The sequence below is a fragment of the Perissodus microlepis genome, chromosome 16 (genome assembly GCF_051167445.1).
Source record: "Perissodus microlepis isolate ML-2025 ecotype Zambia chromosome 16, ASM5116744v1, whole genome shotgun sequence".
NCBI classification, from domain to species: Eukaryota; Metazoa; Chordata; class Actinopteri; order Cichliformes; family Cichlidae; genus Perissodus; species Perissodus microlepis.
Window position 1 is genome coordinate 31,997,967 of NC_140476.1, and position 136,116 is coordinate 32,134,082.

Consider the following 136,116-nt stretch of genomic DNA (forward strand, 5'->3'; position numbering starts at 1 on the left):
TGTAGTTTGTACTGTAATCTACTTGCATTTATTTAGTGTTTTTCTAGTCTTACTGACCATTGCTATAGACTGAAAATCACATTTTAATCAGCACATTTTTTTATTTTAATTGTTTTACTTAATTCTACACACTGTAAGCATGTGACATCACATTTATAGCCAATTTAGAAATACAAATTTACATATTGTGCATATTTTTGGACTGTGGATGGAAGCTCGAGTACTCGGAAGAAAGCCACATAGTCACAGGCAGAACATGTAAACGCCACACAGACAGGCCCCAGTCAGGCTTTAGGACTCTTCCTGCAGTGGGGCACTCCACCAATAATAGAGAAAATATGATGGGGTTTAGCAAATACATGTACAGCCAGTATGATATGTGCCAAGGCAGAAATGATGGTACTGCATAAGTCAGGAGTGGCAGAGAATGCAGAGATGTGAGGGTGGTGCAGGACATGTATGAGGACAGCGAGACAATGTGAGGGTGTGGTAGGAATGACAGGTGGGTTAAAGGTGGGGTTGGAATTATATCAGGAATCTCCTCTGAGTCACTTCTCAGGAAGGCTGGCTCTGTGGTCGGCATGAAGCTGGACACTCTGTCGACAGTGGCAGAGAAGAGGACACCAAAGAAACTGATGGAAATTATGGGCAATGCTGGGCATCCTCTGCATATGGTCATAATAAACAACCAGAGGAGTCTGTTCAGTGACAGGTTGCTTCTCCCAAAGTCTACTACCAACATACTTAAAAACTCCTTTGTCCCACACGCCATCAAACTGTTTACCTCCTCACTGGAGGGGAGGGGGGCAGGAGGACAAAGGAGGGCGGGAACAACTAAGCTGTAGAGTTTGCACAACCAAACACTAAATAAGAACTAATCACTGTGCAATGGACTGAAAAAATGTGCAGAAAATCTGAAAAAATACTAAATCAACACTTTAAGTCAACTTTGAATATTATGCCTGAGTCATTTTTATGAATGTGTTTCAGCATTGCATTTCAGCCGGTGTTGTTGGGGATCTTCTCAAATTTGTATGAATTATGAGTGCAGAAGAGTGATGTCAGATTTTGATCCATCATGCATTACCGCCTGGTAAACATTGTTTTTCCAACTGCTCTTTTGTCAGCATGACAGTGATCCCAAACACACCACAAATACAGAGAAAGCATAACTGAACAGAAACATGCACGATCGAGCTCTACAAGCGATCTCCCCAAAGACCGACCTCAACACCATCGAACCAGTGTGGAATCATTTTGACAAAGAACAGAACAAAACGACGTCATGTGTCAAAGAAGAGCTTTGAATGTCTCTCAGGAAGCCTGGAGAACGATTTCTGAAGACTACTCACATAAATTACAGTAAATTACACAAAGCTTGGTTGAGGTAGTTCAAGCTATGTTGAAGAATACAGTCGGTCGTACTAAACATTGAGTTTTAAACTTTGTTGCCACAAACTCTGTTTTTGTATTTTATACAATATATCCCTGAATATTTGTCCATCCATCCATCTTCTTCCGCTTATCTGGGGCCAGGTCGTGGGGGCAGCAGCCCACGCATAGAAACACAGACCTCCCTCCTCCAGCTTGTCCAGGGGAACACCAAGGACTTCCCAGGCCAGCCAAGAGATATAATATATGTCCATATATGTATATGTACATGTTTCAATAAGTTGCTGAAAGTATTTCCCATTTTCCTGGCTAAATATAAAGACTTGAGACTTTTGCACAATGTCATAGATCAGTGTTCAACAAACAAAAACAAATTCCACTGGAAATGGTCAGGTACAAGGACGGTCAGGTACTGGACTGAAAATAAGTGAAAAAGCAATATCGTTGTTTTTTCAAAGTTGACCTTTACTCTAAAAGTTACAAGAAGGTCTGGTTGCTTGGAAACAAAAACTAAACAGAAAAGAGCAGTTTCAGAATTTTCCACAGGACTGTACACGCATAAATATCCGTCACACAGCGATACCGTCCTGTTTCTCTCCTAGCTGTTCCATACTTACCTATTAATTTCTTAATAATAAGAGGATAAAAATGCACTCTTTGGAATTTCAATGTAGTGGTAATATCATAATAATGATCATTGTATTTACTGTGTTCATGGAAAAACAAGTGAAAAATCACCTTGACTGGTGAACTAATGCCATCCACTCTATAACTGATCTTCATCACCATCATTGAGCTCAGAAAACCGTTCTTCCAATCCGATACCTTAGAGTGGGGCTGGCCCACTGAAGCATCCAAACTGGTCCACTGGATATCTTTGGAAAAACTGGGGATTTCAGAAAAGAAGGGCATAAATATTAGACCTGTAAGTCTTCTTTCAGACAGAGTAAGTAACAGACAGATAATTCATTGACTTATGAATTATGACTGTTTTCCTCTCCTGAGTTAGTTTGCCAGAATCTCATCCAGGATGACTGCTGTGGTACCGGCCTGCTTCAACTCCACCTCCATCGTCCCGATACCCAAAAACTCCAACCCATCAAGCCTCAATGACTACCACCCAGTAGCACTCACCCCCATCATCACAAAGTGCTTAGAGCAGCTGGTCAACAACACCTACGCCAGAATGCTGTTTATAGACTTCAGCTCAGCGTTCAATACAATCCTCCCCTCACAACTCATCAGGAAACTGACAGACCTGGGCATCAGTTCCCTCATGTGCACCGGCCCCAACATGTCCGGCTGGATAACCGCTGCTCATCTACAATCACAATGAACACCGGTGTACCACAAGGCTGTGTGATGAGCCCTTTCCTCTACTCCCTCTTCACCCACGACTGCAGACCTGCCGATGGTTCCAACACCATCATTAAGTTTGCAGATGACACCACGGTGATTGGCCTCATCAATGACAACGATGAGGCCGCCTACAGGGAGGAGGTGGATCGTCTGGCTGAGTGGTGCGACACAAACAACCTGCTGCTCAACGCCGAGAAGACCAAGGAGCTCATCGTGGACTACAGGAGGAATGCTGACCCACATCCACCCATCTACACTAAGGGGACGGCTGTGGAGCGTGTGAGCAGCTTCAAGTTCCTGGGAGTCCACATCACATTTCTGTATAGCTGAATATCTCATATTTCTGTATAGTTTTCATATTTATATCCTTTTCATAGTCTGTACATAGCTTCTACACCACTACAGCCTGTACATACTTACAGTTATAGCATATTCATAACATACCTTCCTACTGTGTACACTATTACATACCATAATAGACCCATTTCTGTAATGTATTTATATATATATACTATTGCTAATATATATTTGTAATATATCTATATCATGGCTAAAGCACTTCTGGATAGATGCAAACTGCATTTCTTTGCCTTGTACTTGTGACATGTGCAATGACAATAAAGTTGAATTCTATTCTATTCTAATTCAAAAGCATCATAAAATTCCTCTCACACCACAATTTTGCTTTAGCAACTGATACCTAAGAGGTATCTAGTACAAATACGTCCAGTTTCCTGTGCACATCAAAGTGATGTGTAACTTTCTAATAAAAACACTTAAAACTAAGGTTTCACTGCTAAAAAGCAGCTTCAACTCAAAGTGTGCAATATGCTGTTGAAACTTGTGCATTCTGCCTGCAGATTTGATTTTTTTAAAAGCTGCTTTCAGCTGTTTGTTGTGGTTTGGCAGAGTTTTATATGAGACGCCCTTCCTACCACAACACCTGGGGCTGGAATCAAACCACTGACTCTTTGCCTGTTAGGCAAATGTGCAAACCACTACAATATGGAGTCACACGTGTGTTATTCCTGTGTTAATAACTAACCACTTTAGTAGCACTTAAAAAAATAATAATAAGCCACTAAGTCACATTTCTGCTGCTGTAGCTGATGAGTGTTTCGTGCTGTGGAGAGGTTGAGTCCCACAGCAGACGAGTGAAAAAAGTGTCAGTTTTGCTTTTCTTGTGCGACTTGAGCCCACGTGTGAAACTGTTGGAATAAACTACTGTTGTGCTCACACATGTGAGCTCATGAGATGTAGATGAAACGTTACAGAAGATCTTTTCATTTAACATCTTTTGTCACCACTGACATAGCTGGCGCGAGCTGTGACTGTCTCCACACGATGATGAAGCAGTGTGTTTGAATTTTCGCTCACACACACTAAACACTGGTTTGGGTTCATCTAGACATGCATGCTCCACCATGTTTCAGCTGAGGTGCCTTTCCAATCACTTCAGCTGAAACAGTTTAACTAAGCACACAGAGCAATGCTGTTAACAAGTCTCCTGTCTGCACTGACCTGAGTGGATTTTTTTACAATTTCTTGTAGCGCTTAGTTTATTGGCCTGTGGCTTTGAACTTTGCCCACAATGCTGGAGCTTTAAGGCAGTAACAGGACTCTGTTTGTACATCCTGCTTGTTCCCACTGTGCGGTAAGAGGAATCAGAAGTGGCTTGTTAACACATTAACCTGTCAGTAAGTCTCTGTTGTCTTCAAACACTATGTTAGTCACCAACAGCTAAGCCAAAGGGAAGAGGACACACTTTATTTATCTGTTCTGCCTCTGCCTTTTGTTGCTTGGCCTCTGTGACTGGTTTACACAATCTCTGTGTATTCATGCCTGTATGACGCAAAGAGAGAGTGTGTTTTTATCCTAAATATTCATGCACAGCTCTTCTCGCTGCATTTTGTATTCACAATGAAATATTCTCCCTGAGTGGACTGAAGTTGTTTACACTAACCCCTCAGTGTGTGTGTGTGTGTCTGGGGAGGGCTGGGGTGGGAGGGGGTAGTACGTAACACCGCTCCATGCCTACTCTCTCTTCAGATAAAGAGGAACTCTTTCAGAATGTACTGACGCGAGCAGCAGAGCAGTTTTCAAAGTAAGCAGATAGGTGAGTGCGTATGTTTCAGTCTAAATTTACTGTAAATGGTTTCTTTACACTCTGTTCTAACACCGTCTTTTACAGTTCTTGTTTCAATTAGCTTGGCTTGGGGTTTTTGTAGAGCATTGTCCAGAAAACAGAAAACCTTGTATCTCCAAAACCTGAAACAGAATGATGAAAATGTCGGTTTTATGACTGCTGTGGCTTTTCTTTCATGTTCTTCGCTTTGTATTAATTCAACGAGGCTATAACCCCACCTCGAGTTAACAGCAGCTGCAACTTGTTAATGTTACTGCTAGTTATCTGTTGTTGTCGTCGTATCTCTTCATCCGTATCTGCCTCTTTGAACTTTCACTTGTTGATGATTTTGCTGCTTTTGCTCTCATGTCATTTTCAAGCCAATGAAACATTTACGCAGTGTTGTTAGTGCTGTAATTCTGCAGTAGAGCAGAGCTTTGGTGGTTTATCAAAGTCTGAAGCTGAAATAAAGGATCTTCATGTCTGAAAATAAATTTGCTGTGAGCAGTGAATTTGCACCTGCTGTGTTTTAAGACTAGCAGAAGAATATTTAACATTATTTGACTTACTGTCACATTTTAATGCAATAACATGTTTATGTATCTATGTAGCATTCTGCATGTGCTTCCTTATGACAGATGAGGTATGAAGACGGGCACCTGAAAGAGTTAAAATACAGCGACAGGCCAAAAATGAATAAACAACGGTTATGGATTAATGTGAACACGTTCACAAGAATATAAATACTCTTGCTCTTACTAAGACAAAAACTATGTGTAAACATAACTGTTCATTGATCATTAAGCTTCTCCATGAGCTCCCTCGCTCCTTTATGAACTGTCAAGCTATGTGGCTTGGAGCAGTCATGCCAAATCTTGAAGCACCTTAATCTTTGAAGATATACTTACTGTAGACATTAGAAGTAAATATATGGAGTAGAGCAGTGCAGGAATGTGCAGTTAGGTATCAGTATTTGGACCATGACACAATTATTTGTCCTCATGACACCACAGTGGATTTTAAATCTATGACTAAATCAGTAATTTCAGGTTGAAAGGGAGACTTTGTCTCAGTCAGGAGACTGTGTGGAGTGGAGAATAGGGGACACAAAAGCAAACAATACAAAGCATGGAAATAAGCTTAATATTAACTGAAAGCGAGCCGTTTATTACAGGCTGGTTTTAACTGTACAAAACAAGAGCCAAAAGCAAAACTAAACACTACATTAAACTGGGTGAACTAAGGATAAACATAAGAAACCCTGAAAGTGAATATGAAAACATGAACCGTGAAGACTTGGCATAAGTACATGAAAATCCTGGAAAACATGGCATGAGCATAGCAGGATAGCAGACAATCAGTCAAGGAATAAATGCAGACTCAAAGACACACAGGATGTGATCAGGGCAAACACATGTGGAAACAGCTGGGTGGAATGAACATAATGATGCCACAGGGGAAGTAGAACTAAACACAATGAACATGGGACACCAGACCTCTTCAAAATAAAAGAGGAAAGATGAACACATGACACATGACAAACTAAGACACGCAGACTTAACATAACAAACTGACGAGGAATACACACATTATAAATACACACAGAGGAAAAAGGTAACTGGAGATGAGACATAGACATAAGCACGCACAAACTGAACATGATGGGTGTGGAAACACACACATGATGGATGGAAAGGGACTTGAGGGAAAACATGTAAACAAGAGGAGAAGACGGGAGACAAGGACATAAGCACAAGGGCCCAAGACACAAGAGGAATCTAATAGAAAATAAACTATAACTGGGCAAACTAGGCAAAATAGATGAGCTAAAGATAACTGCATGAACTTAAACATAAACATCAAAATAGATTAAAAAGCAAAGCGCTGGGTCAAATGAGCCAGGATTAGTGACTTTTTCTGAAGCTGTTAATTGTTGATTTGATTTTGATTGTTTGGTTTAGAGTCCCAGATGCTGGTCTTTCCATTTTCATTAACAACTTCTCCATTTCCTCTTTCCCACCTACTTCCATGTGTCTGCAGGGCATTCAAAATCAACAAGCTGACGACTGAGGTCACCACCCGTCTCACAATGTTGGAAAAGAGAGTAGAGCGTAAGTTTGTTCCCACCACTCTACAGTCACATTTACTGTCTTCTGTCATCAGCTGTTAATCTTGGATATAAAAGACACATTTGAAAAAGGAATACAGTGTTTGATTAGTCATCACTATCCTCGTGACTTATAGCCAACTCACCGAAAAGTCAATGATCATATATGTCACATAGAAAGTGACACATTATGTGTTTATAGCCCCGTTTTGGATTTGGGAGACAAACCTCCAACAGGTTCTGCTGAAGGGTTCTTCCTGTTAAAAGGAAGTTGTTCCTTTTCACTGTGCTTGCTTAAAGGGGGTCATATGATTGTTTGGGTTTTCTCTCTATTATTGTTGGTTCTCTGTCTTATAATATAAAGTGTTTTGCAGCACTCTTGTCATTTGGTGCTATATAAATTCAATTGAATGGCCGAGGCACCCAGGATCTCTCTTCTGGACTATACCCCTCCCAGTCCACGAGACAGGCCAAACATCCAGTAACCTCATCACAGAGTAGGCAGGTAGTGGCCAGAGGTCACAGACGGCTGGAACAGACTGGTTTAACCCTCAATACATTGCAAGACTTACAAATGTTCATATTTCTGGGTAATTTGAGATGCATGTGATGGGGTTTATGACTGACTGAAACCAGTGAAACTGGGAGACAGTTCCCTTGACTCAGTACGGAGAGGAATGTGTTTAGCAAATAACCAGACTTTCTGACCTGGAAAATATGTTGGAACAGGAAGACGGTGATGATCGATTTGTTGTCTGTTCTGGGAGGAAGTCCTGACCAGTGTGGTTCCAGTTAATTTTCCACAGACATCTTCAGCGACAGAGATGAAGTTAAACAAATGGGACACTGAGATCAGCTTCTTGGGATGGGAACAGAGGTAGGCTGGAGCCTATTGCAGCTACTATAGTACAAGAGGCAAGGTACACCCTGAACAGGTCACCAACCTCACACAGGGCTAACACATAGAGAGAGACACACTTTAGAATCACCAGTTAACCTGCATTTGGACTGTACCCAGAGAAAACAAAACGGGGAGAACATGCCAACTCCACAGAGAAAGGCCCCGGCCAGATGGTGGAGTTGAACTGAGGACCTTCTCGCCCTCTCGGCAGGTGTGGCAGGGCATCCAGCATATCACCTACTTCAGAGGGCAGACCAAGACAGTTGTAGACCCATGCAGAAGAACTAAACACTGTCTCATGCCTTGACATCCTGGTCAGGAAACTGTCTGGACTGGGATTCCCCCCTCCCACTTGCTCTTGGATCTTTAGCAACCTTCCAAAATCAGTCCACACCTTTCCTCTGCTGAGCACTGGCTCCCCACAAAGGTGTATGTTGAGCCTATGGCTCTACAGCCTCTACACCTCTGTCTGCAGACCTGCTTACACCAGCAAGACCATAGGGAAGTTTGCAGATGATGATGATGACTCTGCCACAGAGACGAGGTAATGAATCTGTCTGCATTATGTTGAGTAGACAGTGAACACCACAATGACACAGGAGATGATCCTGGACTTCAGAAGACACAGAGCAGACCACCTTTACCTCTACATAAATGATGACCCTGTGGAGAGACTTCAGGATTTGACATTCCCGGGCACCGTGATCTCTTCCAACCTCTCCTGGACTGTAAACACCTCCACCATAATCAGGAAGGCACAGCAGTGTCTGCAATACTTCACTGTGCTCAGAAGAAATAGCATTTGTAAGAAGACCGTCTAACGCTCCACTCATCCTGCATCTCACCTGTTCAAACTGCAGCCCTCCAGGAGATGCTGCACATTCATCCAAACCAGGACCAGCTTCTTTTGACAAGCCGTCGCGGTACTGAACACACACACACACACACACACACACACACACACACACACACACACACACACACACACACACACACACACACACCACCCCAGCACAAGACAAGTGCAATACTTCAGAGCAAACCTTGGACATCTGTATAGTCTGGTAGTCCAACTCCTCCAGGATCACAGAGCAAAACAAAATCTACCGGAACCAAATTCCTTGTATGTGTCTGCACATATACTTGGCCAATAAACACAACTCTGATTCTGACTCTGATTCTTTCTGATTACCAGAAGGTTTGCTGTGTTTTTCAAAGTATTTTTGTTTATGTCTGCCAGCACAGCCTCAAGCAGATATCAAAACATGCCATTATCAGAAAATTTGCTGCATCTTTCCCAGCACAGCCTCAACAACATGGAGGGAATTCCAGGAGACAGGCAGTTACTCTAGCACAGGAATGTCAAAGTCACTTTACATCACGGGCCAAGAATATGTTTTAGGTCATGGAAGATGAAGGACCTAACACCGTTGGCTGGCACTCACACCTGACAAACTAAATCCAGTAAAACACCTCTGAGATATTAAATCAAACCATAACTGAGCCTCCACCATGACAAAAGGCTGTAGACACTTACTATTTTGTAAGTGTACATATTTTATATTCACTTCTTAATCCCTGTTTAAGGCGCCGTCGTTTTTTTTCTCGATGTTTCCACTCCTAAAGAATGACGTCTTCTCAGTCACTCATCCACTGAGACAGGTTCTGATAAATCTATTCATGGATCCACAGGGGCGTAATTTCCAGGGGAGTTAGGGGGGTTATGACCCCCGCAATAATCAGACCCAACCAATATAGTCCCCCCAATAAAATTATGAATTATCTTGTATAAATAGGTTGTTGGTTTTCTTTACTCATTTCAGTTATTATCAGCAAAATAGTTGCATGTTTAATCATCTGGAAATTTACCCAGATTTATTTATTTATTTAGACAGAGACCTTGACTCCCCCAGTGTTCAGCACAAAGTTAAATCGATGTGTCTCCACCGTCATGGTTCTGGGTCTTCGTCCCAGAATTTTCAATTTATGTTGTGGTCTCATGATTTGGTTTCTTTTAGGATTTGAGATGATTTATGATCTATTTCTATATCTTGTACTTTAGAGTTTTAGATTGTTCCCTTGTTTTGTTTTCTGTGCTCTTCTGAAGATGATCTTAGTTTCTGTTTTTGTGTAGTCCATCTTAGTCTTGTCTCTGTGATTGTATCCCTTTCTGTCCCCATTGTTGTGTCCCTATGTCCCTGTGCTTTGGTTAGCTAGCACCCTGTCTCTGTGCTCCCTGTTTAGTTCTGTCAGGTTAGTATGTTTTAGTCCTGGTGCCAGGGATTATTACTTCCTGTTTTATTTTGATAGGTCCTCTTGTGAGCTATTGTCTCCTTGTCTCATTAGTTAGACTGAGTTCAGCTGTAGTTCCCAGTTGTCTTCACTCTGCCCTCCTCTTGTGTATTGATGACCTCCGTTTGCTTCTGTTCTGTCACATCCTTCTTCTTGCTGTGTGCCTTGTGTGTTCCTCCAAGTTCCATGGTTTCCATTAAAGTGTGAAAGTTTTTGGTGTCTATGTTTTGACCTTCATTATTTTGTACTCTATTTTTAACCAGATATGGACTTCTATTTATTTAGAAGCCCACATCTGGTTTGTGGAGAGCAGATTGTTGTGTTTAATGATTATGATTTGAATCACCATTATGAGACTAAACACACAGAGAAATATCAGAACCTAATTGATATGGAGCTGGAAAAATTGCTCATAAGGCTACACTTTTTACTGAGATTTACACCTCCATTGATGGAGTTGTCATGTCATTCTCTGTTACGAGTTTATTAAAGTGTTTACTGTCCCTCTAATATGCTCAGAGAGAAAAAAGAAGAATCTGAAAATGTGCCCTTCTCCAGGCAAGTCATAACACACAGAAGGCATCTGTAACTGAAAGAAAAAAATAATTGGGCAAGAGAAACGAATCACAGTCACACTTTTGTAGGGGCAGAAAATGGTGACAGAGGCTAGCAGACAGCTGTCAGGAGGACTGGCCTGGACAAAATGTTAAAAACAACATGGAACCTCATATTCCAGAGCTCTCAGATGTGGAAGCTTACTCATTGTTCATGTGACACGCTTTGCATTTCCACCTCAGATACTGAACGTGGCTTTAATACACTATTGTCCAAGCTCAAAAAAAGGCTAGATTTCTCTTACTAACCAAGAAAAACCCCTGAAAACCTACACATGAAGTAAATAAACTACAAGTAAAATAACTATAGCATTTTCTATAAAGTAGTCTTTGAAATGTTGCAAAAATATGCTCGTTTCTCACAACTCTTTTGGCGAATGTTGATTAAATACTAATAAAATGTTGATGTTATTACTACACCTATGTCTATTTACTAAATTAATATTGAGCAGAAACGAGTTTAGCTTATTAATGTGACTCCACAAGACTTGCAGTTTCTCATCTCTCGTCTGTTTCTCAAGGGAATTTCTCCCAAGACAATTGAGCAAAGAAACAATTTGAAATTATTTATTTAGCCTTTTGCAAAAACACATTATTAGTATTAGTTTAAGAGTGCATATTTATGCAACCAGGTTTTTATACGTTTTTCATTTTTATTTTCCCCCTTAAAAGATTGTTTTGCAAAATGAACTGTTTTCTGAAATGTCATAGCAATTCTCTGGAATTCTGTGGCTAAAAACAGGTTTGACATGAGCCTCTTTCTGTATGGAGATTTATCAGATCATGGTGTCGTGTCAGATTATGTAGTTAGATTTTCTGAAATTCAACTTTCTGCAATAGAGGTATAAAACTATAGAAAAGACCTCACCATTAGATTACTGTAATGCTCAGCCTCATTCATGCACATTAGCGTACAGGTAACCGAGCACCTTCAATGCATTTTGTCTGAAGTTGTGTTCCTCTACAGTTAATGATACTGTGATTAGATAAGTTGATGCCCCACTGTGTGTGTGGTCTGCTAACCCACCTTGGGAAGCAGTTAACTTTGTGAGATCATTAGAGTCTACTGAACATTGACCTGTTCAGAGTATAAAAGTGTGTGCTGTCATTTTATACTTACACAACATCCAATGTAAGGTCATGCACCAATGCCATTTCCTCTAGCAAGCTTCTACCATTTTATTAAGTGCAAGCAGGAACTTTGTTCTTCTGAGGCTGCCGACTTGTTCACCGTGCTGCTAGACTTAGTTTGACCAGCTTGTCTGATGGCGTCTTGGCAGGCAATACAAAGTTATGCAATATGACCAATAAATGTTCTGATCGTCTTACTTTTCTTATTCTTTTATCTTTTATAATATAGGACTTCTAGGAGTTTATTGTTAAAGTAATTACCAGCAGGAACATTTATTCTGTCGTTGTTTAGCAATGATTGCAGTGATTCAAGCAAGGCTATAATTACAGGCTGTAATCTCCCGATAACAAATGTGCATTTTGTGTTTATTTGTGCTATCTTCAATATTTACATTTGTTTGATAATCTAAACATTTAAGTGCGACAAACATACAAAATAGTAGTAAGGTACAAGTTCCACATGAATTATTAGCATAGCATGCAAAAAAAACCAAAAAAACCCCATAAAAGCATAACTAGAACAGGGTTCAAGATTGCGTGATCCAGTAAGCTTGTAAGCTTTTCAAAAAAAGTACATTTGAAACTTAAAAGTAAAGTTTAAAAGTAAAGACTGTGTCTGTTTTCTGAATCCAAGATCAAAGTGGTAGAAACACATTTTTTTTTCTGTTGTATTGCAAATAAAGCTAAAGTAGTTATTCAGAGCAGCTAATGAAGCTCACTAACTCTGTGATGCACAATTTCTGCACTGTGAGGGCATCTTAGTGATGTAATCATGTGTTCAGAACAAAGTGAAGGTTTTCGCCAGTTTTTGATGCAACAGCAGCAGGAAACAGTTCTAGCCTAAGAACAACTCAGCAGGGCGGACATCAAGAGCACACCATGAATCATGGCTTTAAACACAGCTGTTCAAACCTCATTAAATCCTGACTGTGATGACCTCTCAACATCACACTTTGGCAAAACACACCTCAAGATTTCTCCATGAAAGATATGAGAGCATCCTCTGCCAGTGCTCTGTCTCTTTGTTATAAAGAGAGCGATACAGTTATTTCAGAAATGCTCTTCCTTTGCTCGTGCTCCCTCATATCAATAAAGGTCAGTGTAAACTATAGCATAGACTGAGCATGTTGCTGCAATCCTTCATAGCAATAATGGTCACTGAAGTTAAGTGTTGTACACAATACCTTGCAAATGCTAACTTTACAGGTCTGACATGGTTTTAACGAATAACTCTGTCTGCAGTGGAGGGGATGAAGGTGATGGAGATTGAGAAATGTCGCAATGACATCAAGAAGCTCCGTGAGGAGATCGCATCCAGAAACAACAGGTAACAGCAACACAATGAATTCTCTGCTCTTTTAAGATGATACATTAGTATTAGTGTGCTAAGCCCAGTGATGGTGTTAGTTAATGCACTATTGGAACAATTAAAAACAATTAATCAGTCATTATAAAATCAGTCAACTACTATTTCTCCATGAGTAATTTGTTTGGCTAATTTAACCTTAATAGTAGTACATGTAGCAGCAGCAGTTCTTCTTTTAGCTGCTTTCTCCAGAGGTCAACACAGTGGATCATTTTCCTTCTCCCTACCCGATCCCTAGCATCCTCCATGGTCACACCAATCATCTGCGTGTCCTCCTTCAGGACAAACCATCCAAACTTGCCTCTTTTTCTTAATATCCAATTTGCTCAACCTGAGCTGTCCCTCTGACTTAATGTCATGGAGCAGCAACACTAACAGAAATAATTAGGAGTTCATGTAAATGATGAAGGTTATGCTAATAAAATGGTCTTTTGTATTATGATTAATATTACAGACATAAACTGTTGTGATGTTTTTTTTCCTTTTTCAGTAATTTTTTGGATGACAACAAGAAGCAGAGTCCTTGCATCCCCTCTTACCCCAAAGTAAGGCTTTTTCTCCATTTGATGTTCGTCACACCTCCACAATGCTCAGATCACAAATCCACAAATGGAGACGAAATTTGTCAAGACAAAATTTAATGTGTCTAATTTTCAGAGATTGGCCACCTTTATTAACACTGATCAGGATAGAGTCACTGTCTCTTAGTTTGAATGTGTAAAGAGTATAATGAGTGTGGATCGTATTTATGATCCATGCTTACTTACTATGCACCCCAAGCCAGATAGATGTAAACAGGGTTAACTGCAAATCAGCTGCCTGCAGTGCATGCTGTCACAGCAGACCTGTGGAGGCAGTGAACCCACATCACCCACAATATGTGTCTCTCCTCTCTTCTTCTCTTTGTGACTCCTGTGTGTCCTGTTGTCCTTTGTGTGTGTGTCAAGTACCATCTGTCTAAGGAGACAAAGGAAGCTCTTAGATTGCCTACATTTGATGCTTGGCAGTGGGAGCCCAATGAGGTGAGATTAATACATTGATTCGTTTATTTATCAAGGACGGGTGATTAGCCAGTGAATGTGATTTTAACAATTTTCTGACTGTTAACTAGTTAGCACTTGTTTTTGAGTCATGGCTTAAAGTAAGAAAGTAGACGGACATTATCACTTAAAGAGAAGTCCACAGAGTTATCACCACCTGGCTAGAACTGTGCCTTACTCGGGATGAGCAGTTTAATAAATCTTTCTTTTTCCCATTTTGATTGTAAAAAAATGGTCCCTATGTTTCCAACAATGTAACCTGCTTTACAGAAGTTTAGTCAGTTATGCTAGGACAGTAAACATCCCTGGATCAGGTCCAAAGCAGAAGATTTTATGGTAAAACTTGAGATCAAAATTCTTTCCTATGCCTGAAAACATAATAATAATAATAATAATAATAATAATAATAATAATAATAATAATAATAATAATAATGTATCCAAAACATAAACAAATGCACTTCATTTTTTTAAAATAACAATATAAATGACTATATAATTATAAATAATTATATATTTATACTTAGTTTTATATTAAAATCGTTAAAGGACAGTAACATCTGTTGAATTTTAAGAATAAGCCAAAAATAACATCCTATGCTCTGCACTAACAAACTCCTTTGCTGTCCAGATGCTGAGCTGTCTGGAACATATGTACCATGACCTGGGCTTGGTCAGAGACTTTAATATAAATCCCATCACACTGAAAAGATGGCTGGTGAGACCTTGACCCAGTACAGTTGGCTCTACCTTGTTTCTATAAAATAAACCTTACCTGAACAGAAAATAAAGAAATAATTTCCAAAAGCTAATATTTATGTTTAGGGAATTTCTGTGATGAAACTGCTGCTTTCTCTCTCACTGTAGCTGTGTATCCATGACAACTACAGGAATAACCCCTACCACAACTTCCGCCACTGTTTCTGTGTCACCCAGATGATGTACAGCATGATCTGCCTCTGCAGCCTTCAGGTAATGTGATTCTCAGAGACTTTACCACATGAGCTTTCTTCCGCTGTACCCGTCATGGCCCTTGGGTCGTTGACCCAGGATTTAGAGTTTGGGGATATTTAGGGGTTCTCTGATTTTGTTTATATTTGTTTTATAGCTTTGTATTCTGTAATCTCGACATTGTTATGGTATTATGGTTATATTGCAATTATCTAATTCAGTTAAGTTCAGTTACATTTTAGTTATATAGCGCCAAATCGCAGCAACAGTTGCCCCAACAATCATATGAGCCCCTATGAGTAAGTGCTTTGGTGACGGGGGAAGGAAAAACTTCCTTTTAACAGGAAGAAACCTCCTGCAGACCCAGGCTCAGGGAGGCTGTGGAAGCCAGAGATTAATAATTATTAATTAAACACAGAGTGGTCTATAAATAGACCCAGCAGCTTAGACCTACTGCAGTGTAACTAACTATATATATATATATATATATTTGTGTCAGCCCTCCCTTGCCCTTAAGAATTTTATTTTTGGATTATGTACGCCTTTTCCCCCAGTAATAAAGCTTTTTGGTGTTTTACTTTTTTTAATAAAACCAGTGTTTATATTATGTTTTAGGAGAAGTTTACTCAGATGGAGATTCTGGCTCTCATGACAGCTGCTGTGTGTCATGACCTCGATCATCCTGGATTCAACAACATGTAAGAAAAGACACAGAAATGCAGCAATAGATGGTGCTTCTCTGTGTCATCTGTCTTCTTTTTTGCCCATTCTATTCTTGATCACATGGAGCAAATACATGCAGACACTGGAGTCATGCCGGTTACACAAACAACAGATCAATTCAGTAGGACAAACAGAGGTACAGTATTAAACTGAGAGGATAAGTCAAAGGGATAGAAATATTTAAAAAAAAAAAAACTACATCAAAATAGCACAAATAATTGTAGTAACAGGATAGAGGATGAAAAAAAAAGAATAACAGGTATGTGTACAAACAATTTGTAAAAGACAAGTCTACACACGGATAGAGAGCTGAGAAGGGAATGAGACATAGAACATGAGACAATTACCTTTCAAACTAAAACAGGAAGTTCTTTGTGTTTTCAATTTTCTATTAACTCAGTCTTCAGTCTCTCTCCTCCTGTCACGTTTGTCCCTGTGCCTCTCACTCCTCTTATTGAGCCGCTTTGTCATAATTCCCTCCACAGGTATCAGATCAACGCTAGAACGGAGATGGCCCTTCGCTACAATGATATTTCTCCTCTGGAGAACCACCACTGTGCTGTGGCCTTCCAGATTTTCTCCCGGCCTGATTGCAACATATTCTTCAACTTTGACCCTGAGGCCTTTAAACAGATACGACAGGTACTTATGTGCAGCTGCAGAAACAGAAGTATTGTTTGGGTTAATACATGCACTACAATGGCAAAAATAATTATATTATTATTTGATGAGACCCTGCACAAAATATTTAACAGGTGCTTTATACTTCAGGACTCTTTCTGCTTGGGCCAGTGATGTACAAGGCCTTCATCTTTGTTCGATCTGGGTTTTATCCCTGCTTCTCTGACCTCGTGTCTCTTGAGTCTCTGAAAGTCAAGATAACCTGATATTCTTTCCACTCAACCTTTCAGTGAGAGATCACAGGGGTAGTTGTAGTTCTCTAGATCTAGATTCCCAGCCACCTGCTAAGGTACTTGTTGATCTTTTACTTCATTCCTTTCAGTACAGTAAATGGGACAGCATGCACTGTCATGGGCTACATTAACCTGGGGAACAGGCCATGTTGGCCTTAAACTCCCATGTAATCCACATCTATCAGTGTTCTTCAGCAATCCTTCTACTTGCTTCTCAGTGCTATGGACATTGTGGCTGTCCCTAGTGGCTGGGGTGACTGTAGCTTAGGGGGTTGTGCAGGTTATGTGCTAATAAGAAGGGTGGTGGTTTAAATCCTGGCTGCTCCAGTCTGCATGCTAAATATCTAACTATCTATCTATGAATATGTGTGAATGTTAGATTGTGGTAATATGACATTTACAATTTGCATTTTGTTTTAATTCACATTTTACATCCAACTGTTTCAAAATTAGATTTAAATGACTAATTAAGACTATTTCACACCATGCTCTTTATCTTAAACTACATCTACAGAAAATAGTATAAGACACTGAGTTCTCCGTGTCTATACTGATGATTTATTTCCTTTGTCTTGTTTATCAGGAAACTATCACATTGATCCTGGCCACAGACATGGCACACCACAGTGAGATCCTAAAAACCTTCAAGCAGAAAGTTGACAACTTTGACTACACAAATAAGGAGCATGTTGCCTGCGTAAGGACACATTTATAAATAAATCTTGGTGCTGTCACCTACAGTTAGGATCAGCTAATCTGAACCAACAAATACATGAATTATAACACATGAATTAAAGATTAATGTGGAAAACTCAGTAACTGGACAGTTAGTAAATCAGTATCAGTCTTGCAAGGACAGACAGTAAAATGAAAATAATGTGATTGGTAACTCCTGCTTCACTTTGCTGAGCAAACTGGAAGAGAGAGAGAAGATTAGTTTGTTCCCCAGCCTGTCCAATGGAAAAGATTACTGAAAAATATGCAAATGTACTTAGCTACATCAGCATTCATGGTAGCCTTGACCCTCTGACCCTGTGTTGTTTGCAGCTGAAGATGGTACTTATCAAATGTTGTGACATCTCCAATGAAGTGCGGCCCATGGAGGTGGCTGAGCCTTGGGTTGATTGCCTGCTGGAGGAGTACTTCATGCAGGTATGTCTAGCAGAGTCAGGGAGCATTTGAATACAAGCAGGCAGCATTCCAAAGTCTGTTTCATTTGTACATGGAAAGTTCTGGTTAGCTGTGGTCCTAGATACTAAGATGGAGTGATGCTACACAAGGTTAATAAATTACAATGAGACACCTGCAGTCACTTGAAGTCTAGCTTCATTTACTTTAGTAGGAGGACAAAAAGAATAAGTAAATGAGAAAGAGTGAGCTGCTTATGGAAAATATGTGTTTGTGCTGCTCAGAGTGACAGGGAGAAGGCTGAGGGACTTCCTGTGGCTCCGTTCATGGACAGAGAAAAGGTCGCCAAGTCAACAGCCCAGATTGGCTTCATCAAATTCGTCCTCCTCCCCATGTTTGAGACTGTGATGAAGGTGAGTGGACGGTGACAGTCAAGGACAGACAAAATAAGAGAGGTGTAAGATAGGAGTGGGTCCTTGGACCTTTGAAGTGGCTTGCTCTCCTTTATAATTCTTCATATTGGGTAAAGGGTTCAAATTGAAAGGAAACTAGCTGCTGCTTTAGGCTAACTGCTTTCCTATTACACCTGAAGTGAGACGGCTATCTACTTTGAATTCCTGAATTTTCAGTATTACCCTGCTAATTTTAAGAATGTAGCAAACAGAGATACAACAAATATATGTGAAGGTCTACCATGTTTATTCCTCTGCATATTATTAGAGCTTTTTTATAATTTCATGTTTTGCATTACAATACCGCAGAGACACAACAACTGACATATTTAAACTGTACAGTCTGAGGCAGAAATATTTCAGTCGCTAACACATTTATTCAAACTGCATGTCACTGCTGTTGTACATTAAAATCATTTGTGGAAATAGTGTCCTGGACTTTTACAAACAATTCTACAAGTTTAGCAGGTTCATTTGAGAGTGATGATGATAGACCTGAAAAGACTCAGCTTAATGATTCCTCTGCAGAAATGGTAAAATGGTAAATGGCCTGCATTTGTATAGCGCTTTTCTAGTCCTTAAGGACCCCAAAGCGCTTTACACTACATTCAGTCATTCACCCATTCACACACTGGTGATAGCAAGCTACATTGTAGCCACAGCTGCCCTGGGGCGCACTGACAGAGGCGAAGCTGCCGGACACAGGCGCCACCGGGCCCTCTGACCAATGAAATGAAATGAAGCTTTTGTTCCTGCTGGAAAATGTTAACTGCTAAAAGGAAGATGTTTCAGATAAATCGAAGCAATATGTCCCAGGGGTGTTCTGTTGGATTTTGGTCAGGGGTCCAGTCAATGGTATCAATTCTTTGATCTTTACTGGCCTACCACCAAAGCAGTCATGCAGACCGTGTCACCACTGTCACATTTGCCCGGGTGAACCTGCCAGTGGCTGACCTGCCAATTCTGGTATTCTATGGCAAAGTGCTGCGCAGTGAGCGCGGAGCCCAGTAGAGGATATCGGACCTTACCTTATGAATTCTGTTTTGTGATTGTTTGGTCAGAGACATTCACAGCACTGGCAACGCTCAGCCTGTTCTTCCTTCCACAAGCAAATCCTGTTTAGGCACTAGGGACCTTGTGTTGCCCTGCCCAGCTTTCAGAGAGTAACTACCTGTGCCCTCGATTATTATTATTATTATGTGAAATCCTATAGGAGTTGGACTACCTCCTGTCCAGCTTTGTGGAGTCTTTTATAAACTGTTTACGATCAGTCTGCAGAGGGTCCCAGTGCTGTGGAAGCTGTTATTGCTTGTTCCTGTACCAAAGATGCCACGCCGCAGTGCCCCCCAGGTTTACAGATCTGTGGCGTTAATTTAAGACATCATGCAGACCCTGGATAGGCTGATCCTCGATCAGCTCTGACCTATGGTCAGGCCACATCTGGACCCCCTTCATTTCGCTTACCAACCCCGCCTCGGAGTTCAGAACTCCATTACTTGCTCAATCATGTCTATGCCACTTGGAACAGCAGGTGAGCACTGTGAAGGTAATTTTTTCTTTTGTACTTTTCCAGTGCATTCAACATCATCAGACCAGTCCTCCTGGGTGATAAACTGACAGCCATGCCTGTCTCATGCGCTGGATTATAGATTACCTGGCAGAAAGACCACAATATGTGTCTGACAAGTCGATCAGCAACACCGGGGCACCACAAGGGGCCGTCCTCCCCCGTTACCCTATCCCCTGTTCACCCTCTACACCAGGGGTGTCGAACTCCAGGCCTCGAGGGCCGGTGTCCTGCAGGTTTTAGATCTCACCCTGGGTCAGCACACCTGAATCAAATGATTAGTTTATTACCAGGCCTCTGGAGAAGTGGAGACACTTGAGGAGGTAATTTAGCCATTTAAATCAGCTGTGTTGGATCAAGGACACATCTAAAACCTGCAGGACACCGGCCCTCGAGGACTGGCGTTCGAGACCCCTGCTCTACACCTTGGACTTCAGCCACTGTACAGAGACCTGCCATCTACAAAGGTTTTCTGATGTGGTGGATGGATGCATCAGTGGGTTTGGTGAGATGGAGCACCAACCTGTGGTGGACTCCTTTGTCATGTGGAGTGAGTGGAATCACTTGCAGTAACAAAGAAAAAGGAAATGACTTCAGGAGGATCAGGAAACCAGTGACCCATATTTCAGTTCAGCGGGTCAACACGGTGTGACAGACGTTCCTGCGGTGGAGTGAGTGCTGGGGGCTGCTGCTTTTGGGGGAGGCTCAGACGGGGGCTCTGAGCCTACCGCTAGCCAGGGGAGCTTTGCAGATAGGGATGTCTTGGACTGGGCAGGCCTCTCACCAGAAGAACATTGCCAGTGGTTCAGGAGAAGCCAGATGGCAGTGGAAGATTGGCCTTTGGGATGGGGCTACACGACAGCGGAGGCCACACGACTCAGGGGCAAGGTGGCTATGACCTGAGCGACCAAGAGAAAAGCGCAGGTGTTAGGGCAGGTGGTCCTTGAGCAGTTCGTGGAAGGGCTCCCCTGGGAGACAGCACGGTGGCTTTGCTGCCACCAGCCAGAAGAGGAGGACCACCTGGCCATGCAGCCATAGGAGGCAGAGGTTCACTGGAACTGGTCTCGTCCCACTGGCCGGCTGGCTCCCCAGCCCTGCCCTGGCAGAACCGCCACTGCAGCTACAGCCAACTAACCCCTTTCTCCCCCATCTGCCTCCCCAGGACCTGGCAGCGGCAAACACCACGCAGGGTGGCACCGATGCCAAGGCAGGGGTGTTGGGGTTATGGGTGGCAGGGACACCTGTGGTGGGAGTGTGCCCACTGATAGACATGGAGCAGGTGTTCAGCGTCGCAGGGGCTCCAACACCCTCCTCCGGTCCAGGAGGGCCACACAGTGTTCCGGCAAGGTGCCCAGGGGATATATGCCAAGCTTTGATGGAAATGGGCTTCACAGGCATTATTGGACGCAGAGTGGGTGGAGGTCAGGTGTGTGCATGGGGACATTCACAAATATCCCCTAGTGGCGCTGCAGATAAAGTTTCAGGGCAAAACACAGAGTAAAGGCTTCAGTTCTGAGGACAAATTGGCCGGGGTTTAAGAATCTATTGGGCCACTGTGTGGGGATGCATTTACAACCTGTCTCGCACACTAAAAGAACTGTACAAATTAACTGGCATTAAATCTGTTCGGACCAGTGTCTACCACCTTAGATCGACGGTTTAGTGGAGCGACTGAATAGGACTTTAAGGTCCATGATTCGTAAGTTCATTCACAAGGATGAACACAACTGGGATCACTGGATAGAGCCTCTGTTGTTTTCAGTGCGAGAGGTTCACCAGGCATCCATGGGATTTTCTCCCTTTGAGTTACTGTTCGGCAGGAAGCCAGCAGATCCAAACCCAGCTAAAAATGAAATTCAACACATTTTGGACCTGAGAGCAAAGCTGCACACTTTTGGGGAGGTTATCATGAGAAAAGTGCAGCAGGTGTGGATATGAACCGAGTCTCACAGGCGGCTTGATACAGCAGCATTTATGGTAGCCTCGACCCTCTGACCCTGTGTTGTGTGCAGCTGAAGATGGTACTTATCAAATGTTGTGACATCTCCAATGAAGTGAGGGCCATGGAGGTGGCTGAGCCTTGGGTCGATTGCCTGCTGGCAATAATACAAAGAAAACTGAGAAAACCCTAACAATGATATGATCTCCTGTGAGCAAGTGAATTGGCAACATCATGGCAAGATTCGTCCAGATGCTTGGCTACAAGATGAACAGCCACAAGAAGCAGTATCCTCCATGGAGAAGGAGACTAGAGGCCACACAGAGGGAATGCTGGAGATGGAGATAGAGCAATATTGGAAGAGCACACGGAAGGAGGGCGCAACAAAGGCCAGACTTAAAGCCAATTGCAAAGTTGCCATCAAGTGTGGGATTTACCATGTAATGGAGACCAGGGGTTCCATTACCTGGTTGGTAGTGTTAGTGATTAATTGTTGGATTAGGAATTTAAAATAGGGTAATAAAGAAAACACATTCGTTCTTATGGAGTCTTTTATTAGGTTATTTGACATACGATTAAATTGACAGCTTGTAACGGAAAAGAGACAGTGGGACTGGCCATCCTACCTGTGTCGGAGAAGAGCCAAAGTTAGAGCTGCTTGTCATTTATCAATAACCTAAACATATGTGAAATGAGAACTTGTAAAGGTACTCACCTGTCCTGGTTGCTTCTTGCAGGATGTGGAGCAAAAGAGTGAAAGCGGCTCAGTCACCTGTTTAAGAGCTCTTGGAGCAGACCAGTGTGCCAGGTTAGGGAGTATGGTTAAAGAGGGTTTTAATTTAGATAGAAATGGGTGAAGCTTATGTTATTGGTTTGTTTATAGTACGTGTTGGAAATATGTATATGTATGTGATGTGCTTTAATGTTATTGTATGTTTGTTTGTGTGGAGGGTTATGTGTTCATTTTGATTAGTTAACCCCCATACTTGGGCTATTCCAGATGCTCACCTGAAAAGGTAGAGTATAAAAGGAAGCCATTTTGTTTAGTTGTAGTTAGTGTTTGTGCTGTTATCACGCTCCTTCTTTAATAAAGTGCCAATCCATGGATGTCTTTTACTCCAGTCTCGTGTCATATTATTGGACAGAACCTATGACCGCCGGCCAAAACTGACATACCAAAAGAGATGCTTTTTCCCCACTTCTGTTCTGCATAAGTCTGAATCCACTCATTCAAATAGAATGGCTACAGATACCAACTACAGAATGGGATCTGTAGTTGGTATCTGGGATCCTCTTTATATATATAAGGGAGATGGCCGCAACTACCAAATACCTGCAGAGGGTCAGCCAAGTCCTGAAGAGCAGCTGAATGGGAAAAACAAGATCTGGGCAATCAACACCTATGCCCTGCCGGTGATTATATACCCTGCTGGGATAATAAGCTGGCCAAAGAAGGAAATAGACGGCAATGTATGCTAAGCAAAAGGAAGGAGGCCAACCACCGATGAAACAACGAACATCCATAAGTACATCGGGAAGATGGAAACAACTGACATGTGCTTAGTGAATACCTCAAGCAGCAGAAACCCAAGAAAGAAGAGGAACAAGGAGAGGAACCATCATGGAAGGATAGTATGACCACTGACAGAAGCGACTGACATTGAGAGATCTTACCAAAGCTGGACTGAAAGACAGCACAGATAGCACGGGCACTAACCGCGGCAGCACAGGAACAAACTCTGAGCACAAGATTGTGTCTAAAATTTTGAAGTGACCTAACATGAAAAATGTGGACTAAATGAAGCGCTGTGAATACTTCCCAGGTGTTCTGTATGTGCTGTATGTTCTTCCTCAGATGTTACACTAAATTTCTTAGATAAAGTGAGTGTTTTCTGACCAAACGTCTTGTTCAAACAACAAACGACATTTCCCTCAGATACGATAATGTCTTTTATTTAAACTGATGTTTGGTCTCTGAATTGTAAGTGGAGACCCAACTCCAATAACACTAATCAGAGAAGTGTCTTGATGCATGCTAAATCATCCCAAAACATTGATTCTGTTCATCTAGAATCAACGTTTTCAGTGGGAGAAACATTTCATCACTCATCCAAGTGACTTCTTCAGTCAAAGTTGGTTAAAGTTGGAAACTAGAACCACTGGTGAGGTCAGTTTGTTGATCATAAATATGCAAATTGTCATGACCACTGATCAGTGACCATTGATCAATGATCAATAACAAACACATTTTCCCTAAACACGGTGTCTCTGTGGCTTTCAAACTCCAAATCACACTGCGCCAGAATCGAGGAATTGTTCACCAGTGGTGCTAGTTTCAGTCATCATGTAAATGTATCCTTTATACCCTTTATAGTCAGAGAAGTTAACACTTGCTCTCTGTGTAAGTGTGCAAGAATGGGAGAACAGGAAGTGGTGCAGAGGTCCAGTAGCAGATGGCCTTAAAGGGAGATTAGCCAAAATAGATTTTTTTGTTGGTGATGGTGCAGAACTTTTTGATCACCTATAAGAATGAGTATATAAAGCAGTTTAAACTAGTTCCACCTCAAGCACCTGTTACCGTAAATGTGTGCTTTAGCAGTGACACATCAGCAATAATGATAAAATGGAGGATAATGCATAAACTGTCACAGTAATAATTATAAATTCCAACCAGGAAGTTCCAAAGTGTTACATTTTACAAGCGTAAACCTGTCTGTGCTAAGGATCTAAATGGACTGCTTATTGTTATACACTGTTACACTGTCTCTTGACTTCACACATTTTGACTCTTAGAGTTACATATGGGCTCAAAATGTGGTCATAAATATTTTGTACTTGTAAAAAAGATTTGTATGTGTAAAAAAGATTTGTGTGTGCGTAAAAAAGATTTGTATGTGTAAAAAAGATTTGTGTGTGCGTAAAAAAGATTTGTATGTGTAAAAAAGATTTGTGTGTGGACTTAGAAAAAAAACCCCTGCAAGTTACAAGTATGAATTTTGACCCTATTTTTCTTCCTTTCATCTGATTGGTCGATGTCATGTCAATCACAAATGTAACAATCCAATCAGAGAACAGATGGGTTTGGCTGTCGGAGGGGCGCTTTTTTGAACTGCAGGTCCTTGAAGGGTGATACAGTTTGAAGCTGGAGGATCTCTATATAAATATCCGATAGCAGCTAGGTCCCCTAACTTTCAGTAGCTGTTGAAAGGAAAAAGTTGTGGTATATCAGTGGTTAGAAATACCATTATTACTTTAGGATTAGTTTAACACAAAGTCAGGGCTGACCCGGGACCATTGCTGTGAGTCACAGTGCGCAGCATAAAAGTCCTTTCACATCAGAGGCAGCATGTGCTGCTAATGCTAACTGCTAACTAAAAGCAAAGGATCCAGAATTTGTTGCGCTGGCTGCTGGGCTCTGTGGGTTTTTGCAGCAGCTCTACCTGTACTAGATGCACCTGCTCCTTGTCGTTTCTATCTCTGACTTTATGTCCTCTACAAGAGTTTGTTTTTTTTGCTGGTTCTTCAAATGTTCAATAAAAACATGTATGCTAATTCATAACGAAGAAAGCTTTGTAATGAAGACTGTCATTTCCAAAACACTGCCCGCCCCCACCCCGCGGTCCGCAGCGCTGTTGAAAAGGCTGTGGAAGTCCCTATATTAAACACGTAGACCTGTGACACAAAAATCACCAAACTCGGACGACCACAGACTGTTTTCCTTCGTGGTGATGAAGGAAAACGCTGGGTTGGCATGTAAAAGGGCATTTATTCCCTTCAAAGACCTGCAGTTCAAAAAAAGCGCCCCTCCAACAGCCAAACCCATCTGTTCTCTGATTGGATTGTTACATTTGTGATTGACATGACATTGACCAATCAGATGAAAGGAAGAAAAATAGAGTCAAAATTCGTACTTGTAACTTGCAGGGTTTTTTTTTCTAAGTCCACACACAAATCTTTTTTACACATACAAATCTTTTTTACGCACACACAAATCTTTTTTACACATACAAATCTTTTTTGCGCACACACAAATTCTTTTTACACATACAAATCTTTTTTACACATACAAATCTTTTTTACACATACAAATCTTTTTTACAAGTACAAAATATTTATGACCACATACATAAACACAAAATAATGAGGCGTTTGCAGCTTTAATACTGACTGCATGTGTGTGTGTGCATCTGTTAGCTGTTCCCACAGATTGAGGAGGTGATGGTAAAGCCACTCAGAGAGTCAAGAGACCGGTACGAAGAGCTCAAACAGATTGATGATGCCGTGAATGAGGTAGGATGATTTTTACAAGTGTGTGTGTTTTTAAATGCGGCTGCATTTAATTTGTCCGATTGGTCCTGAGTGTACTTTGTAACTGAGAAAGTGTGTTTCCTTCAGGTGCAGAAAAAGAAAAGTGAGAATTTAACAATGGATGGTGAGAAGTGAAAAGTTCTGAAAAGGTAGGAACCAAACACAAGTGTTTGCTGCAAGATTTCAGTCAGACTATTTATGAACCACTTTCTTTGTGATCCGTGTGTTTCAGGACCAGTGAGCACAGAGCACAAGTACAGTGGAATAATGAGATGTGTTGTTCCACTGGGAGCTGTAAGACCTTCCATCACCCTGTCCACTCCTCACATGGAGCAGCATGAAGGGTGTTGTAGTTTCCAGTGTGCCACAGGAAGATGATGGCCGATGTTTAAGAGCAGCTTCTTAAGCTGCTACAGGACTTGAGGACCAGAGGGACTCTGAATTGAGTGGTTTTAGCTGAATGCTAGCATTCGAATACCAGACTACTTCAGTGAACAATATTTAGATATAATTCGTGTATTGTGTTTGTTTTTTTTGTTTGCTTTTACAGATGTACATATTTTTATTGGCTTTTGTTATTTTATACAAAAATTAAAAGTATAATCTTAATAGCAAAGTTCTGTCTGGACTGTTTCTTTCATTTTCAAACAAAATAGCCAATTATTTGTCATGGAAAGGCAGCAAAAGAGAAGAGGAAAAAAGGAGGGCAAAGATAGACAAGGACAAAATACAAGAGAGGGAGAAGCCAAAAGTTAACGAAATGCAGTGAAATGAAATGCTTCCTAATTCTTCTTGTGATTGCTCCCTCTCACTGGATCATCTGCATCCATCTTACCCTATCCTCCTCTGTCACACCCTCTGCATATCCTCCTTCACTTCATGGGTCATTATGGCGCCAGTGTGTACGGCATGCCATCTGCTGCATCTTTTGCTCTCCACTTTGTTTTTGTTGTTGTGTGTCAAGCAAAATGTCAAGTGTCTACCGATGTATGATCACCAGACAGTTCTAAAGCTTTTCTCTACCAACCTCCATGCTCACCTCACTGGAGGAAACGGCACAGACGTCAGGGTAAGTGAGGTGGGCGGTTAGCTAAAACGCCTGTTTGGCCTGCTGTCCCAAACTTTTCCTGGCCCAAAAGGAATCGGCTCCTCACCTCTTTGCTTTGTTGCGCTCGTTGGATCAGGTGTTCTCTATCATATCGATCGAGACCATCTCCCCACTCTGTGATGTAAAAATGGTAAATGGCCTGTATTTGTATAGCGCTTTACTAGCCCCTAAGGACCCCAAAGCGCTTTACACAACCAGTCATCCACCCATTCACACACACATTCACACACTGGTGATGGCAGCTACATTGTAGCCACAGCCACCCTGGGGCGCACTGACAGAGGCGAGGCTGCCGGACACTGGCGCCACCGGGCCCTCTGACCACCACCAGGCAAACTCCCAACTCTTGAGCCACGATCGCCCCATGTATTACATATGAACGCCACCCCCCACGGTCATGGTGCATGGGCACCCCGGCTATCCCGGCCATGCCCCACAGCTTGCGTACAAAACAGTTGTGCAGACCTGAAACTCGCAATCGTTTGATCTCTACTTGGTGCAATGTGTGTTTGTGTACTTTGTGTTGTACCATGTGTGGTACAACACAAGTCTGTGGGGTTCTAGGGTGTGGTGACAGTGTGGGTACGTTTACTTGTGATGGTGTGATGAACCCCCGGGAACGTGGCGAATCTTTCTGACCAACTGCTTTGGCAAAAGGCAGATGACACGAAGCCCCGTTGAACGGCTCCTGTGACGTACTGACATCAGCTCATCATTTGATTTACAGCAGGCCTGCTGTGATAATACATGTGGTCTACGTACCAGTGGATATGTAAACGTAATGATGTATCAATCGCAGAATACCCATATGAGGTCCTATATAATCTAAATATGTACACACACGCACACACACATAACTAACCATCCACTCTGAGTTGATTTAAGTCTTATGTACATGTACATGAAGTACACGGACACACTGCACAGGTGGTTTCATGTCTGCGCTGTGGGGAGTGGGCAGGCTAGACAGAGTGTCTTAAAGAAGTATCTACACATCCAACCAATGGGGATCATTCCCTGTACATATGGAATATGTAACGGAGTGGAGAGAGAGTCTCAATGTGATAGAGAATAAATTATTTGACCAAAAAACCCCAAAACACACACAGCACAACAGCAAAAAGCATCTCAGCAGCTGTCTGCACTGTGGTGCACAGGTAATGATGTGAGCTTCTTTTCTCGCCGCCTGACCTGGGAAAGGAGGTGTTGCAGTAACCCAAACTCCAGGCCTCAACCCTACAGTGTCAGGACAGCTATGCATAAACCATGTAAAACAGAAGAGGCCCAATTTCCTTCACAATTATATGAAACAGTCATTAAGAAAATGATTACTTCAATTTATTGCTGAGAGCCTGTAAAACCCAGAGTGTTTAATTAAACCCTAGTCTCATATTCTTTTTAAGTTGTGGAACACATTTTCCTGTTTCATTCATTCTCATAACTCACTCAGCTTTTCCTACACGTCAGAATCCTGCTCTGGAAAAACCCTGAGGAAGTTTAGTAGTAAATCTTCAATTCCTCAGCTGCTGCTACCACACACTGCATGCATGCAATCAGAACTGTGAACAGAGAGCAACTCTAACCCGTAGACAGTGTGAGTGCATATGGTGCATTTCCGTGAACAGCATGTTTCCTTCACTGATGATGGTGGAAACATAGGGCAGACTTTAATGATAATGTCTCTACAACATTTTTCTTTAAAAATAAGAGAAATTTGAGTCAAACATAAGAACCCCTCATCGGGCCTGTGTGGTGAAGCTCACACATTTTATCAATGCATCAAAACAAGGAAATAAATGTTCTTCAAATGTCTTCAGGCAAATGGCTGAGTCACCGACTCAGTTTCCTTCTTGACCCTCTTGTTGCCCTTTGCTCTTTGACCCCCACTCCTCTTCAGGTGCTGCTCCTCCAGCCTTTGTTGTTTCCTCTGGAGGTACACCGCCACATTGTCAAAGGTCACCTTGTGCAGCTGCTCAAACCGGTTATTAGTCCTTAAGGAGGCTGGTATTTAAGAGAAGGTACAGTAAGTATATGTCTGCATCAGTATATGAGAAATATAATAATACAGACAGATGTCCTGATGCAGGCTCAATCATCCAGGTAAGGAAATCCCAAAAGGTTGATTCTGTTCATCCCAACGTAGCGTTTTCAGCAGGAGAAACATTTTGTCACTCATCCAGGTGACGTCTTCAGTCTCAGCTGACTGAAGGTTTCCAACCTTATAAACAGTACATTTGCACAATGACTGGAACCAGCCCACTGAATGAACAATGGGCTGGGAGGTCAGTTCCTTCATCAATAATTTGCAAATTTTAGGCAATTTGCAAATTGCCTAAAAATCTTAGAAATATGGTACCAACCAGATGTTTACTCTGGGTTGTTTTGCCTTTGAGGAACCTTTGAGTCATTTTTGACCAGGACATGTCCTTCAATGCACATATTAAACAAATATGTAAGACTGTTTTCTTCCATTTGTGCAACATCTCTAAAATTAGAAATATCCTGTCTCAGAGTGACGCTGAAAAACTAGTTCATGCATTTATTACTTCCAGGCTGGACGACTGTAATTCATTATTATCAGGATGTCCTAAAAACTCACTGAAAAGCCTTCAGCTAATCCAAAATGCTGCAGCAAGAGTCCTGACAGGGACTAGAAAGAGAGAGCAGATTTCTCCTGTATTGGCTTCCTGTTAAATCCAGAATTCAAAATCCTGCTCCTCACATACAAGGTCTTAAATAATCAGGCCCCATCTTATCTTAATGACCTTGTAGTACCATATCACCCTATTAGAGCACTTCGCTCTCGCTCTGCAGGCCTACTTGTTGTTCCTAGAGTATTTAAAAGTAGAATGGGAGGCAGAGCCTTCAGTTTTCAGGCCCCTCTTCTGTGGAACCAGCTTCCAGTTTGGATTCAGGAGACAGAAACTATCTCTGCTTTCAAGATTAGGCTTCAAACTTTCCTTTTTGCTAAAGCATATAGTTAGGGCTGGACCAGGTGACTCTGAATCCTCCCTTAGTTATGCTGCAATAGGTGTAGACTGCTGGGGGATGATGCACTGAATGTTTCTTCTTCACTCACCACGTGTGTTCATACACCTCTCTGCATGTAATCATTAGTTATTATTAAACTGTGGCTCTCCTGCACTGCATGTCTTTTTGTCTTCCTCCCTTCACCCTAAAATGGTCGCAGCAGATGGCCCCGCCCCTCCCTGACCCAGAGTCTGCCAGAGGTTTCTTCCTGCTAAAAGGGAGTTTTTCCTTCCTACCGTCGCCAAAGCGTTTGCTCAGAGGGGGTCGTCTGACTGTTGGGGTTTCTTTCTATTACTGTAGGGTCTTTAACAATATAAAGCACCTTCAGGCGATTTGTGTTGTGATTTGGCGCTAAATAAATAAAACTGAATTAAACTCACCTTCAAGTGTCTCCCAGTGTGGCCTGAAGGCTTTAGTCACTCTGTTAAGTTCAGGTACATGAACAACACACTAGAGAGACCCAGAGAGCAGACAGGTCAGCCAGAGTCAACACACCCATACACATTTATGGGAGAGAATTAAACAGGGAATTTTGTAAAATGGTAAACGATAGCAGCAGACTATATTTATGACTATATACACTGAAACACTAGCCAACATCCCTGGAAGAGAGAACACAATACCATGGCAACCATAAAGGTACAGCTGTACTGCCATGTCATAGGATCTGATTCGCTGAGCCTGTGTTTCATCAGAGTTAGTGTATCACAAAGAACAAACTCGTTTTCAATACTTAAAACTATTGTCATATATCCAATATGGACACTGGATGTGTCCAGTCTCCAATCTCATGTATCCAGTGTATGAATGTAACCAATACAGAGACTCCAATCATCTGAAAATATCTGAGTGCAGTTTCTTCTCTACATATATTCATTATGAATTATTGCATTGTACCTCCCAGGAGCTGTGTGTCAGTGAGTAGATTTGAAGTGGTGCATCACTAGAGTCCATCAGCACCCACAGTCGTCCTTCGGGGTCAAAGTTCACGTCCAGGGGACAGCAGGGCAGGGAGATCCTGCTGTGTGGCACAAGCTTCTCCTTGCCCTTCTGAGTCAGTGTGAAAAGCTGGAGTATGGGCACGCTGAGAACACACGGGGCGCAAGCAAATCATCAGTGGGACCCCTCTGTAAGACTCTAGCTTTAATTCTGAAACTGGATTTACTACTACAGAGACTTGGCTTAGTCTCTGTAGACGACATTTTTTCCTGACAAAAGCCAGATGCTAACTAAGTAAAAAGTAAAGCACAAGGATAGAAACTGTGATGAAATATACTGACACTTTTTGTCAATGTTTAGAAACGAGATCGAAACAGAACTAATGTGTAGTTGTGTAGAAAGGCGGCCATTCTTATATTTTGCTTGTTTTTATGTTATTGTATTTTTGCACACGTCTGTTGCTTGTGAAGCTCGCACACAAGAATTTCACTCACATGTACTGTACCAGTGTACCTGCACATGTGATGTGACAAAGTGATTTGATTTGAAGTGCTTGGTGTTGGCTCTGCAGTAACATTTCCTGTTACAAAGCACAGCAGTGTTTTATGTACCTTACGTGTGTAGCCCATTTAATTAAACACTTTTACATAACGTCTTATTTGACAATTTGCAATTCACATTGGTGCCCTGCGCGAATGCACAGGATGGGTGGGTTTAAAGTTGCTGTAGGTGGGAGACAGTGGGTCCCAGGATTGTCAGCAGGATGGAGAGTGCAACTGATTCTGATAACAAAACTAAAGGTGAAGAATGTTTAATCTAATGTTTGGAGAAATCGTTATAAACAAAGAAAGTAAAGGTAAAGAGCTGGACTTTGCTGCACTTCTCACAACACACAAAGTGCTTGTGTTTAGTTTTCAGTCTTGTGACTGACCCTGGTGAGCAAAACATTACTCCATTGTGACCACAGATAGTGGACAGTCGGTGGTACTGCAGGACAAAAATGTTTTGTTTTTTCCTCATCTGTCTTGACTACTTGGATTATCTATCAATGGAGGAAAAAACGAACACATGCAAAGAAACTACGACTTTTGGGGAAGTGTGATCCATATTCTGCCCCAGCAGCTTTATTTAAATCCCTGAAAATGGCATCTCTCACAGAGTGACATATACAGCCATGATAGCAGCCTTCAAAGTAAGGACAGCAACATGTATTTTTGATCTGGATGGTTAAATAGTGCCATCATGTAGGAGGTAAAGAAGAAATGTTTCATCGTTAAAGCAAAGGTAAGCCTTACATAACTAGCTTAAACCAACTACCACACATAAGCTAGCTACTCCTCAGCCTCTTCCTCGGAAGCCTAAACAGAATCGCTCAGTACACCACTCCACACATCCATCTGGCCTTTACTTTACTACTACTACTACTACTACTTTTTAATCCGATTCAGTGCTTAGATTAAATTAAAGAATTATTGTGGGTGATTTTAAAATCCATCTCAACACAGCATTTAATCTATTAAAATATAAGAAATCGCTCTAATATATACAAATAGCTTAATTATAAATATCGAGACTATAACGGAGGTGAAATATATATGATTGAGATTTTACTCCAACCTGTAAAACTTCATTTGTTATTTTCCTGTAGACCAAAAGGGTAAAACTGCTGCACTGTGTATTAGATAGAAGAGTTGTACAGAGAGACACAGGCAGGAATCATTTCCTGTGTTGCTCAGTGGTGCATTATGGGTAATCTCTGTCTCACTGAATGTGCTCCTGTGACTGGCCAGCACGTCACAAGAGTGGGTCCTTATCTTAGATGACCTCCGCCTGCCACTGAGCATGATGATAAATGATAACTGTATTTGTTGTTCCATTACTCATTTTTCCTTTAATTTGGCGCTCATCTGGTTAAATTTGTAAAGTTGTATATAGTGCACAGTCCAACAACAACAGAGTCACACACGGGGACTCACCTGTCACACTGCACAGCTACATACTGACCATCACTCGAGCTGGTAATTCGGCACACTGTTGTATCCTGAGCATTGAAATGAAAAAAACAAACAAACATACATTGGATTGGTTCACTCTGACTACTTGCCCTTTTTAACAAAGCGACTTGTTTCGACAGTCCCAGGATTTCTAATATGAAAATGTTTGGTTGGTGAGATAAATCCACAGCTCGTTTTCAGCAGTTTCCCCAACGCCTCGTGACAACTGTCATGATGATCCATGGATTTAACTGTAAAAACGTTCAGATGCCTCCTAAAGCTGTACAGCAGCAAACAGACAGTTGTCAAGAAGTAAGAAATGTTTCAGACTTGGATGTCTCTGAACAGGTTTCAGTGATGTGCTACAAATGTGCTACAAATGTCTACAGTATGATCCATCAGCAAAAACTAGGAAGTGTGCAATGATTTGTGTGTAAAGCCTTTTTCCAAAAGAGTGGACATTTCTTTCTCTAAATAAACAAAAAAGCTCTACTAGAAAACAGAGATTTGCCAATTACAGACACTACACAGTTCAAAGATTAACAAATGGCTCAGCTGCTTCTACATGCTGGGCGTTTTTCTGCAGGGAAAAGTCAGTCAGTGCACAGCTGCAGAGGGAACATCATATCTATACAGAACATCACTGTGGCTCAACTGGAAAGAGTACGTGTATATTTTCAATATAGATATAATCCAGGTAATTATATCTTTGCACTTTGAAATTAGGTTACCATTTTCTGATAAAATCAGGCTAAAATTGATATTAGCTTAATATAAATCCCAAACACTTCAGGATGTAGCAGCAGGTTATTCAAACCATATATTAATCTTTAAAGTTTACTGTGTACAGTCTGTAATTTGTAAACCTATGCTTTGTAGTAGAAGGATCATTATAGGCCACTTTATAGCCATATACAAAATACAGGTATGAGTGGAAGCCCAGATGTCCCAGTTTTACACCGGGACTTGAACGCAGGTTACATTTGTGTGCACAGGAAGCTTTTTGAAAGAAAATGATCCGATTCATGAAGCTGAACTTAATAAATCCTGTGTAAATCATCACCAACAGAACTGAAACACATGCAGTCCTCAGGTGTCACACATCACTGCACACTTTAGTTTATATGCTATGCATTTTTAACACTTCTGAGGCAATTTCTCTCCATCCAGCTACATCGTGCAGCTTTAGAGAAGCCACACAGGTTAGGTTAGGCTGAACCTGTGTTGTAGTCTCAGTGTTACAGGATGCAACACACTGGATACCTTGTCTTTGTCAGCCTCAGAGCTCGTGGTCTCGTCAAGCTGTCTGAGGTCCAAACTCTGCAGCTCAGAACCAGATTCATAGTCCCACAGCTTCAAAGTCCCATCCTGGTGAAGAAGCACACTGACACTCAAACTGCACAGTCAAAGTACTTCAATAAAATCCAACCCCAGCAAATGTGCATTTTTGTTGTTTTGACTTGTTACTTTTTCCAATCTCATTCACATGATTTGTTCATCAGTAGAGTACAGTGTGTCAAAAGACACAAAACAAGACATTGTTTCAATAAAACAGATTTATGACCCTTCTATGACCACTCTTTTTTTTTTTTTAATGTTGATGTAGAGTGAAGCTCATAGAGAACTGCCCATGACAGGTAACAATGGCCTGGCATGCTTTACAACAGTGGGACAAACTGCAGAGAAAACTCATACATAGGGTTGGGCGATATAAACGATATACGATAGAAACGATATAAATTTGGCCAATGATAGATTTTGACTATACCGCTCTATTGCGATAGCGCATGTTGATGATGTCATCAAGCTGCACCTGTTTTGGTCAAAAGCATCGCAGCGGCTACAACCATTATCATCTGCAAATTATGCCAGGCGACAGTCACGGCAAAGAGATGAAGCATTTTTGAAATATGGGGAAAGCCAAAAACTGCGCTTGCTCCACTTCCGTAACATTGATTCATTAATGTTGAATTCTCTCGCAGCTGTTCTGTTCCCATGTTGTTGCAGTATATTAATAACTAACCTCGTATTGTGGATGAATAATCTCAGTTGTTGTCCTGACTTAAGTTTGGCCCGTGTATAGCATCCTGCTATGCGATTGCATTTGTCCCTGACCACCAGAATCCCTCACGTTAACTTTTATCAGTGGAAAAAAAGTTAGCATTCATCCGCCAGCTTCACTGTGCTAATGTTATGCTAACATAGCTGTGTCGCTAGCAATCAGGTAGCACAACATTAAACACCAGGTAGTCCAACTTCAGTAACCCTACAAACGCCACTGCTGTTTAGTTTCCTGTCTTCATTTATGTTGGAAGTGATAGCAGAGCTGTACGTTTTCATTAGTTTCAAAAATCTCTCAGTCAGAACATGGTATGTCATGTTTAGGTGGAAGCTAGCGAGCTAACTTCTTCTTCTGTTAACTTCTAACTCCGTTAAATTTAATAAATTCTGTTTTCATGGATGCCTGGATGTAAAACTTAATTGTTACACCTGGTAAAGCAGCAACGCTGATGATTTAATTAAAGATGAAAGAATTTAGACCGTTTTTAACTCTTAGTGTTAGTTTGACGTTGGGACCTGAAGAAGACGGAGTTTTGGACCCAGATTACTCCGCGAAGCTCCTCACTACGGCAGCCGTAATGCTCTGACAATCCATCAAGCAGTGCGGCTTATCAAAGTTGTACTAAAACATTTTTTAACAGATTTCTGCAGCCAAAATCTGTTCAAGGTCAGTAAGCACAACCAGAATTCATACATAAGGAACACTCTTGATTTTTGAGAAAATTAAAGGATTTTAAGTGTGCCTTATAGTGTGGAAAATATATTATACAGAAGAAAAGAATATATCGCGTTACATATCGTTACTGCACATGCTTCAAATTATATCGCGATATGAATTTTAGGCCATATCGCCCAGCCCTGCTCATACATATACTGGGAGAACACGCAGACTTCATGTTAGATGTCACGTACCCCTGATCCAGACAGAAGCCAGTGTGGATGTGCTGACAGGATCTGCAGGGCACTGACAAACCTGAGAGAACACATAAAAAACACTGAAGCAAACCTCACCTACACGCTGCTACAGTGAAACCGTGCACAGACAGTGTTTTCCCTTTCTGTTAACACACTCACTGACAATGTCCCAGGCAGAAGGACTGGATGTTGTATGGAGACCTGAGATGGCTCACTCTGATCTTCTCATCACGGTCAGCTGTGATGATGTACTTGTCATCCAGCGCCACTGTCTGAAAGACGGCACAAGAGCATCTTTAACAGACATTCTGATAAAAAAATACACTGATGACTACCCAACGGCAGATTTCAGTGCAGTATGTTGTCAGACAGCTGCCACTAAAGGCAAGAGCAACAGGTAACAACATGCTATAAATGACTGATGGAAACGCATACATAAAACACACATACTGTTAACATGTTTGTTTATCCACCGTGAGGAATCAGCAGCCAAAACACTTCTTTTGATAGATTTATTTATAAGGCACTGAATGATGGTGGTTTTTCTTACTAGAGCTAGCAGCATAGATAGGTGGCCCATCTTCAGCTCGCCTTCTTTCTGTGGCTCAACCACCGAGAACACGTACACATCTCCTGATTTGTCCGCCACCAGCAGCTCATCCTCAGCCTGGGTGAACACCAGGGACGTGCACCTCCTCACCACCCACCTGTTAGACACACAGCGTCGTTCTGAACACTTCCGTGCAGTAGATGAAGCTACTGAAACTGAGTGACAGAGGTGAAGTCATACCTGATGCTGATGCAGTGCCATGAAGGCTCACAGCAAAACAGAACTAGTCTCTTGTTGTCATCAGTCAGTGCCAGGAGCTTTCCAGATGGAGATACAGCAAAGGCGAGGACTTTATCACTTCCTGTTTCTTCTGAGGAACCACCATCACTGATGAACAGAGCAGATATGTTATAGCTATATCCTAAAGCCTGACGGAAACTTCTGCGAGATTTCCCACAGCAGTCTAAATGCTGCATAAATCTGCTTCTACTCTGCGTCTGTTTTTCTCTTGTTCATATTCGTATTTTCATTTGCACAATACAAACACATTACCAGCCCATTTATACCTGTTCTTCTCATCCTTTGTATTCTTAGGCTTCTTCTCAGCAGTGCTGCAGTCAAACACAAATGGATCTCTGTGATCAAGGAGAGTAAATCAGTTACAATTCCATCTGAAATTCTACTGCCCGTTATCCACTCAACAATCATATATTTCAGCAGCAATAAAGTAACAGGACAGCTGGCAGATGACTTGTTTCTGTGTTCCTATTATTTAAAAGTGTCACATTTGGATTTAGTTCACGTTAATTTGTCCCAACACAAGTTGCTGATGCAAATGAAATAATACTTTCATTAGGCTGGTAAAGGAAAAAAAAAAGCTTATAGGAGAGCAAACACCTAAACATGTACCAACAATTTGTTACTTTTTAGCATTTTATCTGTAGATAGCAACACTTAAAGAGGAGCAGAAAGAAATCAAAGGCTGCCAGATACCAAGCAAACCTAGGCCTCTGTAACAAGAGCTCAGTGTTTCATATACAGATAGCTCAACCAGGAGAGCTACAGCAGTATTTTCCAGATGTCAAAAGTCAAAAGATGCCATCATGAATGTACTCAGAGGGTTTGAAGCAGCTGAAGGTGGTGGCAGGCGGCAGAGCATCTCAGAGGAGGAAGCTATTCGCTAATGTTCATCGGTTCCAGACTTGAAGCAGTCATTGACCGCAGAGGATGTTAATCTGATGTTCAAATAACCCTCATAACTTTGCCGGCTCAGTTTCTGTTGAGCCTGTGGAAATGGAGGAACCCCTTTAATTAAAGCTGAGAGCTTTCAGCTTGTTTTACATCACTTCCCCTGTTGGTGTTTGCAGGAGCAACACTGCAAAAATGTGATCACCGTACACGTTTTTGTGGAACCAAGTGTAATTCGTAAGTGGCGGTTTTTATCATTTGAAACCATCGTTGTGTCATGATTTATATATCTCTACACAATAAACAAGAGTTACCCCCTATCCACAAGTATAGATTCAGCAAGGAGAGCGCTTGGTTGGGTGGGGTGTAAGGGTAACAGCACTTTCTTTAAACAACATAATTAAGTATGACCTCCTATTTTAGAAAGCCCTAAAAGCAAGCTAACCATACGTCCATGTTCCAGTGTATTCGATCTAACGTGAAGAGCTGCGAGCATTTCTAACACGGAGCGCCCGGAACAAGTTGGAACCAATGAAAGAGATTTAAAGTCAAACCTGGCTTCCTTTGTATGTACTGCAAACAGTTTTTTGTCGCAGGTGACAATAATCCAGTTTCCACAAAAACCTACAGCACTCATGATGCTTAACGCGACTGGACATCCATGTGTGCGACGGGAAACTGCCGTATTTTGTCGCGTACGAAATACGTCACGGAACGCCCCTTGAGTACGGGACGCACATAAGAAGCGCGGCCGTGTCCACAGGAGAAGAAGAACTTTAAAATCGGAGCAAAACCTTGAAAATTAAGATTTTAAGACTGCTCATACTTCCAGCACTGGTAGCGCTTAGTTTGAAAGGTGGGGAAGTTTATTATTGAGGTATTTTAACATTGCTGTGATGCTGTTGTTCAGGTTTAGGATCTGTTGTTTTAGTGAATGGCTCATTGTGCCCAGCGCACGCAGGCTGTACAGAAATATGTACAACAGCTCGAGCACTGGGGCCTGGCAGCATGACAGCCCCACCCTGTCAACATGGCATCTGTTGTTACAGTTTTGCTCATATCCATCATACCCACGGGGATACCAACAGTGAATACTTTTTTAAACGGCATTTGTGGGAAACTTGCACCATGTCACTGAGATGGCATCCAGCCACAGGGAGGGATACACGGGGCAACGCAAGCAAGCTCTAAATGAAACAGTTTCCCTTGTGAAATAGAGCAAGGTGCTGGTGAAAATTCTCCATAAGACCCAGTGACAGAAAAGCCTCATAAGAAACTGGGTCTGTTGTCAGCTGTGGCTGTGGCTCAAATAGTAAAGCGAGTTGGAAGGTTGGTGGATGGATCCCTTGCCCCTCCTGTCCTGTGTCAAAGTATCTTTGAGCAAGATGCTGAACCCTGAGTTGCCCCCAGTATGTCCAAAAGAGTATATGTATGTGAATGTTAGGGTATGAGTGACTGTGTTACTCCCTCTCCCTGGCAACCAAGGGACCCGGGGGATTGAATCCAAAGCTGGTACAGCTCCACCCTCGCTGGGAGACAGACTGACCTGTACTTTGATTTTTCCCCCTTTTTTGAACACACTGCACCCTCAGTTTTATTTATGTCTGTGACAGCGTTGTTTTTATGTGAAAAAAAAAGTTATTTTCCTGCACCTCTTTGTGCAGGATGGCTCGACACAACTGAGGCAAAACACTTTTTATCGTAATGTCTCTGTGGACCCTGCTGGTGGGACACCTGGTCCTCAGGTGCCTGGAAAGGAGGACCCTTAAAGCCTACATTAGCTTTTTCTCAATTCAGGAGCTGCATCCTTCGGGGGACCCGGCCTTCACAGTCTACGTGGGCCAAGTCCTCAGAAGACTGAGAATGCTGGAAGTGAGTGGCTGTGAAAGGGGACGGTCTAGCCTTCAGATTTGTGTCACCAGCTGTCTCAGTGGAGTTTAATAGACTCAGCCGTCTGCTCCTTGTTACTTAAAATATAACAGGACACTGGAGTAAATTCTCTACCAACTCCAAAAGTAGAAAAGTTGTAACACTATGTAAAATGTAAATAAAAACAGAATACAGTAATTCATGATTATAATTTCTCATTTTGAATTTGATGGCAGCGTCAGCTCTTCAAAGTTGGGGTGGGGAGAACAAAAAGCTGGAAAAGTAAGTGACATCAAAAGAAATATCTTTTCCCATTGATTATGTTAACTGGCCAGGTCAGTGACATGATTGGGTATAAAAAGAGCAGCTAATGCATAATTTATGGTCCCAGAAACACGTCTGTCTGCATACATGTTCTAACAGCAAGCGAAAGCTGTTCACCCACTTCAGATGTGCTCCCATGAAATCCTTTAAGATCCTAATTGTACATCGCTGGGAACAGATGTAAAACTAAATACAGCAAGAAAAGCATAGACAGCATCTGTCGTGGACATTTTTTCATTACAATTAACAGTCAGTTTTACTTCAGCTCTCCAGGTACTTTCGTATATCTTCCCTCTTCACCGCCCTGGCTGCTTACTTTGTACAGCACAAGCAACAGTGGCCCACAGACTATTCATACTAATTGTCATATACAGATAACATTGTAGCAACATTTAGTCCTATTGAAATTCTTAGACGCGTGTCCCCCAACTTTACATTGGTAAAAATGGTAAATGGCCGCTTTACTCAGTCCCTAAGGACTCCAAAGCGCTTTACACTACATTCAGTCATTCACACACTGGTGATGGCAGCTACATTGTAGCCACAGCTGCCCTGGGGCGCACTGACAGAGGCGAGGCTGCCGGACACTGGCGCCACCGGGCCCTCTGACCACCACCAGTAGGTAAACATGGGGTTAGTATCTTGCGCAGCCTGGGATCGAACCACCGACCTTCTGATTAGTGGCTGACCTGCTCTGCCACCTGAGCTACAGCCACCCTGTGATACATGAACATATATAAAGTAAACAGGTATATTAAAGAAAACAATAATAATAATACTAAAATTAAAAATGTAATAAAAATACTAAAAGTGTTAAAACTTATAGAGAATTTAAAACAAATAGTTTAGCATTTACAGTTTGTGCAAAACTGTGCAGTGAGCATTCAAAGTGGCATTGTTTAAAGTGACAGTGTGTAGAGTCCAGTAACTGTAGTGAGTGTGTTCAACACAGTAAAGCACTGTGTTGTACGGATACACAGTGGCTGTGGTGCTCATGCTCAGATTTAGGTTTTATCAAGTCTGGCAGAGATGAATTTGTATTTAAGCTGATGATGCTTAGATTAATTCACTGAACTCCAGCTGTATACTGTCAAGTGTAAAGACAGTATAAACTGTATAGTGTCAGTGTGGGGGATGAAACTGCTGACATCTTGTTAAATTCAGTTGTTTAAGGACACAGAGAGCAGCAGGTCAGCAGATTACAGCATGTGCATAAAGAAAATCTACAGAAGCCCACAATAGAAATTACTGGGAGTCGATCCTTCTCCCTATGTGGAGCCATTACAGCCAGTTTTAGGGTTTTCCGACCTGCTGAATCCTACTTGGAAATGCAGCTGGAAACCTGTGTGTTTATTGCAGCAAACACAGCATTCTTCTCTCTGTGTGTTTTACTTTATAAACTGATTTATTGTAAAGAGCAGCACGATTGTTAACAGAGGGAGAATCCATTACAGTCACAGCTTGTTGTCTTTAACAGTCTCAATATTTTTGTTTGTTGTTTGTGTGGATTTCTCCGAAATTTGTGTTGAGTTATTCACAGTCACAGTATAATAAGCAGTTGTGACCACAGCCAAATTGGCCAGCAGGTGTCACTGTGGAGATGGGTTTCATCTCCACGGGGATAGATGAGATGGAGGCAGGTGATCCGCTGTGGCGCCGCCACAAGAGTGAGTGTCGCTTATTTACACGAGGAGAAGCCTCCAAATGTCTGTACTGACACAACCTAAATCACTATATAGTAAAAGTAAAAAGAAGGCCTATCGAATCACGTCGCTTTTAAATCCATTAAAATCAAAACATTGTTTTTCAAAGTTCCATTGGTATCACGGAACTGTTGTATTTAAGCCCAGTTTCCGACCGGAGAATAATATTGGGAACACGAAATGGCGACTTTCTTGTTTCGCATAGGACGATTGGGTCCTCTCAAGGTAACAAGAACTGTACTAGCTCTCAGTGTTTTACTGTATCGGTGTTGTGTTTAGTTGTACTAGTACAAATACAACACTTGGACTCAGTCACATCAACGCTGGCGTCTGTAGTACAGACCAGACGGCAACTGTCGGAACAGGACAGGCCAACCGCAGCACCGACACATGACCCTGAAACTGTCACAGTTACAGGTCACATCGTTTGTTCCTGTTGTTATTGGGAAGAGGCGAACTACTTTGAAAAAGGGGGAATAAATGATCTCTGTGCTCTGTGATAGTTTAAGCCGGTTTTATCACGGTTAGGACTGATTTTTTCTTAGGGTGGATGGATTGCACAGCATACAGGCACAAAACTGTATTGTTGGTGGCTGATGGCTCGTGTCAGATGATGATGATGATGATGATGATGATGGTCCTCACGTACTTTTCGTCCCTTGGTCCAAAATGTGAACATCGGCATCCTTTATGTGCAGGTGTACAACTGAGTCTTACGCTGTGGTGGCTCTTCCATGTTGTGGGATGGCTGTTTGGTTTCTCCTTTGTAGAGGTCCCAGCATTCCCTGCTGCACTTGACTGTATACATGTTTTATACATGTTTTTAGCTTGTGTTTGGGAGTGTTGGCCTTGGGACCGACTTTTAGAACCCTTCCCAGGCGTGTCAGCCCCAACTCACACCTTTCCTCGGTGACTTGATAAAATAGGTGATAAACGAACATAATAAAGCTAAAATGTCTTCACAGTCTGATTTTATGAATAGATGAATTTACTCATCAGGCATAACATTATGATCATTGACATGTGAAGTAAAATTTTGATTTGCTACCAGTTACAAGGTGGAATATATTTGGGAGTAAGTGGACATTTTCTCCCCAAGGATCATGTGTTAGAAGCAGGAAAAAACGGGGAAGCGTGAGGATTTGACTGAGTTTGATAAGGGCCGACGACGGGGTCAGAGCATCTCCTAGTGTGACGGCAATAGGATGCTTTGGGTAATGTTCTGCTGGGAAAACGTGAGCCTTTGTGGGTATTCTCTGATGGCCGAGGTAATGCATGCTGCCACAAAGCAAAAAGGTTCAGAAATGGTTTATGGTTCACAACAATGATTTTGAGGCGCTCACTTGGCCTCCAAATCCCAAGATCTCAGTTCAGTCGAGCATCTGTGAGACGTGTAGGACAAAAAAGTCAGATCTATGGAGGTCCCAGCTCGCAGCTTACAGGACTTGAAGGATCTAACATGTTGGTGCCAGATTCCACTGCGCACCATCAGGAGTCTGGTGTAGTCCATGCCTCGGCCTGAAGTCAGGGTTGTTTTGGCAGCTGAAGGAGGACCAACACAATGTTAGGAAGATGATTATAATGTTACAGTTGATCAGTCTAAGTAAGAGTGCTCAAAACGAGCAGTGTGTACAGTTTAGGTCAGAAGTTTATATACGCTCATCACTGGGCATGAATGTCACGTTAATTTGACTTGTTCTTTTTTCCAGGGTGGAATGATTGTACAGCATATATCTTTAATGGCTTTAAAGTTTGAATTTATTTTGGGTTTTCCATACACAGTCAAAAATATACATACTGGCTTGAATATATGCAAACACTGACACCTCAACCAGATGCTTTTGGTAGCCACCAGTAAACCTCTGGCATAATTCTGGCTGGTTATATGACCAATCTTTCTGGTACAATTGGTAGAGTTTATTGAAATTGGTTGGATTCCTGGGATGGATCCAACTTTTAAGCGTAGTCCACAAATTTTCAATAAGGTTGAAGTTGGGATCTTTGGGAAGGATATTCAGTAAGGCTACGTTCACACTGCAGGCGAAAGCGCATCAAATCCGATTTTTTTGACCCTATGCGACCCATATCCGATCATGGTGTGACAGTGTGAACGGCACAAATCCGATATTTTCAAATCCGATCTGGGTCACTTTCGTATGTGGTACTGAATCCGATACATATCCGATGTTTTAGAAAGCGACTGCTGTTTGATGGTCATGTCGCATTAAATCCGTCTTTTATGTCACCGACACAAGACAGACGCCAATTATCAGCGCCCGAGAAGACATCGTGAACGCTTCCTGGCCATCCAGTGAAACTGTTGGGAAGACAACGTTGGAGAAACGTGAACATTTTGTTTGTACTGTATAATCTGCAGATTCTGACAGAAATCTGCAACTATCCTTTGAAGCACCGCTCCTCTAAAACAGTAATAAGGGTCATTATTAGGTTATTTACATTATTATGTAAATAACAAAATAACTTAAAGCAAAAATTGGGAAACGTAAAGTCCGAAGTCTTTATATTAAGGCCATCAGTCAAACAATATTGTTTGCTCTGGGTCTAAACAGAGCGCGTTGTGTGTGACGTCTTCTTTTGCGCATGCGGGCCGCTTTGAGCGTTCACACTAGAGCGCGTTTGCTGTTGCATTTTATTTGTAGTGTGAACAAGCAGACAAAAAAATCGGATTTGATCAAAAAATCGGAATTGAGCATTAAGACCTGCAGAGTGAACGTAGCCTAAGTGTGATGTTAGCCTGCTCTATCCATTCTAAAAACACTTTTGATGTGTGTTAAGGATCATAGTTTATTCAGATGTGTTGCAGCAGGGACACATTTAAACGTTTCAGGACTCCGGCCCTCGAGGGCTGCAGTTTGACACTCGTGCCCTAGTGTGTCCAAGTTTGAGGTGGTTTGAGGTGAAGTCGGAGAATTTGGAGGTAGACCAGAAGTTTCTTAATAGGTTAGCACCCTCTCAGACCATGACAATGTAAAACTTACTTCACGGTGGACAGTGTTGATGGTGTTCAGGCAGTTTCCTCTTCGTGGCAGACTTTAACATTGGTCAGATAAATAAATGCTTAGTGGTGGTGGATGCAAAAATGGTGCAGATAGACTTAAAGTGACCATAAAGAAGTTAATGTGTGCCAGGTCTTTATAGACAGGATTAAGAAAATAGGACACTGCGAGAACCAGTGAAATGATCACAAAAACGAGCCTGAATGTGTGGTTCTGTACTCTCACTGGACAATGTTTTGTTCTCTTCTGCAGCGTCTCCAGTTGGAGAACTTGGGAATCCTGAAGACTTCTCCAGCTGCTTCGTTCTGCACCAAGACTGAAAAACCAGCAAAACCTGGGAAGAAGACCAAGACTGCAGGCAAGAAAAAGACCTTTGGGTTCTGTTAACTGCTTTACGCTGTGGCTTTTTAAGTTGTGCTGGGTGGTTGCTTTTGTTCATTCATACAATAATGCATATGTGCACGATGAGTATATGTGTACTTTCAGTTATGATGCCTTTAAAGCGTAACATGCACCTCTTTCCACAGTGAAGCTAATGTGCCATATGATTTTTACATTTTAGAGCATGTGGTACATTTGAATCATTTTAATTGAATTCACTAGAAGTCTGTAAGGGAGAAAGCTGCTGCTGTTCTACTCTGTGACATGTTGTTAGTTTTGTGGTCCTTCTGTCTAATAGCCAATTTTCTAAATTTGTACGAAGCTATTCTGAATGCTCTTAAACATGTTATTTCTTGCTAATCAACATTCCCCGTCTCCTATTTTAGTGTAGAGATGCAGACTTTCGGTTGTCCCTCTTCTCTTCAGTGTTCATGCCTGTTTTAATGTTGTGCAGCTTGAAGCCCTAAAAATCCAGTATTTGTTTACAGCATGTACCTGCTTAGAGATTCTCTTAATTCTGATTCTTTTGATGATACCATGAACTGCAGCCGACGCGATATCAAAGTCTCCATAATTTTACATTATACTGAAATTGTTCCACAGTTTGCAGAGGCAGTTTTTAGAAGTTGGTGATCATCTGTTCATCTTTACTTCTTTAGATATTTGACCTCATTAAGATGCTCTCTTCAATCATGTCACTGACCTGTTGCCTGTTAAACTAATCAGTTACAAAATGTTTTCCCTGCTATTTCTTTTTTTTTTTAGTAACACTTTTCAAAAAAGCTTATATTTTTCATAAAATTGTAAGATGTGTCAGAAAACATATCAAATGTTTAAACGATGTTCTGTTACGTATAAAATAGGTTTGTGAGGTAACAGTTCCAGATTCTGGGATTGGGGAAGTACATTTGATTCTAAGTGGGATTTAAAAGAATCTAAGAGGAGTTGTGAATGCACACCGACAAATCAAATTGAATATATTATTTTTATTATTTAACTGTTCATGTTATATTTACCATTTTCTTCAGCAACGGAGGCTCCAGATGAGAGAGCAAACCTGTTAGCCTACAAGACAGCAGTTGCCTTCCCAGTTAGACTTTCAGGGCCTGGATGTTTCCCAGCACAGTCTGTGGATGGAACGGGACCAGCGGTTGTCTCCACTGCAGAAAGCATTGTAGCTGCACAAGCCATCACTCCTGTTACTGCTGCCAGTGAGCAAGTAGCTGCTGAACCAGCAGCCGACTCTGATTCAGACTCTACCGACTCTGATTCGGACTCTACCGACTCCGAATCAGACTCTGACTCTGAGGATGAGAAGAAGAAAGAAATCAAGGGCTTTGCACCAGAGGCAGAACCCCAGAGGATCACAGTCACAGAAGTAAAGGCAGGCACTAACGAAACTCAGAATGAATATGGGGCTCCTATCACACCTGGTGTAGAAACACCAGCACCCTTAGGAGCAGCTCAAGCTACAGTGACTGTACCCAGTGTTGGTTTTGAGAAGCTGGTGAAGTCAGGCCCTGAAATCATCACTCGAGAGGTGACTGGGTCTGACGTTTCAGCCAAAACTGCTGCAGGAGTGACAAAAGATGCTGCATTTCCTGTTGATGCTCAAATAGAAGCTCCGGGCGAAGCCGTTGGTGAGGCTCTAAAAGACCCAAGGTCTTCCTCTGCTGAAGCTGCTCCTGTGGCTGGAGGCGAAGCTGCTGAAGCTGGAGCAGAAGACGCCCGTCCTGCTGAAGCTGCTGCTGAAGCTGGAGCAGAAGACGCCCGTCCTGCTGAAGCTGCTGCTGAAGCTGGAGCAGAAGACGCCCGTCCTGCTGAAGCTGTTGAAGCTGCTGCTGAAGCTGGAGCAGAAGACGCCCGTCCTGCTGAAGCTGTTGAAGCTGCTGCTGAAGCTGGAGCAGAAGATGCCCGTCCTGCTGAAGCTGCTGCTGAAGCTGGAGCAGAAGACGCCCGTCCTGCTGAAGCTGCTGCTGCGGCTGAAGCTTCAGTCTGTGCAGGGAGCACCGAGGAGCAGATGGACCTTGCTCCTATCCTAACTGAAACTGCAGGAGAGGAACTGCAGACAGAGGCCACAGCTGAACACTCTAAGGGTACACACTACACTACCCTGACCCTCAAATCTTTACCTCCCTCTCTTTTTATTTATGGCTCTTCTAGAAATGACCATTGTTTTTCTGCCTGTGCCTCCAAACACAGTCTGAGTGCTGTTGCTCTGTTAACCAGGCGGCAGCTTCCCTCACATGTAACAGTTCATGTTGTATTTTAAAAGTATCGTCCGTGTTTTCTATTTAATGGCCTCCTTTAAGCGTCTCTAGGTGTTGGTTTTATTATCAGAATGCTACTATGTTTAGCACCGTTTGTCCAAGACAAATTTCCCATGTGGGAGAATAATGTTTATTCTTATCTTCTTAACTTAGATGTTACAGCAACTAAAGCAATATCTCTGATCCTAACATAAATAAGGGAGATGCAGTAGTTTAAACTTGTCTGTAATATTAGAGAATACTTTGGGATATGCAGCTTGTTTTTCTCTGACAAACCCCAAAACACTGGCAACATTGATGTTCAGGTTAAAGACAAACGTCGGAGGTTTGTTGTTCCTGACATTAGAATATGCCAACTTTACACTGATGTTGATTGTTTTAAGTTCCCTGAAAGTTCTGCTCATCCACATAAGAGAACTGAAAAAGTAAACGGGATGAAAACCTCTATGGAGAATTGGGTCATCTTTGCAGCTTGAACTGCTTGCCAATTTAGTGCTGGCAAACAATAACAGGACTAGAAAGAGTAGACTGAAATCATCTCAGGAACATACTGTAGGCACATGAAAACTGGCACAATATCATGTTTGTGACAGAAACAAGCTTCATTGAGTTTTCTTCGTTCTTTCTGGGATCGATTATATTGGAGTGCATGATGCCAGATAGTGTTTTCTGCAGCTCCTGACCCCTCCCACACCCTCTAGTCACAGAATGGCTAAAATGCTTATTTCCTGCTAATAACATTGAAGCGATCATATGGCTAGTGGACATATAGGGAACAAAGGTTGAGCTGATTTCAGTTGTGCTACAGTGGTTACTGTACTCTAATGTGGAACACTTCTTTTTTCTTTGTTTAATATACACTGCCGGTCAAAAGTTTTAGAGCACCACAGTTCTTCTAGTTGTTTGTTGCAGTTCAAGTCATTCAGGTCCAATGAACAGCTTGAAAATGCACAAAGGTAAGTGGTGAACTGCCAGAGGTTTACAAAAAAAAAAAGTTACCCAAAACTGTAAAATAATGTACATATCAGAATTATACACAAAGGCCTTTTTCAGGGAACACAACATATGTTAACAACTTAAAGCTGTTCTGCAGCAAAGGAGGTTGATCAAGCCTTGAAAGCTGCTGCTACTAATTCCTACAGGTGTTCCAACCTTTCTGGATTACTTCCCCCTCTGCCTGCATAAAAGCAGTGTTGGAACACACTGTGGTACCATACCCTCGTGAGCATCAGTTGAACCGTATTGTACTGCTGAAAGTAGAGTGTTGCTACAAAAATAGTGAGAAACAGGCAGTTAAAAATGGAAGAGAGATGGACCATCATAACACTTAAAAATTTCTTCTACAGAGAAACTGCAAAGAAAGTCCAGGTGTCAGTGAGTAGTTTCTTTCACCGTCCAAAGGCACTCAGAAACAAACTGTGACAGGAAGAGGTCTGCAGACCCAAAGACACAACTGAATCAGAGGACAAGTTTCTGAGAGTTAACAGCTTGTGTGATGGCGGCTCACGGGACAACAGCTTAATAGTAGTCGTAGTAAGCCCCAAACCCCATCGAGCTGGTTTGGGATGAACTGGAGAGAAGAGTGGAAGCAAAGTAACCTACAGGTGCGACATTTATGGGAACTTCTGCAACAGATATTGGAAGAACTTTGTGAAGAATATTTGATTTCTATTGTAGAGAGAATGCCACGGGTGTGTGCTGCTGTTATATCTGCCAAAGGTGGCTACTTTGAGTCAAACGTTTAGAATACATTTTACTCTGTAAATTGATTCTATGATTTGTTTTTTAACTCAAATTGCTCATTTGTACCGTTCTTTCATTTCAGAGTGCAATGAGACATTGAACTGCCTAATTTCCAATGAAAATTGGGATGTTCTAAAACTGTTGACCGGTAGTGTATATCACGAGCTGGAATCTTTTAACTTCCTGTTAATCATGATAGAATCATTTTAAATTGGAATAAGTAGTTCTTCTCTAGTTGTGCTTTCTACTGTACACGCTGTGGGTCGATGCTTGTAGAGCTTTTGGGCTCTTTTCATCCATACTCTGTGTTATGCTACTGTTGGAGGATTTACTTGACTTGTATACTCAAACTGAAGTTAATTGTTGTGGAGGATCAAGGGCAAAGGTGTATGTGATTAAAGGTTTGTCATCAGATGAAATTACTTCTTGCATACTGCTACACTAAACCTGCTTGTGCAGTCTTCCCTTTGACTTTGTGACCAACTGAACTCTTTCACAGTTTGATTGTTCTTGTCCTAGGACTGCTAACAGTGTCTGTTTTCCCTCACAGAGTAGTTCACTGCTATTTTCTCATGTTAACGTCTGTTCACATGGGCTCATTTGCACCCTTATCTTTGTGTGTATGGAATGTGAGTTACAGGTGCCTGAGGTAATGTTGAGGCCACAGATCATTGTCCCTGGTGCATCAGTGGCTCATGATTGTAGTGTAGATGAATATACTGCTCTTCCCTAACAGCAGCTGGACGAGGAGAAGCTGGGAGTGGCTGGAGTTGGTGGGAGTACTCCAGGAATCAGGATTGCAGGCCCTTTTTTAAAAACTGAGTCCCAAAAAAGAAGAAGAGTGCAAATCATACATCGAGGCTGTTGCTGCAGTATCTTCACGGGGTTTCAGATGATCCAACTACACAGCTGTTAGATGTGTTTGAAGTTGGAAGTGTCCCACACATCCCAAGACTGTATTCCTGCTTCCTGAAGTAACCTTCCTTCCCCACTCCTCACCTTGGTCATTAATTGCACCACTTGTTTATTTCACTTTTTGAAATCTTAGCTTTTGGTTTATCTGGAATCCTATTCGTTAAGTGTAGGTGGAAAAAAGTTTTTAATGTGTTTTCATTTAAAAACAAACAAACAAAAAAAAACTTTACTGTCACAGCATGCTGGCAGATTTACAGGAAATCCCTCTCTCTTGTATCTCTGTTTAAGAGTAACATAGCGCTGTGCAGGTGTCAGGCATCCCTTTTTCTTTTTTTTTTACTTGTTTTGTTCCATTTCTTTTCTTACCTCTGCAGTATCACTCTTTCTCTATGATGGGCTGTTTTACTCTCTGGAAACCTGTTTATCTTGACATCCTTTTTCCAGTCACAAACATGATCCTTGATGCTCCTTATGCTAGTGTCTCCATACCCCATTGGGGGTTGCTGCCACTGTAAAATGTGGCCACAAACCTCCTTGTGTTAGCATGAGTAATGTGGAAATGTGCAGTCCCCTCAAAAAACTCATACAAAACTGCATCTTTGTTCTCATTTTTAGAAATTATCAAATGTGGTGTGATGAAGCCCTTCAAGCAGCAGTTACTACTTTAAAATCAGTAACAGGGACACAGGACTAAACCTAGTACTGCATTAACCGACCTGGTTTTATTTCTGTTCCCATACAAGACATTTTGTAAAGCTCACCCTTCTACCAGTTTTCTTACATCTTTCTTTCCCTCCCCCTCCTTACTGCAGAAGCTGCGGCCGTGCCTTCGGAGCCAGAAGAACTGTTTGATAACAGCACTTACAAAAACTACCAGCACCACACCTACAACCCCTACACATTTGCAGACCTGGATATGCAGATGGCCAAGTTTCGTCTCCCTCAGCCCTCCTCTGGCAAGCCTTCACCCAGGCACTAAAAAGAGCTGATATGACCATAAGTTATGGCTTAAAGATGACAGTGATGGCAGTGTCTCTTTTTTCATTGTCCCCCTACTTCTGTTGTTTTTAAAGTAAATCATTAAAGTCCACACATAAGAATTGAGGTCTGTTTTTTTTGCCTGACTTGGTTGTTTTGTCTTGTATAAAGCAATTGGTGTATAAAGAAATGGGAAAGATCAAACAGTTCTTTTATCGTGCTTTTCTGCCTTAGGGGCATCATTTGAATAGAGCTGAGTGTGCAAGTGGTTTATCTGTGGTTCTATTTTAATGATTACAATTTTGACTCCTTTAGCATGCCTGCATGCACATAATGTTCAAATTATCCATACGCATTCGTTTAGGAATAAGCACTCAGCAGTCTGTTGTGTTTCACGCATTAGTATGTTGATGATTAAAACGTGTGTATATAAAGGAACGAAGTATAAAGCGAGGGAAGTGAATCGCTTTTGCTAAGACAAAAAAACAGCAGGGCGCAGGACTCACAGGCAGCAGAACGTCATGTCTCCGCCCACCTAATACATAATCATGAGTCCTGCGCCCCTGCGTGCCCTTGCGCGATGACGTAACGCGACAACTGCGGGTCCCGATTGCTGCAGCCGCTTGTCAGTGTGACGAAGATTGGCACTCAGGTAAGCTGTCACTCAAAGTCCCTCTTTTTCCGTTCCCTATCAATCAAACAATCTGGGCCGCACGCAAAAATGTCCCGGGGCGAGGAGCGCGGACTTAGTCAGGGCAGCAGAGGATGTTTTTTAGAGGAAACAGAAGCGGCAGAGCTCTGTGAAGGATAAAAAAAACTGTATACATGGGAGGGGGGGTTAAAAAATATGTCGGCGTTTTGGGGGCTGAGGAGGATTGTGGAAAAGCAAAGGGCGAGCGCTAGAAACGAGGCCCAACATTTTACCACGTAGGGGAGGGGAAGTAGAGGGCAGCTGTCCCCGCTTGATTGATTGACTGAAAAGGGGAGGAATTTAGGATCAACCGGGCTAGCAATCCAATACTTAATAATTTCTTTGCTGCCCAATTATTTCATATAGCTGACAAGAAATATAATTTAATTTTAAATGCATACTGTTAAGCGACCGACGCGGTCTTATTATTTGGTAAAATGGCTTACTTCGTATCAATCCGCAGGAGGGTCTTTTTCTGTACCTGGCTAGATTGGTTAGCTAGCTTGTTTTTTGGCCGCGATTACCTTCGCTAAATATGGCGCTTTGCGTTTTGGTTGCACTACCAGTACGAATACACTTTGAAGTTAATACTTAGCTACGTCGAAGACGTTAGCTCGGCCATATGGTTGCTTATTTGACTGAAGCCTAGGTTGGCTTCGTGAACTAGCGCAAATGTGTCGTTTACGTTACTGGATATTTGTTAGCTGTACGAAAACGACCGTTTTTCCAGTCGGGCTGCTTTGTTTACGAGTAACGTTAGTCGGGTTATAGGAGAGTAGGCTAATATTAGCCCAAAGGATTTATTTCACTTTCATGTCCCCTTGCCGCCACGGTTGCCACAGCTAACACGAGCTAAAGGCTAAACCGTGGTGGGTGTGTTAACATCAATTGCAAGACACGCTAAGATAACATCAGCATTATTATTTGTACAACACCCCTTAGGTTCATGATACCAGCCTCTTCTTGGCTTTTAGAGGTGAGCTGGATAAGCTATATGCAAAGAAGAGTAACGTTGGACCCCGTAGTGTGCTTTCGCTACTAGCACATATGAAGACAACATTTGATTATATCATTAGCCCCTCTTCATTTCTGTTCTAATATTGACATTTTGTATATATTTTGCATCTTGGTGTTACAAAGGGGAACAGTATTTATGTCCATACTTCTGTATTTTACCGTAACAATGCCAACCTAATTAACAAAGCCAGTAACACTGATAATAGTTTAATACTGAAATCAGAACAGTTCTGTCATTTGAAGCTTATGTGCAAACACCTGAGGCAGTCTAACTGAAACTGTGTGTACTGTGTAGGTTGGCCACCAGTCCCTGCACTCTATAATGCCCCAGTGTTTGCAGCATCTGCAGTGAACGTGATGGCAGCCCACTCAGTCTCCATAGATAAGTACCCAAAGGGAGAGCAGCAGGTGGGTGAGAGGGACAAACTTTGCTTGGACCTGCAGGGAGCTATAGTCTGCTCTTTTGAGATACTAGTTAACTAAAGAGAATAAGCACAACAGCAGAACGGGATACTGTTTATAATTGGGACATCTAAACATTCTAGGCTAAAACTTTGAGTGTTCTGGACTCTTTGCCTAATAGATAATTTATTTTTAGTGGTGATAAGTCAGCCTTGGTAGCAGAATAACGTGAACACTTGGTGCATGTAACACTGGAACGCAATCGGTGTCAATGCTGTTACACCAGTTTGAGTAATATATAGACTGTGAGCTTGTCTCTGGAACTCAGTATGGGAGACATCAGTAATACATTGTAAGCCTCATTTCCTCCTAGTATTTATCTGTATGCATATTTGTAAATTGCTTAAAAAACATCTTTATTTAGGTGCTAAAATTTGTGGGTGTTGAGAGCTAAAAATGAACTATGACTAAGAAGAAATGTTCCTCCCTACGCAGGCAATCATTTTTGGTCTATTTGTGTTCAATCTAAGTCATTGTTGGCTGCAGTCACATGGTTGGGGATGAGATTTATGCTCCTTGAAGGGACTGTGTTGCCGGTAGGCAGGCACAGTGTAAAAAGGGAGAAAGACTTTGCTCAGTGAAAGTATTTTGCAGAGCCTGTGCTCACATTTCAATTCAATTCAGTTTTATTTATAAAGCACCAAATCACAACTACAGTCGCCTCAAGGTGCTTTATATTGTACAGTAGACCCTAAAATAATACATACAGAGAAAAACCCAACAATCATATGACCCCTATGAGCAAGCACTTTGGTGACAGTGGGAAGGAAAAACTCCCTTTTAACAGGAAGAAACCTCCGGCAGAACCAGGCTCAGGGAGGGGCGGGGCCATCTGCTGTGACCGGTTGGGGTGAGAGAAGGAAGACAGGATAAAGACATGCTGTGGAAGAGAGACAGAGATTAATAACAAGTATGATTCGGTGCAGAGAGGTCTGTTAACACAGGTGTATGGAAGTTGGGGGAGTGTATTCTCAGTTGTTATTCTTTGGACACCAGAGATGGTAGTGTTTCACTTTCTGGATCATGAGGGTTCTGCCAGACCTATGCACTGGGGACTTAAAAAATATTTCAGAAAAGGGTTACAACCTAATGAATCTTAATAGCTTTCCATTTCTTTTAACAGTTTGTTTGAACAAAGTATGGAGATGTTAGCAAAGGGAATGGAAGAACCAAATCGGTCATTGTCATCTTATTTTCTTTTTATGCTGGAGGTGCGAACTAAACTCTCTGTGTTGCCTGTCCTGCTGTGTGCTGAGATATATATAAGCATTTATGCTGATCTGTCTGTTCTACCACTCAGTTAACATTATACCAGGTGGACAGTGCTACAGTAATGATAAACCAGATAAAATTGTACCTCCCACACTCATTCGGTGCAGTCATTGGCAAGACTCTGTGGTGCCTGCAAAACAATGTCAGGTAAAATAGTGGCATTTAGTTCATGTGTGACTCTTATTATGTATCCACCCAGGAGTATGCCTAGAAACTATCTGTTAATATTTTTCATTGTATGTTTAAAAAAATATATATATATTGTTACTCTGTTCATTTAATGGGGTTTAGTGACCACTTTAATGTGTCTCCTTTTAGCAGGCAGGCTCAGAGGAAGTGATGTAAACCCACAAAATAGTCTCATGAAAAAAGCTATACTACTGTTTATTCACACCAACGTCTGTTGAACAGCAGTGCAGATTGTGTCTGCAGAGTGTGGAAATTTTATGCTGAAATAGACTGAAGTGATTCTGTCTGCTGCAGATACACAGCAGTTATTTTTCCAAGTAACATGATGTCATCGAAATGCATGAACTCAAAAATGTGACTATCCATGATGATGTGGCTCCATTTCATCAATCGTACAAAAATGAAGCCAAAATTTCCCACTTGTGAGGGCTGCCATCTTGTACTTCAGGAGTCAGAGTCTGTGCAGTAGTGACTCTTAGTGGAGGAGTTGTTGATCTCCTGTCTACAGCCCCACAGGATGTAAACGTGAGCATATCCCATGTGCTTTTTATGTAGCCGGGGTTGTTCAGTTTTAACATCTCTGCTGGTGGTTTTACTGCTCCTCAAGACTCAGGAAATTAAGGCAAATAAAGCCATGTTGGTTTAATTAAAAAGGCACACATCTTACCATACTATAGTTGTATACAACATCTAACATCCTCCTCCTTCATCCTTGCTAATGTGTTAGCTGGATTAGCAGTTAGCACACACACTGTTAGAAGCTTGTTGTTATACACCAGTGTTGCTCATAGTCGAGATGTTTGACTTATTAGTCAGTGTAACTTTGTTACCCTGACTTTAGACAAGAGAAATGACAGCTACATACACACCTCAGAAACACAGTGTTACTGTAATTATCTAAAGATTCAATGTTGCCTTTTGAGATTTTAACATAAAGAGAACTGGAGACTTGCACTCTCTGAGCACTCTGCAGCCTGGTAACATGGAAACTTTCAATTGGATCTTACATTTAAAAACACATCAGCAGAAAGTTTCCTTGAAGTATAATTTTTTTCTTTTCATTTAACAACATGACCCAGAGTAGTAGTAGTTCGTTTTTTAAATCAACAGCTGCATTTACTCAGCCAAAAACAAGTGAGGGAGACTATCAGAGCCAAGCTGGGTCTGGATTCTTGGCTCCAGTGATTTGTAGAAACTTCCTACTATTCTTACAACACAGCTGTCCTGTGCCAGATGTTTGTTTGACCCACTGAGGCAGACATCATGTCAGAAACATCAGGAGGACTGAGGTTCATTAGAGGGATCAAGAAGAGCTCAGGCTTCAGCATCAGCTCCCTCAAAGGGAAATCTTCAGATCTCCACCGTAGGCCTAAAAGGAGGACAAACCCAGCACTTAAACAGTGTTTCTCAACTTTTACACAATGGTGTTACATTTAGTTCAGTAGAAAATTATTTAAAATCTAAACATATAGTAATCACAGAGGTGTTGCCCTAATATGTACAGAAGCTGAGCACAGCGGACATCATCAGTTTTCTTAAATCCCAAACTGAGTAACTGTTTATGTGCCTAAAGGTAAAGAGGATAATGGTACATATGATACCAATTACATAGATATATAATCCCTTTGACTTTCTTTCATGAACTTCCTCAGTAAGATAGCTGCAGCCTTCACTGACGGTAAATAATCTGGCAGTTTAGTAGGGCTGCCACAAACGATTATTTTGATAATCGACTAGTCACCGATTATTTTTGCGATTAGTCGACTAATCAGATCATCATCCATTGAACGTAAAACGTACAGCTTATTGCACCAGCAGCATCTGCTCTTATATAACTATCATTAGCTTACAGCTTTAAGTGTTTAAGGTATGTGCTAACTAAAAATAAAGACAAGATGATAGTTTATTAAATTTTAATGAAGTTTGCAGATTGTTTCGGTGAAGTTTAATAAACTCCTCGCTATCTAAAATATAACAGGACACCGGAGTAAATTCTCGAGCATCTCACACTTCTGATAATCAGCTGTCTGCTTGACGTTTATTCAGCTGTGTAAAAACTATAACTTTAATCTCAGCCAAACCGATTCACTCAGGAACAAATAAAATACTAAAAAAAAAGCCAAACAATAACATTTTTAAGTTATCTAAGTGACTTATATTACATGTTTAACCTGAGTAGCGAAAGATGACGGTGGGTTTGAAAATGATTTGCCGGGAGTCCGGTGTTCTCACGGCTCTAGTGAGCCTTGCCCCCGGCTCGCTATCGAGCTAGTGGGTAACAGACGTCTCTGAAAACGTCGGAGCGCTTTTGAAAATATGTGGTGTCTTGATAAACTGAGCAGATATTTGAGGTTTACACAGCTACATTCTCGCCAGAAAATATGTTAAACGTTTATTTTGTGACCCAGAAAGAATAATAAGAGTAATTTTAAAACTAACTAGCTGCCGCCATTGTTGGAAACTGAGCTGGGCTGCACTATGAATTCTGGGACAGAGCTACTTCTTCGGGGTTTAACGGCAGCTGGCATCCTTGTACATGCAGTGCTGCCATCTTCTGTTTCAGTCCGTTATTACACTCTTAAATCTACTACTTATTCCTGCGTCTTTTGTGATCTTACAAAGCTTCAAACGACGCGTCGACTATTAAATCAGTCGTCGACGATTTTGATAGTCGACATAATCGTGACTAGTCGACTAATCGTGGCAGCCCTACAGTTTAGCCTTTTTTCTTTTTTAATCAGGTCATTTTTGAGTTACTATAATTTTGCTCCAAAGTTAAATAAGTGAATTTAGCATAAAGAGTGGGCTTACTGGATGATTCGTCTGTCACTGGGTGGTGCTGAGAGCAACTCCTGTAATCAAAGAATCATTGCAGTCAAATGTGAAGTTTATCTTTTAAAGCTCATCCGTTCATTATCCTGACACACTTTGGTTCTGAACGTCTTATATATTTTACAGTCTGCAATTCTGATGACAGCTGACATACAAAGTGTTTGTTAAAAAACAAAGCTTTATATAGAGCAATACAATAAGCATTAGTTCTTTCCATGGATTTTTAAATTGGATTCAGGTCGTGTGATTGGCTGGGCCTGATGGCAGTTGATTTTTATCAGGAATGTCGGTATATTTTTCCATTCATCCTTCCTTCAGATATATGAAGTGTGCGAGTGCCGTATGCTGGAAAAATGGCCCCACACCATGATGTTCTCACCTCCAAACTTCACTCTCGGTTTGGGGTGTTTGACTTCCAAACATGGTGTGTATTACAGCCAGTGTTGGTCAAGTTACTTGAAAAAAGTAATCAGTAACTAATTACCGATTACTTCCCCAAAAAAGTAATCCCGTTACTTTACTGATTACTTATTTTCAAAAGTAATTAATTACTTAGTTACTTTTTAAAAACACAATTTACAACCTGAATAGGTGATAAAGCGATAGATCTGTCAGCCCAATTCTACTTTTTCTGCATAATCCATCATGCAAAATGTAATCAAATGGAAAAGTCTCCTTTTTTTTAACTTGTTTTATCAGTTTTAATCTTTTAACTTTATGCATCAAGCAAAAATTAAATTATATGCAACATTCTCTGACTGGAAGAAATTAGTTTAACATTTAAACCTATTTTCTGCACATTCCAGCACATAAAATAAAATATTTTTTGTGTTTACACTCAGTCTTTCAAAGTAAGTAAGTAAAACAAAGCAGAAAATAAATAAAATCAAAGACTAGCAGTCCTGTTGCTCTATTTTCACCTGTAAAGCAGGAGTGGGGCAGGCGGAGGTTTGCCCTGGTGCAGGTGTGCCGCAGCGGTCAGTGGAAGAATCCGCGAGTTTCTGTGAATTTCCCATTAGGTCGTTGTGCACTTGGTGCTTGTTTAGGGTTTTTTTTCGCTGTAAAAAGAAGTTTTCTTCCCACGCACAACGGACACTAATGTTTTTGTCACTTTTTATGGGATCAAACTCAAAGTAAGGTCAGTACTTCCACGCTTTAAATGCTGCACGCTCATACTCTCTCCCGCACTTGATATATGATCCATTGTTGATCTGCACACAGCTGTTGTCACGAACGTCGCACTCGCTTACGTCACTGTCTTGAGACATTCTAACGCGTTACTGCCCATCTCTGATTACAGCATCCAAAGGTTTCAGTTTTGGTCTCGCCTGACCAGAATATGTTCTCCCAGTATTTCACAGGCTTGTCTAAATGTTGTTTAGTCAGGCTTAAAACACACTTCAACATGCTTTTTCTTCAGCGGTGGAGTCTTGTGTGGTCATTGTGCATACAGGCCAGTCGTACCTGCTGATTCCAGATCTCTTCTCATAATTCTTTTGACTCCTCTATGGGCTCAAATTGTGGTCATAAATATTTTGTACTTGTAAATCAGTTTTGTATGTGTAAAAAAGATTTGTGTGTGGACTTAGCCAAAGAATACGTGTGAAACTCTGCACTCAAGTTTCAAGTTACAAGTACGAATTTTGACCCTATTTTTCTTCCTTTCATCTGATTGGTCATGTCAATCACAAATGTAACTATTCAATCAGAGAACGGATGGGTTTGACTGTCGGAGGGGCGCTTTTTTGAACTGCAGGTCCTTGAAGGGTAATACAGTTTGAAGCTGGAGGATCTCTATATAAATTAGAGATGGCACGATACCACTTTTTTATGTCCGATACCGATATCATAAATTTGGATATCTGCCGATACCGATATGAATCCGATATAGTGTGTTTTTTAATCAATAAAACTGTTTTTTTAATATCTTGCTGCTTTTTGTATAAGTTCATACTCAAGTTAAAAAAAACCCACTAAAGCTATTCTGTTATACCTGTATGCAAAAAATACACTGCACCCAAAATATTTCATAGTTCAGCAAAACTGATCAATCTAACAAACTTAAACCTGCTCCATCCTCCCTATTCTGGTATTTTAAAGAGTAAGCAACCTAACTAATAGGGTCCTAAAACTCCCAGCAAAAAAAAAAAAAAAAGGAAAAAAAAAAGGGAACCCCCCCACCCTCCACCTCATGATGCTTAATTGACGTAATCAACTTTAATTTGATGCAATGTGAAAAAAAAAATGCACAGAAATCAATTTTTTTTTCAAGAATAATTAAATAGATTCAACATCTTTCTTCAACAGAACTGCACAGATGGTATCTTCCCAAAGGAAAAAGTACTATAGCTTACTAGGGTATATTAGACTTAATAGTTACTATATACAGTAATGGACTTCTATACATTTTACATCAGATTAAAACTTTGGGTGTAAGATTCAGATAATTATTTATTAAAAGCTAGATATTTTAAATGAGAATAAGAAAGAAAAGTATGTCTTTGTGCCCCCTTTTCCCTGTTCATGCCCTATCGGCCCCCCTGGCTAAACTTTGCTAGATCCGCCCCTGCACAGTTACCAGCCGTCAGCTGCGTAGAAAAAGATCCTGGTGTAGAAAGTAATATTAAATAAATTCTAACAACAGCTTATCAAGCTTAAACGTGCTGCTGTTGTTCAGCCGCTGGTTTCCTCTTTCTGGCGTGAAGTGGGCGATAAACAAACAAGAGAGACGGACTCGTGACAGAAAAGCCGATCAGCTGATCATTGATCAGTTTCACGATTGAAGTAGCAGCAGGAGAGGGAGAGAGAGAGAGAGAGAGGCAGTCGCTCCATATATCGGTTGTTAAGCTTAACGCGGGAATGCTTTACAAACATTCAGAGATGAACTTACACACTTGCTTTACTTCTCTCTGGGGAAACTTCCTCGGAGATAAAATGCTGGTTTGGTAGCGAGGCTACAAATGCTAGGTCCCCTAACTTTCAGCAGCTGTTGAAAGGATAAAGTTGTGGTATATCTAGTGGTTAGAAATACCATCATTACTTTAGGATTAGTTTAACACAAAGTCAGGGCTGACCCGGGACCACTGCTGTGAATCACAGTGCGCAGCATAAAGGTCCTTTCATATCAGAGGCAGCATGTGCTGCTAATGCTAACTGCTAACTAAAAGCAAAGGATCCAGAATTTGTTGCGCTGGCTGCTGGGCTCTGTGGGTTTTTGCAGCAGCTCTACCTGTACTAGATGCACCTGCTCCTTGTCGTTTCTATCTCTGACTTTATGTCCTCTACAAGAGTTTGTTTTTTTTGCTGGTTCTTCAAATGTTCAATAAAACCATGTATGCTAATTCATAACGAAGAAAGCTTTGTAACTATCCCCACCAGTGAAGACTGTCATTTCAAAGCACTTGAATTAATATGTGTAACTGGGTAAATGAGGCATGGTGTAGAAACATGTTCTTTCTGTTAGTCCAGTTTCCTTATTGTCAGTTTGAAACAGCAGGTTGTAGTTATGGAAGGTAAACAGTAGACCTTCTCTCAGTATCTAGACTCTGCCTCCAGTTCCCAAGCAGATACACCCAAATTTCTCTAACTGTTGCTGCTAATCAAACTTCTAAGAAAGGTGACTCCTTGAACCCAAATCAACATGAGTAGTAGTAATGGCAGTACTAGTACTAGTAATCTGAGGTGAACTTCTTTTGTTTTTGTTTGAGCCCTGCCCCATTTGCTAACAGAGAGGGTGGGCTTCATGACCTGTACTGCAGCCTCACACCAGGGGGCAGTAGATACTTTTTGAGGAGCTGTCAGGTCGTCCAGGTTTTCTGTAGTCATTTGTTAGTAACTTGTTGATCTCAGAAAATAGTCTTTTTGCTTGAAAATTCCTATGACTTTGAAAAGGAGTGCTATTAAAATGAAGCCACACGCTGTCACATGTCATCTTTGTCTTGAACGCTTCGTGCTTTAATTGTCTGTTTCTTGTCTGTTCTCACCTTCCTTGCAGATGCAAGGCATCATAAAGGTAGACAGTGATTCGGAGCAGAAGTTTATGGAGGGTACGTTGGGAGAGGTGCCCAGCCCGGCACCAACAGAGCCACAGACACCCATGGACGCTGACAAGGCATCCATATATCGGTAGGAGTGTATGTTTGTTTAAATAGAAATAGAAAATCAGACATTCTCAACAGTAACAGTATATGCAAGCTGTTTAATTTAAATTAAATCAAACTATATATGAACAAAAGTTTGCACATGCATATTTCCTCTGGAGAAGGAAGCTTCTCCACCACTGCTCTCTCTCACGCCTCTTTTTCTCTCCATCCTCACCTCCAAACTGACTTCCTGAACTGAAGTCAAATCTTTAATACATGAAAACGTGCATAGTAGAGGTGGGAATCACCATACATCCCACGATACGATATTATCACAATACTTAACGCACGATACGATATTATTGCAATTTTTAAAAATATTTTGCGATATTCAGATTCTGTACATAAAGGTAAACTTTATCAATATTCATTTTATCTAATAATTTCAGCCAGTTTTATTGTTGACAAACTGAACGGTTTGTATTACAGTCTAGTCCAACTTACCATCTGGTACAATTATAGCTATTCTGAACTATGAAATTTGTGAAAACTATGCAGCCCATTCAGCAACTGAAGAATTTGAAAGTAAATTAACACAAAATATAATTTTACATTAAATAAAAAAGTTTTAAACTTAATTAAAATAAAACATGTCTTAAATGAAAATAAGTAAACTGTCATGTTTATTGCTGCCATAAAAAAAGTTAAACACATTTGGACAGTGAAGGAATGTCAGGATTCTTGCTCAGAAAAAGGAGCTGATCAACATGCTCTGAAGTCAGAGCACAAAAACTTTTTTTGTAACAAAATATCGATTTCTGCTGTCCCTGTATCGATACATTATTAGCAAACAAAATATCACGAATACTACACAGTATCGATTTTGTCCCCCACCCCTAGTGCATAGACATGATTATTTATTCCAAATGTTGTCCTAATTACATATCGTCAGCAGATTAGACTTGTAACCCTGCTGCCCCCTGATCGCTTACAATGAGCATCATGTTAGCTTATAACCAGCTGTTGTTTAGGCAGCAACAGTTGGTTATAAGCTAACATTATGTCAGCTGATGTTAGGCTAGTGTCCTAAAACGGTCCAGACAAAGAGTCTGGTTACATCCTCACATCAAATGAGAGTTTATTTTCCAAGCGTTAGAGTCCAACAACGTGAGCTCCACTTCGAAGAAAGTTTCACCAAGTTCAGGATATCCTCCACACCTCACCTGAGGAGGGAAGCAGGTTGAACGGTTGAAAGAGTTTAGGACTGTGTGTGTGTATTTGTGTGTGTAAATATACATATATTAAATGTCTGATGTCAACACAGAGTTCTGATTCATTTAGGTCTCATGTCCTGCTGCTAATACTTTTTTTGTTTTTCCCTGTCCATGTGGATTTTCCAAGTTCTTACTGAGGAAGCTTGAAGTGATCCTTTTTCTGTGTGTGTGTGTGTGTGTGTGTGTGTGTGTGTGTGTGTGTGTGTGCGCCTTTCGTAGGCATCCTCTGTTCCCTCTGTTGGCCCTGCTGTTTGAGAAGTGTGAGCAGTCCACGCTAAGCTCTGATTGCATCACTTCAGCGAGCTTTGATGTGGACATTGAGAATTTTGTCCGTAATCAAGAGAAGGAGGGGAAGCCTTTCTTCAGTGAAGACCCTGAACTTGACAACTTGGTGAGACATTGTTGCTTCAGTAAGCTAAACCTTATTTCACAGCATTTATGTTTGTACATGCAGAGGGTTATGTAACCTATCCGAACACGCTTGCATATTGTCTTCCAAACAACCAACAACTTGAAGCTCAGCAGGGATGTCGATACACCGATTGGTTGAAAAGAAAGGGAGTGACAGAAGGTCAACACAAACCACAAAAACTAAACTATAATAAAAGATAATCAAGAACAGCATGAAAGGCTTTAGTGGACACTTTTCATTGTTTTCACTTCAGCTCTTTGTTTGTTGATTTCACTTCTCTCTGAAGGGCCAGCAACAGTAGAAGCCCACAGACTTTTGTGACAGTAAACGGCTACAGGGGCCAGAATCGGCCTGTTAAAGACGGCCCACAGGATGGCTTTGGAAATGTGAAGGAGGGCATAAATTTAAGACTTTTAGGTGTATTTTCTTACTGAGAAAGACCTTGTGACCATTCATGCTACAACAAATAAGTAGTAATTAAATCTTCACAGGGTGGCATCGTGCTGTATTGTAATTCTGTGCTGTGATCGGAAGCGACTGTCATAACTGGACCTGACCTTTGACCTCCCTGTAATGCCCTCAGGTAAACATTTGTTAAACAGAAAGATGTTGAGCCTAAGAACTCTTTCCATTCCTTCTATCTAAAGATGGTGAAAGCCATCCAGGTGCTGCGGATCCATCTGCTGGAGCTGGAGAAGGTGAGCGACCTGTGCAAGGACTTTTGCAGTCGCTACATCGCCTGCCTCAAGACTAAGATGAACAGTGAGACTCTGCTGAGTGGTGACCCGGGAAGCCCATACTCGCCTGTACAAGGCCAGGCCCAGAGCTTCTCACCCACCAAGTCTCAGGTATGCAGTGTAGGTGAACTGCAGGCGTCACCACCAAATGCCTCAGGTGATCAGTGCCCCGGCTGGGGTATATTAGCCAGTTAAATGGGAATACTTTAAAAATGGCGTTATAAGAGTTAGCAGCATGGAAAACATACATGCGCCTACTTTATGTATGCATGCTCTATTACACAGACCCCCAGCTCCATATCAGGGACCATTAGTCCCCAGGGTCAAATTGTAGTTCCAGCATCGGCCCTGCAGCAAGGAAACGTTACCGTGACAACTGTCAACCCCACCCAGGTGGTCGCAGGTATGTCATCTTGGCGTACGACCCCTTCCTCAGGTACTGCACTAATGACTGTAGCCCAGATATTCACATGTACCAACAGGACTCTGATTGAGTCTTCTGCACTCAGCTGAGCAGGTTAGAAAATTGTGTGTTTGTATTTCAGGCGGGACTGTGTACCAGCCAGTCACAGTTGTAACTCCTCAGGGCCAGGTGGTAACACAGGCTCTTTCTCCCGGGACAATACGCGTCCAGAACAATCAGGTAATACATCTGTCTATGTTGCTGCCGTGCTATTAAGTGGAATCCCTGTCATTGAATTTTACTGCTCCCACTTGTGGTTCCTAGAGTATTTAAAAGTAGAATGAGAGGCAGAGCGAAAGTTAATTGAATTAAATGAAGACAAGCTTAGAGGTGTTGGAGGGCTTCACGTTGTAACTTTGTTCTATAACAATGTAACAACAACCTTTACTGCGTATTGACTATGGCAGATAATGTGTTGTCTGCTCCTAATAACAAATGATGTAAGCTTTGTAAGATCGGTGCCCTGTCATTAAGGGCAAATAATTCAAAATTAGAGCTGAGGTCCTTGGTTAAATGATGTGGAACAGTATTGTAATTTAACATAACCTTTCATTCTGTTGAGATAATTAAGAGATGGCTAAACAAACATCTGTGTACTCAGCTTCAGCTGCAGTTTCACCAGGACTTGAACCTCTTTAGTCATGAGGACAACTCAACCAAGAACAAGCGCGGCGTTCTTCCAAAGCATGCCACAAATGTCATGCGCTCATGGCTCTTCCAGCACATCGGGGTGAGTCTTTGTGCATAAATCATCTGCCTGTAGAGAACTCAAGTCCTTACAAAATAGTGATGCATTTCAACCCTGTTCTATTGTGCAGCATCCGTATCCCACAGAGGATGAAAAGAAGCAGATTGCTACTCAAACAAACCTGACACTTCTGCAGGTCAACAACTGGTGAGTTGCTCTTTATCCCAAGAAAATACTAACTACATCACTATTTACAGTCATGTTTGTGATGGCAGGCAATTTTCTACTAATTGTTGTAGTATAATTGGTCAGCCAGGTAATTGTGCAGGGCTTCCTGCGATCAGCTGAGGGTTTCTTCTTTGCTCATCTCGTTTCACTTTTCACTGATGAAACTCTGACTTGTTCCCGTAGTTTGCCATTTGACCTCTCTGCTTTTTTGCCTAATGAAAACAAAACAAAAAAGACGATATTTAACTTTGCCCTAAGTTAATAACTGCAACTTCTTTAAGTACAGGTGGGAAGTGTCACCTTTTTAGCTAAGTTTAAGGAGGTTACGGTGTATTTAATATGTACAGGACATCAGACAGTTCCTATTCTTTGTGTCCTTTGAGTCAGGGTGTGTAAAATCCAGCTAACCATACAGCTGTCCATACCTGACAGTGAGCCTAATCAGCACCTGTTAGCATTTGAAGTGCAAAGGTCTGTACAGCCAGCATCACCCTGTGTCTGCAGGTTTATAAATGCACGGAGACGGATCCTGCAGCCCATGTTGGATGCCAGCTCTTCAGAGACACCCAAAGCCAAGAAAAAGACACCTCAAAACCGGCCACTGCAGCGCTTCTGGCCTGATTCCATCGCAGCAGGAGGAGGGGCCATGCCTGATGGTAGGCAGCACAACACCGTATCGAGATGCTTTCGTTGTTGTACTTGGCCCATATATTAGAGTTAATGCAGAGAAACAAACACTAGTTGATGTAGTGATACCAGCAGACTTCCTGTCCGCTGCTGCTGCTGCTTAACAAACTGTTGTTCTAGTTTGGCAACAAATGTCATCACTGTATCACAAATGTTGCTGCTTTTAACAAATTGCTGACAATGTGACTAGGACTGCAACATTTCATTACTTGATTGTTTAAAAATCCTTGACACAAATTGTTTGATTCAATGCTTTAATGTACAGCTCTGTAGCACTCAGGTGTCACTATTAAGTAGCTTAATGTGGAAAGCACAGAGGCAGTTGGTACTGTTACAGAGACGGTGCACTCAGGTAGAGAAAAAAAGATTTTTCCAGCATCCAAAACAACAGTGCTGTTGCTATGACAGGAAGTTTTACTAGGAAAAAGCTGGCAGGAGTTCTTGAGCAAACCACCTGATCAACAAGCTCCAGCATGAAGAACAGCAAACTTTGTAAGCTGCTCTGTCCACCCCCGTTTGTTTTACACGGCAAAAAAATCTGGACTACAGACGTTAAACAGATGAACTAAAGACGTGAACTTATCAATCAATCAATCACCTTTACTTATAAAGCACTTTAAAACAACCACAGCTGACACAAAGTGCTGTACATTGGAACCAAAAAAATAACATTTCATAAGATATGAATAAAAGCCAAATAAAAGAAAGAAAAAAAAAAAAATTAATTAAATAACTAATTTAATTTCAACGGAAAACTAAGTCTCACTGAGGTTAAAAGCCAAAGAATAAAAGTGGCTTTTTAAGACGCGATTTAAAAGTGGACAGTGAAGGGGCCTCTCTAACGTGCAAGGGCAAAGTATTCCATAATTTTGGAGCCACGATAGAGAAGGCCCCGCCCCCTCTGAGCTTCCTCCTGGATCTCGGTACCTCCAGGAGCAGCTGGTCAGCTGACCTGAGAGACCGACAGGGTGTGTGGAGATGAGAAGCTCAGAGAGGTAAGGCGGGGCAAGACTGTGAAGGCATTTAAAAACAAACATAAGAATTTTAAAATGAACTCACTGCGGTGAGGCTAGGACAGGGGTTATATGCTCTCTTTTACGAGTTCCTGCTAGGAGTCGTGCAGCAGCATTCTGAACCAGCTGCAGACGTGAGAGCAATGACTGACTGACCCCCACATAAAGTGCGTTACAGTCGTCCAGGTGGGAAGCATGGATCACTGTTTCAAGGTGCTACCTCGAAAGAAAAGATTTTACTCGTGCCAGTCGCCTTAAATGATAAAAACTGGACTTCACCACTGCTCTGATTTGATTGTCCAACTTAAAACCAAGATCAGTAACAACAGGTTTAAAATAGACTTCCAGGGGTCCCAAATCTACAGAGGACGACTTGCAGGGACCACTAGGTCCAAACACCAACAACTCTGTTTTGTTTTCATTAAAATTTAAAAAGTTTAGAGCCAACCAAGCTTTAATGTAAAGTAAAGTATCAAAAAAATCACAAAGTGCTTCACAGAAGCTAAAACCTAGTCATCTAGGCATGTCATGAGAGGTATTATGGAGATGCCACCTTTCTGCTTCAGTGGCAAATAAATTTGGCAGTCATCGGCATAACAATGAAATGCGATCCCAGGCCTTCTAAGGATGGAACCCAGAGGCAATAAATACAATAAAAAGAGCAGAGGCCCTAAAATTGAGCCCTGTGGGACGCCGCATGACAGAGGAGCAGAAGATGATTCGGAACCGAGAAGGCTGACAGAGAAAGTTCTATTTGACAAATAAGACCTAAACCAGTTGAGTGCAGTGCCACCAATACCCACTATATCACTTAATCGAGAAATTAGAATATTGTGGCCTACGATGTCAAAGGCAGCAGTTAGGTCAAGCAAGACAAGAACAACATGGTTACCAGAATCACATGCCAGAAGGAGGTCATTAAAAACCCTTAATAATGCAGATTCTGTGCTGTGAAGGGTTTTAAAACCTGATTGAAAAACCTCAAAGATGCCATTATCATCTAGAAAATCTTTCAGTTGACTAAAAACAATTTTCTCTAAAACCTTGGAAACTAAAGGCAGCTTGGAAATAGGCCTATAGTTCGCTAAAACTGTGTGATCAAGGCCAGGTTTCTTAAGCAGTGGCTGCACTACTGCATGCTTGAAATTTGCAGGAACCACACCAGAAGGCAGACTGCTATTAATAATTTCAAGGACATACTGTCGTATACTAGGAAAAATTTCTTTAAAAAATTGTGGAGGAAAAGGATCCCGAGGGGAACCTGTGGGCTTAATATGGCGAACCACAGCCTCTAAAGTGGAGAGCGTCACAAGCTCAAACTGAGTAAAAACAGCAGTGCGAGGGACAGAGACAGAGGGTCAGAGTCAGGAGCTGTGATAAGAGCCCTGGTGGTGACAACCTTTACAATAAAAAAGTTCAAAAATCAATGCAAATATCAGGAGAAACTTCCAAACAGACATTCAATGGAGTATTTAGACCAGTGTCACTGGTCCTAAATAACACACGTGGGTTATGACCGTTGCAGCAGGAACAAACTTGGCAATGACAGACGAGCAGCCACACCCACCGGCGCCATCTTGTCAATCCCAACTTAGTCTGATACAGTTTGAGTTTAAATAAAGATGCTGAAGGCTCACAGCAGCTCTTCTACTTCATATAGTGAGAGGAAAGAGGGCATGAGGTGTAACAGACCATATTTATTTCAAGGCTGCAAGGCAGATTGAAACAAATACAGTTTTAATTCAACAAAAACAAAACTGTAAGATCATATTGGACGTGTGTTTTACATGATACAGCAGAATAAAAGCATTTCCTGGAAAACAACGAGACATGTTCGTGACTCGTGTCAGGAGTTTCCAGCCACAGCTTTTCCCTTCTGACTTTTTTGGTAATAAGCTTTTAAAAAAAACTGTCTCAATATTTTAGGTACAATGGTGACGATGAACGTGGAGGGTCTGCAGAGCCTGACATCAGACGGTGCCACGCTGGCAGTACAGCAGGTGATGCTGGGAGGCCACAGTGAAGACGAGTCGGGGGACAGCGGAGATGAGGACAATGACGCGGACATGGCGGGGCTGGGCCTGGACAATAGCAACTCATTGCAGTAGAGGACAAGCACCGCCCACACGCAGAGGACACACAAAATGAGTTCGACAGAACAGAGGTGCGTCCGTTTGATTTCCACAGAGCACAGGACACACTGGGATGGACCCTGCACTCTTCCAAGCCTCCACCCTGCTGAACGGCGGTTGTTGCTGCACGTGTATGTCAGGAGTGTCATTTCACAAACAGTTTTTTATTGTATAAATGATGTAGGTGAGTGCACTTTTTGTATATTTAAGCTCAAAAAGATGAAATCAAACTGAAAAAAACAAGTGTTAAAAACACCTGAGACAAGTTTGTATACTCCGTTAATAAATGTTGACTTTTTTTGTCCCCGCCCCCGTCCCCCCCCTGCTCCCAGTTAGATTGTCATTTTGGATGAGACCACTTCTGTCTTGTTCTTGTGTCTCTGGTTTGTCTTGACTTTTGCATGCTTGTGTTTTAAGTAGACGTGTGTGCTCTTATGACTGACTCCATGGCTCACACTGCCCCCTGCAGGCAGAGTAGAACACAGGTGGAGAGATTAAAAGTAAATTAGAGGAGAGATGCTTATTTTTCTATACAAACATATGAAATGAGTGTTTGTTTTTTTTTGTTTGTTTTTTGGTTTCATTTTTGTGTTCTCCTGTTTTGTAAGAAATATTTATGTACAGATTCATAATAAATGCTGTGACCCTGTTTTCCAGGGTTCTTTTGAAGTTTTCTAAAAAACGGAAAAAGGAATTGAATGCTGATGAAAATTACTATTTAAATTGGTTTTAAGCTTAAAATATTAACAAGGCCTTATCTGTGTTCTTTTCTAAAATAAATCTTACCAAGAAGCACAAAAAGGAAGTATGACCCTTTGAGAAATTGGCCAAAAAGACACTAAACAGTGGAACACTTGTGGCTCCTTAAAGCATATTTTTACTTTGTGTACTGCAGTATCACAGGAACCCTCTCCAGCAGCAAAGCGACTGCAGTGTTCCCGTCTTTGTTTGGCCCACAATGTGTATACCATACATTATGTCTTTTAACCATTTTACAGTAGTAGCATAGGTGTCACTTTCTAAAATGCACAATCCAGAACACTATGCTAACCACACAATCAGGAGGGGTTACGAACTCCATCAATAAGAAGCAGTGGACTTTTTGCACGCATTTAGCTTTTATTTTATGTACACGCTACATACATGCTGTTGCATTGAAAACAGAGCAGCTGGAAACTTGGAGTCATTGCCCTCCTGAAGGAATGATCCCAAGGGCTGCAGCTGCAACCATGACCCGCCCCACTACACACACACACACACACACACACACACACACACACACACACACACACACACAGTGAAGGATCTGAAAGCTCCATCAGTTTGACATTACTGCACATATTGGGGTGCCTCTTGTTTAAATAACTGTAATGCTGTACTGTAAAACAGTTGTTTGTAAGTAGTTGCAGTAACTTGGTTTTTATCCTTCTTGTAAAGTTAACTTTGTTCATTTGATTCAGCCTGAGGGTTTAATGGCTACGCGTTGCCCTCGCTGAACTCTGTCACCTCTGTCTAGCTTTTTATGAAGCATTCACTTTTCTCTTGTACTTCTCGCTCGTCTGTTTTGCCTTAGAGCTTTCTATTTTGGAATAAATGATGCCTAACTCTGCTGTCCACTGTCTCTTTACTCTTTTTCCGTCATGTTCTCCACCAGACAGGACTACTTCAAAGTCTCTGATAATGTGTACAGTTTGTCTCTACAGGTACTTGTCGCCAAATGTGGAGACATGTGGATAGTCCGGTGAGAAGTCACTGTGGGGGATTCAGTTTCCTGTTTTCAGAGCCTCTTCTTTCTGAAATGTACAGAGACGCTTATTAATACATATAAAATGCACTCGATATGTTTTAAAACATGCAGTTTTATATTTACTCCAGGCTGCAGTGCTCAATTTGAAATCCTCGTGGCTTTGCACAAATGTTAACCATGTTCCTAAACACCAAGGATCACAAACCTTAATGGCTGTTGCTCTGAGGTCTGTTCTCGTGAAGACATTTGAGCGTCTGGTACTATATCATCTCAGATCTATCACTGACCCTCATGTGGACCTCCTTTTCACTTACAGAGCCAGCAGATCAGTAGGTGATGCTGTTAACATGGGACTGCACTGGAACCTATGCAAGTGACATTTCTTAGTACTGCTTTGAATACAATTATCCCGCCTCTGCTGCAGGACAAGCTCCCCAGCTGATTGTTCCTGCTCCCACCTGCACTTCCTGTCTGACAGCAGACAGCATATGAGACTGGGCAGGCACGTCTCAGACTTTCAGTGCATCAGGGCTGTGTACTTTCTCCTCTGCTATTCTCCCTGTACACAGGGTTCGTACGGGTGCTTGAAATCCTTGAAAATGCTTGAATTTTAATGTTGTCTTTTCAAGGTTTGAAAAGTGCTTGAAAGTGTAGCTGTATTTCATTCACCACAAATAACTATCTGATTGAATAGTTTTCTTATCAGATAGAGAAATAAAATGAGTCGCAAAATGTAAAAGCAAATTTTCCCCGCCTGGCTGCCTTGCGTCTGTTTCAACGTGTGACCCCGCCCCTCCCTCGGACAGTCGGGGATGAGTGCGCTAACATACCTGTAGGTCGCTGTTTTAATGAGTGTTTGATGGAAAACAACAATGGCGGAGTTTGCGCTCTCCAGTCGCATGATAGGTGAGTCCTAGTAAATAATTTTCCAGTACGTGTACTGGAAACATGCTATTTTTTAAAATTATGATTATTATTTTGCTAACTATCAAACTCGCTGGAGAAATGATTGAAATGCACTGAGTGTGATGCAGTATGGCAGCGCTATTATGGAATATGCTGTGAACTTAGCTAACATTACTTAGCAGTGATATGAGTTAATTTACTCAAGTGAAAGCTTTAAACATTAGCCTGATACATAACTAGCTAACTTAAGGCTTTCTGGTTAACACTCTGGGGTCTAGGACCCAGAGTCTCCATTTCAACTTGGGTTGAACGTGCGGACTTCAAACTATGTAACAGTTTTTAAATTGTGTTGATAGGCCACGTAAAACCGACGTTTTTTTTCTGAATACAACAGTGGCGTTTACTTCGGGAAGAAACGGTAAAAACGGCGTTTTCTAAGGAGAGCACTAGCAAACACGCTTTGCTGGTGAGTGAAAAAAGAAGAAGAAAAAAACACTCCTTCCCTATTGGTGGAAAAATGTACCATGTCGACCAATCAAAAAATGATATGGCAACATGTGGCATCTGGTTGTTTGGGAAGAGGGGGAAGTTTTAGGAGTGACCGGCGAGAGAGAGAGTTTTGATACGTGAGAGATTTGTGACGTTTGCCGTGTTTGGAGTCTCAAGTTAGTGTGTTGTCTTGTGTAGTTAGTGTGTAGTGTAGTCGTTGTTTTGTTTTGTGTGTCAGTTCTACTAGTGATCGTCACAGTTGCTGCAAAAAAGGCAGATTGCAGTGTAAACGCTGAGTGACACACCTGCTGTCAGACCTGCAGGTTTATCCCTGTGCTGTTCTCATGTGTTATAGTGACACAAACTATTTTTTGGAGTTGCATAAGTAATTTGTGTGCCTTCTTTGATGCAGAACAGCTGATTGTTCTGTAAATAGTTTTAAATGGTTATATAAAAAAACGTCTGAGCCTTGGCTGCATTTTTAGGTAAATAGTACCATATAACTTTGTTGTTTGCAAAACTTGTGCATATTTTTTAAAAATGTACAATTTCTATTTGCATTTCAAGTTATGAAAATGATCCGTTAAACATGCTTGTGGTTTTTACAGTCAAAAATATCACTTTCTACTTGTATTTTAAATTTTGTCTGAATTTAGATAAATTGTGCTGACACAGTTTGTCAAAATGATTGGCAACAGATTGGCAAGATAAACAGTTTTTAAAGGTGAAATATAGAGGCCAAATCAAAAGTAGTCATAAACGGCCAATTATACCCTGGACACCAGAGGGTTAGAGGCTAAAAGCAAAGTTGTCATCAAGTACTGTTTATATTTGTGTGTATTGCTGCAGCTTTTTTTGAGTATTAACTTGGTGCCTTTGGGTGAAATAATGGTAATATGAGTGATCCATATGGTCACAAAGAATAGCCACTTGTTTCTGTGCTACCAAAGTTCCCCGGCTTTCATTCAAAATGTGTTTATCGTCATCTGCACATTAAACTACTTAAACATTATAAATGTCTTCAAGCTCACACTGAGGCCTGTGGGGCACAATCACCCACTGAGACAGTACACACATTTATGTGTATTTGTACATGAATATTTCATATTTTAAGGCAGATGAACAAAATACATTGGAATTGTACATAATAATATCACAGATGATAAATTAAATAGATTTTAAGTAGATGCTTGTGCATTCTTAAAGTCTTATATGTTGAATTGAACTATGTGATCTGTTCAAAGCCTCCCAGTCAGTGCTGTTCTCCATGCCTGACTGTACATGATGTTATTAGCACAAACACTTTAAAGGTGACGTTTAGGACTTCAGCAATAATACAGACAGCAATGTAGTTAGCAGTAAAGCAGTTTTTTGGGAATTAACTTAAAAAACAAACAAACAAACATCTGTCTCCTATTTTTTTGTCGCGCAGGAAAGAAGCATCAATATCTGATGAGAAGACTTATTTATTTCTTTTTTTTGGGGGGGGGGGGTCAACATGAGATGAATATCTCTAACAAGTTGATTTGTTCACATTTTCACATCTTAATTTTTAAGTGAAATGTGCATTTTGAGTTTATGCACAATGTATATAAGGCGACCGTTTCCTTAAACAAAGGTGTTTAAGTTCACCTAGGATGATTTGTCTTAATTTTCACATGGTCTTACTGAGGTGATGTGAATTGAAACATGCATTCTTTTTTTTTTGGGCGGGGAGGGGGGGGTGTGCTGGAAAAGTTTGAAAAGGGACCTTGAAAGTGCTTAAAAAGTGCTTGAATTTGACCCTGAAAAAGGCGTATGAACCCTGTGTACACCCAACACTGAGCCTCCAATCACCAGTCCAACAAACCTGAAGTTTGCTGATGAGACCGCCATCATTGGGCTCATCTCAGGTGGAGATGAGGAGCTCAGTGCTGCCAAAACAATGGAGCTCATGGTGGACCTCGGGTTGAAACTAGCCCCTCAGATCCCATCTTCCTGCATGCCTGCCCAGTGGAGACAGTGAAGTCCTTCCACTTTCACTTTAATTGGCTGTAATCTGCCTTCCCTACAAGACCTATTTAGGGATTTATCTACCTTTAAAAGCAGGGTCAGACCATCCGCAGCTCTTATTGCGCTGCCTTGACGATGTCAAACAGTGGTTGTCATTAAATTTTTTAAAGCTAAATGAAAATAAAACTGAGGTTGTCATTTTTGGAAATTTAATCATATCGACAGCACTCTGGGCCCCCTTTCCTTCTATTGTAAAACACATGTAAAAAACCTCGGTGTCTATATTGATGGTTCTTTTAAATTGAATAAGCAGGTGAGTGCAGTAGTTCAGTCCTGCTTCTTTCAGTTAACGCAGCTAGCCAAGGTAAAGCCATCCCTCCCAGCTAACGTCTTTGAGCGTGTTATTCACCTTTTCCTTACTTGCAGATTAGACTACTGCAATTCATTGCATTATGGTCTAGATCAGGCCACCATCCATCGTCTTCAGATGGTTCAAAATGCAGCTGCTCGCCTGCTAACTGGTACCAAACGGAGAGAGCATATAACCCCAGTTTTAGCTTCTTTACACTGGCTTCTTGTCTCCTACAGGATCCAATTTAAACTTTTACTTTTTGTTTTTAAGTCACTTAACGCCCGAGCCCCTCCTTACCTGTCTGAGCTCCTCTCTGCTTATGCTCCTGGAAAAACCACGAGGTCTAGCTCAGAATTAATGCTGTCCATCCCACAGACTTATCTCAAATCTCGTGGTGATAGATCCTTCTCTGTGGCAGGTCCCAGACTTTGGAATAGTCTCCCCCTAAATATTAGATCTGCACAAATACTTGAGCAATTTAAATCATTACTAAAGACACATTTTTATGCCCTGGTTTTAACACACTATGACCCAAGCATTTTGATCTTATTTGAAATAGTTTTAGTTATTGTTTTAGTTCTTTTATTGTCCTATTATTGTTTTATATTGTTATTATTGTATTACATTGCTGCTTTTTAATGCTACTTTTATATTGTTAAGCACTTTGTGCAGCATCGGCTTTTTGAAATGTGCTATATAAATAAATTTGACCTTGACCTGCACACCTCCAGGACACTGAGACGGCCGAAGAAGATTGCTGCCGACTGAATTCAGTAAAGGCACTTTGCATATCATGCCGTACCTTATATATACCTTGCATATAGAGCTGGGCGATAGAACGATAACGATATGTATTGCGAAATAACTTTTCTCGATAGAAAAATTAAACTATTGCGATAGACCTCATCTCTCTCTTGCTCTCTTAAAAAAAAGAAAAGAAAAGAAGAACAGCCAATCCAAATTAAGTAGCGCAGAGCCGAACCAATCACAGCCGCAGCGTCACGTCACGTCACGTGACTTGTTACGTACAGCACAAGTGCCAAGCCGCACATGTGTAGTTGTTTGGGAAGCAGCCGGCCGCCGTACCGCCCCGGTAATGGAGGAAACGAGTGTAACGACTAGAGAAAAATCAACCGAGAGCGTGGGTGACCAGGTTATCGAAGAGAAAACAGATGATGGTTCCAATGCCGGAGAGATTGTCGAACGGAAGAGCCATAGAAGTTCCGTAGTTCGAAGGTATTTCGTAGTGATGTTTTATCTGGAGTTCTGCTCGACATGATAGACTGGTACTCCGTCTAGTAGTGATGTGTCGGTCGCGAACGAAATGGCTCTTAGAGCCGGAACTTTGACATGAACGACGCGAGCCGGCTCCTTATCGCGAGCCGTGGGGTTTTGTTTTTTTTCCTTTCTCTCACCCTCTCTCTCTCACTTTTTTCCGCTTCACTCTGCATGCGAGCCTTGTGCTTTACGCTGGGAAGAGGGGGGAGGGGCGGTAGTTACACTCGCAGTAGCACAGGAACAGAGCGGGAGGGAGAGAGAGAACCAGGGACAACAACGACACATTAGAAAGGTATAGTAATCATCCACAACTATTTTCAGTTGCAGATGATAAAGGATTCAGAAAGTTCACAAATCTATACAACAAGGAGAGATTGAAAATTTCCTTTTAGTTCTCAGTTTATTTGATATTGATAAAAGTTTATCAATTTTGTCTGTTCTTCTGTAAAACAAACTAAGATTTATTTTTAGAATTAATATTTTGTTTCTAAGTGGAATTGACAATTTAGTAGTCTGTTTTGTTTGTTCTATTTTGAAACTTCAACGCTTTAGCTGCTGCCTTTTGTGTAGTTTGCAATATTTGCCTTTATTTATCTGAAAAAGTCTCATGTTCCTTAAGTACATCTACCCTGTTGAACTTATTATGGGAAATAAATATTAAAATCAAGACAAGCTGCTGATTATTTCACATTTTACTTGTGAGCAACGGCACATTTAAATCTTACAAATATAGTTATTTGGCTTATATCGTAATATATATCGTTATCGCCTGAAATGAAAAAAACATATTGTGATATGAAAAAATCTTATATCGCCCAGCTCTACTTGCATACATATTTCTTCATTTCTAATTTGTGATCTATATCTGTAGGTAGTTAGTATATATTCTCTTTGTGTGTATTTCTTTTTCATATTTGTAATATTTACATAGAAATGTACCATATATTCTATCTCTGTACCACAGTTTGTTGTGGTACAGAGACAACGACAAATTCCTTGTTTGTGTTCAAACTTCGCAATGACATTGATTCAGTTTCTAAATATAGCGTTGTGGTGGAAGGCACGACGGGACCACAGATCCATGTTTTGAGCCATCTTTATTTAACATTTGCATCACACCACCACAACCCCCCACCAACCCCTGAGTCCCCGTGTTTTAACACGACGGGCGTGATTGCGGATGCCGTGCAGGTGCGTCCGCACGGCACCGCAGACCACGCCCCACCACAAGCGTCTTAAACATTAACATGAGAAGTAATTGCATCTTTGTATATGCATGTTACAAACTTTGAATAAGTTATGTGGATGATGACATCTGATGCATACATTTTTGCATTTTCATTGCATAATAAAACACTTTGTGTATCTGTTCACAAGCTAATCAAAAAGCACGGACTAAACCCGCTAAAGACATTTAAACCAGTTACGCGTAGATGAGCCTCAAAAGAATGCTGCATGTGCATTAATAGTAATATTACATTCATAATCAGTCTGAATCCATTTTTAGACATTGTCTGCTGGATGTGACAGACAGGATTAGTACTTGACTCAAGTCAAGATTTGCTACATCGGGACCTTAAATATGGACACTGACCTCCATCTGTTTGTGGATCCAGCTGAGAGCGAGTGTGATGCGGGTGTAAACGCCCGGCTTGTTTATGTGAGCACAGCCAATGCCCCAACTGGTTGCTCCCACTAGCTTCCACACAGACGAGTCCTCACAGGCAAGCGGACCGCCGCTGTCCCCCTGGAAACACCAGATAGGTGAAAACATACATACGCCCCTTTTCCATTAGTACCTAATCATGTCGACTTGCCACGGATTGTGTCATGTATTTAATATATAGTCTTAGTGCTTATTGTCTGATTATATTGTTTTATGTATGCCAGACCCCGACGAGAACTATGTTAAGGGTGACAGGTTGCCCTGGCAACAGACCTTAGAGAGGGGAAGTGCAAAGCTGCACCGGAAATTTGACACAAAGAAAAGAGGAACTTGTACCGTATAATGTTTGTATCGAAACTGGGTGTGACGTGCTGCAAAATATAGCAAGACGGGGTGCTGATGCCTCAGACTTGGGCTGGCGTGTTTGTGTGTCTGCTCAGTCTCCATTTTCCGGAAAATGTAAAATTAAAGATCATTTTTTGAGTTAGACCACTTTGAGCCGTGTCTTTCTTTGCCGTTAAAGAATACAAAGAATGGAATTTAATAATAGACACTACTCGACTCGGATCGACTGGTTTGCCATTACAACCCTTGTACCTTGTTTGCGCGCTTGTGGTCATAGCAACACGTACAGTAGTTTAAATCTGTGCTCTCTGTCATTCTCCCTTTCAGACTCTCATCTGTGCAATCCACCTCCTCCCCATAAAACTAATATATCTCATTTTAGTGCAAAAGGAAACTAGCTCTACCTGACAGGAGTCAATTCCACCATCCAAGTATCCTGCACAGATCATCCAGGAGGAGATTAAGCCCTTGTAAACCTCTGGTTTGTTGCAGTTCTGGTTGGAGATAAGTGGTACCACAGCTGAGCGCAGAACAACACTAGTGTCTCCTGTTAAAAAGAAGAATTTCAACCATATAAATGTGGCCCCATCCCCACAAAAACACCCTAAACAACACCTAACTAAACAGAATACAAAATAAGCTTTAGATGTCTACACTCACCATCTTCCTCTGTTGCACCCCAACCAGAGATCCAGCACAAGGTGCCCTCCTTAAACTCCTCTCCATGGCTGGGCAGGCAGATGGGCTGCACAGAGCCTGCAGGGAAAAGTGTTACTGATACATGTCAGACTTATTCATACAATCTGATCTATGGGACTCCAAGGTCAGGAAGAAAATATCCTAGGAGAGAGAAAGTAAAGCAGAAGGGAGGGAAGAGAGTGAAAGATCCCTAAACAGGACTGAAAGGAAGATTATCTGATAGCTGTCACGTATTTTAAGTTTGCCAGACACGGAACGATCTTTGATGCAGTGCACTATGCAGTTTATAGGTCTAAAAGTACAATACGGGAAAAAAATAAGGCCGTCAATAATTTAGATTTACCAGTGAACAGAGAACGTACACCAACTCATGGGGCAACTGGTGTTCAGTGTGCAATCACTGTTGGGAACCCATTTGAAGTGGGATGTGTTCTGATATGTGCTTTTATATGTTGTAAAATCTATACTAATAAGGATGCATTTACTGTTGTATGTAGTGAAATGTATTTGCATAGCCATGCTCATTGTTCGCTTACAGTATGTGCTGAAGACATTCTAACAAAGATGCACTTACAGGAATATGAAGTAAAGTAAACTACAAAGAATGTGAATAACAAAAGTAGTAAATCTGCCTGGTCTGGGGATTGAACTGCATCCTGTGAGTCTGCCAATGAAGACACCTGGAACACTCTAGCTTTGGCTATAAATAATGAGTGTTAGGCAGTGTTGTCAAGGAAAAAAGTTGTAGCGAATGAGATGTTGAAGGATACTAATACCATTAACTTCAAGTGGCTTGGCCAGTTTCATCAGTGCGATGTCATAGTCGAGTCCTTTTTGTCGGTAACGATTATGGTATACGATTTTCTCAACAGCCAAAGCCTGGGCCCCGTGAAGCGGCTGCTCTGTCAGTCCCACATAGACTGCCCACATGGAGGAGTTTACAAACCTGAGCACAAACAGCAAGAAAAGATCCGGGGGGCGGGGGGGACAAAACGAAAAAAAGACATGAGCACACAACAAATAGGGTAGGCTCAGTCTCAGTCTGTCCCAGTCGTTCCATCAGCCTCAGTGTGATCTTATAAGTGCTGCAAAGTGTGAACAGTAACAGATGATAACTGAGAAAAGTTTACGTCAATCTAAAATGTTCCTGATGTTGGCATTTAATAAATAAACATACTGAACGTGACCTCAACCGTTGTTGGCCAGCAGCGTGGTACATTGACTTGTTCTTATAGAACTTTTCTGCTCTACCTGTACACTCAAAGCATTTTAGACAACATCAGTCATACTCTGATGTAGGGCTGCACGATTAATCGTTAGAAAATCGCGATCTCGATTCATACTTATGTGCGATCGCATTTCCAAATGACAACGATTTAAAAAAATAATAATAATCTGCATGAAAACAAGCGCTCACGCTTCCTGCTCAACAAATGACAAGGGCGGAGCCTTATACCACGTGATACAGAAGCCATCTGGCAGGGAAAAAACAACGGAGAGCACGTGAAACTGCCCGAGGGGAGAAAACACAATGAGCGCAGAGGAAACGTTTCCTGATGGCGGTGAGAATGACAACCCCCACTGAAAAATTACTTCCAATGATCAACATCCTAGACAAACGCTACACAGTGCCGTCCCGCAACTATTTTAAAAATGTTGCACTACCTGCTCTATACACGCAGTGTTGAGCAACGGTGGAGACGGAATTTCAAGCAGTACAACATTTTGCGGCAACGACAAAATGTGAGACATTTATTGTTTTTATGTTTATTTATTGTTTTTATGTTCAGTCTCAACTGTTACAAAGTTGACGTGCAGTAAATAAGTGCAAGAAATATTTATATTGGAAAAGAAAATCGTGAGAGAATCGTGATCTCAATTCTAAGCAAAAAAATCGTGATTCTCATTTTATGCAAAATCGTGCAGCCCTACTCTGATGGCTTCATCAGAGAGCAACTTTGGAAATGATCAGTAGCTTGCCCACAAGTTTTTGGCAAGCAGGCTGGAACAGTCACCAAACTAGCAACCCTCTGATTAGCAGATGAGCTGCTCTACTTCCTGAGCTACAGCCACTCAGAGTGGAAATTATGTTACTGAAAACAGAGTAGAAGGAGAGGAGGAAAACATGTTTGAGATAGAGAAAGAAAAGGAAACATTGGAGAAAGGAGGAAAGAATCAGGGCCATGACTGGTAAATAGAGTGAGCTGGCTGATATGGGAGGCAGAGCCTTCAGTTTTCAGGCCCCTCTTCTGTGGGACCAGCTTCCAGTTTGGATTCGGGAGACAGACACTATGTCTACTTTTAAGATTAGGCTTCAAACTTTCCTTTTTGCTAAACCATATAGTTAGGGCTGGACCAGGTGACCCTGAATCCTCTGGAAAAGGAAGAAGAGTTTTTCCTTTCCAGTCACCTTTCTCACTCACTATGTGTTAACAGACCTCTCTGCATTGAATTATACTTGTTATTAATCTCTGTCTCTCTTCCACAGCATGTCTTTATCCTGTCTTCCTTCTCTCACCCCAACCAGTCACAGCAGATGGCCCCGCCCCTCCCTGAGCCTGGTTCTGCCGGAGGTTTCTTCCTGTTAAAAGGGAGTTTTTCCTTCCCACTGTCGCCAAAGTGCTTGTTCATATGATTGTTGGGTTTTTCTCTGTATGCATTATTGTACGATCTACTGTACAATATATGGCGCTTTGAGGTGACTGTTGTGATTTGGTGCTGTATAAATCAAATTTAATTGAAATTGAATACTGTTGTTTTGGAATGCCAGGAGACATCTTTTTCCAATGTCTACTGAACATCTAGTGTTGTTGTCTGTACGACCTCCATATATGGGCCAAAATGTGGTTGTTGTGGACGTCTTTTCACTGTCAAACTTCAACTCATTACAGACATGTTTTTATACTGCTTCGATAGGCTCTGTAGTCTCATGTTTCCAGAGGGTGGAGGGCATGTTTTATGTACCGAAACAGTTATGTGTGAAGGAATGCAGAGTGATTAGCGGACAACTCCAAGATGTCGCGTGCTCTGGATGCTAAAACAAAAGTGAGCAGCTGCACTGTGGATTTCGAGCTTCTCACAGGCGGTTTGCAAAATGTGTGCATGGACACAGACTATCAAGCAGATAGTCTGGTTCATACAAATACAAATCTTCTTGTACTTTCCATTGCAACTTCTCTCAATCCTGCTACCGATCACAACCACATTCACTTCTTCTTACAAAGCTCTTCACAATAAAACAGGATGCTTGTAAAATTGAACCATGATACAAATGCTCTTTTAAATGTATTAAACACAGTGTACTCCATGTTTTGTGCTCTATATTTCCCCCCTGGGCCAAATCATTAGGCATTACAACAATATTTCCTATCATCTCTATGCTGATGACATTCAGTTATACTGTTCTTTCAAAGTCTGAGTTTTAAATTGTCTTGTTTAAGTAATTGCCCGGCAGATATCAAGCAATGGTTAAACAACAACTTCCTTGCCAGGAAACTTTAGGTTTCACTTTAAAATGTTGGTTTTAACCTTAAGGGCCCTGCATGGTCAAGCTCCCCATTTTATATCTGATCTGCTGAAACCTCATCCCTCTTCCCGAGCTCTGAGGTCATCAGGTCAGAGGCTGCTGTGGATAGTAGTGATGTGCAGATCGATATTGAAATATTGATTCTTCCGATACCAGTAATTTATGTTCTAGAATCGATTCTCATATTAAAATATCGATATTTTAGTACTTTGGGGTAATTTTTGTAGTTTATCATTAACAGGAACACAGTGGAAAGAAACTATATCATTCGGATTGTCTACATTGGAAGGAACTACTTCCTCTTCCGCCTTTCATAGTCATGTGCAAAACACGGCTGTATAAATGTGTTGCAGCCGCTGGCATGCGCACTCACAACAATGGCTGAGCGTAAACGGAGTCATGTGTGGACGTATTTTACCTCCACAAACAGCCAAGACGCGGTTTGCGATACATGATACATGATACATTACAGCATTGTGTGGGCATTTCTGGTTTTGCACTCCTGTGGATAAAATCATATCTCTCAAACAGGAGCTTCTGTGTTAAGTTGGGCTCGTCATCGTCCTCTGTGGCCCCTCTGCCATGGGGTGTACCACAGGGATCTATTCTTGGGCCATTACTGTTTTCATTGTATCTCCTGCCACTGGGTGCGATCTTTCGTAAACATAAAGTTTCATTTCATCTATATGCTGATGATTGCCAGCTTTATTTTCCTTTCAGTCATTCTGATAGCTCCCAAATTAGACTCCTGCTTGATTGCCTTAGTGATGTTAAGTCATGGATGGCTCAAAACTTTTTAAATTTTAACGAACGTAAAACGGAAGTAATTCTGTTTGGCCCGAATCGTTCCTCTGATATCCCTGATGTTGACCTTGCTGCTCTGACCCCTCACCTGAAGAGCTCGATTACCAATCTTGGGTTAAAAATCGACTCTGCACTTACCTTTGATGGCCACGTGAATGGGGCGGTGAAATCGTCATTCTATCAACTCAGGCGTCTGTCGAAGGTTAAACCTTTTCTTTCAAGGCGTGACTTGGAGACTGTTATCCACACTTTTATAACCTCACGCTTGGATTATTGTAACTCCCTTTTAATAGGGGTTGGACCGGGCACTCGGACACGCCTGCAACTAGTACAGAATGCTGCGGCACGGTTTTTATCTGGTAAAAGGAAATTTGAGCACATTACTCTGGTTCTGGCCTCCCTGCACTGGCTTCCAATTGAATTTAGGATTCATTTTAAAGTGCTTTTATTGGTTTTTAAATCTTTAAATGGTCTGGCACCTGCGTATCTGTCTGATTTGCTGAAGCCCTATGTCCCCACTCGTTCGCTCCGGTCAGCTGAGCAGCTGTTGCTCTCAGTCCCCAAATCACGGCTGAAACTGAGAGGAGACCGAGCGTTCTCTATTGTGGCTCCTAAGCTTTGGAATAATCTTCCTCTTCACATTAGGCAATCGACATCAGTGATGGTTTTTAAATCCAGATTGAAAACGCATTTTTATTCACTGGCTTTTGATTCAGTGGTTGACTGACTTGTATTTTATTGTTTTCGCTATGTTTATTATTTTATCGTATTTATTATTCTTATGGTATCTATTATGTTTCTGTTGTTCAGCACTTTGGTCAGCCTTGTGTGTTTTTAAAGTGCTATATAAATAAACGATGATGATGATGATGATGTGGCAAGAAAGTGAGATGTTGTGGCAACAGCACTGACCTCGTCAAACACCTCAGAGTAAATCATATCACAGAATAGGATGAATTATGTTGAGGCAAAGTGAAGAGGAGGAGAGGGACAGGTGCTGCTAGGGTGAGACAGACGTCTCTCACGGAGTCCTTCAGTTCTGCAGGCAGGCGACGTGTTCAAATAGCCACAACTTCAGTTTTTTATTTCCATATCATAATTCTGCATTATTAAGCAATAAGAACAAGTAGTCTGATGTCCTGTAATCAATATGAAGCTATATTATTATATTATTATTACAGTTACATAATACAATTAGCACAGAACATGGAGTACAGTGTACCACCCTGAATTTTACTTGGTATCGGATCGGAAAGGAAATCAGTGGTATCGCACATCCCTAGTGGATAGAGTGATCTTTATCCAGAAGTGGAAATTATGCTTGTTCGTGAGGCTGTTAGTCGTGTTGTCCAGCATGAAACTTACTTACAGTGTGTCAGTAAAGGGTGACTTGCACTTCTTACCCGTGTGTAATGGCCCCATGGTGGGATCGTGGATTTGACACCTTGAGGTTTTGAAAGTGGGGATACATGATGAGCACAAGATTTCTGACAGCAGCTTGGCATCTCAGTTAGAAATGAAATGTAAAATGTTTTTGGAAGTATGGCTAATGTATAAGTTGACTTCTAAGGTACAACAAGGACGAGAGGATGAGGAGATGGTTTACTACGTACTACAAAAACACTATTTTTAATCTTTGATCTTCCAACTGGATCGTTCTGTTCTGGCTTTAGTGTCTCCATTTATTGAGTCATACTTTGGGAATCACCCTGTTGTGGTCCCCGAGGAAAGGGGAAGGTGTGACACACTACAGAATTATACAAGCAATATGTTTTGCCTGTATCAGTAGATCTAAGAAATAAACCTGTTATGAAATTCTAAATTAGAAAAAAAGAGTTAACTTAAGTGCAGCTTTAATTTATAATTACTGCATGAACTGACCAGGAATTACAGGCAGCTTTATGCTGATGTGCTACATTTCTCTGAGTGTGTTTGCTGTATATAAGAACCATTTGTAGATCAGTAGTAATTACTCTTGCACAGGTTTTATGCTTGGTTTAAATTTGTGCACTATTTATTTATTTTTGTATTTTTCTAATATATCTCTGATTCACTTTTTCACGTTAGTGTCGATAAATGTCAAGTCCGGTGAGTGCATGCCTGCGGTTGTCGAGTGTCCTGACAAGTTGCCTCTTTGTTATTTTCTCCAGCAATGAGCGGGGAAGACAAGAGCAGTGAGCACGGGGTGCGAGGGCACACAGGAGCGGAAGAGCACGGACTTGTGGGTGAAGACACGACACGAAAGTCAAGGGGAAAACACGGGGATTTATTCTGTGAACTATTTACACCACTGTAAATAAACACACTGCCTTCATCATTAACTCCTGCATCTTGGGTCCTCATTCCTCTCATCCCCACGGTCTGCCACCCAGACCGTGACAACCTGAAGTGGTTTGGACATGTGCAGAAGAGGGATAGTGGATACATTAGGCAAAGTTGGAGCTGCCAGGCATTAGGAGAAGAACACTATGGATACAACAAGGACTTAACAGACATAAGCATAATAGTGTTTTTATGCCCGCTCAACAAACAGGCCTTTGTTGTCAGTATTAAGAAGAATCAGATGTTGATGCTTGTAGAGAATGTAAAATATCTCATTGACTCACCCATACACACAATGTGCTGCAGTGATGACCCAGTATGGTGATATGATGGAGCCTCCACACAGGTGTTCATTCCTAAAATGGAGGCTAACTTGCCAGGGGAACTGGCCTTGTTTCGAGATGTTACCTCCAACAATACGTGTCCTGTACTGAGGCCTGACACCGCAATCTGAGGGCACAGAGAAACAAAGTGTCAAGCAGTTATAGTGTCACCACCAGAAGGTTAGTACTGTCCTATAGTGACAGTGTGTCGGCTGGGAACGAAATTTCTTTTAGAGCTTTTGTTTTTTTCTTTTTTTCCTTTCTATTTTTTTCTGTTCAAGTTGTGTGTGATTGGTCGACTACAGGACAACAAATAGTCATTGCTATGCACTGAGCAGGAAGGGGAAGGGCGGGGGAGGGGTTACAGACTCAGCACACACCAAAAAAAAAAAGGGGGGGGGGGCTGAAACAGAGTATAGCACTACAAAGACAACAAGCTGGAAAGGTGAGGAAATAAGTGATACACTTCAGTTGTTAAAATTGTTACATGGATGCTTTTTTTGAGTTTTACATATTTTAATTTATGTTATGTTGTTTGATCTTCTGTGTTGTTTCACTGTAAATAGTTCAAAGTTTATGCATATTGTACATACAATCAGTGAATGGATCTTTTCGTCTACCTGATTATAAACTGGTTAAAGTTTGGTATTTATTTTTGTACTTGAAAATTAATTTTTTTGCAGCATTGTCGTATGTTGAGGTTAATAAGCCAAATAAATAATAAACATTTGATATAATGTCTCCTGGGCTTATCCATTTCAGGGTCACGGGGATGCTGGAGCCCATCTCAGCTGCCATATGGCAGGAGGAGGGGCTTACCCTGCACAGGCAGTTGCAGGGCTGACACAGAGAGACAGACAGCCAATCACACTTACACAAGTCAGAATCACCAATTTAGAATTTTAACCCAGGACTTTCTTCTGTGCTGAACACTGCATCTTGATATAATGCGTGTTTTGTAAATTAGTAATTTTACAGAGTAACGACAAACTAATGCAACAAGTAGCGTAAAGAATTTGTTTTTCCAGTGAAGAATTAAGGAATGTAATAGACGTGGGAATCACCATACATCCCACGATACGATATTATCACAATACTTAATGCACGATACGATATTATTGCAATTTTTAAAAATATTTTGCGATATTCAGATTCTGTACATAAAGGTAAACTTTATCAATTTTCATTTTATCTAATATCAAAGTCTCGCACTCAGTCTTTCTCTCATTTCAGTCAGTTTTATTGTTGACAAACTGAACGGTTTGTCTAGTCTAGTCTAGTCCAACTTAACTGAATGCAACCATCTGGTACAATTATAGCTATTCTGAACTATGCAATTTATGAAAACTATGCAGCCCATTCAGCAACTGAAGAATTTGAAAGTAAATTAAAACAAAATATAATTTTACATTAAATAAAAAAGTTTTAAACTTAATTAAAATAAAACATGTCTTAAATTAAAATAAGTAAACTGTCATGTTTATTGCTGCCAAAAAAAAGTTAAACACATTTGGACAGTGAAGGAATGTCAGGATTCTTGCTGAGAAAAAGGAGCTGATCAACATGCTCTGAAGTCAGAGCACAAAAACTTTTTTTGTAACAAAATATCGATTTCTGCTGTCCCTGTATCGATACATTATTAGCAAACAAAATATCACGAATACTACACAGTATCGATTTTGTCCCCCACCCCTAGAATGTAATGGATTACTTTTAAGAAAATGTTACTTTTAGTAAATGTAATTAGTAGCAATGAAAGTGATGAGTAATGTGTAATACCTTACATTTGTGGGGTAACGACTTCAATACTGCTGACCAAAAAAAAGCCACTACTACTACTGCTACTTTGATGAAACCTTGCTCTGTACTAAAAAATCTTGAAGGAGAATGTCTCGCCATCAGTTTAGGCCCTGAATCTTAAGCCCTTAGGCCTTGATTATGCAGCAGGTATGATCTGAAACATGCAGCAACTCCACTGCTTAAAGCCTAAAAGAAGGGGGGAAAAAGAAGCAGATTTTGGAATGCCTGGCCTGCTGAAAAAACAAATTTCTACCATTTATACCGATTTAAGCATCACATTTAAGCTTTTAAACAATGCTTAAATCACCGCAAAACAGTTACATTTGGTTTATTAAACATTAGGTCTCTCTCTTCTAGGTCCCTATCAATAAATGATTTAATAATTGGGCAGATATAGAGAGATAAAAGCCAGAAGGATAAACCAGATGTTCTCCATTAAACCATCCAAGATGTTCTTTCAGTGCCAGAGGAACAGTCTGAGAACATCATCACCAGGGCAGGAGGTGCAGCACTACTGGAAGAGCATATGGAAGAAGGATGCAATGCATAACAACAATGCTCAGTGGTTGGTGGATCTAAGAGCAGACCATGGTAATCTCCACCCTGAACATGCTACAGTCACAATGGGAGACATCCAAGAAACAGCATGAAGAGTTGGACAGGACCAGGGCCTGCTCTCCAACTTGCTCAATAAGTTAACTGCACTCAATGAGTGTCTGGCAGCACAAACTAACCAGCTGCTAATGCATTTGATGCACCCAGAATGACCAGCTGCAGGCCAGATAGTCCTGATCCTCAAGAATCTCCAAAAGGGACTGGTCCCATCCAACTACTGGCCAAAAATCTGCCTCAGCACAACATGGATGCTCCTGTTAGGCATCATAGCAGCTAACATGAATAGGCACATGGTTCATACTCTAATATCTAGAACTGCCCTTGTACAACATGTACTGGCAGATAGAAGAAGTAAGTAATATTGAGAAATCCTAACAATGGCTGGACAAAGCTGGACTGAAAGACAGGACAGAGGCAATAATCATGGCAGCACAGGAACAAGCTCTAAGCACAAGATTGAAAGGAGCTGGAGTCTACCACACCAGGCAGGGCATACATGGAACGCCATAACCAAGTGGCTAGAATAGTACACAGTAACATCTGTGTCAAGTATGGCTAGGAAGCCCCTTGGAAGTGAAAATGGGATATGCCCCCCAGGGTGGTTGAGAATGACCAAGCTGAGATCCCGTGGGACTTCCAGATACAGACAGCCAATCTGGCATTGACACTGCATGAAGAGTAGGCTAAGTATCAGGTTATGCTTTATAAGCAGGCAGTATATTAGACGGGATTTGTACTCTTCTGGATTTGTTTGTACCCTGGAAGCAGCAATGTTTGGGTTTTAGCATGACATGTAGAGGAGGTCAATTGATCCTCTGACTCGTGTGTTGTAAAAATATGGCTAAAATAGATTCCTTTATTAAGGCTTTTATCTCATTAATAGTGATGATCAATAGTAGATCATTATGAGACTGAGATTTGACAAGAGGTTTATGGACACGTTTAAAGTATCCAAGCAAATTTAAGTGAAATGGCTGTTTTGATTCATGTACCAGGGAACTTGGTTCAGCTGTTCCTAGTTCTTCTCTACCAGGTGTCAGAACGAGTTGCAGTAAAACGAGTTGCTTAAATTACTGCTAGAACATGATGCAAGGAAACAAAATGCAGAAAATGAGAAGCAGTTAGCAATGGAGAGAATGTGTTTTGAAAGCTGTGGAGAGATATAGGCTATATTTGATTAAAAGTGGAAAACTGAAATCTTGTTGAGCTGCGTAATTCTTTATTTTACCATTGGACTGAAAAGTATTATATTTTGTGCAACCTGACACTGTTGTCAAAATTTAATGAAAATGATTCAGAAAACTTTTTTCTCCTTGCTCGAACATGTTTCACATCAATGACAGTGGCTCGATACTGCTGACACTCTAATGCTACAGTTTGCACTGGAAGTTTACTTGTCTTTGTTTTCTGAAGAAAGACAAAGTTCAAGGTTCTTTATTCTGAGTTATTATATTGTAAAAGCAGCTTTCTTGACGCTTACAGGGAACGATTTGGGACTTGGAAAAAAAGGAGGACAAACAATCTTGAGTTTATCGGTTCACATCAAACCCTGTAGGCTGGGTTAGGGTTACGGGGTTATAGTCTTGGGTAGGGATGGGTATCGTTTAGGTTTTATCCGATACCGGTGCCAAACCGGTACTTTTGAAACGGTGCCGGTGCTTAAACGGTGCTCAAACCGGTGCTTAAAGAATGGAGAACACAAAATTGGTCCAAAAACCTCTCATGTTCAGCTGTTTTTTTGTAAAAAGATAACAATGTTAGCCTTTTCTGCAGCTATGGGGCATATATGGTATCATTCTTGGCTGGAAGCAGTGCTTAAACAATGGAAAAAACACAAACTTTATCCAAAAACCTCTCATGTTTAACTGTTTTCCACTTTTTCTTTGGTCATTTTAGCCTTTTTGGCCAGGGTGAAGGGAGTATCATAGCTACAAGACAGCCGCATGTAGCTATGATGATGTTTGCTAGTTCACCTTACATGCATTAATGTAATAACGTGGTTAGCCTACTCAACGTAAATTACACACGAACAACATTAAGCTACTCACGCAGAGAAGAACGGCTGCTGCTGCCATCATCATCTGTCATCATTTCTGCTACACTGGCAGGGCTAGGGGCCAGGACTCTACTCTTCGGGTTTTTGGGGGATGTTGCTAACTCCGGGTCCGATAACAGGCACCACACCCGCAGTAGATGTGCACGGTGTGAGGTCTCGCAGCAAGCTATCAAATACGGCGCATTTTTCGGCTTTTAAAAAAAATGCTATGCGTCGCCAGGTGTTTCATCAGATTTGAGGAGTTACCTCCTTTGACAGTATCACACTATCAGCTTAAAGCACTTGTTGCAGGCTGCTGAGTTTGCATATTTTGCTGTGAAGTACAGCCAGACTTTTGACCGCTTCGTCTTGGGCATTTTTAATCTGTAGCTCTGCTCTAAAAGAACGTACGTACCTGGACCCGCCTACTATCCTCGGAAACGTAAAATGATTGGCTAGAATCTAAAGTGTATCACAGCTCAGGAAAAAAAAGCACCGAAATAAAGCACCGAAATTCAATTCAATTCAATTCAATTCAATTCAATTCAATTCAATTCAATTCAATTTTATTTATATAGCGCCAAATCACAACAAAAGTCGCCTCAAGGCGCTTCATAGATACAGAGAAAAACCCAACAATCATATGACCCCCTATGAGCAAGCACTTTGGCGACAGTGGGAAGGAAAAACTCCCTTTTAACAGGAAGAAACCTCCGGCAGAACCAGGCTCAGGGAGGGGCGGGGCCATCTGCTGTGATTGGTTGGGGTGAGAGAAGGAAGACAGGATAAAGACATGCTGTGGAAGAGAGACAGAGATTAATAACAGATATGATTCAATACAGAGAGGTCTATTAACACATAGTGAGTGAGAAAGGTGACTGGAAAGGAAAAACTCAGTGCATCATGGGAATCCCCCGGCAGCCTACGTCTATTGCAGCATAACTAAGGGAGGATTCAGGGTCACCTGGTCCAGCCCTAACTATATGCTTTAGCAAAAAGGAAAGTTTTAAGCCTAATCTTAAAAGTAGAGATAGTGTCTGTCTCCCGAATCCAAACTGGAAGCTGGTTCCACAGAAGAGGGGCCTGAAAACTGAAGGCTCTGCCTCCCATTCTACTTTTAAATACTCTAGGAACAACAAGTAGGCCTGCAGAGCGAGAGCGAAGTGCTCTAATAGGGTGATATGGTACTACAAGGTCATTAAGATAAGATGGGGCCTGATTATTTAAGACCTTGTATGTGAGGAGCAGGATTTTGAATTCAATTCTGGATTTAACAGGAAGCCAATGAAGGGAAGCCAAAACAGGAGAAATATGCTCTCTCCTTCTAGTCCCTGTCAGTACTCTTGCTGCAGCATTTTGGATTAGCTGAAGGCTTTTCAGTGAGTTTTTTGGACATCCTGATAATAAGGAATTACAGTAGTCCAGCCTGGAAGTAATAAATGCATGAACTAGTTTGTGCGAAATGTGCGCTGCTTTTCGGTCTGGTTACTACCGTTTATGTCAGAACCGGTGCCATCATGGCACCGGATACCGGATACCGGTACCCATCCCTAGTCTTGGATCAGTTTAAAATTTGGATTCTTGAGGCTATAGTTGCACATCAACAATTAAAAAGCAAACACTGCTACTGAAGCTGCTGCTCTAGCAGAAGATTATATGGTGGCTCATAAGTGTGTTTTGGGGGATTCTCATAACCCTGGTACTACAGTTGAAGCAAGTGCTGATTCTGTTAGCGTTTCTGACCAGTCAGGTGGGTCAGAGGTCAACAAAGTCTGTAACTTTTGTCATAAAAAGGGCCACAGGAAGGCTGCTTGCTATGCTCTTAAAGCTACATCTAGACAAAATAGTTTTTGTCTAGAGTAGTTTGTTTAGACTAGTTTTCAAAGGAGAGTGACACAGGTTCCTCTATCCTAATTGTAGGGGATATATATGTTTGCTCTACATTTTATAGCTTTATTTCAAAAAAAGCATTGAAGGATTAAAATCGATTAAATTTAAGTTTTCACCTCACGCCTTTCTACATACAATAAACTCAAAATTCTTGCAAATTTATTGAAAATAAAAAACATAAAATGCACAGGATTGTATTGAGGGATAGATCAGGGAGAGGGTAAAGAAAATGTTCCGCAACAAAGAGCACAGCAGCCACCATCATTCATAAATGAAAGACCATGACTCTTCCTACAGCTGGCCAACCAGCCAATCTGATCAATAAGGGTAGAAGACCATTAGTCATAGAGGTGACCAAGAGCGTTGCTCTGTAGAGAAGGACTGCAGCTCTTCACCACTACTCAACTACTCTTTCAAGGATGTTTGATATGAAAGGAAGGTTGGAGATTGGCCTGTAATTAGCTAAGACTGCTGGGTCTAGAGATGCTTTTTAAGTGACAGTTTATCTACAGCCAGCTTGAAGGCCTGTGGTACATAGCCGACCATTAGAGATAGGTTGATCATATTTAAGATCGAAGAATTAATTAATGGCAGGACTTCTTTGAGCAGTTTTGTAGGAATGGGGTCTAAAAGACACGTTGATGGCTTGGAGGAAGTAATTATTGAAGTTAACTCAGAAAGATCAATTGGAGAAAAAGAGTCTAACTTAACATCAATGGTACTAAGAGTAGCTGTAGATAATATTACATCTGTGGGATGATTATTGGTAATTTTTTCTCTAATGATTAAAATTTATTTGTGGAGAAGTTCATGAAGTCATTACTAGTTAATGTTAAAGGGATTTTTGGCTCAACAGAGCTCTGACTCTTTGTCAGCCTGGCTACAGTGCTGAAGAGAAACCTGGGGTTGTTCTTATTTTCTTCAATCAGTGATGAATAGTAAGATGTTCTGGCTTTACGGAGGGCTTTCTTATAAAGCAGCAAACTATTTCTCCAGGCTAAATGATGATCCTCTAAATTTGTGACACGCCATTTCCTCATCATCCAGTTATCTGCTTTAGGGTACGTGTTTGAGAATTATACCACGGAGTCAGGTACTTCTGATTTGAGGCCTTTGAGCTACAGTATCCAGAGTCGTACGTTGTTAAAACAAGATCTAGAGTGTGATTAAAGTGGTGGGTGGGTTCTATTACATTTTGAGAGAAGCCAATTGAGTCTAATAACAGACTAAATGCCATGTTGAGGCTGTCATTTTTAGCATCTACATGGATGTTAAAATCACCCACAATAATTATTTTATCTGAGCTCAGAACTAAATCAGATAAAAAGTCTGAGAAATCAGAGAGAAACTCTGTGTAAGGCCCAGGTGGACAATAGATGATAACAAGTAAGACTGGTTTCTGAGTTTTACAGCTGGGTTGGACAAGGTAAAGCATCAGGCTTTCAAATGAATTAAAGTCTGTCTTGGTCTTTGGTTGATTAATAGATGAAAATAGGTGTGGCAAGCTTGTAGCATCATACTTGAAAAGATGTAAAACTGTAAATCCTGTCCAAGGTGCTTCAACAAAGCATTGAGCAAACTCTGTGAATACTTAAATACGCATGTTATATTGTTTCACTTTTTTCTCTTTGTCATGATGGGGTATTGTTTGCAGAATTTGGAAGTGAAAAGCTAATTTAATCCATTTTGAAATAAGGCCATAATATGACAAAACACAGAACAAGCAAAGTGTGTGGAAAACTTTCTTATATAATAAAAACACTCAATAAAACAAATGCTGCATGCTTTCTCACCTAGACATTTTAGAGTTGTCACCAGCCCTGAGCTGCACTGTGTCTTACTGTGGTGAAATAGAAACCATAGGTCAAATGACATGGAAGCTCAGCCGAACTGAACACGTACAACAAGTTAAAACACTCTTATACCTTAAAACGAAAGCTTCAAAATACTTTGATGGTGTACTGGACTAAATGACATCTTTTATTAATCTCGTTCCCTCTAAGCTTTAATATGACCTCTTCTACTTCTTCTCTTTAAATGCTTCAGCCACTGGACAGCTGTAGATCACGAGGTAATTGGTGGGTTGTAATTTGATGTCTGGCTCCTCTGGTCTGTATAGTAAAGTGTTCTTGATACTAAAGCCAGTGAAGTGTATGTTTGCACACTGTTTTACCCAAAGTATTTGCTTTGGCTGAGTGAGTGAATACTTTGGCAGAATTGATTTAAATAGTGTTCTGTAGCAGTCTGTGGTTTTTTCAGTCTTTGATGTTTTCATGTGTGACCCCAGGGTACGTCTATAGAGTTCAGATGTGGCTGATATAGTAACAGTTTGTCTCTTTTGAATTTGTAATGTTTTCATAGTTTCGTGAAAATATTTATAGCGCTCATTGCTGTGTAACAGACCGTTTTTGGAGAGTATTTTGTTTGAGTGGTTAATATTGAGGCGCAATTTTTTATTTTTTTTTTTAAATTCTGATTGGCTAATTGGATGACAACAGCAGTGTTATCACTTTGGGGCAAATACACACTTTCCATTTACTCAAACAGGACAAAAGGTGTGTACACCTGATAGATGGGGCGTTCTGAAGCTTGATTATCTGTGACTTGTTCCAGTGAAAAGACATCAGGTCAGTCTGAAGGTCCTTCTCAATGTAGGTCAGAGAGATGAAGAAAGACTCTAAATAACTGAAAAACAAAAGGGTCAGAGTTATGTTCATATATCTTCATATATCTATCCTTCATAGTCTGACATCCTGTGAGACTTTCATGTCTTGGATCTGTTACGGCTCACACAGATACATTTCAGGGTTTGACAATCCTGTTTGTCTTTTCCTCTGAAGGTGATGCACGTTGCAAAATTGTCTTTGTTTAACCAACGGTTACTGTTGTTTCAAAACCATAATTACTCTGTGACCTAAACCATCTATTTCTTACTGTAGTTGGAATGATAAAAGCCCTGTAAACACAGTTGTTTTTATGCTCCAACTAAACTCTAACTGTACTCTCTTATGTGCAGTAAGAGTTTAGTTGCATGACACTTAATGTCTTTTAAACGTGCTATACAAATAAAGCTGACTTGACTCTTACTTTCATTTTTAAATACATTTTTGGTTCAGCGGTCTTTATAGTTTATCTTCTGCTGCCAGCATAAACCAAACTACCCAAATTCATTTTGCAGCATAATAACAAGCCCAAACATCGAACCACAGTCACAGAGAACCAGATGAAATGGCCCCAGAATTTAAATCACTGCTGTGAACAGAGCAGGGACACAAGGAGGGAGGGTTCAAGGTAACAGCCATTTAACCAAGTAAGCAATCCTTTCCTTCAAGCATTATTTTGAAGTGATGTCAGTTGCAGATGACGTTGGACACAAACTGAATAAGTTTTCTTCATATTTTTAGACATATAGTATCTCTAGTACTATATTATCAGTATCTCAGATGTTACAGTATTCATGGATGTTCCATCTTCCACAAGTTAATAAACAAAATACATCCCAGACAGTTTCCCAGTCTATTGCAGTAACTGTACTGTAATTTAATTGGAGATAGTTTACTCTGGTCAAATGGACCACTGGTCCACCACCTTTGGAGCAGTGGGCCACTTGTTAAAAGTCCATCCAAAAGAAGAAAATGTGCTAAACAAAAAAAGGACACAAATAAGAAATGTATCATCTCAGCCTGACAACTAGACACTGCAGAAATGAATGAAACATTGGTGTAACCTGGAGTATCCAAGCTGCTTGCAGGCAGCTCTGCCCAGCCTGTTGTTCCAATCTTCTGAGCAGACTGTCCTCCATTTTCCCTGGATCTGAACCTGCAGGACTGAACTTCTGCCACTCAGACGCACTGAGAGACAGACACATGCGACACAGACAGGAAATTACAAGAACGGAGACGGTACACTATCCTGTTTTCTAAAACATAGAACTGCTGTTCTGGCATCTTCAGTTAATGCCAACTGAGCACATCTGAGCTCAGGAGCTAAGCAGAGCCAGGCCTGGTTGTATGGGAGTCCACCTGAGATTCCCCCAGATCCTGTGTGTTTGTTCTGCAGGCTGGCATTGCTGTGAGCTGACCACACGGAGAAACTCGCACAGTAATATGAAAACAGTGTCATCCCACAGCCTGTTTACACCCTCAACACATCCTTTTTTCTTCGCATGCTTGTGGTGCTGTAGATGTCACTAAAGTTGTGGCCACTTCATTTCAAACTGTTAAAAAATCCCAGCAGAAGCACAAATATTTCTGCACAGTTTGCACAAAATGTGTCTGCTAGCTAAACGTACAGTTGCTGTATTTCCATATGTGGAAATATTAAAAAACTAAACAACACTTCCAGTCTATATTGTGTGTGTGTGTGTGTGTGTGTGTGTGTGTGTGTGTGTGTGTGTGTGTGTGTGTGTGTGTGTCTTACCACAGCCAAGCTCGTCTTCCCCGTTTTTGCAGTGAAGTTTTCCGTCACACAGGTAAATGTTGTTGATGCACTGAGACGAGGAGCCACACTGAAACCTCCCCGAACAGCTCAGGCCCACTGTAGGCACAGATGAAACTGTAGATAAGGAAGGTTCTAGAAGTACTGAATGATCTTGTTCAGTGTTCGGTAATACTGCAGACATAAAGAGAAAAGATGGGCAACCTGCATTCTTTCCTGTGGGCACCAGGCAGGAACACCTCTGCTGGTCTGTAATAAGGTATTTTGTTGCTTGTGTGGAGTAAATGTTATTTTTGTTTCAGTATTTTTTGTATTTATTGATTATTTACTGAACATTTTAATAATTTGTGTGATTCTGTCTGAGTTGCCATGTTAAGTTTTGTGAATTAGAGCTTTGATAAATAAAAATAATGATCCACTAAATTCTGCCTCTGTCATTCTTGGTCATTCTTCACACAGTCCTATTAAGGTTGTGACCACCAACCCCGTGACATATTGAACGTGCAACAATCCTGACACTTCAGTGGCTCCATTTTTGCAAAATGTAGAGAGTTACCACAGCACTGCGCTCCTTACATCCAAGGCCAACGCTGAGCAGGACAGCCACCCCGAGGATGCAGCAAACAGCGAATATCAGAACGGCAAAGCGATGGGCTAAGATTCTGCTCTTCCAGCTTTTATCCATGTCATCTTCTGTGGACAGACGGGGGTTAGTGAAAATTTGCTGTGCCAACAATATACAATATGAGCACCTGAGTTTTAAAAGTTTTTCATCTCCAACACTAAATGGCTCTTAAGTTTAGGCTTTATTACACTGACTGTGTGCTTTATTTAGTCATCGCATTTTACATTCCTGAGCCGAGGAAACACACTGTGTCCCTTTGCAAACACTGATCTAGCAGCAAGATTATTTTGACATTTTTCAAGACAATTGTCAAAATAATTTTCTTCAATATTACTCAGACCTTTTTGGTAGAAAGCAAATTGTAAAAGTCATTTTAAAAGGGAGACGTAAAGACGTTCATGTAAGAAAGAGCTGAATCTGTAAAAGATCTTTTGCATTGTATTTAGTTGGATTTTGTGCTGATCTCCTTTTAGTTTTAGCCTTGAACAGTAATATTTCCATTATGTCATGCAAGTACATATTCACCCCTAGAGTATCACAGCATCTCACCATGCATAAATGGCTGCACTTTGGTAATGGGCATGGCTGGACTGGGTGGAGGTTGGGGATCTGCGGGTTTAGTGCAATAGTCCCCTGACTGTGGCTCAATGACAAAGCTGCCCAGGGGGCTGATGTTCAGACTGGTGGGGGTCTCGACAGTAGGGAGGTCTTCTTCTGTCACCGAGACCACATCTATCGTGGAGGAGCCTGGTTGCTCCGGTGCGTCTTTCTTTGGTTCCTACGCGTAAAAGGGCAAATCAGATACAATACAACTCTAACAATGTTCAGTTTATTTGATAAACTATGTGACATTTACAGCCAACACAAGACTTGCTAGAAAAATGTTTGTGTTATGTGTGACTGTCAAACTAAAACGTCTAAATACCCAAATTTGCTGTAAACCAGAACTAGCTTGGGCTAGCAGCAACATCTGGGCCTGATGATTAAATAGTTGAATTGTTTTCCTAATTGAACTATAAGTCATGGACATGACTGCTTGGGCCCACAGGTCAGCTGACACTGGCCACTATAACTATTTTAAACACTGGATTAACAAGTATGCAAGTATGTGTGTTAAAACTATATAAGTAATGAATGCTGCTTGTTAATCAAACTTGCTAAACAAGGCAGATAACAAAACGCTCCACCCTCTCATCAAAATATGATAAATTGTAGCACAAACAAACAAACAAACAAAACGGTCCCTGCCAAATTGCTAATACTGAGAACTTAAAATGCAAATTCCAGTGGTTATGTCCACCTGTCAACAATTTACATGAACTTGATTCTGTTCATCTGGATGTTTTCAGTGGGAGAAACGAGTCGTCACTCATCCAGGTGACTTCTTCAGTCTCAGCTGACTGACCCCAATCTTATAAACAGTACATTTGCACAATGACTGCACCACTGCACCATTAGCACCACTAACGAACAATGGGCTGGGAGGTCAGTTCCTTGATCATTAAGATGCAAATTTTATGACCATTGATAAACAACAACAAACATCTTTTTCAAAAGGTGTTTGAATGAACTGAGAAAGCTCATCTAGCTCAGCAAGAAAAGTCTAAGACCAGGCAACAAAGGACGTTTGACTTATTTGCTGCGTGCTGTTCGTTTGGCTTACTTATTGTAATGTGGCGCTCACATCACTTAGTAATGACAACAACGTCCGGCAGACATGGGTAGGTGCACGATTCTGCCAAACTAGAAAGACTATCATGAGAAAATTTTGTGAGACGTGAGAGATGGAGGCAGATGAAACCATGGTCTCGTACAATGTTACATCTCTCTTCACTTGCATCCCAGTCACTGAAGCGTTGGAGGTAGTTTGTAAGAGATTACAGGATGACCCCAACCTCAGCAACAGCACCGCTCTCAGCATCGACCAAGTGCATTTGCTTTTGGAACTGTGTCTTCTCTGTGAATGGTTCTCATGGACATTGATCATTGGTTGCTGATCAATGTCCATGAGAATTTGCATACTAATTATCAAGGAACTGAACTTACTGCCCACTGTTCCTTCAGTGGGCTGGTTCCAGTCATTATGCAAATGTACTGTTTATAAGATTGGAAACCTGCAGTCAGCTGAGACTGAAGAAGTCACTTGGATGATGACGAAAACATTTTAGCCCAATGAAAACGCTACGTCCAGATGAAGATTGGCTTCCCCTGATGCACTCAATCACCTTTTTTAGTCTCTATGAGCTCACACAACACTTTTCATTTAATCATTAGTAATTACTAACTTCTGTCTCTCTTATTAATTTCTGTCCCGTGTCTCTCCACTCACCTTCAACTAGTGGTGGCAGACGGCTGCCCCTCCCTGAGTCTGGCTCTGCGGGAGGTTTTTCCTTCCCACTGTCACCAAGTGCTTGCTCATAGGGGTTGTTTAACTGTTGGGGTTTTCTCTGTATTATTCTAGGCTCTTTACCTTACAATATAAAACGCCTCGATGTGACTGCTATTGTGATTTGGAGCTATATAAATAAAATGGAATTGTTTTTAACAGAATTGTCTGAAAATGACAGATGTCTTTATTTTTCTTGATTTGCAAAAACACACGTCTCTTTGTTGTTGCCTTGCAAATGTAGATTAATGAGATTTTGAATATATGAATTAAAAATTTTATTTATATCACTAAACATATTTATAATTCACCGTTCAGATCGATAACAAACTGTCAGGAAATTATTTAATATGTTCAAATGGCTTAAAATAATGTAAAGTTTATTTATGTAGCTCTGCTTATGAACACAATTCACAAAGTGCTTTAAAATACAGAATAAGAAACAGCGATTAAAATGGTGTAAATAGTTAAAACTAAATAAAGGAAAGCCTGAACAGCCGTGTCTTCCAAGTGAACTGTATATGATTATAGTTTATTATTTTACATTTACAACCTTTAGATTAAAACACAGTAGCTTTGTTAGTCACTCTGAAGCAGTAACTCATGTCTAAGGCATGGATGTTACATAACCCCTGGTGGCCTTCAACGAAGAAGAAAATACAAAGTTTCTCATATACTCGATTTTGTCCACTTACTGTTGAGGTGGATGATGTGTTATCAGCACTAGCAGCAGGACCTGTGGGAATAAAGAGACAGCGCTACAGAGAGGTAACTGGAGATGTTTCTGAGAGAGTAGATATAAAAGTCAAGTCCTAAAGACAAAAGCTGTATGTAGTGGATTCCTAAATTCGAAATTATGTCCAACGTACTGATCTTCTCACAGTCTTCAGTCATCATGCCATCGTCCACACTCAGCTACACTTTGACTAAGACCATAAGACCTCAAACTCCCTAATATCTCTTCATTATGATCACTGTCTTTTTCCTTTTTCCTCCTTTCTCTTTGTCCTAATGGCTGCCCTCCTGCTGTGCCTCCGCTCTGACACAAACTGACACCTGAGCAGGTAAATGTTCCCACACAGCATGAAGATCAGGTGACGCTGTATCTCCTGCTCTGTGGGTTGGGTTACAGAGTGTATTCGAAGCATAGAGACAAGTTTGGGAGGAAGAAGGCTGTTGATCACCTGAACATTGATTCCTGCAAACAGACCTCTCTGAATAAGCAGGAAGCAGCTGGAGAGTAAGTAAAGCACATACACCTCTTTGTGAACTGTGGAATTCAATGAAACATTATTTACATATTGCCAAATCACAACAACAGCTGCCTTAAAGTGTGTTATATTGTAAACGCTCAAAGGGTTTACACGACATGCACTCCCCAAACATACTCTATACTCCCAGGTCCAGGTATCACCGCCCCCAGGGGGGCAATCAGGCCCCAGACCCAGGAGATGTTACCCTTTTCCCTGGGTAAATTCAATTCAATTCAATTTTATTTATACAGCGCTAAATCACAACAACAGTCACCTCAAGGCTCTTTGTATTGTAAGGCAGACCCTACAATAATACATACAGAGAAAAACCCAACAATCATATGACCCCCTATGAGCAAGCACTTTGGCGACAGTGGGAAGGAAAAACTCCCTTTTAACAGGAAGAAACCTCCGGCAGAACCAGGCTCAGGGAGGGGCGGGGCCATCTGCTGTGATTGGTTGGGGTGAGAGAAGGAAGACAGGATAAAGACATGCTGTGGAAGAGAGACAGAGATTAATAACAGATATGATTCAATGCAGAGAGGTCTATTAACACATAGTGAGTGAGAAAGGTGACTGGAAAGGAAAAACTCAGTGCATCATGGGAATCCCCCGGCAGCCTACGTCTATTGCAGCATAACTAAGGGAGGATTCAGGGTCACCTGGTCCAGCCCTAACTATATGCTTTAGCAAAAAGGAAAGTTTGAAGCCTAATCTTAAAAGTAGAGATAGCGTCTGTCTCCTGAATCCAAACTGGAAGCTGGTTCCACAGAAGAGGGGCCTGAAAACTGAAGGCTCTGCCTCCCATTCTACTTTTAAATACTCTAGGAACAACAAGTAAGCCTGCAGTGCGAGAGCGAAGTGCTCTAATAGGGTGATATGGTACTACAAGGTCATTAAGATAAGATGGGGCCTGATTATTTAAGACCTTGTATGTGAGGAGCAGGATTTTGAATTCTGGATTTAACAGGAAGCCAATGAAGGGAAGCCAAAACAGGAGAAATCTGCTCTCTCTTTCTAGTCCCTGTCAGGACTCTTGCTGCAGCATTTTGGATTAACTGAAGGCTTTTCAGGGAGTTTTTAGGACTTCCTGATAATAATGAATTACAGTCGTCCAGCCTGGAAGTAATAAATGCATGAACTAGTTTTTCAGCGTCACTCTGAGACAGGATATTTCTAATTTTAGAGATGTTGCACAAATGGAAGAAAGCAGTCTTACATATTTGTTTAATATGTGCCTTGAAGGACATGTCCTGGTCAAAAATGACTCCAAGGTTCCTCACAGTGTTACTGGAGGCCAAGGTAATGCCATCCAGAGTAAGAATCTGGTTAGATACCATATTTCTAAGATTTTCAGGGCCGAGTACAATAACCTCAGTTTGATCTGAATTAAGAAGCAGAAAGTTAGCGGCCATCCAGGTCTTTATGTCTTTAAGACATTCCTGCAGTTTAACTAATTGGTGTGTGTTATCTGGCTTCATGGACAGATAGAGCTGGGTGTCATCTGCATAGCAGTGTAAATGTATGCTATGTCTTCTAATGATGCTGCCTAAGGGAAGCATGTATAATGTAAACAGAATTGGTCCTAGCACTGAACCCTGTGGAACTCCATAATTGACCTCAGTGTGTGAAGAGGACTCTCCATTTACATGAACAAACTGGAGTCTATTAGATATGATATGATACAAACCACTGCAGCACAGTACCTGTAATACCTACAGCATGTTCTAATCGCTCTAATAGGATATTATGGTCGACAGTATCGAACGCTGCACTGAGGTCTAGCAGGACAAGCACAGAGATGAGTCCACTGTCAGAGGCCATAAGAAGATCATTTGTAACCTTCACTAAAGCTGTTTCTGTGCTGTGATGAGCTCTGAAACCTGACTGAAACTCTTCCAATAAGCCATTCCTCTGCAGATGATCTGTTAGCTGTTTGACAACTACTCTTTCAAGGATTTTTGATATGAAAGGAAGGTTGGAGATTGGCCTGTAATTAGCTAAGACTGCTGGGTCTAGAGATGCTTTTTGAGTAAAGGTTTAACTACAGCCAGCTTGAAGGCCTGTGGTACATAGCCGACCATTAGAGATAGGTTGATCATATTTAAGATTGAAGAATTAATTAATGGCAGGACTTCTTTGAGCAGTTTTGTAGGAATGGGGTCTAAAAGACACGTTGATGGTTTGGAGGAAGTAATTATTGAAGTTAACTCAGAAAGATCAATTGGAGAAAAAGAGTCTAACTTAACATCAATGGTACTAAGAGTAGCTGTAGATAATATTACATCTGTGGGATGATTATTGGTAATTTTTTCTCTAATGATAAAAACTTTATTAGTGAAGAAGTTCATGAAGTCATTACTAGTTAATGTTAAAGGGATTTTTGGCTCAACAGAGCTCTGACTGTTTGTCAGCCTGGCTACAGAGCTGAAGAGAAACCTGGGGTTGTTCTTATTTTCTTCATCGGTGATGAATAGTAAGATGTTCTGGCTTTGTGGAGGGCTTTCTTATAAAGCAGCAAACTACTTCTCCAGGCTAAATGATGATCCTCTAAATTTGTGACACGCCATTTCCTCTCCAGCTTACGTAAAAACCTCTGTAACTTTGCTCTGCTTCAGCAGCATCAGGTAATGTTCAGATGTTGATTCATGGTTTTCTTCAGTTTTTGTTCTACTGCAGAATATTTTTAACCTCCTAGGACCTGGCGTCCACATATGTGGACATCACATTTTGGGTTATTTAGACCAAAATACTCAATTTTGCTCTACAAGGGCCTGATATCCACTTACGAAGACATTATACTGCTACTGTTCTATTGAAATTTTAAACGAATATCCTCATATGTGGCTCTTATTTTTCTTAGAAACAAAAAAAAGGTAAAAAAAAAAAAAAAATCTGCTAATTCTTTTTTTTTTTTTTTACATTCATCAGGTCCCAATCAGCCCAGATATCAAAGAGAAATTAAAAATGCATGCCGTGGAAGAGTTCGGGTCTCAGGAGATTAAGGTTATCTGCTATAAAAAGCCAGACCAGGAAAATCTCCTTCATGTTTTTCTGTTTTATCATCAGTTACTTTGACACAAAGGCTGCGATGCTTACACCTCTAATGAAGTCTCACATGTGTCAGTACTGATAAATGATCAGAATTACATTTCTGACTGTCTGAGGCAAAATTGAATCGAATCAGGACCTTGTGAATTGGAATTGAATCAGTTATAGAAATCAGTAACGATACCCAGCACTAGTTAGAGCCTATCTGAGATGAGACAGACCACAGAGTTTATGCTGTTTGTATAAGCAATTCTTTATTCATTAAATACTGCATCCATGGTGATTGGATGGTACATGGAAGACAATCTTCAGAGGCATGTAAATACACCAGGAAACTCTCCAACACAAAACCATCATTATTACAAGTTATGGGATTCTCTTCACTGTTGCAGCCTGAATTCATGATCAACATAAAGATGTACGTATACTTCACAGTCAGTGCAGTGCGGGGAGTTAGTAAAAGTTACCCAGTATTATTAAACACAATGTCATGATTTGCAAGACTGTTGTGGAGCTCTGGTTAAGTTTTTTATTATGTTCACCACGAAATGTAAAACATTAGGTAGAACTGGCTGATCGTGGTCTTAATTAGTGACGCTATGATGTTACAGAAGGTGTGATTAAAACAATGATTTGCATTTATGTCGTCCAGTCTGCTGCATCTGGCACATGTGAAGAACACAGTTCATGTCCAGGATTTTATATGAAAGTCATCCAAGTAATTCGATTAGTAACTGGTTTGCATCATATTTATTACTTAGAATGAAACACACCAACAGTAGGGTCGGAGCTAAGAGGCTCCTTTAGCTCTCAGTTTAGACAGTAGCATCTCATTCTTCCGACACTCCTAGTGGGGAAAAAAGGAAAGAAAGTTATTATTGTTACATGATCATTACACTCAGAGGGTCATTGTTGAAAATTATTATAGCACATTTCCTGAAATACAGATTATGGCCTTTATAGACCTCAACAGCATAAAGTAACAAGCCTTTATTTAAGGCAGACCTATAGTAGAAACTAGGATGCAATGATCATTTTTCAGTATAAAGCCTAATTTCAATCCACTCAATCGTGACCTGTGACTTACTGCAAAGCATTTTTAATTCTGAGGCGACTCTTTATGGTAATCAAAAAGACAGCTCAAATCAAATCTGCAAATCTTTTTGATTAAAGCATTTTTCATTAGAGTCAGGCCAATCAGTGGGTTGATATTATTGGCTGATGTTAGCTATGATCTATAGGTATCGACAGTTATTATGGGAAATACACAGGAAAAAACAAAGATATATATACACATAAAAAACCACCACCAACAACAACACACACAAAAACGAGACCTGGGAGAAACACCTTTTAACAATGTTATTTGATGGCACTGCACAGTTTGTCCACTAGATGGCACTCTTCAACTCTGTGTTTGGAAAGCTACAACCGCAGACACCCAATTCAAACACTGGGAGGCATAAACAAGTAATCTGGTGACATTATCTATATTTAACATTCATATTAAAACTTCATTCTACTCCTTTTTCAGCATGCACATTGTGTAGCTATAGAGATACATGAAAACTTGATGTTTTTTTTCTTCTTTTCTCTTGTTATTTCAGTTATATTTGCATGTTTGAATAGATAGAATTTTATTTCGAACATAGGTAAGATTTACACTCCCACTTTTTTCATATTTAACTGTGTTTGCTGAAACAAAAGTGTTGCTTTATTGACTGCAAACTATACAGCACACAATTCATGTAATTTATTTGGTTAATTTGTTTTAATAAATTATGACACACTGTTTTCTAAATGGTGGTGTGCACATTTGTTTCACATTGTCTTGTGATTGATTTGCATAATTTGCAGTGAATATTTTTTCTGTTTTCTTGAATTATCCGACTGTTTTTTTCATTCTTTCCTGGTTTAAACTAAAGAGAGGATGGCGCTGGTTTAAGTGCAGAAGCCCACCAAACAGCTGACTAATCAGCTGATCTACTCCGTGGCAGGACTGCCAAGGACAGACTCACAGCCTGAGTTGAAGAGGTATAGCTTGTTACCAGAGAGACAGAAGGCAGGAGAATAAACCAGCTGTACTCTACTAAACCATCTGAGGTATACCCTGTCATGATTCATGCCTACTGTCTCGCACCACAAATGAACCAGCTGCTAATGGATGAGACACACAAAGAACAGCTAACTGAAGGCCGGACATTCCCGAGTCCCATGGATCCCCAGAGGAGAGTGGTCCCATCCAACTACCAAATATGTTTTCTCACTACCACATTGAGGCTCCCGTCAGGCATCATAGTGGCTAAGGTGAACAGGCTTATGGCTCGATACATGAGTGGAGCCACAGAAAGGAATTAGCAGGAGCACCACCAGAGGGGCGAAACACCAACAACTGGTGGACAGAACAGTCACTCAACAGTGCAAGACCAGACCTACCTGTGGGCTAAGCCTATGACTCAGTGCCGCACACATGGATCCATGAATGCCTAGAACTACAAAAGATCAACAGGACCCTAAGAGCCTCCGTTAGGAACTCCATGGGGATGTGGCGAACATCACTACAGGCCAGCTTCAAGCCAATAGGATGAGTCACTATCAAGAGCAGGATTTACCAAGGAAATGCTCTGTTCCCACTGCTGTTCTGCATAGGCCTGAACCCCTGGACTGGAATGGACCAATGCCAACCACCTCCTCTACATGGATGACATCAAGCTGTATGCCAGGAGTGAACAAGACATCGATTTACTGATCTACACCAACGGCACTGGAATGTCTTTCGGGCTGGAGAAGTGTAGTTGGATGGTAACTACTACTTAGTAGTCAGAACTGAGGGGATTGCAGACATTGAGGTCAGCTACAAGTACTTGGTAATCCCACGGGCAAATGGGAACCACAAAGAGGCTCCAACCACCAAATACCTGCACAGTAAAGCAAGTCCAGAGGACTCAGCTGAATGGAAAGAACAAGATGGACCTCAGGTCCTCACTCTGAAAAGGGTGGAGTGCCCATTCTGGGTCAGGGACGGGAATGGGAAGTATCTAGGGGTCTTGTTCACAAGTGAGGGGAGGGGGGAGTGGGAGATCAACAGACAGGTCACTGCAGCCAATAAGCGGTAACCTGTCAGTCACGGTGAAGAGAAAACTGAGCGAAAAAGCCAAACTCTCAATTTACCGGTCAATCTACGTCCCCACCCTCACCCTGAAAGAACAAGATCATGGATGAAGTGGTGTAAATGAGCTTTCTCTGAAAGTTGGCTGGCCTCTCCCTTAGAGACAGGGTAAGGATTTTAGATGTTGGATTATCTCTCTCGGCTGGCCGAGCTGGAGGAGGAGGCTGAGGAGAGGGAGGTCTGGGCTTCTCTGCTTAGGCTGCTGTGCCCACGACCAGGCAGCAGAAGAAGATGGATGAATGGAAATTCACAAAGTCATTAGCACTTAGAGCTATAACTCTTTTCTTCAATTAGTAACAGTAATGTTGTCTTTACCTTACAATATAAAGCGCTTTGAGGCGACTTGTTCAGATGTGACAATATATTCTATAAAAATTTAATTGAATTATTGACCTGTTTTATAGTAAAGTTTCGGTAGCTTCTCTGCATTGTGTTAGCACATGGCATTGAAGAAAATGATAGTAATTCTAATTTCTTTCTTATATTTAAATGTTGTATAGTTATAGTACATTCAGATAGAAATCTGCTAAGAATTTTTCCTGGTGTTTTGTATTTCAACCCTGTAAGCTTAAAGATCTAGAGGTGGTTTCAGGGACTTATTTTACATGCTTTTATGTCTTAAATCAGGACAATTGATTAAAATAATGAGTGGGTTAATTTGAGAGAAGATGACTGAGTGAATAACTTTCTGTTGAATGTAGCTTTCCAAACTGAGATTGGGAGAAACTCAGGCATGACTGCGAATGACCTCACATCATTCTGAGGTCATTTTTCAATAAAACACCAAACTATGAAATATTTGTCAACAAACACTAACTGTTCGCTTTTGTAGGCACATCCATTTATTACAAACGCTGTCTAACGCAGTCGTTGGTTGTGATACTTTTGATTTTTTTGCTTCACAGCCATTCTGAAGGCTACAGTTTGTATCTTCCAACACGATTAGGTGTTATAATGTTTTGTGAAACCCATCTTTATCCGTAAGAATAATAGCTCACTATAGCTTACTGAATAGCATTCATCATTCATTATAATGGTATGCTCTAACTGTAAATGCCCTCTCAGAAACAGCCAGCAGCACTTAAGCACATGCTTTTCTTACCTCTTTAAAGTCCTTGACAGTTTTGAAATACAGCCTCTGCTTGTCAAGGAGCTCCAGGTACTCATCATTCAGCTGATCTCGCCTCATCTTGTTCTCCTGCTTCTTTTTCTCCATCTGAAAAAGCAGAGAAACACATGCCATACCAGTACTGCAGGAGTCTGTCTCGAAACAGGACAAACTTTGCATCATTAGGCTGTGACATGCGGGTCCATATACCCTGAGCTCATTATCTTATCTGTAGTCAGCATTATCAAAAACAGGCTGACATTTTTTTAATTCTATAAATCTGAACAAATGTGTGTTACTGATACTGACCACTAAATCTGTAATTTGGTTCCATCCCTATAACGCACGTTTATAAAGAGAAGAGCAGCAGAATTCCCCTTTTACAGAAAGACTTGTACCTTGATGCGATTCTGTTTGATTCCCTCGACTATCTGCTCCATCTGTTTGAGGAACTGCTCTTTGGCAGCTGAAGACGACATGGCTCTGAACAAGAGTAGAGGACATTAGCACTATTTCACTGCAATGAGCTAAGAAACGTACTGATAGAAAACTATTCACTGGAACAACATCAGTGTTAGACGTGACAAATGAGCAGAATTATACTTACTGTTGGAAGTTGTCATGAATAGAATTCAAGAGGTTCACCTACAGAAATTAAAATTTTGTTATGAATAGCATTAAGTACGAGTCTATTTGTGACACTTACCATGGTGTTTAATCAGTCACATATCTCAAGTGAAACAAATCATAATTTAAAGCCAAATGCTATCAGAAATTTTACTGGCAATCATTTCGCACCCTGCTGACAGGGGTCTGCTGTGGTTACTTACCTCCTTCTCAAGATAGACTTTCTTATCATCCAGTGTATTATACAGAGTGAAGAATTGCTTAGTCTCTTTGTGAGTAGCAGAAACTGAAAGGCACAAAAAGAACAAGCATTTATTTATAACTCCTGATTTTTATGGGATTCATTTGTGACCTGCACACAGCAACAACACTGGTCAAAGCAGATGAACAGGAGGAAATTACCTTGACTGTAGAGTTCAATGAATCTCTTCTGATACTGTGTCAGCTCAGCTCGGCTTGGCACCTCATCAATCTTCCTCTGCAAGATGGCAATCTCTCGGTTCCTCCGAGCCTGTGAAGAGTGAAGCGATATATACATATATGAATGAGTGAATATGTTCCTGATGTAGTTATCACTTGGGCTAGCTACATCTATCAGTAAACAAGACTTTTTGTCCACCACTAAATGCGGTTGGTTAGTGATCGCCAGTTTGTCCATCTGTAACTTGAAGTCTCCCCTGCTTCTAAAAACATTTGTGAATTCCAGCGTAGTACTATGATAGGATGCCACCTGTGCAACAAGTCCAGTCGTGATGTTTCCTTACTAATAAATATTCCACGGTCAACTATTGTTGGTTTATAACAAATAGGAAGCCACTGGGAAGGACAGCAACGCAGCCAGGAAGTGGTAGGCCATGTAAAAGTCAAGAGCTTTGCGGAATTGGGTTTCCATAGTCGAGCAGCTGCATCCAAGCCTTACATCAAGTGCAATACAAAGCCTCGGATGCAGCTGCTTGGTCATGGAAACCCATTCCATGAAGCTCTTGTCTAGGTTTGGGGGTTGCCAAGTGTAAAGTTTGGTGGAATGGGGGATTATGACGTGGGGTTATTTTTCAGGAGTTGAGCACATACCCTTAGCTCCAGTGAAAGGAGACTTTTTGGATAATTTCATTCTCCTAACTTTGTGGGAAAAGTTTGGGAGAATGCCCCACATGCCATCCCAGTCTACCTTCAAGTTTGCGTGAAAAATATATGAGTGAAGCCTTACAGACTCAGCTGTTGCCCGGATTAACAAGGTATGTGTCCGTTATTGAGGAACCAGTATTGAGAAGTGGGCTAATGGAGCAAGAAGGCACAAGGGATGAGAATAGGGAGCTGTTGGTATATTAATATGCAAGTAATTCTTGTGGAAGGGGTTACATGAAGAGCATGTAGCACCTATGGATTTTCTGACACCCAAAATCTAGACTAAAAGTAAACAACTACTAGGTCAGGGTTCTAAGGAGCTTGGAACGAAAAGCGTCTGGACTTCTTTAAGTTGCTTGAAGACGTTTCACCTCTCATCCGAGAAGCTTCTTCTGTTCCAGGGTCAAATGGTGGAGAGTCCCAGATTTAAACTCTGTGGAAGTGTCCCCCCCGAGAGGGACAAAATGACCTCCTAATGATCCTCTACCTAATCACATGAGCCAAGGTGTGAAAGTGGGTGTGGTTCACAATCAGCCAAGGTTTCAGGTGAGCTCATTGGGAAAACCAGCCCCACCCTATCATGTGATTCATGTGATTTCCTGAGGTCAGATGGCCCAGGGTGTGAGTGGGCGTTAAGGCGTCTGTGAAGGGATCTCAAAACTGGATTATAGATGGCAGACAGGTGGTGTCATAAGCCCCGCCCTCTGTTCAAAGATGGTCGCTCACAGTGGACATAGATGCTTCTTTCACTCCTCTTTCAAACCATCTGTCTTCTCTGTCCAAAATGTGGTACTGGTCCATGTGTGTGGGCTTCCGGTAAACTTCAATGTTGACGTTTCCATTCTCCTCAGTGTGCACAGCACAGTCCAGGAATAGCAAACAGTTATCCTTTGTGTCTTCCCTGGTGAACTTGGTGTTTTTATCCACAGCATTGATGTGAGCAGTGAGGGATTCTACTTCGTGGGTTTTGATTTTGACCCAGGTGTTGTCTACATATCTGTACCAGTGGCGGGGTACTCTCCCTTTAAAAGAGCCAAGAGTCTTTCTCTCTACTTCCTCCATGGAAAGGTTGGCTACAATAGGTGACACCGGGGAGCCCATGGCACAGCCATGTTTTTGCCTGTTGGTCAGGGTTCCAACATCTGGAATAAGCAACTGCAATCACAACTAGAGATGAGGTACAACACAATTCTTGCTGCAAGTAGGAGCCAGTACATCAGGTGAGGGGGGAGATATCATCATCCCCACCCTCTGAGATTAGGTACCAAGCACTAAGAACAACTAGTGCATTGAAGACATTGAGTGCAAGAGAAGCGGACCTAAAAAAAAAAAAGAGGATCATAACTAAGCTGGAAACCTGGTCCATCCATAGCCAAATACCAAGACTATGTGACATACACTCTGGAGGTCTACCAGAAGATGTGAATGAAGGATTACGGACAATCCTTGATGTGACGATCACTGAAACAAACCAGACACCATGGAAGCAGTGATAACTGAGGCGATTGGCTCTAAGATGAACAGCCACAAGGAGCAGTACCCTCCACGGAGAAAGAGATTAGAGGCCAAGATCAAGGCAGCACAGATGGAAATCAGTCAACTATTGGAGCTGCACAAAGGTGTGAAAACAAGTACAGCAAGCTGTCCATTCCCGAGGCCTTGGAAACAGCCAAGCAAAGACTCACAGCCTTGGCTTGCCGTCGAAGAGACCACAGAGATAGAAGCCAGGGAGATAAACCAGATGTTCTCCAGTGAACCATCCAAGGTGTATTCTCAAGGAACAGCCCCAACAAAGCTTCTAATAGATGAGACACACTGAGAATGGCTAACTGAAGGCAGGACAGTCCTGATCCCCAAGGATCCCCTCCCCCAGAAAGGACTGGTTTCAGCACAACATGGAAGCTCCTGTCAGGTGTTATAGCGGCTAAGATGAATGGGCAATAGATAAGTGGGGCCCAGAAACACCAGAGGGGCAAAATAGCAGCTACTTAGAAAGCCTTACCAAGTTTTATCAGAATTCATTCAAACCTTTTTGAGCTAGCGTGTTTACAAACAGACTGATTACACAGACGCATGCAGACACTACCAAAAACATGACGTCCTTGGTGGAGGTACAGGAGATAAAGAAACAGCTTCTCGGAGTTCCCCGTCCCGGTCCTGGGGCCAATTTACTTTTCATCATAAAAAACATCCTTTTTACTCAACTGCAGAGTATCACAAAGAGATAGGTTTGACTCAGGGACTTGTATAGGTAACTACCCAAGTGCTTGCTCAAGGGGGTCATTTGATTGTTGGGATATACTCATTATTATTGTAGGGTTACAATATATAGTGTCACAGACATGGGGGACAACACCCCCTTTCCTACTGGTAGAAAAATGCACCACTGTCAACCAATCAAAATATGATATGGCAACACATGGAATTTGGCTGCTTAGGAAGAGGGGAAAATTTTGGGAGTGACAGCGGTGAAAGAGAGCGAGAGCAATAGTGAGTTTTGTAATGTGAGAGATTTTAATCAGCTTTTCTGCCCCGGTTATCCCCTCAAAACTGAGTCTTCTCCCAAACCAACAAAACACAAACCAAAAATCAGCAAACATAACTCACAAAGAAAGAACAATATAGAAGTGTACCAAAGACTAAAAAAAGTGAAGTCCATGGTTTAATAACTGGTTAGCAAACTGATTTACTCTTTACCAGGAGGTTTGTGTTAGTTTAGATCACTGGTTCTCAAAGTGTGGGGGCGCAGAGTTCTGACAGGTGGGGCGCAGGTTACCTGGCAGGAAAGTCATGTGGAACTAATGTTTAACATCGGAATCACTTTTACGGGGGAACAAAGAAATTCGCGGCATGCAGGATAATAATATGCGCAACCGCTGCAGCTGTGTGTGTTAGTCGACAGCCGCAATAAAGAGGTGTACAAAAAATTGCAAACACATGGTCGGGTCTGTCGCGCATCGTTTACAGCGGTGCTGAAACCCAGGATTGGGGCACGAGAGACCCGACCACCTGTTCGCACTTTTCAGGACATCTTTACAGTCGTTACTGTGGTTTAAGAAGTAGTTACCATGAGCAGGCGGATCTTCTGTAGTTTCTCTCTCCCTGTGTTGTACTGTTTGTCTATCAGCTGGTCCCTCTCCTAAGGAAAGAGAAAGTGCTGTAAATCAAGATTATCTGAGTGGAAAGCTCAAGTTAACTTTCACCTACTCACAATCTAGAAACGGCAACAATGACTTTATACTGTAAGAGACGACAGCCAGTGTATGATATGTACCTTCTCTTCCTCTGTATCCTGTCCTGATGCAGACTTTAGCTCCTGAATGTTCCTCTGCAGACGAGCCATCTCTTCCTGCATACAGAGCTCAGGCATTAAGAGGAAGAAATGCTGCTAGTGACCATCAGCAGGATACACAGTGACAGTGATTGCATTGATGCTCACTCTGCAGTGTGTGCGGAACTCCTGCTCCTGCTGCTTCAGGTTCTCATTCATCGTCACCAGAGCCCTCAGCTTATCGAGCAGCCTGTTCAACAAAGAAACATTTGATCAGAAAGTCACCGACTGATGAAAAGAGACACATTTTGTCACTGCCAGTAACCTCATGTGTTTTAGTACAATTGTCACTAAAACTTCCACAGTCGATTCAAACTCTAGCATTAAATATAAGCTGGTTGAGGCAGAAACAATATGGACTTAATTCTGATCAGAGTCTGGAGAAGGAATAGTTTATTCTTCATACAAATGGAGCAGCAGGGAGTACATACTGGACATGGGGTGTCTGTGTTTGTGATGTGCTAACAGAGAAGACAGCAGCACTAACACAGCAGCATGTGTTAGTCGAGCACCATCGAGCTTCCCAGAAAACTTACTTAGTTAATCATTACTAAACAATGACATGGTAGGAACTGGTAAATGTAAACCAGTTAATAACACATTCAAACAGACTCATCAGGCAACACAAGAACAACCATGAGACTGCTTACTGAGCAGCACACGGACGCTTCCCACCACATGGACTGCAAAAGTACAATTAGCTGCCACAAGAGCCCCCCTCAAATGAGCAGGTCTATTAACAGGAAATAAACCTATTATTACTCACAGCTGCTTCATAGATGCACAGAGGGCAAAGTTCAGTGTCTGGTAAGGCCCAGAATCACGGGTTACATTTGCTGCTGCACTGCTGCAGCTGAACAGGCAGCCAGTCATTTGATTTTAAAGAACTTCTTCACCACAAGATGTGACTGCTGTTGTTTACAGTGGACTTTCAACACTGAGGAGACGTCTTCATATATCATAGCATGTGCTGCTATAATGATATTAAACATCATTTTTTGATAGAGGTGATTCATCTTTTACTTGTTTGTTCTAAAAATAAATAAATAAATAAATAAAAAAAAAACCAAACAAACGACATTGGGCTGAGCTGACAGCTTCGTTGAAGGTTCTTCGATCGTTAGTTGATCTTAGAACCTTGATGATAGTTTCAATGCAAATGAAGTGTGGCAATAAAAACAGAATAGCAAAAATGGAATAGGAAAAAATGATTGTTTTTTTATATTATTTTTCAGTAAATACTTTGTCAGTTTTTCCTGGAATAGCGTTTACATGTGTTAAACTCACAGCCGGCACAGAGAGGATATTTGGGCGGAGTTTGGAAGTCGTTCACCTTCTGTGGGGGGTTTGAACGATCACCTGATGTGTGACTAATGAATTCTCTGTGAAGACAGCGACCATCTGCTCTTTCTTACCTGTCTGTAAAAGTTGGTTTGGCCTTAAAATAACTGCAGTGATTTATCAGAGTGCAGAGCGTGAAAGGAGAGTCCAAAAAATAAAATACAGGAGGTTCACAGCGGGCAATTTACTGCATTTTAAAACGGTGCAATCCATGCATTATTAGTAAAACTGCTGTTAAGCCATCTACACAATATATTTTTTTACAAATAGTGTTATTAAAGTGTTTATTTATTCATCGTCAGGATTCAATCAGGTGCTGCACTTTCGGTTCATGCTCCAAAACCTGCAAAAAAAGCATGTGGCTGAATTACAACAATTCAAAGACGAGCGGGCCAAACCCCCCCCCCGAACCACAGGAAGGGGGCAAAGACTTTGTCAACACCACTGTAGAGATCTACAAGAAGCTGCTCAAACCAACTCTGCAGATTAAAGGGTCAAGCCCATTTTAGTACAGCAATCACACACTATGTTTGTCAATACAAAATGTGGCAAATCCACTTAGCCAAGAAAATGGATCGAACATCAGTTACAGAAACGATCGCCTTCAAAAAAGGGCCGTACAACAAAAACTGACCAACATCAGAGCAACATACATGCTGGCTTCCTGCAGAACTTTTCTTTCCCTAGCCAAACAGGAGTACCTCCCATCTCTACTGAAAGGGATTCTGGGAAATGCAGTCTTCTAAAGATAATATGTATTGAACGCTCTTTCTGGGCAGAAAATTTAATCCATAATTAGCAGCTTTCAGATAATCTGTTGCTGGCAATAAATCACTTACAAAATAACCCACAAAATGCTGTCATCAAACCACATAGAGTGCAGTAAAGTTACAACATAAAATGGTATAATATGGCAACAAGCCCATCAGTAGGTGCCCATCTATTTTTGACAGCACATTTTACCTTTATTTTTGATTCTAATGTGGAGCAGACAGTGTCCACATTACAAAGGTGCTGTGTAACTACCAGTACATTCAATTTTACTCCAACAAGAATATATACTAGGTGGAGAACTGGTTGATGTATTGTTAAAAAAAAGTGTATAAAAAGTGTATATTCAAGATTTAGATTAGAAAACATTTCAATGCACATGTGTGAATATTTTAAGTTCGCAGTTCTTGAGAATAAAACGTTAGCAGATAACAGAAGGACCGTTTTTGTTGACTCACCTCCTGTCAGCCTGCTCCTCCACTTCTTCCAAACACACCAACTCTTTCCCCAAAGTCTCTGACACCTTTGTAGCCTGCAAATTAAAGCTACTGATCAAAGCATCTGAATGGCTGATAGCTCCCTGAAATGTAAAACATATTACACTGGACATTTCACTGAACGTTTTAGCTGAGTTCTTTGCCAAACAGTTTTGACTATTTCTATTTCAATGTGAACAACTCTACATGTACATGCATGTGGAAAAGAAGGCGCATCCTGATGATGAGAGGATGAGATGATGGATGGCGTCCCAGGGAGTCTCCTCCCAGATCTGGACCAGAGCTTCAGATGGACCAAAGAGGTCAGGCAAACGTGGGGTCCAGGCATTGGTACCAATATCCAGGTGCTGTTAATCGAATGTAGACCAACGGTCTTAAAAAAGCAAAAATGCTGCCCCTCAGTGGAAAGTGTTATGGCGTTATTATTACAAAAAAAATAAAAAAATCTTCCCAGAAGTGGACCCAGCTCAGACAAACTCCATAAATACTGGCAGCAGCAGCTGGTACCAGTACACCCATACACCAGTGGTATCAAAATCCTACGTCGCCTTGTTCTCAAGTCATCGCATTTGCAAGACTTTCAGAAAACTTGACCTCTGACATTTCTGATTTCCTGTCCTGTGGTGACAACAAAATAGGTCACTTCTTAAATCCAAAGGTGATTTTGTGTCCCAGCTCATTTTCTGAAACACTGTGTGTATGTGTGTGTGTGTGTGTGTGTGTGTGTGTGTGTGTGTGTGTTAAACAATCACAGTGTAATATATCAGGTGTTGTTGTTCATTTGAAGATGTATTTAAATCATTTTACAATCTGGTAAGGACCAGGTGTTTTTCTATCATTAAGAGGCTGTACTTTCATTTGTACCATGGTTGGAGGTAAACCAGTGGATCAGATCCATACTGGGCAGTGAAGTAAGCCTTGACCTGAGCTCACCTCCGTTAGTTTCCTCTTGTCCTCATCACAGCCCATCTTCACCTCTGCATGCTTGGCTTGCAGCTGTGGCCACAAAAACAGATACAGTCAAAGCTCTGACACTATTACGACTGCCACAACCAAATCACTTCATGCTTTTGCTACATTAGGATCAAAAGTTTGTTTCACAGTTACCGAGACTGGTTTCAGATGTGAGGTCAGTATTAATAATGTAAAAAAATTAAAATAAAGTGTTGGACACAGTTGAGGACGGCACATTCATTAAACCACAGTGACCTACACACCTCCCCCAGCTCTTTAGTCTTCTGCTGGATCTGTTTGTTGAGTGAGGCGACCACCCTGTGGTGCTGCTGCAGTGGGCCATAATGCTCATGCTCCTCTGAGGACAGCTCTAACTGCTGCAGGGACACAAGGAGGACACAACAGTCAGCAAAGCAATGCTCTTAGAAAGATGAAGATGTCTACCATTAGGTGACATTCTGGTTTGGATTCATGCTAACTGGTGATTTTTTCACTGCGTTTGATTAAGAAGAAAGTCCGAATGAACACTTTAAAAAGCTGCCAACACACAGCAGCATCTTATACACAGCTGGTGTTCAGGACAGAACTGTACTATAAGATTACCCTGTCTTTGACTAACACAGCAACTGCAGTCTAAACTTGGACCAGACAGTGTAGAGCTGCTTACCTTCTCAGCGTACTCAGAAGCAAACTGTTTGATCTCTTCAGACTGCAGCCCGACGAGCTGACCCACTGCACTTGCTGTCAGCTTCCCCTGAAAACACAGGCTCAGTCACTACCATAGTGCAGCGGTGAGGAAAGGCAACAGGAATCAAAGAAAAACCCAACTTTGACTAACTCCATGCAATCAACAAGATTATTCAGTGACAGCTGAATATCAGAACAGTCACTATTTGGCTCCTTTACATACATTTATATGTTTGGGTTGTCCGGATGCAGAAATGTTCTGCTTCTCTGTGCCGTGTGTTCTATTTACATACCTCCTCTGTTGCCATGGCAGCCATGTTGGTCATCAACGTTTTAATTCGCATCTAGGAAAAAAATAAATGTCATTTATTTGTTGAACACAATATGGTCTTATTTTATTATTCCAGGCTTTTTAACAGACCGATGACACAGATCACAACAACCTGAGAGCATCCACACGCTGGCTTTGACTCAGAGTTTTTCCTTTTCATTAGTGAGCTATAGATTTTTGTTGTACTTCTAAAATGGCAAAGCCCACACCAAACAGCATTATTTTAAGGCCCAGGAACAACAGGAAAATCAAGAACAAGAGCACGAGACAGGAGACAAAAGTTCAACCCAAATAACAGCAGACGAGCTCAGTTACTGTTTTATCAAGCTGCTTTTCATTTCAGCTAAAACTAAACTTGGCTCACTGTTAACAGTACTGACAGTACACAAAAGTTATGATTCACTGTGAATCTCTGTGAGTTTCTGTGGGAGCTGATTGTGGTTCAAATGTGTACAGCTGAACTTTAAGTCTGTATTTGTTTCTACTAACAAAATGAATAAAATACTCTGAGTTGTGGCACTGTTGCCTAGTACTTCCTTGGGTCTTTTTCTTACAGTATAGAGCGCCTTCAGGTGACTTACTGTTGTGATTTTGTGCCACATAAATAAAACTGAAGTGAATTAAATGTTTAAACTGAAAGGCTTAGCGGATCATTTTTTGCCTTCTACTGTACACGTGTGGCTAATTTGTCTTTCTGTATAAAATGCTCAGTAAATAAAGTTCTCACTTCCTCTACTGCCTGCAGGTCCTCTTCCTCTGACACGTCAACCACCCCATGAGATGCTGCCTGAGAGCCACCGGCCAGTGAAGCCTTCCCCTCATCGACCTGAAAAGGGGCAAAAAGAAGAGAAGATGAAGAACGGAGCAAAATCCTTGCTGACCAGAGAGCAGCCAAACCTCCCTGCAGCTCTACCCACAGTGGAAGCAGCTACAGTCCAGGCCTTCAGGCGCCTACCTTGTCTTGTTTGCTCTGCTTGCTGAATCCATATCGCCTGGAAAAAACAAAACAAACAACGAGTATGAGATATGACTTCAGATTGGAATAAAGTATACTCTTCTTTTTACCCCAAACCCCCAAAATTCATTTACATCATGCGATAAAAAAGTATCAGCACAAGAAAGCGCATGAATCCATCAGGTGGACAAACTACACGGTTCCCCGATCTGCAGTGTCTGTTTAAACAACTAAAAAACATAAAATAAAATGCAGGAGTGCAGTGAAGCAGCACCACAGTCCATCATGCCAAAATAAGTGTGCACTGTTTGCATTCTCTGACAAACATGTTGAACCACAACACAGGGTGCTGTAAGCAGATGCTGCCCCCCCCAGCTTCACACAGTTATACAGTACTTACAGCAAGAGCTCTGACATTCTAGTACAGAGGCTAGTACAGGGATGGATGAATGAAAAAAACAAAACAATATATCAGATGAGACACTGAACATTGTCTAAGTTTAAATCTCAGGTTTTTAATTCTTGACTCGTTTCCTATAAACTAAGAGCTACGCTGACACACTGAGAGGAATTAGACACAGAAGGTCAATTTGTGGCGCCCAGAGAAGGAACAGCCCAACGACTGATCCATCACACAAAACCTCTGTATTCCTATGCATTTACTGACCACCTTATTAGGTACACCTTGGTGGAGCGCTACCTGAAATCTATGTGGCACAGACTGAACGGTGTAAGAATGTTTACATTATGTAACTTCTGCAGATTTGTGACTTAACCTCATCACAATCAATCCTTCTAAGACATTGTAGTTCTCTTCCCTTTCTTCTGCTGCTTTCTAACACAACATTTAAGCAGGTAGATGGCTGAGCTCATCTGAAACTTTCACCATGTTATATGAAATGTAAAAACATCGGTGGCTGCCAGTCCTGCCCCTCAGCCTCGTAGGAGATGTACCAAAGTTGGGTGTTCACACTGGGGTGACGACAACAGCCAATCAGCCTTTACAGCTGAAGGGTAAAAAGGAATAAGGAACCAGCCAGAGCTGCACAATGAAGCTAATTTTATTCTTAATCACCAGCTTGGCTTCCCACAGATGAACCAACACTGACAGTGCGTGTTCTGCCAATACAATGCAAAAGCAACACTGTGTGATGATGCGCCTACATGTGCTAATCCACACTAGTCTGAATGAATCAGCGACAGATATACAACAGATCAGTGAAACAAAAGTCGAATGTCTGGCGATCTTTTTTCTTCCATTTTCAAGTGTGATGAGCTCTTCCTGAAAACAGCCTCAATTCGCTGCTCTTAGATAAACAGAAGGCGAGATGCAAAATCCCTTTGCTGAGATTGGGTCAGTTTTAAATGCATTAAATTTGTAATTGGGTGGTGTTTACTTAAAAAGAACAGTTTAACAGATATGTCCAATAAAGCGAGCAGCCAGTGCACATTTTAGTCTTATTATTACTATCCTGCTTGGTCTATAAACATCAGAAAATATGAACAAAGCCCAGCGGAGAGAAAAGCAACAACAACAAAACGAGGGCACCAACAGCCTTATAAGAATAAAAGTTGATCTACAAATGGCTCCAAAGAGAAATGACAGGGAGATCTGACATAACTCAGCGCTTTCTATTTACACGGACATACAAATAAATGAGACAGACGTCTTACAGCCACTTTGGCAAAAGATGGATTAACAGGGAAAGTGATGCACATCCCGGATGTGAAAGCTCACCTTCCATATTCCAACAGAGTGGAGTGGACCCTGGACTCCTCATCCAGCAGCTCCTCTGCATTCCTGTGCCTCCTGTACTTCCTCTGTGGTTTGTACACTTCCTAGAAAAGAACGAGGCTCATTCAAAAAAGCCTGACAGTTATCTAAACAACAGACCTACGATTTGACTTTGCTCATTAAGCAGGTACATTTCATTTTAGTGTATCGTTTGTATCAGTGTAGTCACTCACCAACACGTCCAGCACTGCCCTCACTGCTTTGTCTTTCCTCTGGACGAACTCTTTATCCTGTCACAGTACAGTGAACAGCACCTCTTACACACAGGACGTTTAATGACATGTGGCCGACCAACACTAAACACATTTCTATGACTGTGAAGGTTGTGATACAGTGGTGATTAAAACTTGAATACCGTGTTAGACTTCTGACACTGAACCCCATTCCTACAATGAGACACGAAGTCCCAACGTTGCTTTCTTGCCTTCTTGTGATGTTTACCATATTAATGCCTTTGTGTCTCATTACTTTCAATTAGAATGTGTACAATCATCACTAAAAGCCCATAGATCTTCCTTCTTATCTTGATTACTCAATATTTTATTGCCTTATTTTTCTGTCTGACTTTGTATTTCATATGTATCATGACTACTTTCTGTTTTCATAAACTCAGTCCAGTTAAAACAATCACACTTGAACGTAGGTCAAGATGTAATTAACCAGAGGAACTCCAGGTGGGCTTCTCTGGAAAATCTTTTGTAGTGTTACGCCTACCTACCATTTATTACTTTTTGTTTGTTGAATACGAGAATAAGCCCAAGAAAGAGGAAGCAGGTGAGAGAAAGAGTAGAAAGGGGGAGGTTTGCTTTGGAGAGCAGAAACAAGAGAGAATATGTGTGTGAAGGAGAAGGAGACAGGCAGGAAGCAGATGTCTAAATACTCATTAGAATTAAAAACCTGGACTTGACCACCCAAAGAAATGGAAGCTGCACAGGAGAGACGAAGAGACTGCAAGCAGGGTGGAGAAGAGAGCGAGAAGGATAGCGGCAAGAGCCAATGGCACGGTTGACGAGACGGTAGTAAGACCTGTTGCCTGTGTGTACGGTATGGAGATAATGGCACTGAGCAGAGGTCATTAACAACTAAATTCTTTGTTTAAGTGATTTTATGACCTTTGTATACAAAGATGTGTCCAGTAAAGCTACGCCCTGGTCTTCATGCTGAATGTCTGTTACCTCTGGAAGGCTGTGGGACTTCTGGAACTGAGAAATGGAGTAGGCTCTCACATAATCTCCCATCTCTTCCCGCGTCTCTATGGCTCGCTTCACCAGCCACTGGCACGAAACAAGACACAGCTCATCAAACACAAGCATGAACCAGCAGATACAGACTGACCATGTCCATGCTCCAGCTGGACCTGCTAGCTGTACTGGATCTGATGCCAGCAGCAGTCAAAGCTCATTAGCTAATACTAATGTTACTCACACGCTTCCAGACGGCTATGAATACGTTCTTTAAAGACAAATCACAAACATCATATCAGCGTTTTGAATTCTGTAAAGTATGAAACCCTGAAACTGTGATGACAGGAAAACGTCAGCACTGCATGTGGGTATGTGAGGGTCCACCTAGGGGAAACACTGCACACTTTAAGTAGACCACTTAACCTTTTCATTAGCACTTTCCTCAGATGCATTAAGCACATTAATGCATCTGAGATTAGCTTGGCTGAATTCTCCGTGTACCTGTATGACCGGGAAAATGTGGATAAAATCCAACCCTTGGATCTGATGGGGTTCCAGGCGATGAGGACACTTCATCTTTGGTAAAACAGAAACAATTTTCTCTGTCAAGGATCTGCAACGAAACAGCCCTTGCCACTGTTAGAAAGAAACCAGTGTGAAACTGCAAAACCCAGACAAAGAAAAACACTTAAAAGGATGGAAAAATGTAACCAAATATCTGATGACATTATCCATCTGAGCTGCTCCTAAGTTAGCAAAATTATTCATTTTTAACTGGATTCAAATGTGGCTCGTATGATGTGTCACTTTAAATTGATTTATCTGGACCAGTCTAGAGAAACTCGGAAAGAAATCAGCCAACACTCACATTTTTTGCCCAATAGTTGAGTTTTCTTGGAAAAGAAGATCCACGTCTATGTCAAAATTACAGGTGGTGATGCACCAGGTCATACCCCCAACCACCTGTAGAGGAGAACTGTGAGCTGAGGTTTTCTCAGTAAAATGCACAATAACAATAAATACTTCAGTTCACGGTAGTGGTGGTCTAGCTAATCAAACAGAGAGAAAAACCCTTAAACAAACCAAAGGAAACCTGTCGTTTCTCTGCTTCCAACTCGACTTCTCTTCCTGTATCAGTGCTGATGTGGTGGTATTGTCTGAATGGCGACACCCATCATTCAGGAGAATACTGCAGTGCCTACCTACACCTAAATGCAGAACATAAATAGAAGTGGCTTTCCCGCTGCCGGTGATATCATCAAACATGTTGGCTTTACTGAGACCTTCATTCACAAGGCGTCACCACAGTAGGTCGCTCAGCAGATGCCCTTGCTGCAAACCCAAAGGGATTTGTTTCTCCTCTCAGAAATCAACCAGGGATCCTAAACTTGTTAAGCAAATATTTCATTTAATTTTATTTCTTTATTTATTGATATCTAAACAACTACAGCATGGGATCAATGCTAAACGCAGTTTTCAAATATCTGGAGTACGTTTTTATTCACATTTTACTCCAACAGTTCTGACATAAAGGAATGATTCATATCTCTGCTGACTTGATGTTTCTGTGTTCATATAAGTGCCAATCATCAGTTGCCAGGTTGCAGGGGCAGTAGCCTAAGCAGACAACCCCAGACCTCCCTCTGCCCAGTCAGAAACACTGCTGCATTTCAGGCCAGCCAAGAAATATAATCTCTCCAGCATGTCTTTGGTGCACACCGAGGCCTGCTGCTGATAGGACAAGCCCAGAACATCTCACCCAGGAGGCATCTTTGTCAGATACGCGAACCACCTAAACTGGCTCCTCTCAGTGTCGAGGGGCAGCATAGCAGCTCAACTATGAGCCCCTCTCCTCACCGTAGCTCTAAGGGAGATACCCTTAGAAAGATAACTAGTCTCCTAGTTGCCCACAGCGTGATGCTGCATCACACATTTCACTGTAAAAGAACGGCTTCTTCTACAGCACTTTTCTACTCTGAGCACTCCAAGTGCTTTATGTAACTTCACTCACAGCAGAACTTTTTTCTATGCTTCTCCTACATACGTGCTTCTAACTAACATTCACACACATTCATACTCTGACATCACAGAGCAATTTGAGGTTAGTTTATTGCCTAAAGATATTTGGCATGCAGACTGGAGCAGACAGGGATCGAACTACCAACCTTCAGATTTGTGGGTGACCTGTGACTGTACAGGCCAGGTGATAAGCAGTGCCTGGTTTCCATCTGTCATGACGATTGGCATTCAGGCCAAAGAGTTCAATCTTTGATTCATCAGACCAGATCATTTTGTTTCTCATGGTGTGTTTTGGCAAACACCAGGTGGGCTGTCGTGTGCCTGGCCACTCTACAGGTGGAATGCTGCTCAAATGGTTGGCTTGGTTTGTGCTCTGACATCTACTGTCAACTATGGGACCTTCTATAGACAGGTGTGTGAATTTCCAAATCATGGACTATCATCTAAATTCTCCAAAGGTAAAGTTGTAAATAATAATCTACATTTTATTTATTCATTTATCTTTAATACATTTGCAAGAATTTCAAGAAAACTTTATTTACTTTGTCATTATGGGATATGGCGTGTAGAATTCTGAGGTGAAAATTAATTTAATACATTTTACAAAAATATTTTCTACATGGGATGTTGTATCTTGGGTCAAGGTTTTCAACCGGCTGCTTAAAGTCATTCTTTACCACCAGGTCAATGCACCAGTGATTATTACCCACAGATTACTCTTCCTTTCATATATCACATGGAGCCAGCTGTGGTGGTAGAGCTGATCAAGCCTGCAGCCCACATGCTAAAGTGTCTTTAACCAAGATACTGAACCCTGGGTTGCTCGCGATGCATCCATGGGGGAGGGGGGCAGAGAGAGAGAGTGTGTGTGTCAATGTCAGAGAGTGCTCAGATAAAAGCCGACTGGGTGAATGACAGCTGTCAAGAGGCACTTTGAATGCTCAGCTGAGTAGAATGATGCTACATCAGTACCAGTCCGTGTAGCCAGCAAGTGCTTGGTGGAGAAGTTTGTTTACTTTTTGGTCACACATCACCTCCTCACTGCCTTTATAGTCAGCTTGTACTCGGATGTGTGTTTAGCTCAATTAGTGAAACATTTTTTTGTTTCCACCTTCAGCAGGAACAAGTTGTATCAATCTGCTAAAACCAGTTGGGATGGAAGACGAGCAGAGGAAGAAAAGAGCAATCAGAAGTCCAGCGTATACCTTATCAAAAGGTGACAATCCTTTAATCCGGGCTCGGAAGTATCCAGCTGCCAGCAGGAGCTCCAGGATCTCTGTCAGCTTCACGCTCTGCTCTTCATCCTCCCGGGTTTCCACCTGCAGGCCAGAAACACTTCATAGCTCACATATGGCTGAGGTCCTAATCCGTCTGCTCTCAGACCTTCACATTTACTCTTCCATTTTTTGTTACTAAAATTACTACTAGCACGATTTTAAACGTTATTAACTCAATCCCAGAAGGTTGATTCTGTTCATGTGGACGTAGCGTTTTCACTGGGACAAACGTTTCGTCACCCATCCAGGTGACTTCTTCAGTCTCAGCCGACTGCAGGTTTCCTCGGTCTTATAAACAGTACTTTCGCACAGTGACTGAAACCAGCCCACTGAAGGAACAGCTGTGAGGTCAGTTTCTTGCTCATTAATCAACAGAAACTTTTTGGGATTTACTTGCGTGGATGATTTAGCATGCATCAAAACGTTATTAATTCAACATTAACAAACTAGCTTCACCGTTAGCTTCAGTGTTAGCTTGTATCGATATGCGTCCGCAGTGTGACAGTTCAAACCCATCATCACAGCAGTGTTGAAATCTGACCCAGCTACTTTGTACCTGGATGAGGTTGCCGTCTTGGTCATACTGAGCGCCTATTTTCGACCCGGTTCTTACTCTGTGGAAAACAGACGTAGCCACCGCCATGTTTAACTGCACTGTTGATGACAGTCACGTGACCGTAGCATATGACAGGAAATATTAAACGCAGCGTTTCCAAGTGTGTCCAACAGAATGTATGTTATATAATAACGACCGAGTGGTTCTGAGTATGAGCAGCAGATGGGGACACAGCACTGACCTGAAACAGCAAACGGACATTATTGAAGTGATTCAAACGGACACGCGATCTAAACGCTATAAAAGTGCCTCTGGATGAACAGATAATCAGCTTTGCAACAACAACAAAAAGATTCTTCAGGAGCTTATTGTTTGATAATGTGACAGTATGTCCAAACTATTATATTTTCACAACCACAAGGTACAATGAGAAATTATAACTGTATTAGAAGATTCTTTCGACCAAGAAGGAGCCATGGCTAATAAAAGAATAAAAACACAAGAGTATTATCAAATGTGGGTCAAACATTTAGTATACACTCTGAAGCTGGTTAGTGTTTATTATGTAACGTTCATAGAATAATTATGAATTCTTAAACATGTCTCCGCATCATCGACAGGAACATTTTCATCTCTTTATTTAAGATGATATTATTGATAAAATGATAATGTACAGTGTGAAGTGGGACCCCCCCAAAAAACAAACCCCAGCATATTTTGCGACAGTGAACAACACTGTCGCAAGTTTCGCGACAACGGGTTGTTTTACGGCACACGTGGGGCAAGCAGTCGTCCCAGTTTAGTGCATTGACCTCCGGCGGTTGTTGCTTCAGCATGGCTAAAGTTTCGAAAAAGAAAGCGAGTAAAAAGAAAACACGCTCCGGAGGTGCGGAGCAGAGCAACGAGGGGCATCCAGACGTGATTTACGACGACGAAAAGGAGGAGGATGCGACTGATGATGATGTTACTGTTGAGGACGAAGACGGGTACGATGAACGAAAACGCCAAAAGCTGCTGGAGGCTATCGGCACTCTCAGTGGTAAGAGGAAGAAAACTCTGGGGGAGAGGTCCGAGGCGGCCGTGCATATGTCCGAATTTACGGTCAACGCAGAGGGCGAGGGCGACAAAGTTGATTTGTCGGACTTGATAGGGTCCATGAAGACAACTCCTGGACTCTCAGGCAAGAGCAAGAAGCGGCTGAAGAATTTGGAGCAAAGCAGAAAGACCATAGAGTGCCCGCTAAGCAAGCAGGAGAGCGAGAGGATAAGGAGAGATCTGGCTTTTCAGAAGGTTTCCAAAGAGGTGAGCCACTGGAAGAGTGTCATCAGACAGAATGAGAGGGCTGAGCAGCTGGTCTTCCCTCTCAACCAGGAGCATTCAGGCCCCAAGCCCATTGAGAGGGTGGTGATGGACTGGAAGGCTCAGACTCCGCTTGAGCAAGAAGTCTTCACTCTCCTGTCTGCCAACAAGCAGCCTATTAATGACCCCATTCTTACTCCCACTGAGGAGGCCTCCATGAAAGCGATGAGCCTGGAGGAAGCTAAGGTACGTCGTGCAGAGCTGCAGAAGGCCCGGGCTCTTCAGTCCTACTACGAGGCCAAGGCGAGGAGGCAAAGGAAGATCAAGAGCAAGAAATACCACAAAGTGCTGAACAAGGCCAAATCCAAGGATTTCCAGAAGCAGTTTGATGAGATGGTGAAGAGAGACCCGGCTGCTGCGCTGGAGGAGCTGAATAAGATGGAGATGGCGAGGATGCAGGAGAGGATGTCACTGAAGCACCAGAACAGCAGTAAGTGGGCCAGGTCCAAGGCCATCATGGCAAAATATGATGAAGGTGCCCGCAAAGCTATTCAGCAGCAGCTGGAAGTGAACAAAGACCTGACCCAGAAGTTGGTGACCTCACTGAACAAGGAAGAGGAGGAGACGATGGAGGAAGAAGGTAACGCAGACGTGGTGCCTGACTTTGTGAATGATGCAGAGCAAGGACTGGATTTTTCAAATCCTTGGATGACTGGAAAGCTCTCTCAAGACTGCGTGGAGAAGGAGACAAGTAATGCTGTGACTATTAGAGCTGAGGAAAATGTAGCTGAGGAAGAGGAGGTGGAGGAGACAGAAGAAGAGGTGCTACTCAGAGAATTTGATAGCAGGAGGAAACGGCGTCAAGCTCAGGAAGCTGACACAGCTGTAATGCTTATGGAGGAGGAAGAGGAGGAGGAGGAGGAAAACAAAGATGCTTCTGACAAAGAGGAAGAAGAGCTTTCAGAGTTCACAAGCCTTTTCAAAGGATTAGCAGAGGGCTGTGGAGAGGCTGACACAGCAGCTGAGCTGGAAAAGGAGCTCAAAATCAGGTGTCAAGAGGATGAAGAGCTCCTCACACAGGGCAAGGAGGCAGAGGAGGAGGAAGCCACAGATAAAGGACCTGTTCCGCAGCATCCTCCAGCCACAGAAAACGCACAAAAGACGGGCAAAAGCAGGAAGAGGAGGAAAGGGATTGAGCTGAAACAAGTTCTCACCAAGGGCGCACAGGTCCTCCAGGTTCCCTTTGCTCCCACCATCGAGGATGCAGAGGACTCGGAGGAAAAGCTGGACCAGAGGGGGCTCATTAAAGAGGCCTTTGCTGGAGATGACATCATCTCTGACTTTCTGAAGGAAAAGAGGAAGCAAGAGGATGCAGGGAAGCCTAAGGCGGTAGACCTGACACTACCTGGGTGGGGTGAGTGGGGAGGGGGAGGACTGCAGCCATCATGCAGAAAACGCAGGAAGTTCAGGAGAAAGATGACCCCACCCACACCCAGGAAAGACCAGCATCTACCAGGTGTCATTATCTCTGAGAAGAGGAGCAGCTCCATCAGGCTCCACCAGGTCAACGCGCTGCCCTTTCCCTTTGAGAGCCCCTCAGTCTTTGAGAACACCATCCGCTCTGCGCTTGGCCGCACCTGGAACACAGAGCGCACTGTCAAAAAGGTCACCAAGCCCAAGGTCGTCACCAAGCTGGGCGCCATCATCGAGCCCATGACTCGGGAGGAGCTAGTGAAGGACAAGAACGGAGCGTCTGCAGGAACCAGCAGTAGTGTGAAAAGAAAACCTTAAGAGCTTAAAAGAAGCTGTTTTGTGGACATTATTAAAACATCGCTTCACAACATTTCTTTCCCTGCTGCAGTGGAATTGATCTGTAATGTCAGAATATTTGAAGTGACTAAATATCATTAATAATTTTGTTTTATGTTTCAGGGGCTGATCTGATCAAATGGTGATGAGATCTTTTAAATGTTATATTTGTTATTTGAGAATCCCTGAAATAATTCTTACTGGTGGAGTTGAACTTGTGCTGTTTCACCCTGTAGTTGGAGCCTAAACTGTGAGACACACTGTAGAAAACAAATATCTCAGAATGTCGAGATGTCTGCTTTGTAACTTCTTGGAGAAAATGTGCTTTTTAATTACACTCTTATACTGACTGTTGGTGTTTTTTGTTATTTTTCCTGCCAGTTTGTATTGAATCAATCTTTTATCACCACTATGTCATGTGTGCTATAATGTCTAATCTTTACTGGAAAAGGAGATACCTGTGGTACAACACACAGGCTGGGCTCTAAAGAAGGTTTTTCACATGAGATGAAGTGTTTGCAGATTCAGAGTCTGCACATTGTTGCTGCCAACATGTGTTTCCTGTTTCTCTTACACGAGGCTGTGAAACATTTCGAATGTGTTGAAATGTGGTTTGTGATTTTTCTTTAACGGAGACAAATCTTTGTATATTGCAGCATATTCCCAGGTTATTGTGTGTTATACTCACCAGTTAATGTAACTGTATACAGTAAGTATGACTTTATTGATCCCAAAGGGAAATTAATATAATTATAATCATTATCATATGCATTTAAGTACTCAAGAAAAATGTAAATAAATAAATACTGAAACATATACAATTTATGTTACTTTATATTTCCACTGACTTCACTCGAAGCGGATGGTCTGTATTGACTCCACTACGTTTGTGTGAGAACTTTAGCTTTTGTTCTGATTATATTAAGTCCCATGAAAAGATGTTCGATTTGTTGATTTTTAAGATAATTAGAAGTTGGGCTGAAAATAGGGCTGTACATTGCATTAAGATTTAATGTGTTGTGTCACTATAAACATCATGAGCACATCGCATTGCTGTTTAAGCTATTAAGATAAGCTCAGTCTTAAACATCTAGAGCAGTAACATACAAAAGACGTTCATACATTAAGAATTCATTTAAACATACATGGGAGTGTTGCAGCTTTGTGCATTGAAACACAGCAAGTATTCAAGTAAAAGTATCAAAACAACTGTAAAAATACTCAAGTGAAAGAGCTGCATAGTAAATCCTACTTAAATAGTAAGTATTAGCAGATAAACATAGTTAAGGGGTCTGTGATACACCTCGTTAGATTACTAGTATTGCGGCAACAATGTGTAATCCATGTTGTAGCTGCTGGACTTTTATATAAAACCTTATGAGTTTACAGGTTCGTTTGTAGTTCAAAGATCCATTTTTCCTCTTAAATGTAGTCAGTGGACGAAGGAAGTAGCATACGACAAAAGTATTAGAAATGTTGAAATTCTATTTATGGCGCTTCTTTAAAGTATTTACTAACAGAATATTATCCTGACATCTCGTATGGTTACAGTATTCAGTCTAAATGTAATGTAGCTTTTATTTCTTTGGGAAATTCAAGTGTTGTTAAAGCAGAGTGCACACAGCCCACAGGTGCTTTAGTATTTCATATGACAGGTACAAATGGGAGACGAATTAAAAGAGTTGATCCTGAGCCCTGCAGTAGGAGATCAGGCTGCGCTGTGGGGGCAGTTGGCTGTCCTGGTCTGTGTGGGAATGCTGCCATCTATTGTACACAAGGGTTCACTGTTCCTACAAAATGTTTGTAATCACACATTGTGTGCTTTATCGTAATGTTTCACCCGAGGTTAACAGCAGGGGGAAGTTTCAGTATGTTAGGTCATCATCAACAAAGGAGGGAGTGTCTTTGAACTGCTGTCTTCATCTCATGTTTGTTAACGTAACACAAAGTGGGAATTTTCACACACACTCTTTCAGTACCAGTCAAAACTTCACACACTCAGGATATTTCATTTTTTTTTTATTATAATTATAGCAAATGGTCACAACAATAAAAAACAACAGAACTTATAAGTGACCTGATGTAAATGAAGTTTTCTTCACTGAACCAGGGAAGGACACCTGTGTATATTTGAGCTCACTTGTAAATAATTCTTTGGGTTAAATCTTGAGCCCACTGAGAGGAAAACTAAACCACAAACATGCCCGAAGACTGATCAGCTTCATCGGCAGTTTCACACTTTAAATTTATTATACTTAGATAATATAATCATGCAGACTCTCAGATATGTCCTCAATTTTGACTGATGGGGACATTTTACATGAAGGAAAAATCAGCTCATCCCCGACCAACTGGTTCTTTCAGCTGCTCCCTTATTTCAGCTGTCCTGTTTTTTTAAAATAAGTATATTAATTCTTAAACAGCCCCGCAACCTGTCTAGGGTGTAGCTCGCCTCTCGCCCTAACACAGCTGGGATAGCCCCCCCGCGACCCTGAAAAGGATGGATGGACTGTGATGTTCTTCATGAAATGTAAGAATAAGTAAAGGCGTGGACTACAAGTAATGAAGCCGCGTGCAGCATAAAATTAAAATACAACACAACTTAAGTCACAGTGTGAATCACACAGTTTGGTCTCAGTTACAGGTTTGGAGTTTCTTCACTGCCTCAACAACTGAAGAAATTTAAAGTCCAAATTTTAACCTAGTTAATTTTAAATCAGTGGTTTTGCAATTACACAAAATGATGTCGACCTCTGCGCCTGTAATTTTAAGGATAATCTCAACAAACACCAAAAGCTTAGCTGTAGCATCCTATCGTATGATGGATTTGTACTGCAACCATCTGAATGATTTACTTCCACAGGCATCTGACTGCACTTGCCGTAGCCTGTTCCCACTTCATTCAGTCAGTGAGTTTGCTTATTTCTCCTGTCTGAAAGAAGAGCATCCAATAGCAGCATTTTTACAAGTTAGAAGCTCATTTCTTCTCACTCTCTTTCCCTGCTAATATTCATTTGTAAGGCCATGCAGTGGTATATCTAAAAGAAAAGCCATTACAGTTTGGTTACACCTTCACACATGGGTGAGAGTGCATGCGCTGGCACCCGACATCTCTGTATTTTTATGATAGACATTCGATTAAAGCGGAGCACTCTGTAATGGACTGTGCATCAGTTCAGGTAATGTTGTCAGCTTGTGTGTCGGCGAGGCGATGAAGAACTCGATTAGAAACCTTATAGTTACTAAATCAGTCATTCTCCAGCTCACTCTTTATTGAGCCACTTCTTTGGGGCAATTACTACAGCTTCATACAGCTTCCAGCAATGAAAAGAGACCCAGGCCTTGGACTTACTCCTGCCTATTGAACCTCAACAGGATCAGACAGTTTTTCTCGCTCGAACCAATGAAAGCTCCTGTGGCTGTAAATCAGAGATGTGGGCTTTTGAATGGAAACGGGTCCCATGATGGAATGTGATTTTCTCCATAGCACCAATTTGTGAGATCTGCTTAAATATTTGTTCAGGGACGAAGAAGTGTGTATGCCTATCAGACTGAGCACCGAGGATGCAATGCCAGCTTATTGTCTTTTGCAGGGTGGTGGGATGGCTGTGAAATGTTACAGAAAAAAAGGGCTTTCTTAGATAAGACTAATTACTGCTGAGTGCCTCAGACTGCGTGTGGCTTTGTCCTGCTTTTAGCAGGAGATGTGCGGCTGCAGTTTGAGTTTACCTCATGATACAACAGCATGAAACAATCTGATAGAGCACTCTTTTCCATTTCCCCTGTAATCTAAAGCCCAACTCCATTCCCACCCTGACAGGTGTAAGATTAACTTAGTTAGGTGCAGAGGCACTCATGCGCACCAAATTAAATTAATGGAACAAATTTCCCTCCTAATTAAGATGAAAATACGTGTCAGTTATAACCTTGCTGAGCACTAATTATGTACAAATGATTTATCATCTGTTTCGTCCTGAATAGAAATAGGCTCACCTCTTCAATAGCCCCGGCTGGCTGTTAAGAGATGGGTCCTGATTAACTGTGACAGGTTGTGCTGCGGAGAAGCTGCACATCTCGGGGCCAGCCAATCAGAGACAGCCTCAACTCAGACTCTCCTCCCTTCCATTAAGCTACATTGAGTGTGCAGCTGAGCATTGCTGTGCCTCAGCTCTCCTTCTTGTTTCGCTCCCTGGAACGAAAATAGAGTATATTCCAAGAGGGCCGTTGGTTGTGGTGGTGGCGTGGAGGGGTTGCAGGTTAGCTGATGGAGGTGGATGGCATAGGGAGACTGGTAAAACCCGAACCAGCAGGTGAATCCCTACTTAGGCTGGATTAGCTCGTTCCCCCCTAACAAGAAGGAGATGAGGTGTTTTTAACACACCCTGTGAAATAAATTGAATAATGAAGAATGCAGCGAAGCTCATACATCAATGTTTAACGCAACGTGGTGGATAATTGCTTGAAGAACAAAAATAGTCTTGTATCACTATTTACCAACTTGAGACCAGCAGGTGGTGCAATAGGTTAAACCTGCCTTTGTAAATTCCTGTGGGTTAAAATATAAAAAATAAACAGCGCCATCGTAAAATTATAGTCTAAGCTGGATATTCCAGCTTATTTCCTCATGTCCTGCAAGTACAGATATGTTTCAGCGGGCAGCAGCACTGATTAGCATTAGAACCAGGCTCCCTTGTGATCCTAAGGACACACTGGCCAATCTGTAATCATTGTTCTGCAGGCTTGCTCACGGGGGATATGGTACACTTTGTCATTATCATTCAGTATGCCACACACATGCTGGCATTGCTTTCATGGTGCCGCCAGCAACAGGACATTAGCATTTCCTCCTCATAGTTCCAAGAATGTGCACAGACAATGATGCACCACAAATCAGGGCTCTGGTTCCATTGGATGGACATTAAAGATTTTTCTGCCTGCTGCTGCAGGAACAGAAAAGCTCCTTGTTCCGTGTCTCATTTGCTCCTGATGTGATTCTCAGCCATATAAATGTCATCATGTACAGGTGTCAGCTCCATCCATTAGGGATCATTTAACTTTGTGATTTGGGATTTTTTACACTGTTGTTTGCTCATTAGATGTTTCATTGTTGGTAAATGTCAGACTACGTGAACCGGGGAGGTAGCAGTGATTTCTTCTTCCCAGAGCTGAGTATTTCTCCACCATACAGAGCTTAGGTAATGCACATTCAGAATCATGCCAAGCACAGAAACCAAACTCTGAACAGCATGCACATTGTATATGTATTGTCTAGCCATAACTCTTTTTTGTTTTGTTTTTTAAATTTTGAAATATTTTCCCTGATGTTAAAAAAAAAAATCACAGTTTTGTACATGTTTAATCTCTCTCGGGCTCTAAATAAACTCACACTGAACATACAAGAATTTTTGTTGTTCATTCTTTATTGTGTTCCCAAACTTGTGACGTATATACTATGAAAACTAGAGCAGAGGCCATTTTCTTGTTTCCCATTTGAATCCTTCACACGTGCAGTTGGTGAACACGCTCGCCAAACAGCCTCTCCCTTTTCATGACGGCTGTCCTGGGATTGGCAGATGGCACAGACAGGGAGGGGGTTAGAGGTTAATTCTAGACAACAGAGAGGTCACAAGGCCTATTATTTTTGAGATGGGACTTGCAATGGTCCAATGGGGATGACTGTTATGATCAAGGCCCAGCCCCACCTCTCCATCACCATCCACAATCAACACCACACACACGATCACTCACATTTAAAGTGAATGAGCCGACAGAGGACTAATCATGAAAAGGTCCTCAGCGCTCGGCACAGGCAGGATGATGAATTGTATCCTGCCTGTTCGGCTGTGTAACGGGGCCTCCAAGTAGCTCTTGACAGCTAATTTAAAGCTCCCTATATCCTCCTCTTACTTCCCTTTATCAATCTAATTATTAGAGTTAAGTGAGTGTCCCTTAGGACTCTCCGATAGTCCAGCACAGAACCTGCTGAGTCATCTTAGTGGATAAAAAACACACATAAAGATCAGTGTAGCAGCATGGGCTAAAGAACAGTGCGCTGCAGCCATGTGAGGAGCACACTCTGTAGGCCTGAGGGTTTTCTGAGGATTGAAGATATCAGACAGAAGTCAATTCTAATTGTATTTGTATCATTGTGAATAATAATGCAATATAATATTATCAAAAGATAAGCAATGAATGGATTCTAGTACTTCTAATGGTGACTGCAAACCTGATATGTGTCATGACCCGATGGTAAGCACACACACAATGTAAGTACTTTTAACTCAGTTTCACTCAATATTGTACAAAATATGAAGTAAATAAATAAAGATGTGTTGTCCTGTTTTGAAAAAGCATTGTTTTAAATTTACATAAAAATGGTCTAAATAATAATAATAATAATAATAATAATAATAAAAAAAATGATAATAATAATAATAATAATTATTATTATTATTATCTGAGACTTTTTAGAGCTGTACCGTTGCTTCAGCAAACTGAGAACGTATTCAGGGCTCGACTAAGAAATTGCTGCTTTTGATCTTTAGGAGTGTTTTAAAGAAATAACAGAGAAATATTAGCTGTAACTCACAGTTATGTCTTTGCGTGTATTTAAGTATAATAATGAGACTTTCAGTAGTACAGCATTAATGTTTAGGTGTCACGGCTGTTTTTATACACAATAATAATATATATATATTTTTTTTGTTCACTGGAGTGTGTGATCAGTTTCATTTATCAGTTACAAATGTATCTTCAAATGAAACCAGCTATTTATCTGTTTATTTATTTATATTTTATATTTCTAAAATGTATATTTCACAGTTACATATTACTGTAATAAACCATCACATCCGGTTATTTCACAACTTAAGGCAGCAGTAAACATAGTAGTGCGACTGTTTACCTTTTAATATTCAAAAACATAGTTGGTGGAAGTTGAAGAGGATCATTTCTATTTAGTTTGGTCTTCCATAAAACTGCCGGGCAAGCAGCAACTCATCACATTTTTTAACAAAGTGTAAAGCAGCAAGCATCACTCGTGATTCTTACCAGCCGAGGTGGCCATGCTTGTTTTGTGTTTTCCAGTAAATTCCTGCGATGTTGTGCCTGTTTCGGTGGGATTTTTCAGTTTGATCAGTTTAATGTGTGAATGAATCTAAGAAGATTAGCCTGGCTTACGTGATGCAGCTTGTTAAAGAAAATGCATGTGTTTAGAACAAATATAGATTAAATCCGTGCATAATATATTCGTGTAAAGACACATTTGG

General features: G+C 41.4%; 7 protein-coding genes across 19 annotated transcripts; 4 read left to right on the forward strand and 3 right to left on the reverse strand.

The window, feature by feature from the left end:
• The first annotated feature begins 4,766 nt into the window (after nt 1-4,766).
• Nucleotides 4,767-26,924, forward strand: pde9aa (phosphodiesterase 9aa). 2 transcript variants are annotated; one of them, XM_084954944.1, is made up of 15 exons: nt 4,767-4,855; nt 6,917-6,987; nt 13,164-13,248; nt 13,778-13,832; nt 14,235-14,309; nt 14,958-15,044; nt 15,194-15,298; nt 15,893-15,975; nt 16,486-16,642; nt 17,498-17,611; nt 17,962-18,066; nt 18,327-18,455; nt 26,195-26,290; nt 26,396-26,457; nt 26,541-26,924. In XM_084954944.1, the coding sequence occupies exons 1-14, from the start codon at nt 4,782-4,784 to the stop codon at nt 26,441-26,443; spliced, it is 1,284 nt and encodes a 427-aa protein (XP_084811070.1). In that variant the 5' UTR covers nt 4,767-4,781; the 3' UTR covers nt 26,444-26,457; nt 26,541-26,924. The 2 variants fall into 2 exon arrangements, with proteins under 2 accessions (XP_084811070.1, XP_084811069.1); XM_084954943.1 differs by having other exon boundaries at nt 4,784-4,867.
• Nucleotides 26,925-28,732: 1,808 nt separating this feature from the next.
• wdr4 (WD repeat domain 4) lies at nt 28,733-38,791 on the reverse strand. Its single transcript, XM_084954942.1, has 11 exons — nt 38,648-38,791; nt 37,472-37,540; nt 37,146-37,292; nt 36,906-37,062; nt 36,515-36,627; nt 36,353-36,413; nt 34,643-34,747; nt 33,362-33,426; nt 31,344-31,530; nt 30,827-30,896; nt 28,733-29,417 (listed from the first exon to the last, which is right to left on the reverse strand). Exons 1-11 carry the CDS (start codon nt 38,728-38,730, stop codon nt 29,230-29,232), a joined length of 1,245 nt encoding a protein of 414 aa, XP_084811068.1. The 5' UTR covers nt 38,731-38,791; the 3' UTR covers nt 28,733-29,229.
• A 3,196-nt stretch (nt 38,792-41,987) lies between these two features.
• On the forward strand, nt 41,988-51,415 carry LOC146371237 (uncharacterized). 2 transcript variants are annotated; one of them, XM_084908534.1, is made up of 4 exons: nt 42,013-42,214; nt 45,259-45,364; nt 46,416-47,483; nt 51,128-51,415. In XM_084908534.1, the coding sequence occupies exons 1-4, from the start codon at nt 42,170-42,172 to the stop codon at nt 51,292-51,294; spliced, it is 1,386 nt and encodes a 461-aa protein (XP_084764660.1). In that variant the 5' UTR covers nt 42,013-42,169; the 3' UTR covers nt 51,295-51,415. The 2 variants fall into 2 exon arrangements, with proteins under 2 accessions (XP_084764658.1, XP_084764660.1); XM_084908532.1 differs by lacking the exon at nt 51,128-51,415 and having other exon boundaries at nt 41,988-42,214; nt 46,416-51,121.
• Nucleotides 51,416-51,842: 427 nt separating this feature from the next.
• Nucleotides 51,843-71,086, forward strand: pknox1.1 (pbx/knotted 1 homeobox 1.1). 9 transcript variants are annotated; one of them, XM_084908528.1, is made up of 11 exons: nt 51,843-51,945; nt 53,297-53,409; nt 61,751-61,881; nt 63,332-63,503; nt 64,172-64,372; nt 64,547-64,697; nt 64,807-64,904; nt 65,326-65,454; nt 65,543-65,619; nt 66,145-66,296; nt 69,267-71,086. In XM_084908528.1, the coding sequence occupies exons 2-11, from the start codon at nt 53,359-53,361 to the stop codon at nt 69,446-69,448; spliced, it is 1,344 nt and encodes a 447-aa protein (XP_084764654.1). In that variant the 5' UTR covers nt 51,843-51,945; nt 53,297-53,358; the 3' UTR covers nt 69,449-71,086. The 9 variants fall into 9 exon arrangements, with proteins under 9 accessions (XP_084764654.1, XP_084764656.1, XP_084764652.1 ...); XM_084908526.1 differs by lacking the exon at nt 51,843-51,945 and adding an exon at nt 51,975-52,960; XM_084908527.1 differs by lacking the exon at nt 51,843-51,945 and adding an exon at nt 51,975-52,853.
• Nucleotides 71,087-71,177: 91 nt separating this feature from the next.
• On the reverse strand, nt 71,178-86,150 carry tmprss3a (transmembrane serine protease 3a). Its single transcript, XM_084908535.1, has 6 exons — nt 85,883-86,150; nt 79,723-79,892; nt 78,908-79,003; nt 78,652-78,794; nt 77,831-77,983; nt 71,178-71,265 (listed from the first exon to the last, which is right to left on the reverse strand). Exons 2-6 carry the CDS (start codon nt 79,874-79,876, stop codon nt 71,236-71,238), a joined length of 576 nt encoding a protein of 191 aa, XP_084764661.1. The 5' UTR covers nt 79,877-79,892; nt 85,883-86,150; the 3' UTR covers nt 71,178-71,235.
• An 18,098-nt stretch (nt 86,151-104,248) lies between these two features.
• ccdc93 (CCC complex scaffolding subunit CCDC93) lies at nt 104,249-125,878 on the reverse strand. 3 transcript variants are annotated; one of them, XM_084907543.1, is made up of 24 exons: nt 125,741-125,878; nt 125,113-125,226; nt 122,757-122,851; nt 122,390-122,501; nt 121,880-121,978; nt 120,878-120,934; nt 120,648-120,748; nt 119,310-119,339; nt 118,910-118,946; nt 118,682-118,780; nt 117,917-117,967; nt 117,604-117,690; nt 117,200-117,313; nt 116,916-116,978; nt 115,944-116,017; nt 113,482-113,563; nt 113,317-113,391; nt 113,110-113,181; nt 109,320-109,428; nt 109,121-109,203; nt 108,898-108,935; nt 108,689-108,773; nt 108,285-108,398; nt 104,249-104,860 (listed from the first exon to the last, which is right to left on the reverse strand). In XM_084907543.1, exons 1-24 carry the CDS (start codon nt 125,825-125,827, stop codon nt 104,804-104,806), a joined length of 1,935 nt encoding a protein of 644 aa, XP_084763669.1. In that variant the 5' UTR covers nt 125,828-125,878; the 3' UTR covers nt 104,249-104,803. The 3 variants fall into 3 exon arrangements, with proteins under 3 accessions (XP_084763669.1, XP_084763670.1, XP_084763672.1); XM_084907544.1 differs by lacking the exon at nt 119,310-119,339 and having other exon boundaries at nt 125,741-125,877; XM_084907546.1 differs by lacking the exons at nt 125,113-125,226; nt 125,741-125,878 and having other exon boundaries at nt 122,390-122,464; nt 122,757-125,106.
• Nucleotides 125,879-125,975: 97 nt separating this feature from the next.
• LOC146371241 (U3 small nucleolar RNA-associated protein 14 homolog A) lies at nt 125,976-129,202 on the forward strand. The gene has a single exon (XM_084907542.1). The coding sequence runs from the start codon at nt 126,575-126,577 to the stop codon at nt 128,828-128,830; it is 2,256 nt and encodes a 751-aa protein (XP_084763668.1). The 5' UTR covers nt 125,976-126,574; the 3' UTR covers nt 128,831-129,202.
• The last annotated feature ends 6,914 nt before the right edge of the window (nt 129,203-136,116 follow it).

Coding starts and splice junctions, on each gene's coding strand:
- wdr4 (XM_084954942.1), bottom strand. CDS start 38,730: ATGAGTGCTGTAGGTTTTTGTGGAAACTGGATTATTGTCACCTGCGAC. Junction 34,748..36,352: donor GGCTTCTGTCTGGATCAGGG/GTACGTGACATC, acceptor CTTCTTCACCAG/GATGGGACTTTGAAGCTGTG. Junction 31,531..33,361: donor GTAGCTGTGCAGTGTGACAG/GTGAGTCCCCGT, acceptor GTGTGTTCTCAG/CGTGCCCATACTCCAGCTTT.
- LOC146371241 (XM_084907542.1), top strand. CDS start 126,575: ATGGCTAAAGTTTCGAAAAAGAAAGCGAGTAAAAAGAAAACACGCTCC.
- LOC146371237 (XM_084908532.1), top strand. CDS start 42,170: ATGGCGACTTTCTTGTTTCGCATAGGACGATTGGGTCCTCTCAAG. Junction 42,215..45,258: donor GACGATTGGGTCCTCTCAAG/GTAACAAGAACT, acceptor TCTCTTCTGCAG/CGTCTCCAGTTGGAGAACTT. Junction 45,365..46,415: donor GAAGAAGACCAAGACTGCAG/GCAAGAAAAAGA, acceptor CATTTTCTTCAG/CAACGGAGGCTCCAGATGAG.
- pde9aa (XM_084954944.1), top strand. CDS start 4,782: ATGCCTACTCTCTCTTCAGATAAAGAGGAACTCTTTCAGAATGTACTG. Junction 15,976..16,485: donor CATCCTGGATTCAACAACAT/GTAAGAAAAGAC, acceptor TTCCCTCCACAG/GTATCAGATCAACGCTAGAA. Junction 16,643..17,497: donor CCTTTAAACAGATACGACAG/GTACTTATGTGC, acceptor CTTGTTTATCAG/GAAACTATCACATTGATCCT.
- pknox1.1 (XM_084908523.1), top strand. CDS start 54,736: ATGCTGATCTGTCTGTTCTACCACTCAGTTAACATTATACCAGGTGGA. Junction 61,882..63,331: donor GACAAGGCATCCATATATCG/GTAGGAGTGTAT, acceptor CGCCTTTCGTAG/GCATCCTCTGTTCCCTCTGT. Junction 63,504..64,171: donor ACCCTGAACTTGACAACTTG/GTGAGACATTGT, acceptor TTCTATCTAAAG/ATGGTGAAAGCCATCCAGGT.
- ccdc93 (XM_084907543.1), bottom strand. CDS start 125,827: ATGGCGGTGGCTACGTCTGTTTTCCACAGAGTAAGAACCGGGTCGAAA. Junction 118,947..119,309: donor AGAATGTCAGAGCTCTTGCT/GTAAGTACTGTA, acceptor TGTTTTTTCCAG/GCGATATGGATTCAGCAAGC. Junction 117,968..118,681: donor ACCTGCAGGCAGTAGAGGAA/GTGAGAACTTTA, acceptor TTTTTTTCCTAG/ATGCGAATTAAAACGTTGAT.
- tmprss3a (XM_084908535.1), bottom strand. CDS start 79,876: ATGTGGGCAGTCTATGTGGGACTGACAGAGCAGCCGCTTCACGGGGCC. Junction 78,795..78,907: donor GGGTGCAACAGAGGAAGATG/GTGAGTGTAGAC, acceptor TCTTTTTAACAG/GAGACACTAGTGTTGTTCTG. Junction 71,266..77,830: donor GGATCCACAAACAGATGGAG/GTCAGTGTCCAT, acceptor TGTACATTTCAG/AAAGAAGAGGCTCTGAAAAC.